General features: G+C 45.5%; 1 protein-coding gene and 1 pseudogene across 1 annotated transcript; both read left to right on the plus strand.

Moving 5' to 3' along the window:
* Positions 1-11,658: 11,658 nt before the first annotated feature.
* Positions 11,659-12,438, plus strand: LOC142446150 (cardiolipin synthase (CMP-forming) pseudogene; annotated as a pseudogene).
* Positions 12,439-38,904: 26,466 nt separating this feature from the next.
* On the plus strand, positions 38,905-90,926 carry ACP3 (acid phosphatase 3). Its single transcript, XM_075547899.1, has 11 exons — positions 38,905-39,024; positions 55,189-55,284; positions 57,886-57,972; positions 58,888-59,040; positions 63,874-63,972; positions 65,514-65,606; positions 68,495-68,627; positions 72,006-72,088; positions 75,617-75,720; positions 78,926-79,101; positions 90,808-90,926. Exons 1-11 carry the CDS (start codon positions 38,905-38,907, stop codon positions 90,924-90,926), a joined length of 1,263 nt encoding a protein of 420 aa, XP_075404014.1.
* The last annotated feature ends 30,239 nt before the right edge of the window (positions 90,927-121,165 follow it).

Genomic DNA, 121,165 nt, shown 5'->3' on the forward strand with positions numbered 1-121,165 from the left:
CTGATCCACTTCTCTGAGCCTCAGGCTGTTGTTTTAATTCCAACTCCGTCTGTGCTGCTTCTTGGGTTATAATTCCTAGTGCCATGTCCGCTTCGGTGTATACTCAAGGTGTACTTTAATAACGAAATGCTACCCAGCCCTGCACCAGTCCCATGTTCATTTACAGATCAGCTGGTTGTGATCAATTGGGTTTTCTTAGCCAGTCATGGCTCCTTTTCATAGCTCATCCTATGAAATCTTGTCCACACAAGATGCTTCTCTTTAGAGGCAGAGCCCTGTAGCTTGCTTAGGCTCGAGGCCTCTCCTCACACACTCCTTCTTTTGCTTCTCCCTCTTATGGGATCATTCTATTTCCAGAGCAGCTGTCTGTAGATTGTTGACAGATGCCATCAAATCCTTTCCGACCCATAGTGACCCAATGTACAACAGAACAAACTACCACCTGCTCCTGCATTATCCGACTCCGCTTCTTATGTTTAAGTCCATTGCAGTGATTTTTCAAAGACGGTGGAGTCTTGGGACTCCGCAGTTCTCTGAGGCAGAATGGAGAGAGGCTCGTGGGATATCTTGGTGACAGAGACGGTGCCTTCTTCAATGGACTTAAGCTGAAAATCTCTCCTCCATTCCAACCCCAAACACCAAACCCATTGCCACTGAGTCGACTTTAACCCATAGAGACCCTATAGGACAGCATAGAACCTTAGGGTTTCCAAGGATGTCAGTCTTTCCAGGAAGAGCCAAATTCATCTTTATTCCTCCTGCAGAGGGGCTAGTGAGTTTGAACCACTGACCTTACAGTTAGCAGCCCAACGCTTAACCCACCGTGCCACGAGAGCTCTTCTGTCTCTCCATTGGAGGACTCCACTAATGCAAAAATATTTACGGTGCATAGGCTATGTGCCAGGTAACTGAGGGCAAATCTTCTCCGACCTTCATGTACCTAGGAATTATTTGGGGATCTGGTTAAGATGCAGATTATGATTCTCATCTCCGAGTTGAGGAAGGGAGGCAGGGGTTTTGAGGTTGCACTTCTAAGAGGCTCCCAAAAGGAGCACTGGTGGTGTACTGGGTGACATGCTGGGTTGCCAATCACCAGGTCACCAGTTCAAACCACCCAATTGTTCCTTAAGAAAAAGATGAGGCTGTCTGTTCCCATAAAGATGTGCAGTCTCTGGAGCCCAAAGGGGTTATTCTATCCTGTCTTATAAGGTTATTATCCATTGTAATCAATTCCATGTCCATGAATTTGATTTATTTTACTTTTAACAGACTTTCAGGTAATGCCAATGTTTCTGGTCCTGGGACCACACTTTGATCCAAGCACTTCTGTTCTAATGGAAAATGGACAGGGCAAATCACCACTCAAATACCTAGATAGGGAACGTCCAGCCCACAGGCTATATAAGGCCAGCAAAATCATCAACGACAGTTAATACCACACACCTCACCAAAGAGAAGCAGCTCCAGCCATCATATTAGAGAGGTGAGTTAATTATATGTTTGATCAGTGTGGCCACCAATGATGTTATAAATATCAAACTGGCCCTTGGCAGACAGAAGCTTCCCTACCTCTGGAGGAGAGAATGGGGAGTTAACAAGCTTGCATGGAAAACAGATGTGCATACGAGACAGCAGAAGCGGGGCCAGAGTAAAAGGCGATAAGGGAAACTGTGATGAGACGGCTTGTTTGAAAATACACCTCTCAGATCAGCATGATGGGTAGGCTGGGAGGTAGGAGGTGAGGGAGAGGTGGAAGACCAGACTCACCCAAACTCACTGCCATCCAATTGATTCTGACTCATAGCAACCCTATAGGACAGCGTAGAACTGCCCCTTTGGGTTTCCAAGATTGTCAATCTTTACAAGAGTAGAAAGCTTCATCTATTTCTCTCTGAGCAGCGGTGCTTTCAAACCTCTGACCTTGAGATCAGCAACCCAGACACAAACAAATTATAACCACCACCACAAGGCTGACCTGTATGGAGCACCTATATCAGGGTAAACATGACACAAAGTTCTTCCTAAAGTCATTGAATTTTCCCAAGAACCTTAGGTGATGCCTACAGATGATAGGGTTAACCCTGGCCCCAAAGATGCCCACATCCTAATCCCCAGAACCTAGCAGTCTAGCAAAGCGGGATCAAGGTTGCTAGCTAGGTGAGTTTAAGATGGGGAGAATGTTCTGGGGAACCCCATATAAATTATCTGTTACTGTCCAGGGAACCCCATATAAATTATCCAGGAAACCCATATAAATTATCTGTTACTGTCCAATTGAATCTGACTCATAGACTTGCTCCATAGCACTGTCAAAAGCTGATCACCTGGTCTGTCTTCCAAGGCATCTCTGGGTAGGCTGGAGCCCCCAACTCTTTCAGTCCATTGTCCAGTGCTTAGAAGTGGAGGAGGTCAGCGAAAGGAGAGCCCATGTCTGAGTGACATGATGTGAGATATAACCCCATCAGTTATTGCTGCTTTTAAAGATGAATGGGAGCCACAAACCCAGGAGTACAGGCAGCCTCTAAGGAGCATTCACCTCCTTGCTTCTCCTGAGCAAATGCAAGCCTTTCTAACACCTTGATTTTTGCCTAGTGAGATTCACTGTGGATTTCTGATCTCCAAATCCAAAGCTCATTGCCGTCATTACTATTGGACCCCTTATTTCCAATGCCACACAGTGCTGATCAAATATTCTTCATCCGTCTCCCAACTAAAGATTGGGGTAGCTTTCGTTAGGCGAAATGATCTAACTTCAGAGAAAAAGGCCCTACGGAACTGACAGAACCCAAACTCCCTGCCTGACAGAGGCAATGTTGTCTGAGTGGAAACTCACAGGCAGTGGAGTCTCAGGAACGTGGACTTAAATCCTGCCTTGTTGCGCAACTTTGGGACCAGTTTCATGACTATCTTTGAGCTTTCTTTTTTCCACTTGCAAACTGAAGGTCATAGCTCCCTTGAGTTGGTATCAGGATTCAATGAGACACCTTTATAAAATGCTGGCACAGGAGAAATGCTTTGTTAAAATTTCCTTTAACTTTGAAAATCAGAAAAACTGTCAGTAAAATAGAATGCTGTCCATAATACCTTTTCATGCATGGCTCTCAGAGAGGTCCAAGCAAGGGCTCCTTTGAGAAGCCCAAAGCCAGTGTCTTGCTCAACTCCCACAGTAGATCTGTTGCAGGGACCTGAAGGAAGAAAGGAGGTTTCATTGGCATGCCGTGAGATGACTGAAGACCTACTCACTGTGCTGAACCGGGGCAAATGCAATAAAATGCATTGAGTGGTGTATGCCTAATCCTGGGCTCTCATCTCTCTAGAGGCAGTTACATAATCTGTTGTCAAGTTGAGTCTTAAGAGTGAAGGGATGGAGTTTAGCCTGTCAATCAGATTACAGCTTGATGACCTCATTTGGAGGCGCTAGGGAGATAAATAGCTCATTGGAGGTGGGACACATATGCTCACTCCCTGAGAGACTCCCTACTGACAAGACACATGAAACTATGCTGATGGCAGCAAGAGCTCTGGACCTGGAGGAGCCACGTGGAGACCCACACCAGCGCTGAGATGCTTCCACCATAACTGGATCCACAAGACTTCCCACCCACTCACCTGTGATCTTCCTGCATTCGGCGTCATTGCATGTGTTCCGTGAGTCTGAAGAGGACTCTATAGATTGGTACCAGACATATGGGCTAATATTGGACTTGTAGGCTTGATCTGCACTGGGCTGGGATGTTTCTCAATATTCAATTGCTCTTGTATATAAAGCTCTTTCTCATACACATATGAGTGTCTGGATGCATTTGTTTCTCTAGTCTACCCTGACTAACAGTATTTGTCTGGGTTTTGAAGAACTATTGAAGTCACTGATTTGGTCATTGCTAGGTGGCCTAGATTATGGATGTATAATGCATTGATGTTTCTCTGTGTTCTTTTGGGACTATTTACAAATTTGTTTTTCTCTGAAAGAAATATAGCCAAAGCCTCTCCAGCAGAAAGGTCTGCACCAGACCAAAGGACCTGAACCATAAGCTTGGAGACCTTACTTGAAGTAGCGGGTTTTGAACCTTCCTGTCTTTTGTACCCCTCTGCCTGCTTCCTCTTTTCAATGAGAGCATCTGTCCTAAAACTGTTTCACTCCTACCTGGCCTTCTCCCCAGTCCTCGTAGCCCACCCAGCCCACGTATGTCCGCATTTCCATGGGGAGGTATCTCCACAACTTCATACATTGTGTTCAGCAGGCCTGAAGAGCCGGGGAACATTTCCACCCTTCTGAGTCAAGCTCTGGATGGACCAAAGCTACTCTCTAATCGAGGCTCATAAGGGCGAGAAAAGCAACAAGGGGCTTCCACCTAAAAATCGGGAGGGAAAGATGAAGGGAAGATGAATGTATTTCTAAGTCATTTGGGAATTTTTTGTAGGTTCAAGAAACATATCAAATCGACCACCAAATTGTTTGATAGGAGACAGGCCAATGTAACTCCTTCTTTACTGCTAGAAGCCAAAGCTTTGTGTACAAAACTGAATTCATGGGGAAGGATGGAGAGCTAATGTCAGGTGCCAACAAGTTGGTTTGCACTCACGGTGACCCTACGGACACGGAACAAAACAGGGCCCAGTCCTGTGCCAGCCACCCAATTGTTATGTTGGAGCCCAACAGTGCGGTCACTGGGTCAGTCCATCTTGTTGAGGGCCTGCCTTGTTGTTGATGCTTCACTACTGGACCAGGCATGATGTCCTTCTTCAGGGATTGGTCTCTCCTGACAACGTGTCCAAAGTACATGAGGCAACATCTCCCCATCCTTGCCTGTAAGAAGCATCCCGGCTATACTTCTTCCAAGTCAGATGTTTGTCTTTCTGGCAGTCCACGGCGCTTCCAACATTCTTCTCCAGCACCATGATACAAATGCATGGATTCTTCTTCAGCTGGAGGAAGGGTAGGAGAGTGTGTACCTGTGTGTTCCCTTCTGTCCTTCCTGAACTGTGGAGGTTGAGCCCCCAAGCTTTGGAGGCTCCTGCCATCATTGGGTGTGGGATGGTGGATCTGACTGTACTGGACATCCTTTCTCGTACTATTTTGTAACACAGACTGATCCTTTTTGCCTTCCCCTCTCTTTTATCCCCTGGGAAAAAGACAATAAAGACATATTTATTGGTACTGAAAAATACATATATGTCCATACTATCTTAGGACTGATTATTTAGAGCCAATATTACAGCCAAGACGACCCTATGGAGCAGTCTACTCTGAGCTGCCCAGGGGTAGTGCCAGAAGCGGCTTGTACATAGCACATACTGATCATTTCTAAGGCGTGGTTCCGTGGGGATAGTTCCTTGGCAAGTCATACGAGGTTCTGTGTCATTACCACGAAGCTCAGCTCAGTTATTCTTTTCCAGCTTCAAATCCTGGGCTCGCAGGGTCTGCGGAGATTGCCTGAGTGATAGCTACACGCGTATCCGACCATCTCAGCTCACTGCTCATCTCGAATCGCGCACACCAATCAGCTTATTAACAAGCACACCTCATAGCAGCAGTTCCCCATGAGGTCTGGTCATAAATTACAGTTGCATTCAAGGAAATAAAGCCCAGTGGGCAATATAAAATGGAACCATTGAATAGCTCTTGCCTTTTCTAGAAAATTCTCTCCTCTCCCCCCCCCCACCCCCCGCAGAAAGTCACATGGTTGACTCGTTTACTTTATCCAGGTCTCTGCTCAAATGTCTCTTCAACGCGACCTCCTCAATCCCCTCCTAGAGCTGCACTACCTGTTTCTTTCCCTCATCCTGTTTGATTTGTCTTTCAAGTACTGTTAACTATCCAAAAGTATATTATACATTTACACTTATTTGGTTATCGCCTGTTTCGACAGCTACCATGTAAGTTCTCGGAAGACAGGGTCTTGCCGTTGTAATTATCATAATCCTTAGCATTTAAAACTGGTTTGGCCACATAGCAAATGCTCGATTCGTTCTTGTGAAGCGAATGTTGAAAGATCATTTGCCTAGGATAATAATATAGTACAGCATTTACTGAGTACTCATTTTAAGTCAGGTACCTAACAATCCTGTGAGCTAAGTCCACTCATTTTATAGATGAAGACTGAGTGCCTGGAGACACCCCTCTCCACAAGTCCCTCCATCCCTGAGAGACAACGAAGGTTTCAGGAGGCCCCGGGCTTCTTCCGTGAGACTCAGCTTATATGGGGTGGGATCGGGAGTCAAGCCAATACTTGAATCTGTACCCTTTATCACACTGCCTCACGGGAGAGTTAAGTGGACAAGGTTTGTGTACAAACCTTGATGTAAAGGTCTTTAAGTTAATTTCTGACATGAACTAATATGACAATAAAATGTTATTAAAAAGCAAAAGCATTTTAACTCTTTGAAAGTTTGCCAACCCTTCACCAGAATCGCAGAAAATGAACATGTAACTCAAAGTGAAAGGAGCAAACATTTCTAAGAAGAACAGTGTTCTTTTCACTAGCCCATTGAAGCCAGCACAGGTTGGCCTTCTAATTTTGGAAGATGAGAAACATCTTCTATTCTAAGCCCTCTATTCTGTTCCTGTCCAAATGGTGTGTGGCCAGTTTGCTGCTCAGAAAACTGACTTCTTATTGAGAACTGAAGTGGACAGCAGACAACAGTTTGTGGGAAGATAAGAAGCAAGTGTCTGGGACAGACCAGTGCTGGAGAAGACAATCCCACATTTGGAGTAGATGTGCCTTAAGTGTACCTGGGTTTTCAGAGACTGTCTATGAAGCCCAGGCAAGCCATGTGTGCACAGGGGAGGTTTCTATTTTTAAAGTGCCTGGTAGATCTCACATTAGGCAATGAATAGTTTCTCTGCCTTCACATGTTTACTCTTGTGTTAATCTGGGTGAACTAGATAAACAAATTCATAGACACTCACATGAGTATAAAAAAAGAGATTATATACAAAAGCAATTGAATATTGAGAAAATGTCCAGGCCCAGTTCAGATCAAGTCCATGGGTCCCATATTAGCTCATATATCCGATACCAATCTATAACTTCCTCTTCAGACTCACGAAACACATGCAATGATGCCAAATGCAGGAGGATCACAGGCCAGTGGATTCAAAGTCTTGTGGATCCAGTGGTGGTAGAGGCATCTCAGCGCTGGCCAGGGTTTCCATGTTGGTCCTTCAGCTTCCAGGGCACAGGCTCTATCTGTGTAGCACAATGGGTCTTGTCAGAAGATCATCTCCAAGGGAGTGAGGAGACAGAGAAAGTGTTTCCCATCTCCAAGGAGGAAAATTACAGGAGTTCCCAGAATTCGCAGGAGAAGGCCTTGCTCACACAGAGGCCTCATTGGTTATATATTGATCGACAGGCCAGACTCCACGCCTTCACTCATAAGCCTTTCAAAATTGACACCAGATTCTGTAACTACCACAGCTCTGAGACATTTCCAGCAGCAGACTGTGCTTGCTCTGTGTCATGCACGCAGCACAAAGGATGGGCAATTGCACAGACACTTGCTTGTTGGACTACAAGATGATCTAGGAAAAGACTGTTACAAAAAGTTTAGAGATTGCAGGGATTTTTCTTTTCTATTAAAAAAAATAATTATATTGGGGGCTCGTACAACTCATCACAATCTGTCCATACATCCATTGGATCGCATGAGCCCTTGGCAACCGCTCCTCATTTTCCCGCTCCCTGCCCCCTCCCTCACGAACCCTTGATAATTTATAAATTATTATTTTGTCATCTTACACTGTCTGACGTCTCCCTTCACCCACTTTTCTGTTGTCCATCCCCCAGGGAGGGGGTTATATGTAGATCCCTATAATCAGTTCCCCCTTTCTACCCCACCTTCCCTTTACCCTCCTGGTATTTCTACTCTCATTATTGGTTCTGAGGGATTTATCTATCCTAGATTCCCTGTGTTTCCAGTTCCTATCTGTACCAGTGTACATCCTCTGGTCTAGCCAGATTTGTAAGGTAGAATTGGGATCATGATAGTGGGGGAAGGAAGCAGTTAAGAACTAGAGGAAAGTTGTATGTTTCATTGTTGCTATACTGTACCCTGACTGGCTTGTCTCCTCCCTATGACTCTTCTGTAAGGGATGTACAATTGCCTACAGATGGGCTTTGGGTCCCCACTCCACACTCCCTTCATTCACAACTATATGATTTTTTGTTCTTTGATGCCTGATACCTCATCCCATGGATATCTCGTGATCATACAGGCTGGTGTGCTTTTTCCAGGCTTTGTTGCTTCTGAGCTACATAGCCACTTGTTTATCTCCAAACTTTTAAGACCCCAGATGTTATATCTTTTGATAGCCGGGCACTATCAGCTTTCTTTACCACATTGGCTTATGCACCCGCTTTGCCTTTGGTGATTGTGTCGGGAAAGTGAATATCATGGAATGCCAGTTTAATAGAACAAAATGTTCTTGCATTGAGGGAGTACTTGAGTAGAGACCAATGTCCATCTGCTACCTTAATACTAAACCTATAAATATATGCACATAGACCTATTTCCCATCCTCATATATATTTACATATATACATTCCTGTATTTAGACCTCTATAAATGCCCTTTACCTCCTAGTTTTTTCCTTTGACTTTCCTCTTGTCCCACTATCATGCTCAGTCTTCATTTGGGTTTTAGTAATTCCTCTCAGTTACATTCCCCTTGATCAAGCCCTACCAGGCCTCCTACACCTGCAGGAATTTTCCTTGAGCCATTTATACTGTCAGTTAGGTCATCTGCGATTTTTGCCATGGTAGCAGATAGGTTGTGCACTGATTTTTCTAAGTCAGCAACTCCACCAGTGGGAATAAAGGCCCTGAGAAAAGTCTATCCACATCCTGGATTTTCAACTAAAGGATTGATGCTTCTGCGCTCTGTCTCCATGGTTCCTTTGATATATATTTCTTGTAATAGTGAAGTCTGGTGAATGATTTAATGTGGGTCTTTTAGCCATGGTCTTTGTTGTTCCCGCCTAGCGAGCTCTTGCTGATGGATCTAGGTAGTTGGTGGTGGGGGTAGGGCTGGGGACACTGAAAGGATGCGGTTGTGAGCGAGTGTTAACAGGGTTAATTTGTACAGCTGTCCTGCTGGGTGTAAAATGAACCATTTCAGAAGCAGAGTGGGAGATCTCACTACCAACAAGAGTGCAAGCCTGGAGGGGAATGTATCCTGTTGACTCCTGGATCCCCATGCTTTGAACCCCTTTGAGACAAGAGACAGCTGTTACATCAAAGGACCAACAGATGCATCATTCAAAACAGAAACCAGAGCATGAGACGGCAGTGGACAAGGAATATAAACTGAGTGTCTTCAGGCAGGAGGCTGACTTGTGGAGAGAAGCACATTTACTGACCCAGAAAGCCAAGCACCTTCAGAAGGAGGTTTATTACGGAGTGGCATGCCCTGGAGGCATTTATCAGCAGTCCGGAAATAGCTATGTTAGGTTGCCTGAGCAGGAAAGAGGTGAGGCCAAGAGCGCCAAAGAGAGGCCAGCCTGTAGGTACAGTAGAGAAGATAGGATTCAAAATGAACAACTGTGTCCCGAGCACATCTCACCTCAATGGTCACCTGTTAACTTCCCTAATAATTATCTTATGAGTGAGTATCACTTGTGAATTCTGTGTGGCCCTTGCAATGAATTACTGAACCCAGATGACAGGTAGAGCTGTGGGAGGGACAGCTGGTGTCCAAATTAGTAGGAATGTTGGAGGTAGGACATGCCTGAGTTCAGCTATAGAATTCGGCCTTGGGCAATGCCGTTGGGGAGTGTGATTCCCCTCCCTGCTTGCATGGCTGGAGGAGGTCAGATGCTGTCCTCACATTACCTTTTTCTCAAATAGTTTCAAGTTATTAGTCCCATGTTGACTTTTATTATAGGAGTGAATCTCTAAATCAGTGGTTCTCAACCTTCCTAATGTCATGACCCCTTAATACAGTTCCTCATGTTGTGGTGTCCCCCAACCATAAAGTTATTTTCCTTGCTAATTCATCACTGTCATTTTGCTACTGTTATGAATCGGGCAACCCCTGGGAAAGGTTTGTTCGCCCCACATAGGGGTCTCAACCCACAGGTTGAGAACCGCTGCTCTAAATGAATTCCAAGGTGGGCCAGAGTATACTGGCCCATCGTCTTCCATTGAACTGGGCAGAATAATGTCCAGGCATACAGTTTATCACATGGGTTTGATTTGTATGTGTATTGTTGAATGGAAACTGATTTACTCTGTAAACCTTCATCAATTAACAGAAAGTTAGATGAATTCTATGACATGACTCATTACCATCCAGTCAATTCTGATCCATAGCAACTCTATAAACCTAGGTATAACTGCCTCAGGAGACTGTAACTCTTTATGGCGATAGAAAACCTTATCTTTCTCTTGAGAATTGGCTGGTGGTTTCAAACTGCTGACTTTGCAGTTAGAAGCCCAAATTGTAACCCACTAGGACTCCAGGGCTCCAGTCAAATGACATGTGACAGTTACAAAACAGAAGACGAGAACACAAACAAACCTCCATACCTTCAATTTGTAAAAGTGTACTATGAAACACAGAAAATAAGTCAGTTGTACGATAAAAGAAAACTGTAATGTAATCAAGCATGTTCGCCACAGAAATTTAAAAGTGAACAAGATTAAAAGATCAAGGGAACAAGATTATATGATTTACACAGATGTCAAAAAGGAATTTGCAAAATCTCAACACCTATTCAACAAAATTTAATTTTTAAAGAGTCTTAAAGCTGGAAGGAGCCCTGGTGGTGAGAGGTTATGGTTGTTCAAAGTCAATGTCAAGTCATAGCAGCCCCAGAAGACAGACTTGAACTGCCCCAGGTCTCCAACGCTGTAACCCTATGGAAGCAGTCAGTCTCATCGTCCTCCCATGGAGTACCCGTGGTTTCAATGGCCAGTCTGGTGGTTATCAGCCAAGTTGCTTAACCTCTGTGCCACCAAGGTCCTGGTGAAGCACCAGAACCCTCGTATTCCCTTTCAAGTCAGATATGGAATAAAAGTATTCCCCTATCACAACTGTGACTTAAAATGAATATGTCAGTAGTAGCTATTACAACCAGAAAAGAGAAATAAAAGGTATTAAAAGTAGAAAGGAAGAAAACCTATCTGAAAATTATTTGATTATATACTTAGGAAAAAAAATATGGTAATATGCTAAGATAATGTGGTAAGGTGGTGCGTTACAAATAGATATACGTACAATCAATACTTTCCCTCAAAATAGCCAACTAGGACCTGCATACCTTGGAAGAAAAAGTCCCGCAGTAGCCATCAAAAGATACTGAAGTTAAATGTAGCATGAAATGTGTAATGACTATACTAAGAGTGCTTTAAAATTATACAGAGGTACAAAATACTACTTGAATTACTGGGAAGGTGTACCTTTTCCTTTCTTAGGAAAATTCAGTACTGTTTTGATTTCAATTATCTCCCTTAAAATGTAATGTGACTGCAATCAAAATTTTAATAGAATTTTGGAGAGCTTGACAAGTACAATTTTGAAGTTCATGTGAAAAAAAGTACATCGGCAAAGCATCCGTCCTTGGCGGCTCCGGGCCACCTGTATAAGCGGAGCGTCCGGGGTGTGAAAACTAGTACGGAGGCAGGGGTTGCCTGCGTTCCGTGGGCTGGCCGGGACTTGATGCAGAGGCGGCTGGCGGGTGCGCGGCTTGTGGGGGGCCCTGCGCGGCGCCACCTGGGCGCGGCGGGTGGTGGGGCGTGGCCGGGCGAGGGGCGCTGGGGGGGGGGGGCCACCTTCCCTGCTCAGGTCGCGCCCGCGGGCCCACTGCTCGGGGCGCAGGGAAGGTGGCCCCCGGATCTGCAGCCCAGGCCCCGGCCCGCCGGCCGGTATGAAAGCCCCTGGACAATCCCAAATACGTTGTCAATGACAAGAATTGGCTTAGCCCCAGTTTTGGGCTATTTGATTATTGAAGAAGATTTTAATGTTGCATTAGGAGTTTTTGCATTAGCTGGGCTAACTGATTTGTTGGACGGATTTATTGCTCGAAACTGGGCCAATCACAAATCAGCTTTGGGAAGTGCTCTTGATCCACTTGCCGACAAAATCCTATGCAGACCTGATTCCAGTTTCACTTACTTTTATGATAATTTCAAGAGATATACTGTTGATTGCTGCCGGTTTTTATGTCAGATATCGAACTCTTCCAACACCGAGAACACTTGCTAAGTAGTTTAATCCTTGCTATGCCACCGCCAGGTTAAAACCAACATTCATCAGCAAGGTAAACACAGCAGTCCACTTGATCCTGGGAGCAGCTTCGCTAGCAGCTCCGGTTTTCAATTACGCTGACAGCGTCTATCTTCAGATGCTGTGATGTTTCACGGCTCTCACACGGCTGCCTCCGCATACACTTACTATCGTTACGGTCGGAAAGCAGTGCCGGTGATAAAAAGCAGATGAAAGCCATTCATTATCACTAGCAAGGAAGCGATGGACACGTCGTTGGTGCCAGCGCCACTCGGAAATGTGAAGGAGTTTTTCCGTGTTGGTGTTCAGCTTGAAAAAGGACTTGTCAGAACAAACCGTGTCTTTCAAATTGAAGTCGTGTGCATTGAAAGTAAGCTTGATCATGGGCATATGCGGAATTTCCAGTGTATTTTTAAATACAAATAAAACTATCATTTAGAATTGTTTGTTTCCATCTTAGGTTTCTTGATTAATTTGTAAGATGCCAATTATTCCAATGATTGTCAATCACATTTTAAGATATTTAAAAACTAACCAGGCCAGAGCATGGAAGCTGGAGCTGCTATTTCTCTACATAGACCTTAGTAACTCGCAGAACACTCGGGAAGCTCGGGCTTTAGATGCAGCTCCACGGTTGTGTTTGATCCGAGATCCGGCTGCACAATGCAGTTCTTCATCATGGAGTGTATTGGCAGAGTATAGATTGCCTGGCTGCGAATGAAATAAAGTTGTCAAGAGATTTAAAATGCATGAAGTTGTGGGAAAAAAATAAATGAGTTCAAACTAAATGTGAGGAGTTTCAAAATGTTCATGGAAAAATGTCGTTTTCCTTGAATTCCATTTTTCCTTGAGTTTTTTTTTGTGAAGCCCCTCTCTTGTAGAGGCATTTCTGCTCAGTAGGGACTTCCAGTTTCTCAGGTGCTTAATAGTGTCTGTATCAGGCTCACAAGTAACCAAGGTAGTTAGAGGCAAGAACGTGTCCATTACCCCTTCCATCCGGGAGTCGATGATTTGTGTCACACTCCCCACGTGTGTCTCTCTCATAGCAATGTTTGTATGATATTTGGAACTCAGATTCCTGTGATATGTAAATAATACGAAACTGTGTATTTTTCAACGATTTTTTAAACTTTGGGGTATCTTTTGTTTTTGTTAAACTATTAAAGTCGTAAAAGAACAACAACAAAAAAAGTACATCTATGAGAATATACAAGAAAATTCTGAAGAATAAAAGTGGAATGAGACTAGTATTGAAAAGTATAGCTCTGCATAGGAATGCCCATAATTAAGCTGTTCTGTGTTGATAAAATACAACTTTATAATCACATATTATTATTAATAAAATTATAGAATTAATAAAACTTTCCTGCTCATAAAATATAAGAGCTTAATTATATATTCAAAGAAATACAAGCTTTAATATATGATAAAGGTGGTATCTCAAATCAGAGAATGAATTATTCAATAAATCATATAACCACACTGTATAATAATTTGAAAGATTAAAAATGTGATATAATCTTTATATAAATAAATATAAATATTTACCCAGAACCAATAAAATGATCAAATAAATATAGTTGTATATTTCAATTCTTTTTAAATGAAAAAGACCTTGGTAAACCTAACGGAAACAGCAAAAACCATAGAAGAAAATAATGATAAATTAGGCTACCTGAAAATTCAATACTTTTATGTGTATAAAACTTCCAAAGGCACAGGAGGAAAGTCAAGGGATATAGAGGAAAGAGTTAGGAGGCAAAGGGCATTTATAGAGGTCTAGACAAAGACATGTACATATGCAAATATATATATGGAAATATATCTATGTGCCTATATTTATAGGTTTGGTATTAAGGTGGCAGATGGACCTTGGACCACTACTCAAGCACTCCCTCAATGTATGAATACTTTCTTCTATTAAATTGGCATTCTATGATGCTCGCCCTCCCAACACAACTACTGAAGCCAAAGCGGGTGAATAAGCAAATGCGGTGAAGAAAGCTGATTGTGCCCAGTTATCAAAAGATATAGCATCTGGGGTCTTAAAGGCTTGAAGATAAACAAGCAGCCATCTAACTCAGAAGCAACAAAGCCCACATGGAAGAACACACCAGCCTGTGTGATCATGTGGTCCCGAAGGGATCAGTTATCAGGAATCAAAGAACAAAAAAATCATATCACTGGTGAACACCTCCATGATATGATCACTGAGGACAAACAGGAGCATAAGCAAATGTGGCAAAGAAAGCTGATGGTGCCCAGTTATCAAAAGAGATAGTGTCTTGGGTCTTAAAGGCTTGAAGGTAAACAAGCGGCCATCTAGCTCAGAAGCAACAAAGCCCACATGGAAGAAGCACACTAGCCTGTGCGATCACGAGGTGTCAAAGGGATCAGGTATAAGGCATCATCAGAAAAAAAAAATCTTACCATAGTGAATGAAAGGGGAAATGCAGAGTGGAGACCCAAAGCCCATTTGTCGGCCACTGGAGATCCCCTTGCAGAGGGCTCTAGGGGAGGAGGTGAGTCAGTCAGGGTGCGATGTAGCACTGATGAAGAATATAGCTTTCCTCCAGTTCCTAAATGCTTCCCCCCACCCCAACTATCATGATTCGAATTCTACCTTGTAAGTCTGAATAGAGCAGAGGATGTACACAGGTGCATATAGGAGCTGGAGGCACAGGGAATACAGGGTGGATGATACCTTCAGAACTAGGGGTGTGAGGGGTGATACTGGGAGGGTAGAGGATGAGTGGGTTGGAAAGGGGGAACCAATTACAAGGATCTTCATGTGACCTCCTCCCTGGGGGATGGACAACAGAAAAGGGGGTGAAGGGAGACGTGGGACAGGGCAAGATATGACGGGGAGGAAGAGTAAAAAAAAAAGAAAGAGGACCTGATGCAAAGGACTTAAGTGGAGAGCAAATGCTTTTAAAATGATGAGGGCAAAGAATGTACAGATGTGCTTTACACAATTGATGTATGTATGGAATGTGATAAGAGTTGTATGAGTCCCTAATAAAGTTTTAAAAATTTTTCAAAGGCAAGGTTTTAAATAATAATAATATTAATATAAATTAAAAGGCCTAACTTAATATGTAAAGGTTGTCTGCAAATAAGAAAATTAAAGAATTGCAAACTAAAACATGAATGACATTCTATTTTCCACAATTAAGACTAATAAAGATGAAAATTTTCATAATAGTGTTGATGAGGTTATAGAAAAAGAAATATCCTTATACCCTATTAGTTGGATTGTAAATTAGTATAAAATTTGGGGGCCAAGGTGAATAATAGCTATGACTATTTTACATATACATATTATTGAACCTATAAATTTATCTTCTAAGTTGGTTCTCCTGTCCTATAGAGTCGTTAGAGTCAGTGTGACTTGATGGGGGAAAAGAATGACTCTGTGGCAGTGAGTTTGGTTTGGTTTGGTTGAGATCAGTCACATAAGTGAAGTTGCCTCTATGTGTTGGAAGTCCCATACTGCGTGGATCAGACCCGATTTTGGAACAAAAACAAGCCATCCTTACAATGCCCTGTCCAGATTGCTGACTCCGAATATTTGAGCTTAATAAATGGTTGCTTTACAACAACAACACAAAGAAATTTATCTTCTAAAAATCTGTGCCATAAAGGTATACTCATACACAATGTATGAACAAGGATACTTATTACAAATGTGTTTGTAAAACCAGTAATAGAAACCACCTAGATATTCAACAGCTGGTTGTTAGAAGGGGGAAAAAAAAACACTGCTTTCTTATGAGAAAAATCATAATGAAAATAAAAAGTGGTTACTTGAATGTCAAGTCCTGATATTTTGAGAATATTGTGTGTCTATTAAGCACATGGGTAGCTATTTCATAGTTGAGTGTGCTGTGTGTCTATGGAACATGGGTGGCTATTTGATAGTTGAGTGTGCTGTGTGTCTATGAGCACACGGGTGGCTATTTGATAGTTGAGTGTGCTGTGTATATGGAGCACACGGGTGGCTACTTCATAGTTGAGTGTGCTGTGTGTGTATGGAGCACACGGGTGGCTATTTCATAGTTGAGTGTGCTGTGTGTCTATGAGCACACGGGTGGCTATTTCATAGTTGAGTGTGCTGTGTATATGGAGCACACGGGTGGCTACTTCATAGTTGAGTGTGCTGTGTGTGTATGGAGCACACGGGTGGCTATTTCATAGTTGAGTGTGCTGTGTGTCTATGAGCACACGGGTGGCTATTTCATAGTTGAGTGTGCTGTGTGTCTATGAGCACACGGGTGACTATTTGATAGTTGAGTGTGCTGTGTGTCTATGGAGCACACGGGTGACTATTTCATAGTTGAGTGTGCTGTGTGTCTATGAGCACACGGGTGGCTATTTCATAGTTTTCATAGTTGAGTGTGCTGTGTGTCTATGAGCACACAGGTGGCTATTTCATAGTTGAATGTGCTGTGTGTGTATGGAGCACACGGGTGGCTATTTTCTGAAAGGCTAAGCAAGAACTAGGAGATCATAGACATCTGGGGCAGTCAGACAGAACTCTGAGAGTAGAAGAAAATTTCACTTTTATTGCAACTCTTTTTTATTATTAAACGTTTTTCATGTGCATCCTACTTTAGATATTATGAAAATTATTTTTAAATTAATATGGAAAGATGGTCCCTGATGAGTACAAAAGAGAGGATGCCTAGTTTTTTCATTTTACTGGTTATTAAATTTCTGGTTTGTTTGCTTGCTTGCTTATTTCAGAATTTGATTACAAGTTGATTGATGAAAGGCTACAGGAAAAAATATATGTACATTTAGCAGTTCGTGGGTTGCCTTTGAGTCCACCCCAACCCCTGGTGAGCCAATGTATCATCATAGAGCCAGGTATGTTGACGGGCTCCACAGGGTTTTCAATTGCTTATTTTTTCTGAAGAAAATAGCCAGGGCTTTCTTCTGAGGTTCTGCTGCATAGATGTGAACTAAGCTGATAATTAGCAATTATGCGTGGTAACTGTTTATACCATCCCAGAATTCCATTGTGTTGATAATAATGGTTAATGGTTATTAAACACTTCTACCTCCTATCTGTCCTTGGTAGCTTGTGTCTTGCTCTGATGCTGAAAGTTGTTGTTTGACTATTATTTTATTGGGGGTTCTTACAGCTCTTATAACAACCCAGACATCAATTTTATCAAGCATATTTGTACCTATGTTGCCATCATTATTTTCTAAGCACTTACTTTCTATTTGAGCCCTTAATCTCAGCACCTCTTTTTTCCGTCCTTGCCCTCTCCCACCCGTTGACCCCTTGATAAATTATAAATTATTTTCATATTTTACACTGACTGCTGTATCCCTTCGCCCATGGTTTCTTGCCCCCTCACCTCCCTTTTGCCCAACCCTCCTGTTATCACTACTCCCATTTCTGTTCCTGGGGGGTTTATCTGACCTGGATTCCATGTGTCCTGAGCTCTTATCTGTACCTGTGCACATGCTCCAGTCTAGCCCACAGTGAAAGGCAGGACTGGGGTCATGATAGTGGGGGGTGGGGGGAGGGTGAGAAAGCCTTCAGGAACCAGAGGAATATTGTGTTTCATTGGTGCTATACTGTGCCCTGGTTGACTCGTCCCTTCCTTGTGAACCTTCTGTGAGGGGATGTCCACTGTGTACAGATGGGTTGGGGACCTCCACTCCGATCCTCCTCATAATTTATCGAGTTCATGAGGGTGGGAAAGTAGGTGGGGGGGGGGGGATGAGGAGCTGCTACCAAGGGCTCAAGGGAAGAGAAAATGTTTTGAAAAAGATGATGGAAACATATGTACAACTGTGCTTGACACAATAGATGTATGGATTGTTGTAAGAACTGTAAGAGTTCCCAATAAAATGATTTTTAAAAAAAGAATAAGAAGTAGGTTTCCAGTCCTTTTTCCTAGTCTGTTTTAGACTGAATGCTCTGCCCAAATCAGCAGTGATCCTGCTGGTGTTTGAAATACCTGCTGCTGTTTTACCTGTGGCAAACTGTCTAGACCCCATATCTAGACCTCATTCTCAACAATATGGTTTTTGGGGGGTTTTTTTGGGGGGGTGTCTTCCGATGCCTGTTACCTAATCCCGTCGGCACCTTGTGATCACATAGGTTGGTGTGCTTCTTCCATGTGGGCTTGTTGTTTCTCTGCTAGATGGCCACTTTTTTAACTTCAAGCCTTTAAGACCCCATACACTATATCTTTTGATAGCCAGGCACCATCCGCTTTTGTTGCTACAATTGCTTATGCACCCATTTTGTCTTCAAACACCAGCAGCATAGATAATTCTAGGTCTGTCCGCTGACCTTTATGACTATCTCCCCACTGGTCCTGGGGAGTTCCGAGAACTGCCCCTCCTAGACTGAAGACTATTTTTCTGACTCCTCAGGGGTTTTGTGGCTTTGCTTGGCTCCTGTTGCTGACCTGTTATGTTCCCTTCTTGGTTAGCCCGCTGTGAGGAGCTCAGATTGGACTCACTGCCTGCCATGTGTCCCAGTACTGTCCTCTGTCGAGGTGTGCTCCAGTGAGGGGACACCACATCTGGAGTTGTTGTTGGCCCTGTAGTCCTCTGTGCCTTAGCAGCTCTGACATCTGCCTTCATAGGGATAACATCTTGGTGTGCTGGCATGGCGATATGGGATCTAGACATTTTGCCACAGGTAAAACATCATTTTATTGGGGACTCTTACAGTTCTTACAACAATCCATACATCCATTGTGTCAAGCACAGTTGTACATATGTTCCCATCATTTTTTCAAAACATTTTCTTTTCACTTGAGACCTTGGTATCAGCTCCTCGTTTTTTCCCACTTTCCCACCCTCCCGCCCTCATGAACTCTTGATAAATTATGAATTATTATTTTCATGTCCTACACTGTACGCTGTCTCCCTTCACCCATGTTTCTGCTGTTAGTCACACTGGGTGGGTGGTGGGTGATGGGGCATTCTACATCAATCATTGTGATCAGTTCCCCCTTTCTCCCTCACTTTCCCCCTACCCTCATGATATCATACTCTCATTATAGTTCCTGAGGGGGTTATCTTTCCTGGAGTCCATGTGTTGATAGCTCTGATCTATACCAGTGTACATGCTCTGGTTGAGCTGGATTTGTAAGGTAGAACTGGAGTCATGATAGTAGGGGAGGGAAGAGGGAAGCGTTAAAGAACTAGAGCAATGTATGTTTTGTCAGTGCTATACTGCACCCTGCCTGGCTCTTCCCTTCCTTGTGACCCTTCTGTGAAGTATTCTTCGATTATCTACAGATGGGCTTTGGGTCTCTACTCCGCCCCTCCCCCCTCATTCACATGGATATGATTGTTTGTTTAGGGTCTTTGGATACCTGATCCTGTCAACATCTTGTGATCACACAGACTGGTGTGCTTCCTCTATGTGGGCTTCGTTGCTTCCCAGCTAGATGGCCACTTGTTTATCTTCAAGCCTTTAATACCTCAGATGCTATATCTTTGAATAGCCAGGCATCATCAGCTTTCTTCACCACATTTGCTTACGTACCCATTTTGTCTTCAGCGATCGTGTCAGGAAGATGAGCATCACAGAATGCCAGCTTATTAGAACAAAGTGTTCTTGAGTTGAGGGAGGACTTGACATGTGGCCCAATGTCAGAAACCTACTTCTAAAAAAATCACCACTGGAAATAAAAATCTTAAGGTAGCAGCGGACAATTGCCTGATAAGAGTGCTGGGAGGGAGTCCCTCGGGTTGGACGGTACTTAAAATATTATTGAGGAAGAGCTCCCTCCTCAAAGTGAGTCTAACTGAATGAGAGAGTCAACCCAAACAAAGCAAGACCCTCATGAGATGGATTATAATAGCAGTTCCAACAATCGGCTCAACACAGCCACGTTTGTGAGGATAGTGCATTTCATTCTGTGATGCATGGGGTAACTATGTGTCCTCAGAAGTGAGGACGGCCAGACTTCAGCCCCTCCTACTTTGAACATGGTATCAGGAGAGGACGGTCCCTGGAAAAGGACACAATCCTTGATAAAGTCAAAGAGTTGCAAAAAGGAGGAAGGCCCTCAGTGAGAGGGCTGGACACAGTGGCTGCCACTATGGGCTCAACCATAACCACAATGGGGGTGACACAAGTCTGGGCAGTGTTTGGCTTAGTGTATGTAGTCAGGGCCCCTATGAGTCGAACCCGAGTGGACCCCCTCAGGCAGCAACAACCACAATGAGTCAGCCAGCTCAGTAGCATCTAGCAGCAGCAACATTAAGCACTTATCATGTGGCATACACCTTTCCACCCGTTTCCTGTCATCTTCAGCGATTTTTCCCATCCCTGCTCTACAGATGAGAAAACGGAAATACCCAAAGATCAAGTCACTAGACCAGGTCACTCAAAAGCTAGTAAATGTGAGGGTCAGGGTCAACAGCCCAGGAATCGACCCAGGGCTTGTATTTTTCGGGATAAAAGGTCAAGAGAGCAATCAGAGGAAAGTTAAAGTAGTATACCCCAGACTCCAAGTGAGTATCCAAGTATCCAACCCCGCCCGGGAATTGCAGTAGTCCCATTGCATGCTCACTTCCCCTGAGATCCAGGGTTTATATTCTCAACTCCTTACTCCTTAAACCTTTAAAACATTCTCCACCTCTGGACCTTCCATTTGCCTAGATGAACTTGCTTCTGGTTTTACTGAAAACATCAAGATTCCAAGAATAGAACTCGATCCTCTCTCTGTACCTCTTCCTTCCCTCTTGTTAAAATGGGTGAATTGTTCATTTCCAATCTAAAGCCAGGAATTCCCCTGAGGTTCGGGATCTCATTCCCACTCCCTAGTCCAGGACATTCCTCTGAACTGTTTGTTTCATCATCAGACAAACTCCCTGCATAAGCACGCATGCAGTACAAACACTTTAATTGTATGCAAAACCAACATCTTCTTACTCAAGGGCATATTTCTCAGCTCACTTTCATAGCTGATTGGTTCTACTTTTAGATCCTTGCCTTTCAAAGCCACCTGAACCTGTGCGGATGGAATTTCCATTCCTCCCACTCCCCTGGCATTCCTCCTGTTGAAATCAACATGTTCTCCTCTTTCCACATCCAGCAGCCACTTATCTGCCCTTATCTTTTTTTTAACAAACACACACCCAACAGCTTACACAGCAAGATGACTGCTTGTTCCTTCTTACTCTCTTTACCCGACGGTAGAGCACTCCCTTCCGTTTATCTTCTATGTTCCCCTGACATGTTCTCCACTGTCATGGCTGTTTAAACTCTAAATGGTGTACTTACTCCTTTAAATTTTTATTTTTTATATTTTAAGAGCTTCAATCAGGCATGATATCAATCCATATGATCGATTCCTTTTCATTGTGCAATTCAATGGATTTTAATAATATCCAGAGTTGGTGCAACCACAATCCAGGCTTAGCTCCTTGATGCCCCCCCATAAGATCCTACTTTGCTCCTTTGTAGCAAATTCTGATTCCCATGCCCAGCCATTGGGAGATACTCACCAACTTTCTGTTTCCATTGATTGACTTCTTCTCTTTTGACACAGTCTCAGAAGCGATTTCATATCATCATGTGCTCTTATTCGCTAGATGCTCGAGATAACTAGATAGGTATACGTGAAAATCTTCCACCTTTCTCCCCAAACTCCAGACTTACCATTCAACATTGCTGCTTGGATTTCTGAAAGGCATCCCAAACATAATACTTCTAAACAAAATGAGTCCCCATAGCATAATGGTAAAGAACGTGCTAGGCCGTCAGTCTTCCAGAGTTTGAATCTCGGCTTGCCACTTATTCGTTGTATGGCCGTGGGCCTGTGGACTCTGTACCTTCATTTCCTCGTCTGTGAAATGGGGTCAGAGAAGGTGTCAAGTACTCTCCTCAAGCAGGTTCCAGTGTCAGTGGTTCAGAGGGGAACCTTGGTCAGGAGCCAGACTGGTAGGCAAGTACCTACAGTTAACTACTGCCAGGGAGTCAATGGGCCAAGTCATAGTGACCCTGCAGGACAGGGTAGAACTGCCCCCAGGGAATTTCTGAATCTGTAATTCTTTAAAGGAGTAGAAAAGCCACATCTTTCTCCAGAGGAGAGGCTGGTGGTTCTGAACCACAGGTTCCCGGCCAATCTGTACCCACTGGGCCACTACTGAGACCCCACTGTTCCTCCCCTCAATGTCGGGCCATGTGTGTGGAAGTGCCCTGCGCTGTTAGGAAAAGAAACAGTGGCAGCCATGGGGAGGTGATCCTGAGCTGTGCCTTCAAAAACAAACGTGCTAGCACATTCCATGGAGCGCAGGTAGCTACAGACTGTGCAGCTGAGGGGGGATTTGAGCTAGAGCCATACCTATTCTTCTCAAGCAGCCAGGACCAGTAACTGAGCCTCCCAGGGGGACTCAAACCCCAAGCCAAACTCCCTGCCATGCAGTGGATGCCAAGAGCCTGGAACTGTCTGTCCATCCAGGATTCCTGTACTTTACTGGAGAGCTCCATTGCAGGCTGGAGCTCTCTCAGGGACAGACAGTTCCAGGCTTTGGCATTCCTACCACCAGCCATTCGTTCGGTGGCTTTGTCTTCAGCATTATCCGTTGCTGTCCTTTTAGTCCTCCCACAACCCTGGCATGCCCTGTCTTCCACCCATTCCTTTCATAGCGACAATCATCACTGGGGTTTTATAGTTCCCTCATCTGTTCCTCAGTTGGGGGTGCCCCATATTTCAACACGGCCAACCTGTGGACATTTCCACGCCACCAGAACAAACCACATCATACTAATGATATGGTGAGCCAGGGTGTGCTGGACTAGCTTACACTGGATTGAGAAAGCCCACTGTTAAATCATCGAGTGTTTTGCATGCTGGTTGTTAAGCATAACCTTTATAAACAGTCAAATCAATTTCAAAATTATGTTAAAACCAAAGGTAACAAATACTCAAAAACATAATCGTGTGCAAAGAATTTTGTGACATTCTGTTTTCTATGCCATTGGGGTTATTTACAGGAGATCTGGTGATATTGTGGCTCAGGAGTTGCACTGCTGACCTTCAGGTCAGCAGTTCAAACTCCACAGCTGCTCTACCAGAGAAAGATGGAGTATTCTGCTCAGGTAAAGACTGACAGCCTCGGGGGGCCAGGAGTTGGAATCAACTGGATGGCAGTGAGTTCCTGTGTTTTAAAGTTATGTACAGAAACTGGATCGCAGAAACACCATGCCACGGTGTGCTCATCGCTTGCTAGCATCATGTTCAGTGGCAACAGCTTGGTGGCTTGAAACCAGCTGCAGGAAGTGTACATACACCAAAAAGGTCAGGGCATCCTTCAAAACAGGGGCCAAGAGTTGTATGAGCCCCAATAACATGATTTTTTAAAAGAAAAAAAAAGAATTAAAAGGCAATGTAATACATAAATGTATCTAGTTGAATATTTCCTTAAAATTATAAAATTTATATTGGTGTCTATGTAAACCAGAGATATAACTAAATTGAAATCGTAAATATTATTTATGCTCAAATTAAAAATAAAACAAAAAACGGGGGCCTTTCTAAATGGGTGTAGGATAGCCTGGAGATGTTCCTTTAAAAAGTACAAGTTGTGAGCTTTCTTGCATACCATGACCAATGGTGTCTCTGCATGTGTGTATGAGTGTGTGTGTGTGTGTGTGTGTGTGTGTGTGTGTGTGATCATTATCAAAATGTAATTAATCCTTAGGGAGCAGTTCTAATCTGTCCTATTGAATCAATACGATTGAAATGGATTCAGTGGCTGTGAGTTCCCTTTCTTTGGTATGGGCTTGATACTAATATCAGTAGAGACCCTGTGGATGAAGTTGAAGTAAATAAAAACCCAAAATAATTCTCTTTTTTTAAAGCAAGTAATGTTTCTTTAGTCTCTTTTTGCTTCTTCAATACTCATTTATTTTAAAATGAGATAGGATCGCATTTGAGGCAGTTGTCAGTTTTTGCCTTTGAAATAAAGCAGGCCCGTACTAGAATGCTGATGATTTATGCTGCAGGATTTATCAAGATGAGATAGAAGGAAATTCAACAGCCTGGATCACAGGAAGAGCATCATAAAGATAAGTAGGAACAGACTCACAAGGTTTTGAGGGCCTGGGGCTTTTGGTTTACCACATTGGGGGCCGGCTAGGGTTTAACTTTAGCCACGCCACTGCCTCAGCCGGAGCCGGAACCATTTGGAGCCAGTGCAGGGGCTTAATGTCAACAGTTTGCTGCTGCCTTGGGGCAGGGATTAAACCCTTTCAGCCCCGTGGGCAGGGATCAGGGCTCAGCTATATTGTTACTTTTGTTTCCCTCTCTTCTCTATCTCCCCACAGTCTCAGTGGGCTTACTTTTTCCCCCCTCCTCTTTGTCTCTTCTCTGTTCTCTCACACTCCACTGCCTACTGACCTCAGGACTACTCCCCTTAGCCTAGGGCATCTACGCTTGCCTCCCACCCAGTTAGGTGAGCTCCACCTGGTGAAGCTAGCCTAAGGCTGAGAAAGCCCTGCCCACCTCCACCAGGGGATATACCAACAAACTTCTTACCGGGGAAGTCCTGCCTGTGTGGCTGAAGGAAATCCTATTTTTCCTCTGTGGGCCCATGTGACTGAGGGAACTTCCACCTGCCTTCCTTTGTGCCTCACGCAGCCGAAGGCAGCTCGGCCAACACTCGCCAACATTCCAAGCTGCTGCAGGAACTTCTGCCCAACCTCCGTAGTGATCTGCCTGGCCAGGGCAATTCCGCCCTCCTTTCATGGTGTTCTACACCAAAGCAGGCAACCCACCAGCTGTCTGGGGCACCCTCCTGAGAGGGAAGCCACAGGAGGATAAAGTGGTAGGCTAATTACCTAGTGAAATTAGCTGTAGGCTGTTCAAACAAGTATTCCTACAAGTCTCTCAGAGAGAGCCAGTGCTCTTCAACTCCCTGGAAAATGGCACCTGGCTCCTCTAAAACAATTCAACCCAAACAGTCATTGGCCTCAAAAATCTCAATTTAAAAAAAAGGAGAAACAAAAGGCAGTGGCAGAAGTAGTCCTGAACATAACAATATACATAGAAGAAGCAGACATTGACCTGCCACAGAAAGAAATTTTCAGGATGCTGCTTGGAGTCATACAGGATATGAGGGAAACAATACAGAAAAAGGATGAAATGATAAAAGAGATAAAGGCCACCCACCAAAGGGAAATATAAGAGATTAGGGAGGAGATAATAAAAGCCAATAGCAGACTCACAAACCTCAAGAATCGACTGGAGGAAGCAGAGAACTGCACCAGTGACTTGGAGGACAGTCAAGCAGACTTTAGCAAACATGAACAAAAATCTAATAAGATCATCAGAGAAGAAAACCTAACAGCTATGCCTGATGCTATGAAGAGGAACAACATTAGAATTATTGAATTACCAGAGAAAGATACACCAAAGATGTCATCTGCAACAATAGTGATGGAATTCTTAGAGGGAAACTTCCCCAGCTTAATGAATGAAAACCAGGCAACCATTCAGGAAGCTGATAAAACACCAGGTAGACTGAATCCCAAGAATAAGTCACCAAGACATATAATAGTTATATTATCCAGGAGAAAATCATGAAAGCAGCTAGGGAAAAACAAGCAATCACATATAAAGTTTCCCAAATAAGAATATGCCAAGATCTATCAGCAGAAACTATGAAGAAGAGGAAAGAGTGGAGTAAGATATTGAAAAAAAATTGAAGGAAAACAATCCAAACCCAAGAATACTCTACCCAGCCAAATTATCAGTCAAGATAGATGGAGAAGTAAGAGTCTTCCCAGACAAGGAAAAACTCAAAGAATGTGTTAGAAGAAACCCAGCCCTACAAAAGACCCTTGCAGACCCAGTATGGACAGAAGAACAACACTCACCAAGCCACCACACAGAACAACCTCACCCAGAGGGCAACAAAGAGAAAACAGCCCCCAAGATAGCATTGGCTTAAGGATGGAAAGAAGTCAAGAATGCTACACACACACACACACACACACAACACTTATAAGAAAGGAAGGAAGGAAAACACTCAACACAAAAGGTATAAGATGACACCACAGAGTCTGCAGATGGAGATAATAACCCTGAATATCAATGGGCTGAACTCAGGCATTAAAAGACTGAGGCTAACAGACTGGCTTAGAAAACACAACCCATTAATCTGCTGCCTACAGGAGACACATCTCAAGTCTACAGACAAATATAAGCTGAGAACCATGACCAAGTGGGATTCATACCAGGGATGCAGGGATGGTTCAACATACGAAAGACCATTAGTATCATTCGCCACACTGACATGAAAAACTGTAAGAACCACATGATAATATTGATAGGTGCAGAAAAAGTATTTGACAACATCCAACACCAATTCCTGTTTAAGACACTTGAGAAGATAGTAATGGAAGGAAAATTCCTCAAGACAAGACAAGACAAGCTATATATGAAAAAACCATACCCAACGTGGTAGTCAATGGAGAAAAGACTAATACAATCCCACTGAAAAAGAGGACCAGACAAGGATACCTCTTGTCCCCACTTTTATTTAATATCATACTGGAGGATTTAGCTAACAACATAGGCAAAGAAAATACCTCAAAGGTATTTGTCTGGGGAAGGAAGAGGTGAAACTATCATTATTTGCAGATTATATGATTTTATATATGGAAAAATCCCAAAAGCTCGACAAGGGGAGTACTGGAAGCAATAGAGGAGTTTGGCAGAGTGGCAGGATATAAGATCAACAAGCAGAAGTCCATTGGACTGCTATACACATCAGATAAGACCACAGAAGAGGAGATAAAAAAGGTGGTACCTTTCACAATTGCCAAGCACAAATTGAAATATCTAGGGATATACCTGACTAAAAGAACAAAAGATCTATATAAGGAAAACTACAGACCACTATTAAAAGAAACCAAGCGTGACCTCAACAACTTGAAGAATATCCCATGCTCGTGGATTGGAAGATATCAGTTTTGCCCCAGGCACTATATAAGTTTAATGCACTCTCAATATAATTACCTTCATCTTTCTTCAAAGAAATAGAAAAACTGATTATGAACTTCATATGGAGAGGGAAGAAGCCTAGAATTAGCGGAGAACTCCTCAAGAAGCAGGACACAATGGGAGATCCTGCTCTACTTGACTTTGGCACATATTATACAGCCACAGTTGTCAAAACCTCATGGTATTGGTACAATGACAGATACTCAGACCAATGGCAAAGAACTGAAAACTTAGAAATAAAATTACTTGCATACAGACAACTGATCTTTGATAGGAGCCCCAAAGGTATCCAATGGGAAGCAGATGCCCTCTTTAACAAGTGGGGCTGGGGGAAAAAGTGGATCTCTACTGCAAAAAAAAATGAAGCAAGACCTTGATTTCATTCCATGCAGAAGAATAAACTCGAGGTGGATCACAGACCTTGAAGTTAAACCCCAAATTATTAGGGCCATCAATGAGAGAATTGGAACCAACTTGAGAATTTTGGCACAGGGAATACTTAGGTTATCAGAAATAGGGAAGGACACAAACACAGAGGAGGCACAAATTGACAAATGTGATGTACTAAAGATAAAACACCTGTGTACATTGGGGAAAAAAATCACTAAGAGAATAAGAGAGTTCATGGACTGGGAAAACATCTTTAGCAATAACACATCAGACAAAGGCCTTATTACTAAAATCTATAATAACCTGCTAGCTTCCAAAAAGAAAAAAAAACTAATTGTCCCCTGAGGAGGTGGGTAAAGGACCTGAACAGAAGCTTCACAGGGGCAGAAATCTGAATGGCCAATGAACATGAGGAAATGTTCAGCATCTTTAGCCATAAGAGAAATACAAATTAAAACAACAATAAGGTACCACCTAAAACCCTCAAAGATAGCCCAATTCAAAAAAAATCAGAAAGCAACAAGTGTTGCAGGGGCTGTGGTGATATAGGAACTCTCATCCACTGCTGGTGGACCTATAGGTATATACAGCCACTATGGAAATTGATCTGGAGATATCTAAAACAGATGGAAATCGAGCTACCATATGACCCAGCAATCCCCTACTGGGAATATACCCAGAAGGGGCAAGAAACAAACCATGGCCAGATATCTGTGCTCTAGCATTCATTGTGGCACAGTTCACAATCACAAGGAGCTGGAAACAACCCAAATTTCCATCAACTGACAAGTGGATTTAAAAACTGTGGTACATATGTACAATGGAGGACTACGCATCACTAAAAAACAGTGATGAATGTATAATGCATCTCACTGCATGGGAAGAACTGGAGGAAATCACACTAAGTAAAGTAAGCCAAGCACAAAAGGACAAATACAACATGAGTCTGCTGAGGTAAGCTTTAAAAAAAACATGCAAAGGGGGCATAGGGAAAAAGTTACTGTATACAAACATTCCTGGGGTGAGGACCAGCTAGTATGGTAGGGGCCAAACCAAATTCAGGGATACATATGTTCAACTAAAAAGGAGGAGGTAAAGGGAAAAAAAGAAAAGAAATGGGTAGTGGGGGCGCAGGGCACTGACCCACCAAGGGGAGGGTGCTGTGACCAGACTTCAACCCAGTGCTCCAAGATGTGAATGCAACATGCCAGCATGGAGTAGGCAACCAGTGGAGAAGTCTGAAGGGCCATCCTCAACTACGTGGACACCTGCCTCTTCCCCCAGAAACATTTATTTCAGAGGGCAGCACTGAATCTATAGCTCAGGTAGAGGGACATGTCTGATCAGAGTACATGGGAGTAAATGAAGGGGGAGGAAGAGAAAGTGGAGCACATCCTAGCCCACCAAGCCTTGATGGCAAGATTCCCACTCAGAGTAGCCAACCCACAGAGAAGACCATATGGCCGGCCCCACTATGAGACACAAAATCCGTCACTGACCCATATCCCTACAGAGTATGGGAATTCCGCCTGATCTGAACCCACCACATTCAGGCAAAACACTAAGGGCATGAAACAGAAACAGCAAGGGGAACAGAGCAACGAAGTACTCAGGGAATAACAAAAATAGATTTTGGTGCCAGCGCTTGGTGCCCCATCAGACTCAACCAGAAAATACTCCTAAAAGCCAACAAACAGTCCTTGAACTAACTACAAGCTTTTCTTTCTTGCTGTTTTGTTTTGTTTTGTCATTGGCTTGTTGCTGTTGTTCAGTTTTCTTTTGTTGCTTGGTTTTGCTTTGTCTGTTTTTTGTGCATGTGATTATCTCTGTAGGTCTAAATAAGATAGGCTTGATGAACAATCTGGAGGAGAAAACAATGGACCAACAGTACCAGGGGACATTGGAGAGGGGAAGGTGGGGGTAAAGGAGGTGGTGTTAACAACCCCAGGGACAAGGGAACAACAAGTGATCCAAATAAGTGGTGAGGAGGATGTAGGAGGCCTGGTAAGGCGTGACCAAGGGTAATGTAACGAGAGGAATCACTGAAACCCAAATGAAGGCTGAACATGATGGTGGGACAAGAGGAAGGTAAAAGGAAATAGAGGAAAGAGCTTGGATGTAAAGGGCATTTATAGAGGTCTAAATAAAGGCATATACATATGTAAATATATTTATATATGATGATGTGGAAATAGATACATGTGCATATATGTATAGGGTTAGTATTAAGGTAGGAAATGGACATTGAGCCTCCACTCAAGTACTCCCTCAATGCAAAAATACTTTGTTCTATTAAACTGGAATTCCATGATGCTTACCTTCCCGACACAATCGCTGAAGACAAAGCGGGTGCATAAGCAAATGTGGTGAAGAAAGCTGATGGTGCCCAGCTATCAAAAGATATAGCATCTGGGGTCTTAAAGGCTTCAGGATAAACAAGCAGTCATCTAGCTCAGAAGCAACAAAGCCCACATTGAAGAAGTACACCAGCCTGCGTGATCACGAGGTGCTGAAGAGATCAGTTATCAGGCAGCAAAGAACAAAAAATCATATCATTGTATGCTCACCTCACCGATATGATTGTTGAAGACAAATGGGTGCATAAGAAAATGTGATGAAGAAAGCTGATGGTGCCCAGCTATCAAAAGATATAGCATCTGGGGTCTAAAGGCTTGAAGATAAACAAGCAAGCGGCCATCTAGCTCAGAAGCAACAAAGCCCACATGGAAAAAGCACACCAGCCTGTGTAATCACAAGGTATCGAAGGGATCAGGTATCTGGCATCATCAGAACAAAAATATCATATCACTGTGAATGAGGGGAAGTGCAGATTGGGGACCCAGAGCCCATCTGTAGGTAACTGGACATCCCCTTATGGAAGAGTCATGTGGAAGAGATGAGCCAGTCAGTGTGCAGTGTAGCAACGATGAAACATACAACTTTCCTCTAGTTCCTAAGTGTTTTCTCTCCGCACCTCCCGCCCCCTACTATCATGATTCCAATTCCACTTTACAAATCTGGCTAGACCAGAGGATGTACACTGGTACAGATAGGAACTGGAAACACAGGGAATCCAGGGCAGATAATCCCTTTAAGACCAGGGGTGCAAGTGGCGATACTGAGAGGGTGGGGTAGAAAGGGGGAACCGATTACAAGGATCTAAATATAACCTCCTCCCTTTCGGAAGGACAATAGAAAAGTGGATGAGGGGAGACTTTGGACAGTGTAAGATATGACAAAATAGTAATTTATAGATTGTCAAGGGTTCATGAGGGAGGGGGGAGTGGAGAGGGAGGAGAAAAAATGAGGAGCTGATGCCAGTGGAGAGCAAATGTTTTGAGAATGATGAGGGCAATGAATGTACAAATGTGCTTTACACAACTGATGTATGTCTGGATTGTGCCCCTAATAAAATGATTTTTTTAAAGAAAGAAGAGCTTTTTAAAATAAAAAAAGAAAGAGAGAGAGAGAGAGAGAGAAAATGAGATTGAAGAGGACAGCACAATATCTGCCAGGATGTTCTATTAAGTCACCAGACCGGTGGTGAACGGTGAGAAAACATGTGGACCTTATCTTTCTTGCCAGTACCTGGACGACCGAGGCTTCTTCCTAGGGGGTAAGATGAGGGTCTTCAAACAGTTTGTCAGCAAATTCTATTACTCACCCTTAACCTTGATCTAGGTGCCCTGATGGCACAGTTCTTAAAGTGCGTGACAGCTAATGAAAAGATCAGAAGTTCAAACCCACCAGCCGCTCCTGGGAGAAAGATACAACAGCTAGCCTCTTTACAGATCTGTCATCTTGGAAACAAGAAGTCTTGGTTCTCCATGAGTCAGAATCGAGTGGATGACACCAGGTTTGGGTTTGGGTTTAGACCTACTTTCCAGAACTCCTGGACATGAAACACTGTCCATTCTGTTCTTTTGGGTCATTGAGTTCTGGGTTTCAGAAAAGCAGAGAGAAACACAACACAAAAGGCATGTTCAGGAGTGGCCCGGTTGATGTTCACCTACTGCCTCTGTGCCTAAGAAACCCCAGCTGGGCATTCTGACTCATCCTGTCTGAAAGGACGGAGCCAGAGTTCAGGGAGTGAGGTCTTAAAGCCCACACCTTGTGAAATTTTGCAGGAGATTCTTCCTTGAGCTCATATCTTAGAAGTTCTAGAAAGATGACTGGACATTTTCCAACTGCCTTCTCAGCACCTGTGCTTTGATGAGAGGCCCATTCAGTAAGGAACCGAGGGCAACCTCTAGCCAACAGCCTGTAAGGAATGCAGGCCCTCTGCCCAGCAGTTCACAGGAAAGTGAATACTGGTAGTAACCACAGGAGCTAAGAAATGATGCCCTCCCTAACCAAGCCTTGTGAGGAGACACGAGGCTTGCCTGTTGGCTTGATTGCCACTCTCGGGGAGACCCTGAAGCAGAGGATCCACTGCGGGGGTACCTGTATTGCTGACCCAGAGGAAGTGTTGAGATAATGAACTGGTATTTTAAGTCACTGTGGTTGTGTTCCTGTCTTTCGCAGAGAAAGACAACTTTAATAGTCTACACGTTCTGCATGTGAGTGTAGGAGACCACAGGGGTACAAAGCATTTCCGTGCTCAATAGATGACCCAAATGCTGGACGGTCAAGTCCACCCAGAGGCTCCTTAAAAAGAGGGCCTAACAATCAATTGCCGAAGAACTGACTGCAGCAAACCCCAGGGTGCCTGGCTCTCCTTCCATACACATGCGGTCTCTCTGAGCCATAGCCTGCCCAACAGGGCCGGTCTGCGTGGTACACAGTAACATAGACTAACGGTGTCCAGAGGAGCTCTATTATTAAGCCAATTGTTAAGCGCCTGGCTGTTAACTGAAAAGTAGGTGGTTCAAACCCACCCAGTAGCCCTTTGTATGATGACTTGGAGATCCGCTCCCATAAAGATTTCAGCCTAGATAACCCACGAGCCAGTTGCACTCAGTAACGTGGTTTGCTGTGAGTCAGAATCCACTTGGCAGCACGCAGCAACAACTACAACCACAGTGCTTCCCGGATGTGTTCATTCATGAAGTGAAGCAAACCTATGATACATACCAATAACTATGTGTGTCATGCTAATTATATACCTTGATTGTCAACGATAGTATATTGAGGCTTCAATATTTTATAACAGTTTTGTTGAGATATACCGTATATACTCGTGTATAAGCCGAGTTTTTAAGCATGAAAAAATGGGGTTTGGCTTATACACAGGTCAGTGGTACCCCAGCGAGGTGTAACATTTCGCTGGTGCTCCCCCCACCCCAGGGTACCGGAACAAGCGCCTGTTATCTCGCGGGTGATTGCTGTTTCTCCACTGTTGATTCAAAGCCCCACTGACACTGCAGGGCTTTGAATGTTTGTTTACTCACATCTAACCAATCAGAGCCGTCCTATGACGTGTATCTCTGAATAAGCCTTTTTAAGACCGTGTGTGAAGGATGTGGCATGAATGGATGTCATCTGGTCAAGCCCGACTAACAAAAGGAGGAAATCTCATGAAGCCTGACAGAGTTAATAGCAAAATGGGTTCGAGATGCATGGGAAGACATTCCAGAAGACATGGTGTGACGTGCCTTCCAGAAATATAGTATTAGTAATGCTATGGATGGCAGTGAAGACTGCGCTTTGTATGAAAAGGACAGCAGTGATGGTGATGATGGCAATCTCAGTGAGGACAGCGTCTATGATGACCTCACACCAGCTGAAGCACTGCATTGGGATATGGATGATGATGAGAAATCCAGTTTTGAAGGATTTTAACTCTTTACATTTTAGTTTGGTTGCTGATTGAGCTCAGGGAATAGTACTCTTAAGGTATAATTGTTGGTACCTTATTGTTTTTTTTGAGCCTATTTCCCACTTACTGTGCTGGTTTACTAATGTTAAATGACTTGTCCTTTTATTTATGTTTTTATTTTAAATAAATATTTAAATACATTACCCCACTGATGTCTCAATTTTTAGGAATTTTATTTTCATTTGTTTTGATTATTGAAACTCACCAAAAGCTTCTTCATTTTCCACCCTAGGCTTATACTCGAGTCAATCAGTTTTTCTGGTTTCCCAGATAATAAATAGGTACCTCAGCTTATACTCGGGTCGGCTTAGATTCAAATATACGGTAAGTTACGTACCACACCATTCACCCATGGAAAGTATATAATTCAATGGTTTTCAGTATAGTCAGAGTTGTGATCCATCACCCCAAGCAATTCTAAAACCTTTTTATGGTCCCTATAACGAAGCCTCCTCATCTTTAGCCTCTTTCCTCCCATCCTTCCATTTGTCTCTGGCCCAGAAAAGCACGAAGCTGCCTTTCCCCTCTGTAGATTTGCCTGTCTCCGCATTTCCTAGAACCACAGTCAGTCACACGGCATTTAATCTTTTGTGTCTGGTTTCACTAATTGAGTACAATGTTTTCGAGGTGCCTCTGGACTGCAGGAGTCAGCGCTTCATTCCTTTAGGGGTCCCAAATAATCCTCCATTGTAAAATATTCTTCTGTAACTTAAAAATTCCATTATAAAGTTTCCTTTTTTCCCACTAGGTCAAAAATAAATAACAATAACATTTCTATTATTTTCTTTCTATAACCCATTTTATGAATCTAATACTTTGATAGGTGAATGTCTAGCTACTTATCAAACAAACAAACAAGTCATCATGTTATGCCAAGGGTACATACACAACGAAACATCAGATGAAGGGTAGAGGAAAGAGCACTTTTATTCTGAGCACATATTAACATTTTGCCTCAAAGCAGCTAACGTTATATCAGAGCTCTCCTGCAGTAATGTGCTCTGATATTGACCATGGGTCCCTCAATATTATTGAATGCCCAGAAGCCCTAAAGGCACCGAATGTCAGATAATACAATTGTAAAGGCAATTACAAGTCACACAAAAAAGCAAAACTCACTGCTGACTCTTAGTGACCCTACAGGACAGGGTAGGACTGCCTGCCCCTATGAGTTTCCAAGACTGTCACCCTTTACTGTCTTTTAAAGAGTTCTTTACAAGTCACCCAAACTGAACTCACTGTCATGAAGTCAATGCTGACTCATAGACACCCCCTCACACACACCCCACACACACCTGCACTGTGGGTTTCCAAGACTGTAACAGTTTACGGGAGTAGGATGCCCTGTGTTTCTCCCTTGGAACTGCTGGTGGCTTTGCACTGCCAATCACAGAGACATTAAATACAACCTTCCTACCTGGTGAACAGCCAGTGCATTGATGGCTGGTCTCAGGCTCCCATTCAGACTCATTACTAGAAACAGGCCTAGTGGCATACTACACCTTTACCATGAATGTTTTTTTTTTTTTTGCTAAATATTAGCTTTATGCCATGGATTCTGTTTGCAACACCCAGAGCCCCATCAGGAGTTGAAACCTCCCAAAATGTGTCCCCTGACGTTGTTCAACACACACCTCTGGTCACATACCTTCCTTACCAGGGATATCCTGCATCCCCTGACTTGCCAATGTATAGGTAAGAAGACTTAGCTCCTTTGTCCCAATTCGGGACAAGCCCAGAAGGTCTCAGTTTCAGCATTCTTGGCAGGATCGGTTGCTACATTCATGACCATTGCGCTGAAGTTTGACTTTTCCCTCTGCCCCATTTTGCGTCTTTCTCTTCCCTACTGATGCTCGACCGGAGCATTTCCTGATGCATCTACTTCCTGCATGCAAATCTCCGTGTAGTCGTATGCTCCTCCAGTCACCCAACCTGTTCCATTATGGACCTTCCTGACACTGTGCTAACTACAGGTTGAACGTTTGAAATATGGATGAGAGCATAAATTCTGAGCACCCCAGTTTGCAAAAGGCTATGAATGGCAGCGACAGCCCAAACATCCATGTGCAGGATCCCTCAAACCAATTAAGCCTCCACTGAATTCTTTCTCATCATTAACCAAGGATGTAGATGATCTTGCCCTCAGGAAGAGTGTCTAGGCAAGGAGATTACCTCCACCCCTCTCCAGCCAGCCCAAGGAGGAGCAGTCTCTCTTAGGGTCTTTCCTGGGTATATCCAGATGGAGACCTGTCTTGGGCACTGGACAGAAGACCCTGGACCAATCTTGTAAGCACTTCCATCTAACAATGTACGTGTCCCAGTCAGGACGCCAGTCCTGAGTCTGTATCGCTAAATGTAAATGTGATGTATTGGCAGCACCAACCACGCATTTGTGGCCAATCTCTTTGTTCCTTGCCTTATGCAACTAGCTTCTAATTTGGATCCTTGGACACCATTTTGACCTCGTGCTAATGGCCTCCTTCATCTGGATGAGATACCTGTTCCTTTTTGTTCTCTCTGTCTCTTTTAAGACGTCATCAACATTCTCAACTTATATTTGAGATGTGGCCTTTCTGTACCCTAAACCACATTTGGAGAGATAGGCACTACAAAGCAACACACACATCAATCAGCCAGTAAGTCCTGCTGCTCATGTAAAAACATTGACACCCTGACCTCTTGAATCAAGACATCTCCATATTTTTTCAAGTCTCATTTTCAATACTATGATACCCATATGTTCAGTCCAGATAACCCCTAAATCTTTTCCAAGGCCTTATGAGTTTTCAAGGTTTAAGAAACTAAAAGGTTCTAAAATGGGTTTCATTCGATTGGAGGCTCTTTGAGGCTCAGCTTTCTGGTGTTCGGGTCTTCCTAGACTCCATTCTGAGGGTCCTGAATCTTTCTCCTCCTACATCCGTGCGTGTTCCAGGAGGGAGTTATGTGGTGTTGGATGGAGGCTGGCACTAGGAATTTGGTGGAGGTAGGAAGTTGGCAGAAACTGCCGCACATACCTCTGCAGCACAGAGGAAGAGACAGGCAGACAAGACAAAGTACCCGAGCAAGGAGAGACCAGTGACCATGAAAAGACTGGGTGGAGAAAGACAAGATGTTCACACTACCCCTATAATGACTGGTTAGGCTCTTGGGTTTGTGTCTGAGACAAAAGTCAACATGAAGTCTGGGTGCTGAGATGCAGATACCTGGAAAGAGGAGATACACTACAGAGAACCAGCCAGAGAACCAGCCAATAGCTGAAGACCCACCAGAAAGCTAGCCCAGGGTGGGTGGTCTGCCAGTAGCACAATAGAAGGTCCGGCTCCACATTTTGTCAGGCCTTAAAAATTAGCTAAAGGCCCTTTGGAGTCGTTCTCAAGGTAACCCCTTCAATAAACGCACTCATTCAGTGCACACCTTTTCTCGGCCGCGGGTCAGAATCTGGATTCGCACCTGAGATCTTCCTTCAGTGTGGGACAACAGCCGGGTCATGGAGAGGCTCTGAGCTCAGCCTCTCTTCCTGGTAAGAATGATGACCAGTATAGATATAGTTTAAAATAGAGATATATACCATCCACTGAATTCAACTCTGGTTGAATTGCATTCGAGTTGAACTTTCTTTTCTTCAAGTAGGTGCTTTTTCTTCATCCTGCTTCTTTCTCTAAGAAGCCCTTGAGGTTGGCATTCTCATTTGGCGAACGAGAAAGAGTTCAGAGGCCGGAGCACAGACAGCAAGAGCGTGAGGAGGAGGGTTTGCTAACAGAGCAGAGCGTGGCAAAGGTAGCATCGGAAATGAGTCATCTTAGGAAGGAAGGAGGCGGTAGCCAGAATGGTGCCACATATTAGTCCCAGGGCCAAACGAGGAAGAAGAAGAAGAGAACAATGAGGCAGGCTGATAAGTGAGAGGATTAGACATCGCACAGCAGACGCTGGCACCTGCCACCAGTGAAGGAATGTGGTTATGAACTAAGCCAGTGGTTGGTGAACGGGTGTGGGGACTTCCTTTGTTGATGCACACAGTATACACAGTGGGGATCCGTGTGGCAATTCCCTCTCTGCCCTGGACAGACAGCCTCTCTGTACCTTCACTCCCTTTTCCTGCCCCCATCGCCTCAGAAACTCACCCATTAGGATGACAATGGGGACTGCAAAGAAGGGCCACAGGTCCCGAGATGTCCAACCCCAACCTCACTGCAATCCTTCTCACATGTTTCCCAACACCGCTCTCCCACACACCACATTCCAGGACACCCCATGATCACACGATAGCAGAGCCCTCCTAGCACAAGTCAGTGGAATGGACCAGGGAAAACCACCATTTCCCCCTTTATGGATACAGGAGGAGCACCATAGCCAAACAGGTGTGCACCAAAACCTCACCTGGCATCCGAATGGCTTTAACCTGTGATGGGACAGACAGGCTGGGGGAAATGGACCAACTTCCATCAGTCCTGATCACTGTCCTCCATTGGTTGCCTGCCGGATGAGACTTCGGCTAGAGGCAAGGATGACTCATCTACAGAGCGAGGCCATGGTTGAAGCTGATGACTCATGAGGCAGAGCTGTAGGGGTTGCTTGTTTTTTAAACTGCTCCCGGTTAAGAAAGAGAATTCCAACCCTACTCTAGCATGGAGGAGTCCCAGATATTTTAAGGGTTGACTGAATATTTACAAGGAATGGTTCTTCTTTTTTTTTTTGGTAAATTTAAAAATACTTCAAGAGGCTTCAAGAGCATTGTCGAACAGGGAGTCAAGTACAGCGGATGAAAGGGGCCCAGCCATACCAGCACGTGAACTTCTTTCCGATGTCTCTTTCTGTAATTCTGGAACCCTGAAAGATGAGGAGTCCCTGACTTGTCATTTCTAGCCAGGCTCTGCCCCTTCCTAAGTGACAGCGCAAAGGAAAAGTTGGCATCATGCCCTCTCCAAAGAAAACTTCAAGCAGAAAGAAGGACGGGAGTATCTATGGACAGTGGCTTTCTGACGGAGCCCTGGTGGTGTCGTGGTGAAAGTCGACACCGGAAGTGAGGTTCCTGTGGCCAAGTACCACACACAGTCGTTGTCCGGTGGCCTTGTGCTTTTCCTGGGGTGTCACCATTCTCTCTTCTCAGACCTGGTTGTTCCCTTTCCAGGACACCTCTTCTTCTCATCTCTGATTTGGATAAGTTGCTGCCCTTTGAGTCTCAGTACTGACCCTTGGCGCTGTGGGTGTGAGCTTAAGCAACAAGCAGAGTTTCCCTGCCCTGGAACTCACTGTCCTCGGCACCGAAATAAAGGTGATTGTAATCTCGCAGCTCAAAAATTATGTGACCAGATACATACCAAACCCCGCCCCAAACTTCCTGGAAAATTTGACTATTCATGAGTCTGGCTCCTCCTTCCCTTTTCATCCCTTTAGGAGTCTTCCCTTCAAAAGTCTTTTCCAGTGGACAGAGCACATCCATCCTCACTCGGGTCCAAAGCAGCTCTCCCCACCATGAGAGCTGGCCCACTCCTCTTGGCCAGGGCAGCCAGCCTGGGTCTCAGCATCTCCATTCTGCTCTCTTGCTGGTTGGAGCCAGGTGTGGCGGCCAAGGAGTTGAAGTTTGTGACCTTGGTAAGTAGATGTTTCCCTACCCTTTGGTTCCTTTTTTTAAAGAAACCTCTTCTATCAGCAGGATCTGAACACCAAGTGTCGGGTTTCACTTTCCGCCCCTGTTGGCTCCCACAGACCTGCAGGGCTTCAGACTCAATAATCAAGTTCGGCAGGTTCCCCTTGGGAAGACCTAGCAGGTCCTGACAAGATCGGGTTTACTCTTTTTGCCTCTGCGGTTTATTTTCTGGCTGATTTTACAACTGCCTCCAAGACAGGCGCCGGTGATCGCTCGCTGGCTGCAGCTGGGCCCGAAGCGCTAGCCGGTGCTGTTTCTACAGGAGGGCGGAAGGTAGCTTCGATCTGTTCAATGATGATTCGTTTATAATTAAAAAAAAATATTTCCAAAGACATCTTCCAAATTACGCGGCTCCTTCCCCTTTGTCTTTCTGTTTATCGAGAAGTTGAAATCTATATATATTGAATAGCTTTTGAGGCCTGACAATGAAACAAAACTGGGGGTTTTTAGGGTGCCTTTCTGATGTAGATAGAATCGGCTTTTTCTGCATCAGTGGTACCGATGACAAGACGGGACTGAGGACAGTGCCTGATGCCTGGAGTCAGCAAAACAAAACACACTGTTGGCATTGAGGGCACACACCTGGCTGAAGGGTTGGAAAAGAAGTGGGGGTTGCCCCTGCCCACGTGAGTCCTCGTGTGACTCCCTCTGTGGCTCTCGGATGGTTTGTTTTGCTGTCTCTCTCTCTCTCCCTCCCTCCCTTTTTCTTTGTTTCACTCTGTCCCACTTTCTTGTCTTTCGTAGGCCCTTGTGCCTCCTTTGCCTTCCTTACATAATTGACTTCTACAGTCAAAGGGGACACTTAAAAAAAAAAGAGTAAATGTTCTCGCTACAAGAAATAGCCAAAGCATATTTTTATAATTTGGAGTCAGCTTCAAATTAGAAATTAAACATGACATTGTAAATTTCTCAGTTTGGGGGTCTCAATCAGAATTCATGTCTTTCTCGTCTATGGAGTTACCCCCTGGTCATACGTTTATGTAAATCATGGTCTTAGTTCAGGAAATTATTTTACTTGTTCCAAGTCAATAATAAAAGAGAGAGAGGAGGATGCTGGAAAACCTATCACCAAGTAATTACAAACCACCATCAGGCTTCTGTGCTGACCGAAACGGGATCATGCTACGTACTTTCTAGAAAAACCTGGGTCGGCTCGACTTTTCCCTGGGTTCTTAAGTTCCTTCCCCCAGTGTGGGGGGTCTGGAGAAGAGCGCAGCCAGTGCTGTGGCCCTTCAGTAAGAAGCTCACAGGACACAACCCTCTTTGAGATGGTACAGTGAGATCCCAGTAACCTGTGTGTGTGCGGTGTGTGGCGGGTTCTCTTCATCCATGCTCTACCTGTAGCCTAAGCTAACATTCTCTGCCTACTAAGTTAAGTGTGGTTTTCACGAGCTCCAGAACTGCAGGGTAATTCTTCCCGAGGCAAGCAAAATTATAAAGGTAAATCTCGTAGCTCACAAAACATATTGCACAAGGCTAATGGTGACTATTTTTCTAACAGTTAACTGATGCCTCCTTCCATAAGTGGATAGAGATAAAAGGCATCTCAATACATCTGCCGTTGCCTTATCAAAGCGTCTGTATCTCAGAACTTAAGCCAGAAGATGTAATTTTCTTCTTTTATGGATTATAGAGAACAGTTAGCTATCAGTGGCTAAATTATATATCAATGACAATCCTTAGGGAATTTTTGAGAGCATCAGAACCAAAGCAAGGCACCTCGGACATTATTAATGCTAAAAACCCACAAGCAAGTGAACTGAGTCCACTGCCATCACATCGTTTCTGATTCATTTAGTCAACTACATTGTTTCTGGTTCGTTTAGTCAACTCTGGGTAGGGTTTCCAAGCTATAAATCTTTCCAGAATCAAATCACCTCAGCTTTTCCCCAAGGGGTGTGCGGTATATTTGAACCACTGACGTTGCAGTTAGCAGCTGATGCTCCTTAGAGCTGACTGAGCCTGTACTAAATGTCAGGCACTGTTCTGAGAGTTTGATGTGCATTATGTCACACACTCACCTGGACAACTTTATATGGTGAAGTTACCATATAAAACACAGAATGCCACATTTTAATTTTATACAAACAATGAATACTTTTCATATAAATATGTGATTTTGTCATCTATCTATCTTCTATCGATTTGTGCTTTCCTTGACAACCCTACCATAAGATGTAGGAACAAACTATTCAAATCCTTATTTTATAGATGATGACATTTAGGCACAACTTGTTCTTGATCTCGACGTGGAGTGGTGAGAGACAAGATCTGAACACAGGCTGAGATCCTAGAAAAAGAAAAACAAACTCACTCCCATCAAGTCAATTCTGACTCACTGTGACCCTGCAGGAAGGGAAGCATTGCCCCTGTGGGCGTTTGAGATGGTACCTGTTCATGGGGGTGGAAAGCCTTATCCTCCGCCCACAGAGCAGCTGGTGGGTTCAAACTGCTGACCTTACAGTTAGCAGCCCAACACGTCACCATTAAGCCCCGAGCACTGGTGCCGATCACTAGCTCTAGTCTGCTCCTCCCGGTGATAGCGAGTGTGAGACCCAGCAAGTGGGGCTGCTCTGAGATCCTTTCATGGGGATCTGCTGTGGGGTGACTCACAAGCAGCCAGGGTTTTCTTTGCTTTCTCGTGGTCGTCCAAGAAAAAGAAATCTTTCCCATTTCTGAAAAGCTGTTCTTGGCAGGAAGTGCAGGAAATAATCTCTGGTTTTTGTTCCCCCTCGTGAACACAGCCACAACATGGTCTTTTAAGTGAGGCTCCTCCACTCATTTGACAAGTTGTTAACAGGCGTTGCTGGGGGAAACATGAATCACAATCTATACATTCATCCATTGTGTCAAGCACATTTGTACATATGCTGCCATCATTTTCAAAGCATTTTCTTTCTACTTGAGCCCTTGATATAAGCTCATTTCCCTCCTCCATCATGAACCCTTGATAAGTTATAGATTGTTATTTTCATATCTTACATCATCCTCTGTCACTCTCCACCCACTTTTCTGTTGTTCGTCCCCCTGGGAGGGGGTGATATGTTAATCCTTGTGGTCTAGTCCCCCTTTCTCCCCTCACATTCCCCTTATCCTCCTGGTATCTCTATTCTCATTGTTGGCCCTGAGGGGGTTATCTATCCTGGATTCCCTGTGTTTTGGTACCTATCTGTAGCAGTGTGCATGTTCTGGTCTAATCTGATTTGTAAGGTCTAATGATGTCATGATAGTGGGGGGAAGGAAGCGTTAAAGAACTAGAGGAAAGTCGTGTGTTTCATCAGTGCTATATTACACGCTGACTGGCTCATCTCTTCCTTGTGACCCTTCTGTGAGGGGATGTCCAATTGTCTACGGATGGACTTTGGGTCTCCACTCCATGCCCCACCCCACCCCCATTCACATTGGGTATGATTTTGTTCTGAGTCTTAGATGCCTGATCCCATCGAAACCTCATGATCACACAAGATGGTGTGCTTCTTCCATGTGGGCTTGGTTGCTTCTCAGCTAGATGGCTGCTTGTTTATCTTCAGGCCTTTAAGACCCCAGATGTTATATCGTTTGATAGTCGGGCACCATCAGCTTTCTTCACCACATTTACTTATGCACCTATTTTGTCTTCAGCAATCATGTCAGGGAAGGTGAGCATCACATAAGGCCGGATTATTAGAACAAAGTGTTCTTGTATTGAGGGAGTATTTGAATCAAGGCCCAATGTCAATCTACAACCTTAATTCTTAACATATAGATATAAGTACATGAATCTATTCCCCTCATTATATATAAATATATTTACATATGCATATGACTGTATTTAAATCTCTATAAATTCCCTTTGCCTCCTGGTTCTTTCCTCTATTTCCTTTTGTTTTCCTCTTGTCCCACCATCATGTTCGGCCTTCATTCAGGTTTAGTAATTCCTCGCTGTTACATTACCCTTGATTAAGCACCACTATGCATCTTATGCCCTTCTCTCCACTGATTTTAGTTCACTTGTTGTTCCATTATCCCTGGGTTTGTCCACCCCTCTCCCCCACCCCACCTCTGTCACCTTCCCTTTTCTTACCTCCCCTTCTCCAGTATCCCCCCTGGGACCATCAGTCCCATTCTTTTTGTCTCCAAATAGTTTATCTGAAAACTGTCATTGTAAAGCAAGGAAAAAAACACAAGTTCAGGTGACCTTGGACAGACAGAATCTCTCTCTCATTCTGTGAGACTTCTACAAAGTAAGGGATGCTGACTCTCCCTTCCGGTTCTTTGTGGTTGACCAGATGGAATGATGATCATCATCAATTGGGATTCCTATGTATATCAGTTCTTGCTCATGTTCGTGGCATTTCTTGATAGAATTGACCTCCCAAATTCAGAGCACATTGTCTCTACTCCCAGATAGGTCATTCCCACATTGTGATTGGGAACATTTAAATGATGCTGGCATCATACATGACCAACTATGGCACACTTTCTGTAGTCTTCTTCACTGCTCTTGGAAGTGTGAAAAATTGGCAGGCTACTCCTTGGGATGGAAATCCAATCTGGCTCTCAATTTTCTAATGCTTCTTATTTTTTCACGTCAAAGTCAAAGTCCATCTCGAGGAAAACATTGCCCTCTCGTTAACTGAACTTCCAGCCTCCTGTGTCAATCATGGAGTGGAACCACAGATAGGTCGTTCATGCAGCTGGGTCTCAGATTCCTCAAACGGAAACTTGGCGATGATGACCATCCCGGTGTTTCCCATTACACAGAGCTGTTTTTAAAGACAAACAGAATGATGTGCATATAAAAGCGTGAACTGGGATGCAAACATAAGGTGGTGTTACGAAGCAGGCGTCTCAAATGGAAGCTTCCCAACACAATGGATCACCTCGAGGTGATCCTCACTTGTTCTTGTGTGCAACTTAAAGGGAGCCAAGAAAAGGAGCAGAAGCTATTACATAGCTGTCGTCTCCACTAGAACCTTAGGCTAACCACTCAACTCGTTTGTACTAAAGTGTGCCCCACCTCCAAATCCTCACTCCATCTCCAGGGAGGGACGGGCTGGAAGTGAGGGGTGGCCGCCACAGTTCGAGTACGGCATAGCAAAAACTTAAGTTGGGTTCAAAAGCAGCAGAGCAGAAAAGAAAGGAAACATTTATTTTAAAATACGCAAAGGTAGACTTGAATCCCTGTGCGGTGGCATGTGATTGTTAAGGAAGAGAGGGAAGCCACACTAATTCTAATTTTCGAATGTGGGTTATATTGGAAAGATGATGATGCCGTGGAGACAGAGTGCAGACAAGACATTAACCATCCCGTGGAGATAAAACATAGGCAAGGCATTAAACACCTGACATGCTTAAAAAGTAATGTGAAGGAGAAACACCAAAGAAACATCACTTGGTGTTCTTTACAACACAACGTCACCCCGTGGTTAAGAGTAACAGCTTGAACTGTCTGGGTTTAAATGCAGTTCAATGCCTTACTACTGTGTGACTTTGGAGGCGAATCAATTCAGCTGACACTCGGTTTCCTATCGGTAAACTAGAGACAATCATAATTCACGAGGTTGTTCTGAGACTGAGCACTTATAAGTCCATCGGATCAATGCACACAACATTGTTACCTTTCATTAATAGGATGCTTCAAAAAGCTCACGGGGGAAGAGAAGACCATGGGATGTTTGTCATGAACTTTGTGAAAGTCCCGTCGCATACATGCACTCACATCGTTCTATCCTCTGTGCGCTTGTAAAGGATTCATCTATCCAGTGCTTTAAAATGCTCGTGCGTCTTGTTTTCTATCCATTTCTTTTATTCTCCAAAGAATGATGTGCATCCACCCCTCGCGTATCGGTTATCTTATCATCCAACATTTCACCTTTACAGTATTAGTGAAAAATCTACTATTTTGTGCATGAGCAACAAACTCATAGGACTGGCAGCAGTAAATGGTGAGGGACAAAGTGAGCATACTGCTGGCTGTCATGGTTAAAGCTATGGGCCAATGAGACGGGGCTGTGATGCTCTGTGGGCTGGCGTATGGACGGATGGTGGCATCCTGTAGTTTGTGAGCTCATGGGGTTGTTCTTCGTTCTTGCAAAACACATATTTTCATCTCACCGCCGAAGCACAAAGATAAGGGAGGAGTGGGTGAGCTTCCCGGTCTTTTTCTCCCTTTCAACCATCCTGAGTTTTCTTCTTAGTTTGGGGTCCCATAAAAACACCCGGATAAATAAATGCCGTATTCAAACGGGACTCCGAGAGCTACACAGCTCAGACCCATTGCAACGATAGCTTGACTTCCTGGTCCGTGGACTTGCTGGCCCTTTGCTTCATAAATTGACCAGAATGCTGAATAGACGACTGATCCCCTTTTATTGGCCTTCGTTTTCTTTTTTTAAAGTATTTGAACAATGCCTTCAAACCTAGTCATAAGCTTCTCAAAGCCTATAAATCTTTTTTAAGCACTTCTATTAAAACCAGAAGTGATCATTACCAGATTGGGCGTAGCCACTGATGCCAGGGTCTTTACTTCTCCGAAAGTACCCTCTCACGCCGACAATCAGATCTTGATGTTACCAATGAGCAATTAAAGGGCAGTTGGGACTTCGTTGTGCTGGGAACTTGATTTGTAGTCCTTTGGTGGACAATTTAGAAAGTCTGAGTTGCCCCGAGTTACCAGGTAAAGTTGATCGCAAAGCAAAGCTAGGTCTCCTAGTTCAGTTGGCATACCACCTCGCTTCCTTGCTCCCTGGTTCCCAACTAGCTGCAGCTGTGGAGCAGCAACTGGGTTCCCAGTGCTAATGGTTACGGCACTAGGCTGCCAGCCAAAGATAGCAAGTTCAAGATCATGTCAAAGCTCCTCCATACAAAGTCCCGGTCATCTATTTCCAAAAAAGAAAATCAGCTATGGAACACTGCGGAGCACAGTCCCACTCTGACACACGTGGGGTTTCCAGGAGTCCACATGGACTTGACAGGAACCGGAAGGAGTGGGAGAGTTGTAGAGACTCGCCGTTCCTCAAAGACCTTTGCGGAGGAGGCTGCCATGCACTGAGTGCTCGTCCCCCGTCAAGGAGGAGCTCGTGGGAACTTGCTTACATAAATAAGCCTCTCACCAGTTTCATGCTGGTGCTGTTTGCAAGGTTTCAGAATGGTGCCACAGGTCAGAGGGACTGTACTTGACTCAAGATGTATTTGCTTCAATCAGCCAGGTTGCCACTCGGCGCCCTTGACTCTTTTAACATGTCCTAAATTCAGAGCAGTCCCCTGTCATTCTTCCTTTTCCATCAGGGCGATGAATCCGGGGAATGCGTGATGATAAATTCATAGCGGGGACTCTTGGGGGACAGACCGGACTGTGCTTTTCTTTGCTCAACTCGTAGTTGCCCATTTGCCGTACACTCTGCAAACCATGGCCGCCAGAAAAGGAGCTAGCCCCATGCCTGAATAACGTAACAAAATTAGCAGTCACAAATCACTAGCAAAGTCTGGATGTTGAGTATATCCTGTGTACCCCGGGATATGCTTATGGATTTAAATCTCATGATGCCCCCACAGATACATACAGATTCTCTTGTTCTCCAGAGAGGGAAATGGAAGTAGGCAAAAAGTGAAGGTCAGTCACTTTCCCAAGGTCACCCAGCTTGTCAGCGACACCAGCCTGGTTTGAGTCCTGGTCTACCCACTCCCCACATCAGGGTCCTGCTGATGGCATGTGGTGCCCCCTCCACCCACCATAGCCCACAGCTCGCATCCTTTCCCTTTTCTGGGAGCTCTGCACTTTCCCTGGCTGCTGGATGTGAGTCTCATTCCAGGGCCAGACACTGTCCCAATCGCATGTCCTTTCACAGCTAGTCAACTTCCCTGCTCAGCTCTGAGGTGGAGCCACTTAAAGGACTCATTCTTTTCTGCCCAGCTTAGTTTACGTTTTCATCTCCACACACGTGAGTTTCTCAGTCTCCTAAGATGAAAGAGCAAAATGGGTTTCGATTCATGCCAACATTTGTGTGTTGAGCAATCGCCACCATTTAGAGCCGATTCTAATAAAACACAATCCGGAGCCTTTTAAGGTCAAGACCCAAAGGACATTCTAGAGTTTCCAAAATCATTCCTAAGTGTGATGACGCAACTGGAATTCCATGGTGGTTTTGGACACTCCAGTCCAGCGCAGGCCAGACTCGGCCTTCAGGTAACAAAGGCATAACTGTACAGCACCCGAGAGAAGACGACCAGAAATGAAGGCGCAACTGAGTAGGAAAGAGCACATAGCACACCTTGCAGTGACCCCCATAGAGGGCTTCGGAGACGGGAGCAGCTGGTAGATTTGAACCATCGGCCTTGTGGTTAGCAGCCCAGCTTCTCTGACTTCCCTACCAGTACTTCCTTACAGGAAAAAAAAATTACAAACAAAAAAACACCACAGAGATGCAAGAAGAATGAGAAGAAACTGGTAATGTACCTGGGGGGACTGACCTAACCCGAGATCCCTTTATTAACACAAAATTGTGTGTGTGTGGGGTGTGTGTGTGTGTGTGTGTATGTGTGTGTGTGTGTGTGGGTGTGTGGGTGTGTATGTGTGTGGGTGTGTGTGAGAGAGAGAGAGAGTCCCAGCAGGCCAGGTTCTGTTAGGAGAACATAACACGGAACATGACAGCAGGGATTCTGCTTTGAAGGAGTTTGGAGGGGAGGGGAAGTCAGACACACACACACACAATAAGCAATTAGAAAAACACCCTGAAAACATCCGTGATGAAAATAAAACAGATATGCTAGACAGAGCAGGAGCTCCCTCATAGTAGGTGGTGAAGGGAGCCCTCTCAGAGAAGGCTGCAGAGTTTGTTTGTTTAGCGCAGACCTGGATTTAGCGAATGTGTCCAGGAGAACAGGCACTAGGACATGCCCAGCAGACACCGCGCCAAGCACAAAGTCCTGCAAGAACATACGTATTGAGACGGCAGGAGGGCCAGTGTGGTTAGATCACACGGTTAGCAAGAGGAGAGGACAGGGCAAGGTAAGGGCAATCAAGGTCAGCGGGGTCTTGCAGGTCACAGTAAGAACTCTGGATCCCATGCAGGGGGCGGGAGGCATGATAGGATGTCTGCAGAGTGTAGACGGTGTGGAAGGACTATGATTGGTCACAAATTGATAACTGCTGGGGACAGGCGGGGCTCCTGGGAGCTTATCACATACTTTGTGCATGTTCATCCTTTTCCATCAAAACTTTCTCAACAAGAAGAGACCGTTAAAGGGTCCGAAGGAGGCAAATGACATGATCTGATGGACATTGTTAAGCAAGTCTTATCGGCACTTCATCCACTGGTCACCCGATTCAATAGTTCAATCATATCCAGGAGATATGATTAGCACATTCAATGGCAGAACATTCCCCTCCCCCTGCCCCCTTGATTAAATCACCTTCTAAATGAGTTCTGTAATCACCTTCAGTCGAGTGCTCACTCCCCCTCCCACCTTCACTGAGAACTCTCAAATTCCCTTTCCCCATACCCCCCTCCCTTCACACCCCCTACAAACTCTGCCATCAGTTATTATCCCTCTGTGCTTCACAAACGGATAAACCCCACTAAAACCATAAAGAACACAATCTAAATGAGTGGTAAGGATAAAACAATAGGAATATAATGATAAAATGCCAATAATGAATAAGGAAAAAGGGCCACCATGATACTTAAAAAGCCAGGGAAGAAGTGTCCATGACTGGCCTTTTTTTTAACAGAGCATTCTGGCGACTGAAAGATGAGCCCGTTCTCCCCAGCTTTCCCCAAATCCTTGTCTTCTGTCCAGCACGCCAAACCCGTCTGACAGCTCACTGGAACAGGATCGTTCATGGGCGTACCAAACCCTGATGGTTGGTGTGTTTGTGCTTAGGTTACCTGTGATGTTAAGGTGACCTGTGATTTTATCATACATGAACTCTGTCTGATAGCATGGAGAGCACCGGGGACTAGCAGCCATTAGAATTAGGGAGTCCAGGCGGCTTTCTTAATCTAGTTGAGCCTTGGGTTTCTACATGGTTCGGTGCAACAATCATCCCAACCCATCCTTCCAGTCGGGTTGTAAGAATTAAGCGAGATGGAAGGGGAGGGAATGTTCCCAACCACACAGGGCCAAGCAAATGCCAAGGGTGGTTGTTAGCTCAAATGCATCCCTGACGTAGTTACCACCCATATGGATGCAGGGGACCGCTGAGTGTTTTTTGAGCTTCCAATGGATATTATAAAGCCCCTGTGTGGTGCACATGGTTACGAGTGGAGGTTCCAGTTTACCAACAGGAGCCTTGGAACAAAGGCCTGGCAATCGAGGCCCCCCAAAATACCAGCCACTAAAGACCCACAGAGAGCTCTATTCTGCTCCCATACACATGGCATGAGTCAGAATCAACCCGGTGACGATGGGGTGGGGTTCTGTTTAAAAGAATTCCCGAACGATTGCTGGCCCGGGCAGAGAGACGGCAAATTTGGCAGGACCACCGTTAAAGGCATCATCCACCGCAGACACATAAGCATGCCTGCGGGATCGCCCAAAGGCTTCAGTTTGAGCAGGGCTCTGCTGGGATTTCCGTGTGTGTGTGCGCGCGCGCTCACACATGCACGCGCGCACACGCATGCCCTTTAATTTCCAGCACCGGGTGGGAGGTTGTCGATTATATTCTTTCGTGGCTTCCACAGCACTTTGAGCCATTTCTTCAGAAACCCTTAGAGCCCAGCGCCTGGGGAGATGGCAATGCTTTCTGACGGGTAAGGACCGAGTGAGGAATCTGCCCCAGTGTCATCGTTCTGGTCCAGTGCGCTGCTCCTTAAAACCTGCTTCTCCAGGTGGACCGCACTTCCGCTCTCTCTCTCTCCCCAGGATGACCTGTCATTGAGCGATATAGCCTCCATTTTAGGTTTTAACTGAACTCCACACCGTTCCCAGCGCCTTCCCTGGCTTGCTTTCTTACCACGAGGTGCTTGTTCCTGGGGTAACACAATCCAGCCAACAAACAGCATCGAGGACAGAAACAAAACCCTTCCGGTTGTTGAGGAAAACAATCCATGGATTAGGATACAAGTGGAAGCGCCACGTCCCAGATTTGGGCAGTGTGACGCTGAGGGATGAGTCTGAGCTAGAGAGATGCTCAGTTACGGAGAGTGGCTTTGGAGACACCCCGCCTGGGGTTGAGACCCAGTTCTACCAGTTCTAAGCTGCAGGATCTTGGGCAGGTCACTTAGCTACAGTCAAGGTCTTGGCTTATGAAATGGAGAGGATAGCAGTGACTTCCCTGCACAAGCGGCTTCCAAAAGTTGGTGGCGAAATTCCACTATATTTTCATTCCATTTCCCAGAGACTTTTGGAAGCCCCTCGTAGAATCGGCGAGAGGATTAACCGCACGAGAAACACAGTGCACGGCCTCTAGGGCACAGCAAACGTTCAAAAAATATTGAGGCGCTACTGTGATGATAGCAGCTGGGAGGAAGCATTGGAATCTCTTGTATTAGAATGACCATCTCTCTTCTGATTTCTTTTTGCCTAGCTCAGTGCTGACAACTGGGGCTAACATTGTGCCCCTCGGGCATTCAGCAATGTCTGGAGATTTTTTTTTTGTTGTTACAACTGGGGTGGGTGGATGTGATGCCACTGGCCCCAGCAGGTAGACACCAGGTATGCTGCTAAGCATAGTGCAATGCGCAGGAGAGCATCCACACGCAAAGAATCACCTGGTCCCAAATGCCATAGCCACAGCCGACCTTGCTGGGGTTGAGAAACCTTGGTAGCTGAGCAATGTAGGGTCTGTAGTGGCCTGAAACCATGGACAACTTTAGTAATTCACACCTGGGAATGGGTTTTTCACAATTTCCTGGGGCCTGTGGCTGTCTGCTTCTGAGTCCACCCCTGACTCCATACACAACAGAATGAAAGGATGCCTAGTCACACAGCCAACTGGGCCACTGTGACCCAATGGGTTTCGTGTTAGTCCAGCTAAACTAGAGAAATAAACCCAGGGAGACTCATATATGTATAAGAAAGAGCTTTATAGGGTGAAGGGTGACATCAGATACCGTAAGACATGAAAAAATAACATTAATTTATAAATTATCAAGGGTTCATGAGGGAGGGGAAAGTGGGGCGGGAGGGGGGAAATGAAGAACTGATACCAAAGGCTCAAGGAGAAAGCAAATGTTTTGAGAATGATGATGGCAACAAATGTACAAATGTGATTGACACAATGGATGGATGGATTTTGATAAGAGTTGTACAACTCCCCAATAAAATGATTTTTAATAAAAAACTTAAAATACATAACTTTTTTAAAAAGACAGCTGTGAGAGCCCCCAATAAAAAGAGTTTTTAAAAGAAAGAAAGAGCTTTATATAAAAGAACAATTGTATATTGAGAGAGCACCAGCCCAGTCTGGTTAAGTCTATAAATCTGATATTAGCCCATATGCCGTTACCAGTCTATAAATTCTTCTTCAGACTCACACAGCACATGCAATGATGCTGAATGAAGGAAGGAAGATCACAGGCCAGTAGGTGGAAACTCTTGTGGATCCAGTGGTGGTGGAAGCATCTCAGCACTGGCGTGGTTCTCCACATGGCTTCTCCAGCTCCAAGGCTCTGGCTCCATCAGCATGTAGCTCCATGTGGCTTGTCAACAGGAATGTCTCACAGGGAGACAAGCAGAGAGAGTATGTGTCCTACCTCAAGGGAGCAAGATAGGAGTTCCCAGAATCCTCTGGAGAAGGCCATGCCTACACAGAGACTTCATTGGCTGTGGCCTGATTGACAGGCTAGCTTCTACCCCCTTTGCAAGTTGACAGGTTATGTAACTACCAGTTTCCTTTGACTAGTTTTCAGAAGTGGATCACCAGGTATTTTTTCAAGTCGGTCTTTGTCTGGAATCTCTGTTGATGCCTGTTCCGCATGATAGCAACATGCAAATCCTCCCAGACAGATGGGTGTTGGCTGCCCATGAGCTGCATTGGCTAAGAATCAAAGCAGGTCTCCCATATAACCCACTGCTGCCAAATCAATTTTGACTCATACAGACCCTGGATAGAGTTTCTGAGCCTTGTTTTACGCCTACAGAGCTGCTGGTGGGTTTTGAACTACCAACTCTGAGGTTAACAGTGCAACACTTTAGTCAACAGCACCACCAAGGCTCCTTGGTTTCCCACATAGAAGGTTAAAATTTCACAACCAAACTACCAATGGCTCCCTGACATCTAGAAAGTCGGAAATGAGTTTTGATTATGGAAAGAGAAGAACTAGATTATGGAAGGATCAGTATTTTCTAATCCTGACCAAGTGGTCCTTTGTTGTTGTTATTAAGTGCCGCCATTGAGTCGGCTTTACCCATAGCAGCCTGACGCACAACAGACCGAAACACTGCTTGGCCCACACCATCCTCACAACGGTTCCTATGCCGAGTCCATTGATGGAGCCACTGTGCCGATCCATTTCCTTGAGGGCCTTCCTCATTTTCACTGCCTCTCCACTTTACGAAACATGACGTCCTTCTCCAGAACTGTCTCTCCTGACAACGTGTCCAAAGTATGTAACACGGCGCCTGGCCCTCCTTGCCTCTAAGGAGCCCTCTGCCTGTGCTTCTTCCCACACAGATCAGTGGGTCCTTTTGGCAGTCCATGGTACTTTCGGTATTCTTCTCCAGCACCACCATTCAATGCATCGATTCTTCTATGGCCTTCCTTATGCAATGTGAAGCTCCCATTTGCATAGGAGAGTGTCAGTGGAGAATACAGTAGGTTGGGCCAAGCACACCTTAGTTCTCAAAGGAATATTTACTCTTCGATGCTCTAAAGAGGTCTTGTGCAGCAGACTTACTAATGCCATACTTCTTTGGATCTCTTGACTGCTGCTTCCTTGAGCATCGATTGTGGATCCAAGCAAGGAAAAGTACTTGACAATTTCAACCTCTTCTCCATTTATCATGATGTTACCTGTTGGTCCAGCTGTGAGGATTGTTGTCTTCTTTACATATGTTATAATCCACACTGAAGGCTAAAATCCTCAATCTTCATCAACAAGGCCTTCGATTCCTTCTCACTTTTGGCAAGCAATATTGTGTCATCTCCATATCACAGGTTGCTAATAAACCTCCTCCAATCCTGATGCAACCTTCTTCTTCATATTATCCAGCTTCTCTGATGATTTGCTCAGCAGAGAAATTGAACAAGTATGCGGAGAGGATACAACCCTGACACATATCTTTTCTGACTTTAACCCATGCAGGATTCCCTTGTTCTGGTTCCACAATGCCACTTGATCCATGACATCAGTCTATAATTTGAGCATTCTGCTGGGTCACATTTCTTTAGAATGGGCACCAATATGGGTCTCTTCCAGTCAGTGAGGCAAGTAGCGGTCTTCCAAATTTCCTGCATAGACCAGTGAAGGCTTCCAGTGCTTCTTCAGCTTGCCGAAACCTCCAAGGGGTGTCCCGTCAATTCCTGGAGCCTTGTTTTGGGCCATTGCGTCCAATGCAGCTTTCACTTCTTTCTTCAGCACCAAGTGGTCCTGGGTGACTAGCAAACATGCACTGAAGCAGACACACAGCCATTCTTCCCCCGTAAGGGGCCATTCATGGAGTCATTCCTGACCTGACCAAAGTGGCAAAACAAGCTGCCCTGCGCCTCTGCTTTCTGCAGCCTGTTCTGCTGAGGCTTCTCATCCCACCAGTTTAGTGACCAAAAGATCCGTTTTCTTCAGACACCGGAGATGTAATCCTGGTCCTAGAAACTACTCTGACTTACCTAGAACCACTTCAGGCTTGACTGTAGTTTGAGGCTCTTCCTTCTTCAGTAATGACTGAGTTGTTAAACGGGACTTCAGAAGAACAGTCTCTGGCTATTTTTTTTCCTCTCAAAATGAACACCATAGCCAAGCAGCCGCAGTGCCAGTATGGAAATTTTCAGAAAAAATTAAGGTGTGTGTATCCTTCCTCCATATTAAAAATTTTGTTGACATGAACATAGACTTCATCCTGCACTTGAATATTTTTCTTCCCTTTGGCTTATGAAATAACTGTGTGTTCAGCTTGGCGTTCAACTCAGAAAGCATATTAGAATTTAAGAAGCACGGTTTCAAAAGTCCAAATTGCTGTCGTCAAAGAGTAAGATATACAATCAAAATAACATGACGCATGTGCAAATATGAGGGTGTTCTTAACATATTCTGAACCAGCTGTCCAAACTCCTCACCCAAACTCCCTTCACCTCTATCCCCCTAAAACTTACGCATCATTGACTCAAAATGGTGACTCATTTGTAGGTGTCTTTCTTTAAGACAAAGAGCCCTGGTGATTTTGCGGGGGATAAGTTGGGCTGCTAACCACAAGGTCAGCAGTTCAAACCCACCAGTCACTCAGCAGGAGAAAGCTGAGACTTTCTGCTCCCATAAAGCTTTACAGCCTGGGAAACCCACAGGGGCAGTTCTACCCTGTCCTGTGGAGTTAGAGTTGATGCCATGGCAGTGAGCTTGGGTTGGTTTTGCTTGATTTTCTTGTGCTCTTGTTTGATGTTTTATAAGACAAAAACACTTGCATTTGAAAGCCACTGTTTTATTATGCAATGGAGACTTCAAGTGTTCATAGAAAAAACAGAAATGAAAGATCATGGGATTTTCTTACGTAAAGTTTGAAGGCCCCTCGTGTTACCAAAAAAAAAAAAAAAAGGTTGTTACTGCTTTATCTTTAATCCCAATTACGGGAGTTAGTCTTCTGGTCAAGTTTTCCTACAGCCAAGTGATCTTGCTAATCTTCCAGTTCCTCTCTGCGCTCTGCTGAGTCTGATCCCCATTGAGCGCATCTGCCCTCTGATGGGCTAGTCACCTTGATTTTTCTATTACCTAAAACACAGGGAGAGCGCAAATGAGCTGAGGATGGTGAATCTTAGCTTTAGTTTTACCTCTTTATGGTTTTAAAATCCTGATCTCCTGGCTGTGCTCCAGGCCCCTGAAATCAAATTCTCTAGGAGCGGGAGCCTGGGCCTCAGAATGTGTGACGTCCCCAGGTGACTCCGATGGGCAGCTAAGGTGGAGAAGCAGTGATATTCTGAGGAAAAAGTTCTGTAACCAGCAATGACTGAACGCATGGCTGTCTCCTCTTATTTTCAGCTGTTTCGGCACGGAGACCGAAGTCCCATCGAAACCTTTCCGAATGACCCCATTAAGGAATCCGCATGGCCGCAAGGATTTGGCCAACTCACACCGGTGGGTTCCATGTTTGGTTTGGGTTGTTCAGTCTCTTGGGGAGTGTGCACAGTTGTTTGTTTTTTATGCTTTGTTTTGTTTTCTCGGTTTCCTTTATTAAAGTATAAGTGATGTGCCTGGGTAAAGAAGAACAAAGGGGTGTAGAGGGGCTGAAGAGAGGCAAGAGGTACTTCACAGAAGTGCCCCCACCAGGTTCGCAAGGCTATAATCTTCCTGAAGGCAGACGGCCACCGTTGCTGGTGGATTGGAGCTGCCCAGCCTCCAGTTAGCCACCCAGTGCTGGGTCCACTCCCCTCACTGGGCCTCTTCCTGCCCAAAATGCTGTTTCAGTGCATTGAAACGTCATCATAGAATATGTCCAAAGGATGTCTCCGGGACCAGTGGCTATTTAGTCTTGGTGAAGTGTGGGAGTCACTTAGAAAGCTTTTTTTAAATTATCAAGGGTACATAAAGGAGGGGGAACAGGGAGGGAGGGGAAAAAATGAGGAGCTGATACCAAGGGCTCAAGTAGAAAGCAAATGATGATGGAAACAAATGTGCTTGACACAATGGATGGTTGGATGGATTATGATAAGAGTTGTATGAGCCCCTAATAAAATGATTTAATAAAAAATTAAAAAACAGAAACAGAAAATGGATGCTTGCCCGGAAGAGTCTTCCTTCACTGGTCCAGGGTAAATCGTGGGCACGGGATGCTTAAGAGCTTCTCAATGTCTTTGTGGGTTCTAATGTTCACCCGAAGTGGACCATCACTGCCCAGCTCTGTCTGTGTGCCATGGAGAAACAACTGAGGTCAGAGAGGTAATGAGGGGTCAACAGCTTCTCTCTTCCAGGTCAGAACTTCGTGCCCTACATGAGAGAAAGGCTACAAACATTCGGGTTTGCCTCTTAACACCGATGTCTTGTAGTGACCCCCTGGTCCCTTGCTATGCTTTTCCAATAAGATAATGTGACTCTCTGGACTGGGGGCTTGGAGTCTTCTGTGGAGGGTCCATGCTGACTCATAGTGACCCATGAGGACAGGGTAGGACTGCCCCTGGGAATTTCCAAGACTGTCTCTCATGAAGTGAGCAGAAAGACCCACTTTTCTCCCCAGGAACAGCTGGTGGGTTTTGAACTGCTGGCCTTGAGAGCAGTGTCCTCAAACTTCCTGGTGCAAATGAATCCCTTGAGGATCTTACTAAAACGCAGATTGTGCTTCAGCAGGTTTGAGATGGGAGTTGTAACAAACTTCGTCCCTTGCAGACTCTGGTGGTGTGGTGGCCATGCTGCTTGGACGTGGACTCATCTTGATGTAATAAAGATTTCAAGGTTAATCACTGCCTGGGGCCAGGCACTTCCACTCTGCATAATTATGAAGTGCTACCTCCCCGGCTCTGTGATCCCGGGAGAGTGGACCCCAGACTAGTCACAGTTTTACCTAAGAATTTGCCAGAAATGTAAACAAGTGGGCCCTGCCCCATCTCCGCTGAATCAGGAACAGTGGGGTTAGATGAGCCCTCAGGTGATTCTGTGCACACTGGAGTTTGCACTGTTAGGTAAACCTTGGACTGCTAACTGCAAGGTCAAAACCACCGGCTGCTCCTCGGGAGGAAGGGTGAGACTTTCTATTCCTGGAAACTGACAGCCCTGCAAACCCTAGAGAGGGGCTGCTGTGAGTCTGTTACAATAGGCCAGGGCGGTGCCCATGAATCAAATTTCCAGCAAGTTCCCAGGTCATGCCAATACCACTTTCCCTCAGAGCACAGTAGCAGTTTCCAATATTTTTATGAGCCAGGCATGGACTCGACCAATGATAAAATCATTGCACCCACAGGAGCTGAAGACGCATCGGATAGCATAGAACTGCTCCTTGGGAGGAGGCGGGGGTGGGTGTTGAGGCCACCACTCTTTACTGGAGCAAACAACCTCCTGTTCCTCCCACAGAGCGGCTGGCAGGACTGCCACCCTTGTAGTTGACACCCAGATGCAGAATGCCACCGGGGCTTCTAAAATGTCTTTCATCAACCTCCTAGCCCATGGTTAACTTCTTCCAATGTCCTCCTTGAGAGGTCAGCCCAGCCTGTGAGTGCTTGGCTGACAAAGATCTCCTTCCCACACCAAAAAGGAACCAACCATGTACTTCAATCAAACACTACTCTGAAACACCGACCATGTGCAAGGCAGGAGCCCTGCTGGCAGGCACCGTGGGCTAAGTGCTGGGCTGCTGACCTTGAGGTTGATGGTTCAAATCCACCAGCCACTCTCAGGGAGCAAAGATGAGGTCATCTGTTCCCCTAACAGATGTCAAGTCTCAGAAACCCTAAGGAGCCAGCTCTACTCTTCCTACGAGTCAGAACGAACTCAATGAGAGTGGACTAATGTGCAAGATGAGGTTAAGTGTTGATGAAGACACATGAGTATCCTCAGGGAGAGCCAGCAAGTTGACCACCTTTCTGTTGTTTCATTTTAAATGCATGCTGTTATGGGGGGGAGAGGGGAGGCTATGGACGCGGAAGCTATTGATTCTTCACATGCAGGGAGGAGAGATGAGTGACATGTCTGTGTCATTGGATGCACTGAACCCACCTTCATGACTTCTGCTTCTCCCCACCCCCATAGGTGGGGATGGAGCAGCATTACCAGCTTGGAGAATATTTGCGAAGAAGATATGAAACATTCTTGAATGAGTCTTACAAGCGCGAACAGGCAAGTTGGAGCGTGGGAACTGTGGCCCTTGAAAAAATTGCACATAGGGGGAGGGCAGAGTGGAGTCCCAAAGCCCACTCCCAAAGTGGAAAGTTGGACATCCCCTTACAGAAGGGTCACAAGAAAGAGATGAGCCAGCCAGGGTGCAGTATAGCACTGACAAAACACACAACTGTCCTCTAGTTCTTTAATGCTTCCCCCACCCCCCACCCCCTATCATGAGCCCAATTCTACCTTACAAATCTGGCTAGATCAGAGCATGTACAGTGGTACAGATAAGAGCTCAAAACACAGGGAATCCAGGACAGATAAACCCCTCAGAACCAATAATGAGAGTAGTGATACCAGGAGGGGAAAGGGAAGGTGGGGGAGAAAGGGGGGACGAATCATAATGATCGACATATCAATGTTCATCTCCCAGGGGGGCAAACAACAGAAAAGTGTATGAAGGGAGACAGCAGTCGGTGTAAGACATGAAAGAATTATAATTTATAAATTATCAAGAGATCCTAAGGGAGGGAGATGGAGGGGGTAGGTAGGAATTCGCTGAAACCAAGGGCTCGCGTAGAAAATGTTTTGAAAACGATGATGGCAACATGTGTACAAATGTGCTCGACACATGGATGGATGGATGTAATCAGAGTTGTATGAGCTCCCAATAAAAAGATATTTTTTAAAAGAATTGAGCATAATGCTACCTTTGGGGAAACATTTGCCTGTTTGCTGAGAAACTGTTACCGAGCAGAAGGCTTGTTTATAAATAGATCTTCACAAAGAGCATGATCCAAGAAGCTCCCACAATGTCTACCAACAGCCCACCGTGGCTGACCTGCCCTTTCGCAATCCCCCATCCGCTCCATATGGGACAAACCACAGGCCCGCTCAGATGGCATCTCCTTTGATTTTCCCTGCTAGGTTTATGTCCAGAGCACGGATATCGACCGGACTTTGATGAGCGCTATGGCCAACCTCGCAGCTCTGTTTCCCCCGGAAGGCATCAGCGTGTGGAATCCCGACCTCGCCTGGCAGCCCATCCCAGTGCACACAGTGCCCATCTCAGAAGACAAGGTCAGTGTATTGGGAAAGTCAGAGCTTCACACCAGCCTGGAAGGTGGAGGGAGGGCTGCTTGGTAACCAGTGGGTCAGGGCTCTGGACACCCCTCAGACCGTATAGCAGTCATGTTTCCTAAATTTCCATGGCAAAGGCCAACAGAGGCTATGGAAGAGCCTGGATAAGAGACAGGAGGGACCGAGTTCCTCTTTGGATACTTGGACATGGCCCAAGCACTTTGTCGTGCCACTCTTTCAACTTTTGGCAATTGGTTCTTCTCCATTCTCTCTCTCTTTCTCTCTCTCTCTCTCTCTCTCTCTCTCTCTCTCTCTCTCTCTCTCTCTCTTTCTCTCTCTCTCTCTCACACACACACACACACACACACACACACACACACGTCTCTTAATGCTCTCCTTTCGGTGTCCCAGGCTTTTTATTCCCCACAAGAGCTTCTTCCCACTGAAGAATACATGAGTGTCTCATCCCACCCCCTACGCAGCCCCCTCCCAGGATCCCCCCCCCCATGCCTAGAAATGAGAAATGGAACATTTGCGGGCACTTCGTGTGCCATCTGAGTGACCGGCCTCCAATGAACAATAGTTATGTTCTTTTTTTACAGCCACTGGTGTCAGGGTCCAAAACCCACCTCAGCTGAGTTGATTCCAGCTCACAGGGACCCTGCTGAACAGAGTAGCCCTGCTCCCTAGAGACGCAGACTGTCTCTTCTTTCTCCCAGGGAGAGATTGAAAAATCCGAACCTTGGACCCTTAGGTTAGCAGCTGAGAGATCTAGCCAGTGAGCACCACCAGGGATCCAAGATAAGGGGGCGGGGGGGGGGGGAGGAACAAGCAAAAACTCCACAAAACCACACTCACTTCTATTGAGTCCACTCCAGCACAGCGTGGGCCAGCTTCTTTGGGTTTCTGGGAGCAAACGGCCTCACCTATTCCTCACGGGGCAGCTGGTAGGTTGCAGTACGCACTTTTTCATTAGTAGCCCAATGGCGAGCCCACAGTCTCACCGGAGCCCTGAGAACAAGGACTGGGAGGCAGGGGAGGAACAACAGAAAACTGGGCCTAAGTCAAACAGGTGATCATTGTATTCAAATAGGTGAAAATCGAAGTCAGGTGATCATCAAACTCAAACAGGTGATCAAAGTCAAATAGGTCACCAACAAAGTCACATAGGTGGTCCATGGGTATGAGAACCAGATCCGTCTCATACCAGACCAATTTTCTTCCTCCATCCATCACACTGCCTTTTAGGCTCTGCTGAGGAGATGTTTTAAACTCCCGAATCCCTGAGCACTGTCCAAAACAAATCCGAATAGGTGAGCGTGGGACCCAGGCGTCCGTTCTTAAATCTCCCAAGATGATTGCAGTGGGCAGCCAAGTTTGAGATCCAGGACCATAAACTCAGAGGATGAAACGAGGCTGCTTGAGAGCAAAGCTCAGTTTTATGTACGCAGAGTGGGGCTACGAGCACCGCAGCCTTTCGATAGGAGGTGGTTGCTTTGAAAGAGGAATAAATAATTTACCCCCCTCAGGTGTGGAATTGAATGCTATTAATTAGTGTGGGACAAGGCATTCGTCTGAATGCTCCTGTAGTTCCGACATAACCGTGACCATCTCCTCTCTCTCTGGATGGGAACCTGGCTCCTGGTTCTGGCGCTTGCTCAGTGACCACCACCCCAGAACAGGCTCTGTCCTCTTCGCCTTCCCAGTGCTCCCAGAAATGTGACGTCATGGCAGCCTCTGGGGGCGGAGGCATTTATTCTGAATGCTTAGGAGAAGCAACCCTCTTGTCCAGTTCATGACGGGCAAATCTCACCCAATAACTCTTCTACTGTGTCCCCCCAAAGGCAAGACCATGTATGTTGTGCCTCCGGCTTTCACAGAATCCAAAATCATATTTTAAGATCATTTGTGGTCCTAGGAGGTTGTGGTTTGTTTTGGGGTTTTTTTCCCCTAAGAGTAAAACAAACAATGAAAACATCACTTAGCCACTGCCTTTTCTTCAGGGATGCACACCGAAGAACAGGACCGGATTTAGCCAAGGTTGACCCACCTAGCGATTTAACCCTTCATCCCGAAAGACGGGGATTATGTTGCCTAGTAGAGATACAGGAACTCTGGGAAGAGGGGAGGGACGAAAACACAGCAGAGCAGGAGCAGGGGAGAGGTGCTCCCAGACAAGACAATGGGCTCCTCCCTCACTCAGCTATAAGAAAAGCAAGTATTCTTTAATCTCGATTAATTGTCTTCCCACAGTCAATCAGCCTCAGGGTAGTCTCAGAGCTGAGCTGACGGCTGTGGAGAAATGCTTGGCTAAGAACTAGAAGGGCAGGTTCCTGTCCTTTATCTGATGACCTTTTTTTTGTTTGTTTACAAAAACAAACTCACTGCCATCATGTCAGTTCTGACTCCTAGCAGCCCAGTAGGGGGTAGAACCGGCCCCTGTGGGTTTCTGAGTCTGTAACTGTTTAAAGGAGCAAAGAGCCTCATCGTTCGCCTGGTCGAACTGGGTCGGCTGGTGGTTTCAAACTGCTGACCATTCTAGTCACACCTACCGTGTTATCATCACAAATCTCTCTCCTAAGATAGCTAGCCTGATTACCATTCTGATTTTCCAGGGGAGGAAACGGAGGCTCAGAGCCCAAGCTCACCCTCCTGGCAGGTTGTGGGGGAAGGGTTCTTGTGCAAGCCCAGGCTGAGTGCATGGCCTGCCTGCTTCCCTGGCTGATCAGCCTGCTGCGTCTCTTGGCTGTTAGCTCCAGCAGGTATTCCCTGCCAAAAGCATGGCCAAAAGCATGGCTCCTCCCACCCTCTTCTTCCCCACTTCTATTCAGTCCCTGGGGACTGTGGGGTTTTTTTAATGTCCCCCTGGGTACATTCATGGTTTTTAATGTATATTTTAATGTATATTTATGTATTTTATGTATATTTATGTATATTTTAATGTATATTCCGAATTGGAGATAGAATAGCTTACAGTATGGAAGACCTTACTGTTGGAAATATGGCTTTTATTTTGTAGGAAGAGGAGGGGTGGGAGGGGGAACCGATCACAATGGTTGATGCATAATATGAAGATACTTTTTTAAAGATATGAAGATAATTATAATTTAAAATTTATCAAGGGGTCACAAGGGGGTGGGGAGAGGAGCTGATACCAAGGACTCAAAAGGAAAGTACATGTTTAGAAAATGATGATGGCAAAATATGTACAAATATGTTTGATATAATTGATGTGTGGATTGTTGTAAGAGCTCCCAATCTAACGATTGTAAAAAACAAATGAACAAACCGACAAGGACCTCAGTGTCCTGCAAGTCCCTTGGGAGACCATCACCTGGGACTCCAAGACCGTGCTTTCTGCTCAGTGAGCCCCCAGTGCCAACTTCCCACTCCTCCTTGGTGAGCTTGGCTTTTGGAGGGGGGGTATTTCCCCCCGATGAGCAGCACTTCACACTACAGATATATATATATTCACTGGACCCTGCTTCAATTTTGCTCTCAGGGCCTTCCAAAGTCCCTTTGTATCACGGTCGCAATGTAACAAATGATGTATTCAACGCCGCGTTGCTGAGGAAATGCAGTTTCTGCGTGCCCGATTCTGTGACACGGATGACGTTCGCGGAGTAGTGAAACTCTTCTCACCCCCGGGGACGATTCATGTTACCTCTGGTGTCACTAAAGTCTCTCTCCACCTCTGCATGGTCAGCGCCACCACCATCTAAGTGGCCCCTCGGACCCCCGCGCCTCCCATCCCTCATCCCACGTGCTGACCACAAAGCAAAACCACACCGACTGTGGTAGACTCTGTTCTGTCTCACTGTGGCCCTACCGGAGAGACAAGACCTGCCACCTAGGGCTCCCCAGAGTGCACTCTTCTTTCTCTCTGGAGAGGCTCCTGGTTTTGAACCGCCAGCCTTTAGGATAGCAGCCCAACCCATAACCTACTAAGCCACTAGAGCTTAGTAGGAAGCTATTCTGCCTGAGACAGCCCATTTTGAAAGGCAGGCTAGCCAGGTCTCTCTGCTTTGAAAGGCTCTGAGAGCCACGTCAAGCCAAGCAGTGACCTCCAGCACAGGGCTGGACATGGATGGAAAGGAAAATCCATAGAATGAACTTGGCTCCACTGACCTGAGGGTTACAGTTACAAAGATGAAAGCTGGTCAAATGGAAAAGCCCACTTTTAGGATGGCCACTTAGTTCTCAGGCTACGCACGCATGTCCTCAGTAAAAGGAGTCTGCAGTGGGGTGGGTTGACTGACCTCTTAACATGCTTTCGGATCTCTAGTTGGCCTCTCTCCATGAACTTGGGTGTGCCTATGTAGAGCTAGAGCTAGAGATGGAAGGGGGTGGGGTGTTAGCAAGATGAACTCTTACCATTTCACATAGACATGTAGGTGCTCTGAAATTTACCAACAGCATGGTGGTGTGGACTAAAGTTCACTGGAACGAGCTGAAAGTCTTACTATTTTAAGATCTTAAAACAAACCAAAACTGTTGCCTTTCAATCGACTCTTAACTGGTGGCCACCACATGCACGTCCTAGTGAACTGCTCTCTAATGGGTTCACTTTTTCAGGAACAGACGCCAGGCTTCTCTTCCACCGTTCCTCAGGGTGACTCACATGACCGGCCTGTGAGTGGGTGCACCAGCAGGGACGGGCCTGGGAGGCTTGCAAAATAACCCTTTGTCTTCTCTCCCGGTTTCAGAATTCCCCTTTTAGCTCAAATCCCATCTGTCCATTTGGACTGGATCAATGTCAAAACTGGGCTACCGTTTCTTTAGCGAAGTACTTCTGACTAACGGAGATCTTTGTCCTTTTGCTTTTGCCTTCAGTTGCTATATCTGCCCTTCAAGCACTGCCCTCGTTTTAAAGAACTTGAAGAGGAGACATTGAAAACAGAGGAATACCAAAAGAGGCTTCATCCTTATAAGGTAAAAGAGCAGTGTTGTTTCGCTGGCAGACTTAAACCAAAGGGTGATGGCCCAGCTTCTCCAAAGTGCGTAGCCACTACAGGAACGGGTTAGGCTATTTGACAAAAGGTCAGTCATTGGGACAGGCCTGACCACAAACCAGTAGAAAAACCAGATCCTTTGGAATCCTCCATCCACGTCCCCGAGAAGAGCCAGGCTAGTGTGACTGGACCAGTAGAGAAGCAAGTCCCAAATCACCTGCCTTATTGAGGCGGACAAAGATGAGGCTGTCTGCTCTGAGACAGGCGTATCATCTCAGAAGCCCTGGAGAGGGTCACTCTGAATTGGAATCCATTGGATGGCAGTGGTGTGTGTGTGTGTGTGTGTGTGTGTGTGTGTGTGTTGGCAGTGAGACTGAGGGTGGACACAACTGCCTGGATACCCAAACCAACCCAATCCCATGGCCAACTCATAGCAACACGTATCAGGTTTACTGGCAGCTGGTAAATTTGAACCGTCAACAAATAGTCCTATACCATTAAAAATCACAGGGGGGGGGTGGAGAGCGGGAATTAGCAAAAAACTTTCTCATCCTTTCCTTTTCTAATTCGACAATCCTAGAGTTCATAGATGCACCAAAATTTATTTGATCAGCCCCTCTGGATGGGTAGGCGGGTCATTTCCAGACTCTTACTTTTTACCAAGAGGTTGTGCTGGTACAGTCAAATCCCTTCACCACAATATCTCTAGGCTGGTAGCATAGAAGTAGAAATTCCAGGTCTACTTGAAATATGATCAACTTGCCCTCCCAAGAGCTTCTTCCATTTTCAACTCCTTTCAGCACCAGGTGGTCACCTTGGCTAGAGATGGGTGGTGCCCCAGGGAGCATGTCCCACATATGTGAGATTAAGCCCTCTCAGTGGCTGTGAGGAATGGCTGTCAGATGGGTAAACCTTGGGCCATGGAAGTCCAAGAACAACACAGCACCTGGCAGGGTGTTTGTGATAGCCCAGGTAACCAGATCCTGTCTCTGCCGGTGTTATCGTGGGTGGAAACTTGCCATCTGAATGACCTCAGGCACTAATGGAGGTTGTAAGTGCTCCTTCACCGGCTCCCCAAAAGCCATGTGCTCCTGCTGACGCCAGGACAAACCAGGAAGGAACGTGGGGCAGGGAGCCAGCATTGGTCAGCATTTTTAACGTAATAATGAGAAAGGGTCCATCGGAGTGTGTACAGTTCTTTGGGTTAGCATTATCACCGTCAATAATACAAGTGCACTTTTCCATTAAAACAGTAGCTCCCAGCAGGGATAACTTTGTCCCACCAAGGGAACATTTGGTAATAGCTGGAAAAACGTACTGGTGGTCACTCCTTGCATCTTGATACTGACACCTAGTGGTTGAGACCAGGAATGCCGCTAAGTACCCTAACTTGCACAGGACAGCCCTGCCGCAGCAAAGAATTACCTAGCCCCATCCCACGCACCAAAAACAGGAATAATCAATAGTGTTGAAGTAGAAAAACCCTCCTGTAACACAATCTTTCCCCTCTGTATGTTTCAGGATTTTATAGAAATGTTGCCAAAATTTTCAGGCTACCAAGGACAGGACCTTTTTGGGATTTGGAGTCGAGTCTATGACCCCTTGTTTTGTGAGGTAAGTAAGAGTATCGGAGACTAATGTGCTGTCTGACTTTATGGTGTGTGTCTATTTTAAAGCAGATAAATACATTTTCTTGCTTCCTTTTTTAGATCTATTGCTTATCTTTCCTTTGACATGGAAACGTATTTCAAGGTGCCTTTAGGCTGTTGGAAAGTCTGACTTGTCTTTTCTCTCCGGATTTAGGTTTTCATGGTATAGAAGTGTATGTTTCTTCTATGCCTTACCATTTACTTTTCAGTCACACGGGAACACTGGACACGTGCCTTGATTTGTCATTTTAAAAGGGGGGTGGGCAGTAATGTAGTATAGAAAGAAAAATAAAGAACAGTCACTTAATTTATGGAAACATAAGTTAGCGACGCAGCTGTAAGCCCAGCTAGTGGAATGAGCTTATCGAGAAGACTCTCATCCTTGCTGGGCTGTGCATATGAAGTCTTCGCAGCTAGACAAATTCCTTCTTGGCTCCTTTGTTTCAAGCTTACATGATGATTTCCATTCATCATGCTCCACCTTCTGGCCACAAGGAGAATTCTCTGTTCTAGTTTCCAGTCTAACCCACCAGCAAGTTGCTGGGGACAGATTAATTTTTTTCTTTAAAAAAGCTCTTAGCTACACAGAGCTGATTCTCATAGTGATCCTACAGGACAGAAGAGAACTGTCTCGTTGCGTTTCTTAGATTGTAAATCTTATGGGAGCAGACAGCCTCATATTTCACATATGGAGCAGTTGGTGGGTTTGACCCACCGATCTTTCAAGTAGCAGCCCAGGGTCTAACCCACAGCACCACCAGGACTCCTAGTTTCCAACTAGCTCATTAAATCCTCTGATTGAATTCTGACTGCCCACATTTGTCTACCCAAATTATGACCACTTATCCTCTGATGTTGAGCTCATCACAAATGTGTGGGAAAGCATTTCATTTCATAATTTTATCTCACTAACAGCTAGAAAGAATACAGAGTCACAGTGCCAATGAGAACTAGCTGTCGTTCATCCATGCCAAGCAGTATGGTGTGAGCAAGAGCCAATAGTCCTGAAAGAAGTTCAAGCTGCATGGAAAGCATCAGCCAAACACAAGGCTCCAGGGATTGAAGGGACATCAAGGGACATGTCTCAACAAACTGGACGAGGCATTGGATGCTCACCCTCATCTTTACCAGAAAATTTGGAAGACAGCTACTTGGCTAACTGACTGGGAAAGATCCATATTTGTACCCATTCCAAAGAAAGGTGACCCAACTCAATCCACAAATTTTGCCAGGTTTTACTCCCCACCCAGGTTTACGAATGATTTCTAGATGTTTCACAAAGGAGTGAGGTCCATTCTTATTGACCCGTGCGCAGACTCTGCAAGCTATGAATTTGATGCAGTTACACCAGGAGTGAGGAATCGGGGTCACTACTTACCATAATATAAAGTCTTCCTAGAAAGAAAGAAAGCTCATGACGGGGGCAGCTAGGCCCTGTACCTCTTTGGGGATGAAGGAGAAGGGGGGGAAATCAACAAGGAGCTCGAGGGAGCCAACTTAATCCATGAACATAATCTCGTTGTCATGAAGAGAAGGTTCTACATCCTAGTTTGGTAAGTATAGTTTGGGGTCTTCACAGCTTTAGAGCAGCCATATGAGATACAACGACTGAACTCTACTCGGAGAGCCCAAAAGATCCTGCAAGAACTCCAAGGCTCAAAGAGGAAACGCATCCCCAGGAGGAAGAGCCATGCAAACCAGAGCCTCTGCTTTGAGGCCAGAAGAACAGGTGCGAACGAGTCCCCCTGAGACACAGTGAAAGCTCCCAGATGAAATAGGAAAAAAGACCTGGAGCAAAACCCAAATTCCTCTAAACCAAACGGGTCAGGCCTCCTCGTACACCTCAAGGCCGTGTCAGAGGAAGCCAGCCCCTAACACATCATTACGGGTCCGGTAGGCTCAATTGTACAGCGATAATAAGTAAAGATCATAGTAAAGTTACAGAGAGCATGAGAGATAGAAGTGAAGTACTGAAATAAATGGAGTCAGACACATTTCATGGTGGGGCTCACCTCAGCCCCACTAGATGGTCCATGTGGAGGGAGAGAGAGAGATCTTTAATGCTAGCCCAGGCCTTTTATATTCTCTGGGGATGTGCAAACCCCCTAATTACAGGTGAGGACATACGTCACTGGAAGGGGCTGTCCTATGGGTAATACAGTAATGAGAGGGGGGTGGTCTAGGGATATGCACACAATAGGAAGGGGAGGGATCGGGGTTATACATGTGACAAGATGGGCAGATCCTAGGTTTAGGATGGCGGGCTTACCTTTGACCTATTCCCTAGATCTCCATAGAAACCATTATCAGTAGGGTGTAAACCCCACCTTCTGGAACCAAATAGATGTCTGCAGGCATCCATTGTCTCTAACAGCAGGAAGTGGGGCCCACTGCAGTCTGGCAACTGGGAGGATGGCTGTGAGCATCTGACCTCCCCCCACAAAGGCAGTATCAAGGCCACTGTCCTACACTCATCTCTGAACATGAACTCAAAGCTATTTCTGTGAGTCACATTCAGCCAAATAACAGAATGGCTTGCAAAATAAACAGGGCCACCTATGACAAGTGTGGTCCCCTCAAACCAGAGAACAAAGGGTCAACATCTTCCTGAAAGCAAAACAGGTGAGAAGGCTAGGGCGAGGGGAAGCTAGCTGGATGGAAGCAGAGCCGGCAGGCAGGCTAAGGTGAAAATCCTAACCCATGGCCTGGACCAGTCTTGTATGACATTAGTTGGAGGAGACTCTAGCTTGCTGCATGCGTGTTCACTTAAAATGCAACGAAATCCTTCTTTGCGTCAACCAAGAGGACACCCAGGGGCTAAAAACACATGCGCCTTTTCTCTCTTCATTACAGAGAACCCACAATTTCACGCTACCTTCCTGGGTGACAGAGGATACCATGGTTAAGCTGAGAGAATTGTCAGAATTGTCCGTCTTGTCCCTCTATGGCATCTACAAGCAGAAAGAGAAGTCTAGACTCCAGGGGGGTAAGTATAACACCCAGAAGAGCCCGGGCGCTTTGTGGGTGGGAGGTCCGCCGTCCCTCAGCCATGTGACCTCAGACTCCCTTACACCAGTCTCCATCCTGCAAAAGGAGGAGAGTGATAAGATGTACTGTGGAGAGCTGCTGGAAGGATTCAAATGGATTGTTTGTGGGGGTGGGGGGGGCGGGCAACCCAGGAGAATACAGAACTAGAGTCTAAGAAGTCTATTCATGAGCTCAACCAACAAAGGATCCCAGAGGGTAGCAGTCCTGGCTGGCTATAAATTTCTGGCCCAGCGGGCTCAGCAGAATGATGCCGCTATGCCAAGTCCCATCAGAAGATGCAGCCAAAATGATGTATTTCCCCCAAACTAGTCTTGATGGGCTCAGGAATCTGAGCTCATCAAACCGCAACTCATCCGACAGCAGCGAAGACGTCACTTAGCCGTTTGCTAGAAAGGCAGGCTCTCTTGCTCTACCAGAGGCCAGGTGCACCCAGAGCTGCATTTTAACAAAACCCCAAGGAGCTGCATTTACTTGTTTCCATGAGAGTTAGAAGCGCTCTGGGTGGGAGAGGGGAGGTGTGAAGAACAGGGCAGGGAACTCAGGCAGGAGCAGACAGCAGCGTCCTCATCCATGCAGGGAGGAGGGTGTAAGTAGAAGAGGTGAGGTTTATCATGGGGGTGGGGGGTCCTTCTTTTTCTTCCTTTGGTTGCTTGAAGATTGAGTTTAGAGGAAGCCTCTCCCCCTCTCTGGACCTCGGTTGTACCCCACTGATGAGTAGGGGTCTATGAGATTCCTTCTCCGTGGTCTTGGGTTGTAAGGTTTCAGGAGGAGGAAAAAGAGGAGCACTCACCAAGAGCTCAAGTAGAAAGAGCGTGTCTTGGAAATGCTGATGACAGCATATGTACAAGTGGGCGTCACACAACTGAATCATGGATTGTCATAAGATTTGTAAGAGCCCCCCGATAAAGTGATTAATAACAAATAAAATTTAAAAATAAACAAAGGCTCCCATGGAAAGAAAGCACTGGGCCTACTTGGCAGAATTCCAGTGTGGTGAATCAGCAAGCAGATGGCTTCCTGGGTGGTTCCCACCACAACTAAGCAAGACAGATGCATGTCTGTCCTTTGATGACACCACCGACACAGTCCTGCATGGAAAGCAGACCTTGTCTGGTGACAGCAGGGTCCAAGGGGTCATTGGGACTTTGACCAGCGACTCCTTGCCTTTGTTCTTCCAGCAGTTTTCAAGGGTGATATTGTCCAGAAAGATACCGCTGAGACATATACACCAAGAAAGTCCCAAGCCTCATTTAGGAATAGGCAACTGTATAATATATAAAACAAGGCGTCCGTAGGGCTCTCCTCTGGCTTTAGGCCAGGAATTGGCAAACTGCAGCTTGCAGGCCAAATCTAGTCTTCAGTGTGGTTGGTTTTTATAAATAAAGCTTTATTGAAACATGGCCACGTACACCATTGACATGATGTTGACATCTGCTTTCACCTTACAACAGCAGCATTGGGTAGTGTGAACAATAGACCTGATTCATTAATCCGCAAAGCTAAAACCTTTACCATCTGATCCTTTACAGCAGCAGCTCTCAGCCTGTGGGTTGTGACCTGTTTGGGGGTCAAACCTTTCACAGGGGTTGCCCAATTCTTAATAGTAACAAAATAACAGTTATAAAATATGAAATAACTTTATGGTTGGGGGGTCACCACAACATGAGGAACTGTATTAAATAAAGGGTCTCGTCATTAGGAAGGTTGAGAGCCACTGCTTTACCAGAATAATGCCATGGCCCCTGCTGTGTAGCCCAGCAGTGTGCTGGGTAAAGCTTTTGCTATCAAACCCATGGCACTTTGTCTAGATTATGCAGCTCTACTAACAAGCCCAACAGAAGCCCGCTCTGTGTTCCAGCGTAGTCTAATGATTAGGAACAAGGGTTTAGAGTCCAGCAGGCGGGGTTCAAACCCCAGCTTCTCTGTATCTTCCACTAACTGACAAATGTCTCTGATCATCTGGTGGAGCAGTGGTTACAGTTGCACTGCGATACGAAAGGTCAGCGGTTCGAAACCACCAGCCACTCTTAGGGAGAAAGACAGGCTTTCTACATGCACAGGGCAGTTCTACCCTATCCTGTAGGGTCGTTCTGAGGCAGCATCCATTCGATAGGGATGAGTTTGGCTTTTGGAGTTCTATTTATTGGTATACAGACTTATTTCTTCTTGCTATGTTAGGAGCCTTTAAATTCGCAGACCATGCTTGGTTCTCCTAGCTAGGCGTCTGTCACATGATCGTCACTCAGCGAGGGTCTTGCACTGTAGTCATCCTACACATCGTTACCCTACTCGTTAACAAAACAGCCGGCCATCCTCAAGCCAGGAGAGCCCATGCGCAGTAGCGAGACCTTCTAACCAACCAGGAGTTATCATTTCAGTTGATGGGTTGTGGACGTAAGTCCCGGAGACAGGTCCTCAAGACAGCACCCAATATTCTGAGGGGCTCCCTGCCTCAGGTGCCTGTCAGCCAGCAACAACAACAGCATCAATAAGCACCCAAAAGGTCAATCCAGGAAGGGGGGGGTTGACCTTTCTGCAGATGCTGGGGTTTTCTCGAAGGTGATTGGAAGAAGCTGGAGGCTCCGTGAATCGTGCACCACTCTTTCACCAGCTCAAGAGCTGGATCATGGATGTGAAGGGGTTAAAAAACACCAAAAAAGAGCCTCCGCTGGAGAGAGATGGAGTGCTCAGATGAAGGCGAAGAACACGCACTGCTTCCTAGTAGTGACAACGTGGGTAGCGGGCACCCTTGGTTCACAGAGCCCAGGCCGTGCTTGGTACAGATATCGGGAGAGCTGCTTTCCCCGGCGTGGCCTCTCCCAACTGTGCGGCCAGAGGACAGAAAGGCAGAAAGGGCAGTACCGACCAGGCTCAGCATCAGACGTGCCCTCGAGAAGATCATTGGTGGACAACTCTCTCTGATCATTTTTTGGGGGGGAGGGGGGATATCTCAATTTTTGGTGAATTTTCCTAATTTCATCTGGAAAACCCCCTGATAGGATAGGGATCTGGTTTACCTACCGGTTTTGATTTCCCAGCTTTCCTGAGCCCCTTGAGCAAATCCCTCCGTGTCTCACAACCCCCACCCCTCACCTACGCATGGAGACGAGACATCAGGATGCGGTCACAACCGGCTATCGAAACCGCACGGCCCAGCACTCGGCCAGTGCTGAAGTGCCAAGTCGTTCTTCCCCTTCCTTCTGAATTCATGAGGGTCACAGCCGGAGAGTCCCAGGCAGGCGCCGACAGAAAGCTCGTGAACTAGACTCTTGAGTTACCTGCAGTTCGGCTCCATGGTTACTCGCTCTTCTTTAAGGTGTCCTGGCCGGCGAAATCCTCAAACACATGAGAGCAGCAACTCAGTCGTCAAACCACAGAAGGCTCCTCATGTACTCGGGGGTAAGTAGTGCTGCCCCAGTCAGTGTTCTCTCTGGGTAGCGGCGGGGAGGCGGCTGGGGTGCAGGGGAGTGTCTCACTGTTGTCAGTCCTCCGTCACCCAGGAGATGGTAGGTGGCTGTTGAAAGCATTTGGAACATAGTGAGGAATCCTGACCGGAAGGCGAGTAGACAGGTAGACACGGTAGCACAAATGCCACACGAGCAAGTGCCTGGGGGACTCGAGAAGGAAGCAGCCCTCAGGCCCGGGGCAGATGGAGACAGGAAGCAGCAAACCCCCCTGGAGCAGGCAGCCCGTCCAAGACACCAGGATGGCAGGGGTTCGTAAGCAGTCCTCGCATCACTGTACGCACTGCCTGTGGAGGGGGCATTAATAGGGTAGACCTGGAAGGCCCAGGGTAAGTGGAGACGTTGGTATGCCGTTAGGTTAAGTGCTGACGGTGCTGTCCGATCCCAAACCCACTAACTGCCTGGGGCTATTCAGATTCAACTTAATTATCATCAAATAGAATAAAACTTCATGGGCTTGAAGGCACCAGCCACATTTCAAGGGCTCCACAGCCTTGAGTGCCTAGTGCCTGCTGAATGGGACCACGCAGCTCTGAAACCTGTCCGTTGGCGCAGAAGGTTCTATTGGACAGTGCTGACGCAGCATCGGTAAACGTTTACACTGGAAGGCAAGTCAAGGGCCACTGGGTCCTGCTTCTTCAGTTCATAAATAAGAAGAGTCATGAGAAGATAGTCATTTGTTCACCTGGGGACAGTGGAACAGGGGTGACAAGCCAAGAGTAGACGAACAGCCTGGAGGAGGAAGAGAAGAGCAGACCAGAGCGTGCAAAGCGTTGACCATGGTCTGGAACCGTAGGGATGCAGCTGAAAACCAGGGCGGCCACAGGGTGACCAAAGAGGTGGAGGAGCTTCCACGGGTGTACAGGACTCAGTTACAAATGGGGAGGCAGGTGACAGGCAGTGGCGTAGAAAGTGAAGCCACAGACGATGGGAAGGTGAAGTGCCTTAAAGACAGCAGGTGGCGCCATCAGGACAGATGACTGCACCTGTTAGCCGATGGGGTCTGAGCTGCCAGAGGCATCCAAGTAGCGATCTCAGGTGACAAAAGGAAAGGACAAAGGAAAAGGAGAGGGAAGAGAGCCGCCCTTGGGAGTCAGGCATCCTTTGGGGGCAGAAAGAAAGGAGAGCCAGAAGAAGACTTGCCCTTCAGAGGCAGGGACCCAGAAAGGGAACCACACTGAGGAAGGAAGGTGTCTGGAGCAGGCCGTGCTGTTGTTCAGGTAAGAAGAGCTCTCGACACACAGAATCCAGGACAGATAAACCCCTCAGGAACAATATTGAGAGTAGCGATGATACCAGGAGGGTAGGGGGGAGGTGGGGGAAGAAGGAGGATAAAGGGGGAACTGATCACAACGATCAACGTACAACACCCCCCACCACACACACAGACACACCCTCGAGGGGGACGAACCACAGAAACATGGGTGAAGGAAGCCAGCAGATGGTGTAAAATATGAACGTAAAAATCATTTATAAGTTATCAAGGGTTCACGAGGGTGGGAGAGGAAGGGAGGGCAGGGAGGGGAATATAGAGGAGCTGATATCAAGGGCTCAAGGAGGAAGAAAATGTTTTGCAAATGATGCTGGCAACATATGTAAGAGCCCTCAGTAAAATGATTCATTACAAATGAACAAACAAGTGAAGTGGATGGAGTGGTTGGCGATAGAGGGAAGTTTGCATGTGCTTGGGGGGTCTAGGTGGTATTGACCAGAGGAGGAGCCCTGAGAGGGGCACCGTGCCCTGCTCCGTGGGGGGAGCCCGCGAAGCCAGTCATCTCTGTGTGTCCAAAGTGGAATCGTGTTCCATAGGGTTTTCAATGGCTGGTTTTTCCAAAAGAGTACCAGGTCTTTCCTCCAAGGCACCTCAGGGTTGGGTTAGTGATGGAGCTAGTTATGCAGGTGGGTTGCTCAAGGGTCCCTTGTAGCGAAAGTGGTCCTGAAAGTGGTCATCCCGGTTGGTTTTTCCACGTTCTCAGTGGTCTCCAGTTCTAACTTGTGTAACTCCCAGCAAGAATTTCATCTGTAACGTCATTGTTTTTCCTCTGTTATGCCGGTTCTCACCCTGTTGAGGACATGAATAATACCATCCTACCAAGTAGGCAGCCAATAGTGTCGCTGTTTTGTGCATATGACAGTGGGGGATTGCCTAAGACTGGAGAGCTTTTCAGTGGTGGGATGAAAGCACACTCTTCTATGCCTGTCTGCTACTTTGAAAGAGACATTTAATGTCACACGTTATTGTGTTATAAGCTACACACTCTACTTCCCTCCCTTCACTATCTCTAAACATGTATAAACTCATAGACTCCCTGCCAACTTTATAATAACAGATGATACTTTAGCATTGATGAGGGGCCAGCATACCCTCAAATGTGATGAAATCAGTGAAAGAACCTCAAATCTATGAAAGTTTATGTTAGTCTGGATAGATTAGCTAAACAAATCCATAGAAACATATATGTGTATAAGGAAGGGGTTTAGATACAAGAGCAGTTGGATATTGAGAAAACATCCCAGCCCAGTCCAGATCAAGTCCATAAGTCTGATATTAGCCCATATGTCCAATACCAATCTATAAAGCCCTCTTCAGACTCATGAAACATGTGCAATGACCCCAAATGCAGGATGATCACAGGCCAGTAGCGGTATAAGCATCTCAGCACTGACAGGGGTCTCCACATGGCTTCTCTAGCACCCAGGGCTGTATCAGGGTAGGCCCATGTGGCTTCCCCTCAGGGATGTCTCACAGGAAGTGAGCAGAGAGAGAGTTGTCTCCCGCCTCCAAGGAGGAAATACCAGATTTCCCAGAATTCTCAGGAGAAGGCCATGCTCACACAGAGGCCTCATTGACTATGATCTGATTGACAGACTAGACTCCACCCCTTCACTCTTAATCCTCTCAACTCCCAAATTGACACCAGATTATGTATTTACCACAAAGATACAGAGCTAAAAGTCAGAAGACTTTGTTCAAGATTATTTTCTCCCATTTCAGGGGCTATTTACCAGTCAGCAAAGTACTGGATCCCCCTGGTTTTGGTTTCTCCATCTCTTACAGGCGAATCCTATGTTTGTAAATCACCCTGCCTCGTGTGCAGCAAAGGAGTCTTGGTGGCACGATGGTTAAGTGGTTGGCTGCTAACCGAAAGGTCAGCAGTTTGAGCCCACCAGCGACTCCAAAGGAGTCCAGTCAATATTCACAGCCTTGGAAACCCTAGTGGGCAGCTCAGCTCTGTCCTTCAGGGTTGCTGTGAGTAGAACTGACAGAATGACACACAACAGTAACCAACGATATGTTTAACCAGTGGGTTCTTTCCCTCTCTTCCTAAACTATGGTATTATGAGCTATGGCATAAATAACTGGGCACCATGGTACCCTGCCTGTGTGTGATACCTATTGAACGTGAACCTGAAGCAGAGGTTCAGATCCAAGATGATCGTCTCTCCTTTCCAATCTCTTTAGCATGACACTACTGTGAGTGGCCTGCAGATGGCGCTAGAAGTCTACAATGGACTCCTTCCTCCCTACGCTTCCTGCCACATCACAGAGCTGTACCTGGACAAGGGGTGAGTGGTTGGTTTGCCTGTCCGTGTAGTTGGCTTGGGTTTGATCTTCAAAGGGGAGAACGGTGTCGAGTAGCAGTCTCTCTGCCTGCTCATGGCTGTTTACTTTTCGTGAAAATGTTGACTGAGAAATAATGTGCATACACAGTGGATGGAAAAATAAATTCTATGGAACCACCTAAAGTGGAATTATATTTTCCTTAAAAAAAAAAAGAGACAAATTTAAGCATTTCTAAGCAGTATCTAAGGAGTTCTGATGGCACAGCCAGTTATAGTTTGGGCTGCTACCCCCAAGGTCAGCAGTTCAAGTCCAAATGTTCTTTGGGACAGAAATGAGGCTTTCTGCATCTGTAAAAGTTTGCAGCTTCAGAAACGCCCCGGGGCAGTTTTACTCTGGCCTGCAGAGTTGCTGTGAGTTAGAATCAGCTTGATGACCATGACCATGAGTTTAAGCAGCATGTGAACACGACATTGTTTCCTTAGACAAAACAATGTATTAGAAGATACCAAAAGTAGATAGAGAATGGATATTATAATAATATTTGTGAAATTAACGTAGACTCAAGCATCCACATGCGTGTTCTAGTATTTTGTATCCATGCATCAGGATTCTTGAAGGGGGCTTGTGATCAGTTTACTTTCTAACACTTGATGTGGGCCATGCCGCTCCCCACGCGCCTCCCCGAGCTAACCACACCTTGACTTGAACCCACCCACAGGGTCAAAGTTAGAGGGGCCAACCAACCATGGTGGCTGGTCCAGAACTGAGGCGTTCCTGGCACATAGAGAAGGCAGTGTTGAAACTAGGAACGTCCTAGGTCAACCAGGAAAGGTAGACTTCTGTCGCAAGAGTCATACCAAAAGTTAGTGGATAACAGCATTCTTACTGAGAGGAGAAGGGGGCGGGGGTGTTGGCCCGCCATCAGCCCACAGTGTACACATGGTACTAGAGCACCAGGGGCAGTGTGGACACTGCTCCCGAGCTTCGGTTTAGGTGGGTTGAGGGAATACAGTCCTCGCTGCAGGCAGGGCTGTCTTCATGATCGTGGGACGCATGCGCTTGCGCGGGTCCTGCGCTCAGACGAGTCCTGCAGGGGCATTTAATGACCCACTCTTGGTGTCCTGAAATTCTGAATGCTCTCTAAGCAGGGGGCCCCACATTTCATTTTCCATGGGGCCCTGCAAACTACGTAGTCAGCTCAGACTTGTGGCATTCTGAATGTAGAGTGGAGGGAGCGGCAGGGAAGAGATCTTCTTCTCATCCAACATCCTGACCACTTAAAAAAAGAAAGCGTGCCCAGAATAATTAGAGAAGACTAAGTCTCTCCGTGAGGAGCCTTGGTAGCTCAGTGGGTAAAGATTAGGCAGTTAGCCTAGAGCAGTGGTTCCCAACCTTCCTAATGCTGCGACCCTTTCATCTAGTTCCTCCTGTTGTGGTGACCCCCCCCCCAACCATAAAATTATTTTCATTACTACTTCCTGTCATTTTGCTACTGTTATAAATTGGGTGACCCCTGTGAAAGGGTCGTTCAACCCCCCAAGGGGTCGCGACCCACAAGTTGAGAACCGCTGGCCTAGCGGGTAATGGTTCAGATCCACTGGTCACTCTGTGGGAGAAAGGGGAGGCAATCTGTTTCCTTCAATACTCATAGCCTCCCCCATTCCCAGAGAGCCGTCCTAGCCTGTCCTACAGGATCCACATGAGTCAGAGTTGACTCAGCGGCATTTGGGTTTAGCTGGGTTTGGTATTTGGATTGATGGAACCCCTGGAAAGCCTCACGAAGTTAGATCTCAAACATGATCTTAGCCAACCTTATTTCTGAGCATGTAGAGTTCAGGTAGGGAGAGGAGACCCATGCAATGGGCACTGCCCAGACAGGGATCATGGGAATGAGAAGACCCCAGACATACTCTCAGCCATCAAGTCAATGTTAACTCAGAGTGACCTCCCACCCCCCACCCCATGGATTTCCGAGACTGGCACCATTGACGGGCGTAGAAAGCCCAGGCCCTTTCAGTTATCATCCTGCGGTTGGTTTTCAGATCCTCAGACCAGAGAATCACAGTGGATTCTCAGATCCATTGTGATCTGAGAGCGTACTCTGTGTAAGATTTCCGTGCTGTTGCATTTTTAAGGTGCACTTTATGGTCCAGCCGGTGACTCCTCCATGTGATTTTTGGGAAGAATGTACATTTGGCTCTGCTTGGATTGTGTGTTCTATGGCTGTTATTCGATCCACTTAACCAGGCTCCTTAGTTCCACTCTAGCTTTGCTGGTGCTCTGCCTGCGGGAGCTGTTCATTATTGATAGAAAAATGTCTTAAGCAGCCCACAAACAGAGGGGAACTTTCTGCTTCCATAAGCAGGTCTGCCCATTTTTGTGTCACATGTTTTGATGGGCTGTTAGGCACATTAAGGATTGTATGTCTTCCTGAAGATCTGGCCCCTTGATTGCTACCGAATGCCCTTTCTAATCCCCGATAATTCCCTTGCTCTTAAATCTGCTTGGTCTGAAATTAAAATAGGACAGTAGATTTCTTGTAACAAATAAGCAACACGCTATATCCTTCTCTATCCTTTTCCTTATCACCTGCGCCTTTATATTATAGCAGGTTTCGTTCCGACATCCCAGAGCGGCTCCACTTGCCCCAGGCTCCACCTGCCACCTGGACATTGACTAAAATCTTTTTTTTTTCCATAAAATGTCTTGTCTAGGAGTGTGGGGCCTTTTTTCTGCCAAGGGTCATTCGGATATGTAGAACATCATTAGCAGGCCTTGTTGGCCAACTACTTCATTAACTCGCTCCTAATGGGATGGCGGGAGCCCTGGAGGTGCCGTGGTTACTGGTCAGTTGCTAACCACGTGGCCAGCCATTCGAAACCACCAGCAACTCTGAGGGAGAAAGACGAGGTTTCTCCTCCCATAAAGAGCTACAGTCTCGGGAATTTACAGGGGCAGTTCTACCCTGTCCTATAGGGTCGCTCTGAATCAGCCTCGACTCGATGGCAGCGAGTTTGGGGTGTTATGCAATGTGATGGCTGGAACCGCTTTTTGGTGAGGCCTGTGATATCAGCTGATAGGAATGATTTCGGGGGACTTAAAGAGCCAGAGCCCGCCGCTGGTAGACTCTCGACTAGCAGGTGACAATCCACGGGGAGAGAATGACACAGAACTAACGGAGCTCTCTCCTCTGCCTTCGCTCACCAGGGAGTACTCGGTGGAAATGTACTATCGGAACGAGTCTCAGCATGAGCCGTACCCCCTCACGCTGCCAGGCTGCACCCACAGCTGTCCTCTGGAAAAGTTTGCTGAGCTCGTTGCCCCTATCATCACTGAAGACTGGGCTGGGGAGTGTATCACCACGGCGGTGGTGGACCACCAAGGTATTGAGGATGTTATACATTAGTGCATGTGCAGAGTTCTGCCCAAGGGCAAAAAGTCACAGAACCCATCTTTCCAAGGACAGATGTTGCTTGGAGACCTCTCCTTGGCTGCTGCCTCCAGCTTTGAGGGAATTGGGTTCTGGATCCTCATTGTATTGCAGGGAGGCAACTTCTACGTAGCTACTGGACCCCGGTCTCCATTTGCCTTGACTTGGTTTTATGCTTCAGTGTTAACTTAAGGGGCGTCTGTGCTGAGATCGAATCCGGGATTGATCTTGGGTTCCAATTCATGAGGGAGTCATGACCCACGTGATTGACCACGTACACTTTAATCACAAAATCGTTCCTCGGAAAGAGGGGGTTGTGGTGTATTTGACTCCTTAAACTCTCTCTTATCAAAAAGTGCTCTCTCTCTCAAACAAAAACAAAAAAAAAACCACCCCAAAACCAAAATACTGTTTGAGAGAGAGCTATTACTTAAACGAACCTCAGGAATGTTAGTCTGGTGTGCCCATGGGAGCCCCTTGCTATTTAAGAGCTCCTCGATTTTGTCTCAGCAGGATTGTGGGAGGCGGTTCTCTGAGTCAGGTTGGTTACTTCTCAGCAGCACCAACCCACTAGCCACTTTGGGGGGCAAGAAGGAGCATGCTATTCCTTTAAAGATTTACAGCCTAGCAAAGCGGCCCTCAAAGGGCAATTCTACTCTGTTTGATAGGGTCACTCTGAGCCAGAATGGACTTGATCGCAGTAAAGGTAATGGGTTTTTTTGTTGTTGGGTCCGTAAAACATCTAAAGTGAAACAGATGTCAGGCAAACCCCATGATCTAGGGTGAGAACGCAATGTTATCCCTAGGCCAAGGTTCCCTGTGGGTTCCCGCCTTCTCGCCCAAAGAGGCAAATGCATGAAACACGGTGGAAGGACTTAGGGAACTATTTTAGGCTGAAAACCCGATCTCATCTTGACATTTGTGTTGTACATAGTGAGTGAAAAATAAAGGCCTCGTGGTTTTCTTTGGCCCCGAAACAGTCCCTATGCCTTTTGAATCAACCAAAATCAAACTTGACAGAAAGCCCTGCTAGACATCTAAAACCAAAATCACTGCCACCGAGTTGGTGCCGATTCACAGAGACCCTGTAGGACAGGGTGGAAAAACCCCATTGTGAGTTTCCAAGACTGTAGCTCTTTCCAGAGTAGGAAGCTGCCATCCTTCTCCTGTGGAGCAGCTGGTGGTTATGAACACTGACTTTTCAGTTGGCAGCCCGATGAGTAACCACGATGCCACCAGGCTCCTTTGATATATATTCTATTGCATATATATTAATATAATGTATTACATATAACCATGACGTAATGCATGTAGCAGCTCTTAGACTATGTATCAGACATATAAGTAGTCTGATAGGATGTTCTGGTCCAGTGCCCTGAATGAGCAGAAGTTCTTTCAACATTCTTATTGTAAGAGATGTTGAACCCTAAGTTGATTTAAAAGAGGAAATTAGATGAAACAGATCAGACTGGAACACAACCGGAAAATAAACATGTTCCAGAGGCCTCCGACAGAAACACGAACAGGAATGTTAAGAGTATGATTCTCAAATCTGTTTGGAAGACAAAGAGAATCTATGCAACATTGGTTTGGGTATCGTCAAAACCCTAAGCAAACTTGCAGGTTCTATGAAGCTGCTTGGGGTACATGGAATAATCGTGTTGAGGTTCTTTAGAACCCTGTCGGTTGGCTCGGTGGTGGCTAGGACACGTCTGAAGAGCACCCCGGCCGGAAAAAGAAAAATAGCAACCCACTGCTATCAGTCAATGTTCACTCAGGACGACCCTGGAGGCCAGGCTAGAACTGCCCCTGTGAGCTGCCGAGACGAACTCTTTACAGGACTGGAAAGTCCCTTCTCCAGTAGAGCGGCTAGTGGCTTTGAAATGCTGACCTTATGGTTAGTAGCCTAACGAGTAACCACTATTGAGTTAACCTCTCAGAGCTGCCGTAACAAAATATGCCACAGGTGTGTAGTTTTAGGGGACAGAATTTCCTCACAGTTTAGAAGGCGGGAAGATCAAATTCAGGGTTCTGGGGATGATTTGCTCTCTGCTGGCTCTGGAGAAAGGTCCTGATCTCAGCTTCTGCAGCGCGGGTGCTCCTGGGATCTCCAGGCATGGTCTAGCCTTCTCCCATCTGTGCTTGCTTGTATCTCTCAGTCTGTGCTCCTCTTGAGGTTGCTCAGTAGTAGTTCAGGTTCAGGACACACTCGACACAGGTGTGACCTCACTCAAGTGACAAAGAAAATCCCGTTTTCAAATAGGATTGTATCCGTAGGTTCAGGGATCTGGACTCCAAACACACGGTTTGGGAGGAGGAAATTCAAACCATGCCACCGTGCTACATGAACATGAAGGATAAAGTGTGAAAATGCCCACATAGGATTTCTCCTGGATGGCAGAAGCTAAGCCAAGCCAGATATAGGATGACTGACAGAAGACACGGACTGGTGTGCTTATTCTTGAAGAAAATATTTGGTATTGGAATTATAATCAAACAATTCTTTTCTCTTTTTTCCAGCAATAAGCCAAATGTAAAATAGTGAAGAAAGTCATCATTGGGAAATTCAGAAGTATTACTTTCATAACAAATTTTTAAAACATTTAAAAAGAAAAATTCTTGCATAAAAGACTTTAGGGGTGTTGTTTTCATTTGTTGTACAGTTTCATTTTAAAATAACAGGAGGAAAACTGTTAACCTTAAGTAAAATGTTGGACCAAATCAAGTGAGCATTTTATATATTTTAAAAATACATTTAATTTGGATTTAATATTTCAGATAAAGCCTAAGCTGGCGGATGTTTCTCCCTTACTGGTTAATATGGGACAAGAAATTCACATGCATTTGGAAAGTAGAGAGGCAGAAAATGTAGAATAATAATTGGTATGACTTATGGCTATGTAGATTACAATGGGAACAAAGTTATCTGGATTTTTAAGGAAAATCAGGAATGTTTCCTTCAGAAGACGGTAACTGTCCCACGTGAAATCACTCTGTGTTTCTCATGGTGTATTAAGATGCACCACAGAGGCGCTTATCAGAAACCCGAGTGGCTTACAGCTGGATGGATGGATGGATGGATGGATGGATGGATGGATGGATGGATGGATGGATGGATAAGTTGCTAAATAGTAGAGTCAGGGACCAAAGACATACCTACAGGTTTTACTGAGGGGACCACTTATTTTACTGTGTGTATATAGGTCATGTTATGTGGTGATAGGTCAATGATATATGTGTGTGTGTATGTGTGTGTGTCACATAAAACTTGCTATGTAATCCAGTTCTGAGTGTAGAACTCGGTAACATTAGTAACTACATTCACAAGGTTGTCTAACCCCTACCACCATCTATTTCGATATAACCATCACCTCAAATGGAAACTGTATACATTGCATGCAATAGCTCCCCATTGTCTCCTACCTCTAGCCCCTGATACCTCCATTCTTTCTCCTGTCTCTAGAAATTTGCCGACTGTGGGTATTTTATGTATGTGGAACATGTTCAGTCTTTGTCATTTTGTGTCTGTCCTTTGGTGTCATTTCTTAACACATTGTGTAAGGGTTCATCCGGCTTGTAGCATGTATTAGAATTCTGTACCTTTTATGGCTGAATAATATTTCATTGTATGTATATACCACATTTTGCTTATTCTTGCATCTCTTCACAGACCATTGGGCTGCTTCCACTTTTTGATTATTGTGAATTTGGTTCTTTGGCTAAAGCTGCCACATGGGTGCCCCTGTGCCTGTCTGAGTCTCTGTTTTCAGTGCATTGGGTGACATGTGCAGGAGTGAAGAATTCTGCCTGTTGTGTCTCAGCAGCTGTACCTAGCATGGATTGGCGCTCAATAAATATTTGCTTATAATTAAGTACCAACTAGTAACTTTTCCTCTCTCAATCTACTTTTCTGTGTCTTGGTTCACAGCCACATTCAGTAACCTAGAGTCACTTTGATCATTGATCCCCAAGTCTAGTCTGTCAGCTCTTCTCATCAAGTCTGCCTGTGATACATTCATAAAACTCTCTTCGTTCACCAGACCAACGTCATCAACTCAATGTAAAAATACAATTAAGCACCAAGACTTGTTTTCTTAAAATAAAATAAGGAAAGAAGAAAACATAGGCTTTGGTGTGCAGGTCCCAAAAGCAGAATGGGGCATCTCTCCCAACTCTGAGCAGAGTGATTTTAGAGCTTGGGACTGGTCACATTGGGAGTATTGTCAGTACAACATTCTATATCCAAATCAACGTTCTATCTCACACAGGTGGCTTCCCAGCCTACCACTGGTTTTAGCTCAAAGAGGGCTTGTTAAGAGGCAGCCCCTGTAAAGCGCACTCAATATTTAAACTTTGTTGAGGAAAACAGACTCCATTTGTTCTCTGAGTATGGTCGAAAAGAATAATGCTAAGACAGAAGGTGAAAGACCAACATACCAACATGCCTGCTTATTTGGACTCTGGGTTTAACACAACTCCCTTGTCATTCTCTGTTCCTCCACCGTTGGTGAGAGCCTCTGTTCAACAAAGTTCCTTCCAGCACCAATCCTCCCTCAGAGAGGAGGCCATCTGGTTGGAGGATCATTTCGATCTGATGGCTATAATCCCTGTGTCCCAGGATATCCGAACCCCATCATTGGTTCAACGTTCGGGGACTTGCTTTGGTGCACAACAAATCCCTCCTCATCCCCACCCCTGCTCCCAACCTAGCCAGTCCTAACAGCCATCACAATGACTGACACCTGGCCTTCCCACCAGACCAATGTCAAACCCCAGGCTTTTTCTTTCATGGTCTGCTGACGAGAGCTGATGAAAACAAATGGCTAAGCATACGGCCACTATTTAAAAAGATGTGTGTTCATGTTTCTGGTCCCGTCTCCGTTCTGTCTTTCAACACTGTGTGGTCAATGTTTACAGTCTCACTGGGCCCCTTTCCTACTTTCTCTATGAAACCCTTCTTATTTTTCCCCCTAAATTCCATCTTGACTTATTTATTCTTTCCAAAAAAAGGCTTGATAATAGTAAGGCAATTATTAAAAGATCTTTTAATTTCATCTCTCACCACTTCAAAATACCTTTAGTAGCTTTGACCTGCCTTCACTGTTGACCCTCATGAGAGCATGTCCCTCCGTAAGAAGCCTAACTCTTCTCCTTCTTCTCCTTGGGCATAGGGTCCCCTCTGTGCCATTTTCTTCAGAACCCCAGTGAATCTCTGAGTTAGCCTCAGGGGCTTCTTTGGCACTGACTCCTTCCCATCTACTGTAGAACACCCAAACATCTCCCCACCAAGCCCCCTGAAGTAGCCACTCCATCTCACTCTTTTTATTTCCAGTTTTCTTTAACTAATAATTTACACGTGCTAGTTTGATTTCATCATCTTCTCACTTTTGAATATTCTGTAAAATGATGCCTGCTCAGCTCTTGCCTATTTTCTCACTTTCTTTTTTGTTTTTTTCTGCCACTTTCAAAGGTCATCAGTGACCGCTTTTCCTATTCTTTTGAAGGAAGTAGCAAGAGCCCCATTGTACAGAGACAAACCTTGACGTTCAGAGTCTGACTTGCCACTGCAGTCGGCTCAGAATTAGAAACAGACTGTATCCAACCCTTTTCATCACAGGACATCTTGTAGCCTATTCCCTGAGGATAAATTCCCATACAGGATGAGGGTGTCAGTGTATATAAATATGCAATAACAATAGATATTTATTGGTTGCCTTTGATGCACTCGATACGGATCAAGCAGTACATTTTCTGAGGAAACAACAGTTAAGATGATTGTCCCCAGGTGGCTCGTAGACTTTGCCAAGGGAGGTCAAACCCACCCACTGGCCCTGAGCCGAGACCCACTAGGGCAGAGGAGAGCTGAGCCTCTGAATCTTGACAGGAGCGGACAGCCTCCTCATCTTTCCCCCACTCAGTGTGTAACCCACTACGTACGCCGCCAGGATCCCTTGGCAGGGGAGATAGGAGACAAAGAGTTGTGCAAGCCCCCCAGTACAGGGTGATGAATCACTTAAAGGAGGATGTGCAGGAGAGTAAAAGAGCAGGTAGCAGAAACCACTCATCTAAACAGAAGGAATCGGGGAAAGATTCTCAGAGGATGTGATTTTAAACTGAAACCTGGAGGCGAGAAGGAATTAACCAGCCCAATGTAGGTCGGGAGAGAAGGGGATGGGGTGGACAAAAGAGACAGGATGCATACAAACCACGAGGTTGACAACAACGCAGGGAATTTAGGACCTGGGAAGGATGTGATGTGGTAGGAGTACAGGAAATTGATTCTGGAGAAGCAAGGGTCAGACTGGTTACGGAATGACAGTTATCGAAAGTTGGTAGGCATGGGAGAGATGACGGGACTGGTCTCTTGTAACAGAAACGTCTCTTGGGTGTCCTGGGGCAGAATGGAATGCGACCGGAGGCCAGGAGAACACTTTGGAGATGACTGTAATCATTCCAGAAGTGGTAGGTTCCTGGACTCGAGCGAGTAAAGGAGAAACAGACTGATTCAAAAAGGATGGTCGATAGAAGGGGAGGCAGGACCTGGACATGAACGGAAGGAGAGAGAAACTCTTGGCATATATATTACCAGAACGCTTAAAAAAAAAAAGTAGTCCCTATCCACCTGGCGTTTAATCACTTCTAGATTTTCTCATAAAGAAGGATGTCTTTTCAGTCATTGCCTGCACTAGACCTTTCTGCAATAAGACACAATCGACAATGCTCTATTCTCAATTTCGACAATATTATATTAGGGAACCTGGGCAGCACCTGATTTTGGACAAGTCAAAACAAGCATACATCCACTACACGTGCAGTTCTCTCCTGACTGGTTTTGTTAGTTTGTTTGTTTGTCACTGTTCTTGGGCCCCTTGGCGAATTTATCTTGAATCGATACCTTCAGGAGTGGTGTCTCTCAGCCTCTGCCTTAAGTTCACTCATGGCACATTCAACATGAGCAAGTAGAATAATCGGACTTCCTGCTTCTGTAGTCCTCATTCACAAATCTGTAGCTAGAAGTCTAGATCCCCGGCCCCCACCCCAGCTAATGACTGCATCTCTATCTGACTGCACCCCCTTCTCAAAGGTACATTGGGGGGGGGATCATCTTCTTTGCTCCAAACCAACCCCAATCCTTTAATGTGCTCCCAGTCTTGAGTCTCAGCCTAATCATCTTCTCAGCCAAAGTAGAATGCACAGGGTCGTTTTGACCCCTCACTTCTCTTGTGTCACTTCCTTCGGTTTCCCTCCACAGTCTGGTCATTCTGCCTCACAGGAGTCTCTTCAATTCCCGTGTCTGTATTCCCAGGGCCACAATGCCAGGGCAGAGCCCCCAGGATCTTGTCAGAGATCTTGGTAGCTTCTCTATGAAGCCTGCAGTATTGCACGGTCCTTTCTTCCTCCGCTGTTTTGAATTTTGTTTATTCGACAATGAGTGGGCCATTCCATTGCCCTGTGGAAGACTTGCGGGTGATTCCCATTTGCCCGACGGCAACCCACACCCTTTAACAATGGGCCCCAAAGGCCTCCTGAGAATGTGACAGCTCAGCACAGCTGCATGATGTCCAAAAGACACTTAAGCCATTACTGAGCGACACCTCCAGAATCGAGATTCAAGTTCTGCGTCTTCAAATATGACATGTGGTGTCTTTACTTCTCTTTTGAAGCTTCCATTTTATTATCTCAAAAATGGAATCATAATAAATTGTTTAGGAGGATAAAACAAGATCAGGAAAATTAAGCTTCTAGCTAGTTACTAGCCCCCAGGAAGTTCTCAGTAGATGTTAGTACATTTAACGTGAAAATATATTCAGGCATTTTATGAGCCAGAAAAGTTAATACAGTGTGATCTTTCATATTGAAAAATCCCTGAGCCCCAACCTCCACAGACAGATGGTCTCACTTGCCCATAGCCGGTGCTCCAGTCAACTGCAGCTGCTCTCTAGTCCCCAAGCCTATCCTTATGAAACTTCTGTCTCGTGGCAAAACGATGATTCACCTGAAAAGTCCAGATCAAATCTCACAAATAAGATTCCGAAGACTTCCCTAACTCTTTCTCTTTCAAATAAAGATATTCTGTTAATCTCCACTTTCTGGCTGGTCCCACAGCGTGCCTTTGCCCCTGCCTTTCTGAGTGCACCATATCACCTCACAGTTGTCTGGCTAGCTCTCCCACTCAACGTGGAGCTAGCTCGTCCAGGCAGAGAGAGTGGATCCCCATCACACAGCAGGGGATCCTGCCTGGCCCGCAGCGCCTCCTCACAATATGTTTAGGGTGGCAGGAAGGAAAGCGGAAAGCAGGAAGGAGGAAAGGCCCATTTCAAGGGATCACCAGGACAGCACAGCCAATTGCAAAAGCTGAAAGTAAACCGCCCCACCCCAATCAGCCGCGAACACTGACTGCAGACATCATGCTTAATCGCCTTCTTCCTCACTTCCATTTATACTTTTCCTTTCTTCCTCCATTCTCTCTCGGTCCCTTCAAGTGAACCTTCTCTGCAGTTCTCATGCTGCCTGGCCAACAGAATCTAAATCAATCTCCCTTCTGATGGGGCCAATTGTTGGGGGAGGGGAACAACAACAACATTGGACCAAGGCGTGGGTCTTTTGAGTTCCAGATGGTTAATTATCTCCACAAATATGTATTGAGCACCTACTATGTACCAGATAGTTGGATAGATTATATATATGTGTGTATATACACATCCTCTGCCTTCATGAAACTTGCATTCTACTAGATGAGAAAAGAACAGATAATAGCTAATACACACGATGAGTAAGTCCATGGTGAGGAGATCGTCACAAATGGCAGCTTGAGGGAGGGTCCCCAGATTTCACTTTTAATTAGGAAGGTCAAGGCAGGTATCACTGACCTTTTGAGTAAAGAAGGTGAGAGAGCTCTGTGAGGCAGGTGTTTCTGATGACCAAGATCCTTGGTGTGGGGGAGGGGTATCTGACAAGGTCAAGGAGAAACAAAAAGGCCTGTGTACTCAGAAGAGAGTAGGGGAACGTGAAGGAAAGGAAATCGGAGAGGTCAGTGAGGGCCAGGTGAGACAGAACTTCCTAGAGTGCCATCGTCGGGGCTCTGTGGTTTTTACTGTAAGTGAGAGCAACATTCAGTGCACAGCCTGAGCGAAACACAGATTGACCTGATTTGAGGTGCAGTTGTTGGGCTGCTGGGTTGACCAGAGAGAGAGAGAGAGAGAGAGAGAGAGAGAGAGAGAGAGAGAGAGAGAGAGAGAGAGAGAGAGAGAGAGAGAGAGAGAGAGAGGGAGCGAGAGCGAGAGCGCAGAGGTGGAGGACCAATCAGGAGGCTGCCGTGTTGATGCCGGCAAAGGATCCAGGTTCAAAGGGAGGTGGCAGCAGAGGAGCAGAGGAGAACTGGATCTATTTTGTTGATAGAACCAGCTGCATTTCCAGAGAGATCAGCGTGTGAGGAAAAGAACACTTTATCTGGAGTCATTAAGAGGAGGTGGTCGCCATCACCTGAGACACAAAAGGCTATAAAACAAAAAACTCATGGGATTGAGTAGATTCTCACTCCTAATGAGCCTTTGGCGTTCAGTCTTAGGTTCATGGAGCTTGAGCTTGAAATGCCTGTTAGACATCCAAGGGAGGACGTTGAGTAGATACTGCTAAGGACGGAATTGTGTCCCTCCTGAAGGTGTGTGTGTGTGTGTGTGTGTGTGTGTGTGTGTGTGTGTGTGTGTGTGTGTGTGTTGTAAACCTTAGCCCCTAATGTGTGGCTATAATCCTATTTGGGAGTGGGTTTTGTTATGTTCATAAGGCCATCTTAGTCGAAAGTGTGTCCTCAATCTATCCCTTTGGGGGCAGAAAGGAGCCGGTTAAGCAGAGAAGCATCTACTGCCATTAAGTCGATTGCAACTCATAGTGACTCTACAGGACAGGACAACGACCCCTGTGGGTTTCTGAAACTGTGACGCTTTACGGGATAGAAAGTCTCCTCCTGAAGGTCCTGGGGAGTGGCTGGTGGTTTTGAACGGCTGACCTTGTGGTTAGCATCTCAACTTGCAACCCACTATGCCATCCTCAAGCAACCACAGAGGGGAAGATGCATGCCACGTGATGGCCAAGGAAGTGAGGGACAGAAGCAGAGAAGAGCCGAAGGCCTTTCCCCAGAATGACCACAGAGATCCCTCCCTGGATTTGTACGTTTGTTCAAGCCACCTGCTTGTGGCTTTTCTGTCAGAGAAGAGCAAGGTGACTAGGACAGCCATTGAATCCACCGCACATAGAAGAGCCTTGAGTTTTGGAGAAAGGTCGGCACTGGGGGTTATATTTGGGGCCATTAGTTAATAGATGACTTTTTAAATCATGGGAGTGGTGAGATCCCCATGAATTCCAATCCACTGAAGTCATCGGCTTTCCCTCAGCCGGATGATCTAATCTCACTGTTTCTTGTTTGTATTCCTATCACGAAGCAGTTGGGTTCAATCGGTGATTTTCAAACGGTGTCCCGTGTACACTAACAGATGGGACTGCCAGAGGAGAGGGATGTGTGTTCCCTATTGCCTAAGTAACTCCATAGTCTCCCCCTGGAAGGACATACATTTAGAGATAGTACAAACTAGAATGTATGACAAATATTCCTTAGTGGATGAGGAGGTGGGAGAGAGGAGAAACTTTCCAGGTAAAATTATGAATGAGCATCTTTATTATACAAAAGGGTACCTTCTATCTACTTCATTCGTGGTCAGCTATTAAAGAGTTATGTGTGAATAAATGGACAGATCAACCGTAATACACCAGCATGCTTGACATAGTTCATGTGTGCTCAAAATTCCCTCTCTGGAAATTAGAGTCAACGGCTAAAAAGATGTTATTACATATATTTTAAAAAGACCAATTAATGATTCCAGGGTCTCTTCAGCCCTAAGACCATGAAACAATTGCCAACTTATCCTAAATGTCAAAAAGAAAAAGGCATGAAGTTAGGGGTACAAGAGAACCTTAGAAATATTTCAGGCAACCACCCCCTTGCACAATGGATGGAGCCCTACAGGGATGTAGTCATCATTGCCTACATCTTGGGCTTCTAAGCTCCAGGTCAGCAGTTCAAACCTTAGGAGAAAGATGAGCCTGTCTGCTCCTATCGAGAATTACACCTTGGAAACTCCAGGGAGTAGTTCAACGCTGTCTGATAAGGTTGCTGTGGGTCGGGATTGACTTGGTGGCAGTTAAGTTTGCTTTTGTTCTGTTTTACAGTGCATCAACCTAGGCCCAAAGGCTTACTGAGGTTCATGCTGGAGCCAAGATTGCCACCTGATTCGTAACCTTGTCCTTTTGTCACCACACCATGCTGATTTTAGGAGGTTTTTACAGTGCGAACAGTTCCGTGCTCCACTATTAACCGAAAATTGGCTATTTGAACCCACCCTGAGGCACTTTGGGGGACACGTCTGGCAATCGGCTTCCAAAAGGCCACCGCCTCAAACACCTTCTAGAGAAATTCTGCTCTGACTGACACCTAAGTGGGGTCACCGTGAGCTGAATCAACCACAGCTCCGCAGTTGACGAATCACGACAGGGCTGATTCCAAGGGTGCCTCAGAAAACCCCCAGGCGTTTACACGTGTGTCACGTATGATCTCCAACTCCTGGTACACTCGATTTACACTAATGCTTTCCCTCTGTCCCCGCAGTGCTGAAGGTTGTCCTGGCCGTTGCCTTTTGCCTGGTGATCAGTGTGCTAGCGCTGCTGCTGCTCACCCTCATCCGCCACGGGCCCTGCTGGAAAAGAGAATACTCCCAGGACTTCTGAGCGGATGGCTGAATGGAGACGGACAAGGACCAACCCCCAGGATGCGGCATGGCCCTGTGACACAGCACGGAAAGGCTTTTACCACGAACCATCGTCCTGTCATCTGCACCCTTCCTTTTTGCCGCCCTGAGCGTGAACTCACAGCAGCCCAAGGACAGCAGCTGGATGGACAGAGGCACCCCCGCCCCTACCCCCAACCACCACCACCACCTAGCAGGTCTCCTCATTGGGTGCAAAGAGGCTCTTGTCCAAAAGAGAATTACAGTCTCCGACACAGATGTCCAGAATGAAGTCAGAAGCCTAACCCCAACTGGTCTGTTCCCTTACCACACCGCATGCTGGTTTGCTTTCTCAGGATTACGGCGCAATCAAACATTACAAAGAGTCTTTTTCTTCTTTAGCTGTTAGATACATTTAACACACACACACACACGCACACACACTTCTGGGAAAAGGAACCGCTACCCAGCTTTTGATAGCGAACAGACTTCTGTCTGTGTTCTCGATACTAACACACATGCACATTGCTATTGTAAATACCTTAGAAAGAGGGGCTTGGGGACCTTGGGATCTCAGGGAGATACAGTAGGTCAGAAAGTGTAATATCAATCACTTTCGCCATGACTTGGGGCATTTTCCACACAAATTCTGGGGACAGTGGGACCTAAGGCCATCAAGGTGGTTCTATTTTCCTCTTTTTTCCGCCTTCATCGTCAGAGCTGGATGTTCTGCACAGTTCTGGTTTGTTTCAGTTTCAAAGTAAGCAGTCTTTGAGAGTCGACTGCCTCAGCTTGGCACTGATTTGGGGGCAGAGGGAGGGAGACTTGGGGCAAGATATTTTATGTCTTCAAGGTTGATTTTTGTTATCTGAAAACGAAGATTCTGGACGAGGTGAACAAAGACATGTTTTCTAGCCCTCGCCATCTGTAAACAAATTTTAAAAAGGTTTATGCTACCCATTGGTCATTGCCCAAGCAAGAACCTTCTTAGATGATACCTTTGTAGGGAGTTTGAAGTGGACTCTGAAATACTTTACTGTGCTCTGAGCCACGGGCTAACCCCACTGGTGAGAACTTCAATCTCATGTGTTGGTGGGATTCCCTGATGTGGACTCCAGCTCGTACCTGGTAAGACCAGCCAGGAAAGGATCCTCTAGGTTTCTCTTCACATCATTCTCCACTAAGCTCCATGTCCATGTCCATACGGTCCCCTGAAGGTAGGCAGGCCGGTTACCTCTGAACCGTGGCTCCCAACCCTATTTTCCTGGCATTCACCAGCCTGCCTGTCTAGTCCCTCACAAGCAGAGCTGGGCTCTTCACCTTTCTCAGAGGCTCTCTAGAGCCCCACTCCATCCATCTCTTGGGCTTGGGAGTCTTCTTTCTTCACACCCTGCAGCTTTCAGAAATCAAACTCAAAGCCTCTATCCCTGCCACTGCGTCCCTTTCTACATCGTTTTCTTCTCTTCATTGAGCCAGGGGTGATTGAAATAACTGAACAAGACTGGGGAGGAACTGCCTTCTCTTACCTGGCAACTTCTGCTTTCTGCTACAACCTAAGAACCGTGGAGGCAAACAAACGCAAGACCAGGCTACATTTTTGACGTGGGAAAGGGGAAAACCATCCATAAGAACAGGACAAGCGGGGGAGGGGGATGAGCAAAAGAAAAGAACAAGGGACACATTACTCTTTTAATAAAGTATCAGGCAACATAATATCTTAAATGATATTATAATCCATAGAGATAATCTATAATATCTACTGAAAACGAGACTTGAACATAGAAAGCAGAAGTATAGGCTCTGACTTTCCCCCTCATTCAACAAACATTGGGGGAGAACTTACCATGAGCTAACCCTGACCTAGACCCCAAATTGTTCATATCTAACCTGATTAGTGCGATCTTTCATTGCAACGACAACTTTAGACAGAGGTGGTACAATATATAAAACTAAAGCCTTCCCAATCTTGGCCCGTGTCATCATCTAGTCCGGCCAATGGTCAAAGGGGATTTTCCTTTTTTTTCCTGAAGGAAGGATCCTTCTTTCCATCCTTATCCTTCGATTGCTGTAAAGACTGTTGCTGCTCCCAGCTCCGCCAGCTCTTTTACACGGTCTTGCAGGCTGCTCTGTTGATAAACACAGTCGTTGGTTTGCAAAATTCATGGCGGAATGAAAAATCCCCCATGTCAAGAGATCGGTTGAAATGCATCAGAGAGCACAAATGTACTGTCCTGTGAGTCAGGATATCACCCAACTTCAACAGCAGAGGGTGCAACATCTCCCCAATGACCACAGGGACACTTTCAGATGGCCGGAGAGAATCTGTCCAATTGCCATAATGACGAATGTTGTCTAATGTTTGACACATATTGTAGGTTGAGATAGCTTTTGCTCTCCAGTGTGTTCATGGCATTTAACCCATGATAAAGGCCTTTGATCAAAGTCAGAAGAAAACAATATATAGTTGTTCCCACAAACCAAGTTTAGAAACATTCTCCAAAGTACTAATATAGATATAGATATCTATAAAGTAATACATGTATAAATTACTTTATATATCTAAAGCGCCATCCTCATAGGAAAGTACTAAGAAAAGGTTGTAGAAGGAACACTCCTATCTGGAAGGTCATTGCTTTTTAAAGCAGGGACTCATAGCAATGACCCACAGGGGTCATGTAGCTATCGCTACCACATTGAGCAAATATGCTTTTAGAGTATTATATGCAACCTCTTTGAAGCAGAGAGAAAGTATTTTTTGTTACCGATGCAAAGTACACTTTCAAATTATTCTGAGTAAATAAAAATGATCTTTATTGTGTGGCTGCCTCTTCTTCTTTTTGTATGGGTGCTAAATTGATGAAAAATTTATCTGACTTGTTATGTTTGTGAGTAGAGATGTATCTTCTCCGGGCTCCCCACCAAGTAAATGAAACGTAACTCCAGGAAAGGCCTTTCCTCTGGGATGGAGAGTTTCTGTACATGTGTCTCCTGGGGAGCGGGAGCGGGGCGGGGGGGAGGGTGCCCTTAACTTTCCCTTCCTCCCCACGCCCAACACATGTGATGAAAGTCATGAGTTACTTCGTTATTTGCTCTGCTTCTCTTTCACGTACAAGCAGGAGCCCTGCAGAGTGGAGTGGCCCACGGATGGGTAACACGTCCTTTTATTAGTCCCCCTGACCAGTACCCCACAGGTCTGTAGCCCTGCAGGCAAGGAGCCAGCGCCAGGCTTCTCTACCGCCCAATAAAGGAGGAGCGCATTCTTCTCTGGTGAGTCTGATGGCATTTCCCTGTTTTGATTTCAAATCAATCAACCATATCCCCGATTTCCTTCCTGGGTTTCCTATTTCCATTCCTCCTCCTTTCCTAACCTATCTGAACTCTGTCCTTGGGCAAATGCTGCCCTTTGGATTTCTTTCTTTTGAGTTTTGAGACATCTTTATTAATGTAAATTAAGCCTTAAGGCAAGATTATATAATAGCAATGAAATTCTGTCTTAACAAGTTGAACAATAAAATGGCTTTGTTAAATTGAAGTTGCTTTTCTTTTCTTTTTTAAATCACTTTATTGGGGGCTCCTACAACTCTTATCACAATCCATCCATCCATCCATTGTGTCAGCAAATTTGTACATATGTTCCCATCATCATTCTCAAAACATTTGCTTTATACTTAAGCCCTTGGTATTGGCTCCTCAATTTTTCCTCTCCCTACCCCCTTCCATGAACCCTTGATAATTTATGCATTATTATTGTTTTGTCCCTTTGGATTTCATAATATCACCTCTCTTCCTCTGGCAATGTTAGGATATATTTCTTTTTTTTAATTCTTTTTGTTTGGTTTTGGGAGCATGCTCACCTCACCCCCGCATGGTGGTCTTCGTGGGGAGAGCCCAGGAGCGAGAGCAGGCGAGAGCCCCAACTTTATTGCTAACCAAGGGTTATATCCTTTTTCTTTTTTTAACACCTTTTCTATGATTTCAGCAAAATGGAAAAGAAGCCTTCTAAGGTGCAAACGGTCTCTGTCTGTCTGGAGGAAAGAAGCATGGTGGACACCGAGACATATGGAACCAACCAGCCCAGTGAGCTCAAGGACCACCTGACCATCAGCCTCCACAATCCTACGACTAGGAGGTGCCCAACTCCACTACCTACTCCTCGTTAGAGGGTCCTAGACAGAGTGACAGAGAAGTGTGGAGCAAAGGCAAAAATCATAAAAGACCAGGCTTCCTGGTCAGACAGAGACTGGTGGCACCCCTGAGCAGATGGTCCTTCACCTCTCGGGTCTGGAAATAAACTCACTCCTGTGGCTCAATTTTCAATCAAATAATGCACAGGTCTATATGGCACCAATAACAGTAGCAAGGTGCACACACCTTTGAGAGTCAAAGGGCAACACGGACCCAAGGGCCAAGTTCAGAAGGGGTAGGAAAGCAGGGAATGTAAAAGGGCAACAGGAAACACAAGGAGGAAGTGGGATTCATGACGTTGCATTAAAAGTATTGCAATGACATGTAGGAAAAGAATAGTTGGAAACTGATTGTGGTAGCAACTGTACAATCCTACGTGACGTGACTGAAATATGGAATAATATGTTATATGTATTAAGTCCCAACTAAAAAAAATGTCGTGGAAAGTTTTGCAAAGATATTACTCAACTACCCCTACAACTAATCGATTTTGAAAATATGACTTTTCACATGTAGAGTCTCTTAAATAAACACCTGTTATGGCTTAAAAATGTATTGCAATTAATGACATGAAACAACATGAGTATGAATTAATGAGTGAAAAACTGATCCCTGAAGAAAGCGGATGGTGCCCGGGTATCAAAAGACATAGAATCTGGGGTCTTAAAGGCTTGAAGGTAAACAAACGACCATCTAGCTCAGAAGCAACAAAGCCCACATGGAAGAATCACACCAGCCTGTGTGATCACGAGGTGTCAAAGGAAATAGTTATCAAGCATCATCAGAACAAAAAATCATATCATTGTGAAGGAAGGGAAGTGTGGAGTGGAGACCCAAAGCCCATCTGTAGACAATTGGACATCCCCTTACAAAAGGGTCACAGGGAGGAGACGAGCCAGTCAGGGTACAGTGTAGCAACAATGAAATATACAACTTTCTTCTAGTTCCTAAATGCTTCCCCCACCCACCTCCACTATCATGATCCCAATTCTACCTTACAAATTGGCCAAACCACAGGATGTACACTGGTACAGATAAGAACTGGAAACACAGGGAATCCGGGGCGGTTGATCCCTTCAGGACCAGTGGAGTGAGTGAGTGGCGATCCTGGGAGGGTGGAGTGAAGGTGGGGTGGAAAGGGGGAACCAATTACAAGGATCTACCTATAACCTCTTCCCTGGGGGAAGAAAAGTGGGTGAGGGGAGACATCAGATGGTGCAAGATATGACAAAATAATAATTTATAAATTATCAAGGGTTCATGAGGGAGAGGGGAGTGGGGAGGGAGGGGAAAAATGAGGAGCTGATGCCAGGGGCTTAAGTGGAAAGCAAATGTTTTGAGAATGATGAGGGCAATGAATGTACAAATGTGCTTTACACAATAGATGGATGTATGGATTATGATACGAGTTGTATGAGCCCCTTTTTAAAAATGATTTTAAAAAATCAATGATGATACCAAGGGCTTAAGAAGAAAGCAAATGTTTTGAGAATGATGATGGCAACAAATGTACAAAAGTGTTTGACACAATGGATGGATGTATGGATTGTGATAAGAGTTGCACGAGCCCCCAATAAAATGATTTTTTTTAAACTGATGTAAACCTCCATCCAATTCACAATAAGAATCTATTTAAAAAACAGACAAACAACAAGCTTTGAGAAGAAGAAACAAAAATGGTACAATAATTCTTCCTTCTTGGAGAGCAAATGCTTTGAGAATGATTGGGGCAGAGAATGTATGGATGTGCTTTATAAAATTGATGTATGTATATGTATGGATTATGATAAGAGTTGTAGGAGTCCCTAATAAAATGTAAAAAAAGAAAAGAGGAGAAAATAAAAGAAAATGATTAGGGAAAAGAATGTACAGATATGCTTTATACAATTGATGTATGTATATGTATGGACTATGATAAGAGTTGTAGAGCCCCTAATAAATTGTTTTTAAAAAAATTCTTCCTTCCTTAAAACTCATTACCCCCAAAACAGCAAAATTCCAAGTACATTCCATGCTGTGTTTAATCTGTGCTGCCACGTTGCAAACATATGCTTTCCGAAGCAGTGGAGGCGCAGGAAAGCCCGAGCTCCACAGAACTGCAACCAGGTACAGCTGTCAATCACACTGAAGAACGTTCCCCCTCCGACCAGTGGGTCACGCTTCCAAAGCGTTCAGTGAGCTTATTGTACAGTATTCTAAGCTATCCATGTGGACAATCACACGCATTGTGGGAAGGCATCTAGGGGAGGCCTCTAGCCAGTTGTTTTGCCCAAGGTATGTATGGTAGAAAGGCTTTCATTGGCTTCTACATAGAGTAACAGTATTAACAATCCATTGGAAACCGCTGACGGGCTGCTTAAAGGAGTGCTAGCTCCTTCATTCATGTGTTGAAAGGACCCAGCGGGAAGGAGAAAGACAAACAAAAACCCTAATAGCATTCCAGTGCCCCAGACTGAAGAAACGAAAGCTCTTTGAGGTCCAGCTGGTATCTATCATTTTATAGGGGGTTTCCTTCACTTGAAACGACTTCGTTGCCTCTCAATTTCTCTGCAAGTGTGGCATCATCCAAACCTTGTATTGGCCACTCATGCATGACACCTGTAAACTTCTTTGGAATGGCCTCTTTAGAGCGAACATAAATCGTCTTGCCCTTTAAAGGGGCACTGTCAGGACTCCGGGCTGTCAACACGCGGTCTCTTTCCTTCTTTCGTTTGCAGGTAGCATCCTACAAAGCATATCGGTAATCACTCAGCAGGATAACTTCACAAAGATGTGCAGGGATCCTCTATCAATGTCACCGCTGGCTTTCTCTACAATCATCTGTTCTTGGTCGCCGCTTACACAGAAGAGGACTGCGGACTTCGGGTGTTCTCTAATTTTCCTTTTTATCTCCTCGTGTATAAAAGATTGTCTTACTTTCATGTTATGAAAACTTAAATGACTTCATCATTGGCTGTAACCCCAAAGCCACAGTGTCAGCAGCCTGCTGCCTGCCCCCCAGTGCTGGGGAAGAGTTCCAGGCATAAACAGCAGGGGGCGGGGAGGTCAGAGGGCAGAGCACTCCTGCAGTCTTTAAAATGGTATTTTTGCATCTCTCACCCCGCCCCCTTTTTCTTTGGGCGGAGAATCATAAACATGTATATGTTCATACTACTTGGAGTGTGGAGCTGCTCAAAAATTGGTCCCATATGCATTCATGGTAATTACTTCTTTGCTTTATACCCTTTTTCTTTCTTTTTTTTAAAAATAATTTTATTGGGGGCTTTGTACAACTGTCACATTCCAGACATACATCCATTGTGTCAAGCACATTTGTACATTTGTTGCCATCATCATTCTCAAAACATTTGCTTTCTACTTGAGCCCTTGGTATCAGCTCCTCATTTCTTCCCTCCCTTCCCACTCTCCCCTCCCTCATAAACCCTTGATAATTTATAAATTATAATTTTGTCTTATCTTGCTATATCTTTTGATAGCCGAGCACCATCACCTTTCTTCACCACATTTGCTTATGCACCCATTTGTCTTCAATGATCATGTCGGGAAGGTGAGCATCATGGAATGCCAGTTTAATAGAACAAAGTGCTTTTGCATTGAGGAATTACTTGAGTAGAGGCCCACTGTCCATCTGCTACCTTAATACTAAACCTATAAATATATGCACATAGATCTATTTCCCCATCATTATATATAAATATATTTACATATGCACATGCCTGTAGTTAGACCTCTATAAATGCCCTTTGCCTCCTATTTCCTCTACTTCCTTTTACTTTCCTTTTGTCCCACTATCATGCTCAGCCTTCATTTAGGTTTCAGTAATTCCTCTCAGTTACATTGCCCTTGATCAAGCCCTACCAGACCTCCTACACCACGGAGTTTGGATCACTTGTTGTTCCCTTGTCCCTGGGTTTGTTAACGTCACTTCCTTTCCCTGCTCCCCCTCTCCCATGTCCCCCCCGGAAGCATCAGTCCTGTTGTTTTCTCCTCTAGATTGTTTATCCCGCCTATCTTATCTAGATAGACCTGCAGAGATAATAATATGCACAAAAAACAGACAAAGTGAAACAAATCACCAGCAGCAACAACAAAAAAACAATGACAAAAGAAAAAGAAAAGCCTGTAAATAGTTTAAGGTCTGTTTGCTGACTTTAGGAGTGTTTTCTGGCCCAGTCTGATGCCCTGGCCCCAACATCTATTTTTGGTATTCACTCAGGACTTCCTTGCTCTGCTCCCCTTGCTGTTCTGTTTCATGCCCTTAGTGTTTTGCCTCAGTGTGGTGGGGTCAGATTGGGTACAATTCCCACACTGTGTCTCCAGTGTTGTCCTCAGTAGAGCTATATGAGTCAGTGAGGGATGTTGTGTCTCCTAGTGGGGCTGGCCCCATGGTCCTCTCCATACATTGGCTGCTCTAAACAAGAATATTGTCCTCAAGGCTTGGTGGGCCAGGATGTGCTTCACTTTCTCTTCCTCCCCCATCATTTGCTCCTGTGTGCTCTGATCAGACCTGTCCCTCTCCCTGGGGTGTAGCTTCAGTGCTATCCTCTGAGGTAAATTCTTCTGGAGGGAGGGACAGCTGGCCATGTACTTGGAATCGGGGTCAGTCCCTCAGACCTCTCTACTGGTTCCCTGCTTCACACTGATATGTTGTAGTCACATCTTGGAGCACCAGGTTGACGTCTGGTCCTTCTTTTCCTGTAGAAGTATAAATAATACCCTCCCCTTGGGTGGGTTAGTGCCCTGTGCCCAGTACCCATTTCTGCCCTCCCCCCCCCCCACTCCTTTTTAGTTGGCTACCATAAGTATCCCTGGATTTGGTCTACCTGGAACTCAACCCGGGAATGTTTGTATACAGTTGCTTTTTCCCTATGCCCCTTTTGCATTTTTTTAAGCTTACCTCAGCAGACCCATGTTGTACTTGCCCTTTTGTCCTTGGCTTACTTCACTTAGCATGATTTCCTCCAGTTCTTCCCATGTGGTGATGTGCTTCATACGTTTATCATTGCTTTTTAGGGATGCGTAGGACTCCATTGTATGTATGTACCACAATTCTTTAAACATTTGTCTGCTGATGGCTATCTGGGTCATTTCCAACTCCTTGCAATTGTGAACTGTGCCGCAATGAACATTGGAGCACAGATGTCTGGCCTTGGTTTGTTTCTTGCCTCTTCTGGGTGTATGCCCCATAGGGGGATTGCTGGGTCATATGATAGCTCAATTTCCATCTGTTTTAGATATCCCCAAATCGATTTCCATATACCATTTTTCTTTACAAAACGTTTTGTAGGAATGTTCTACTGCTGGATAGCATTGCACCTGTGTTCGTTTATACTTGCGTGTTAGAAGTGTCTGTTCTCAGGGAAGTGAGTGATGAGAAGTCTCTTCCAAAGCTAGATGCCCTCGGCCCTGTGCACGGTCACCAATGATGCTCACACGTGGGGAATACAGAAGAACCCGGTAATGGAGCCACGCTGTGTGGAGCCACAGTCGAGCACCACCACTTGCTGGTGCGATGCTCTTAAGCAAGTTACTCAATCTGTCATGCCTCAGTGTCCTTATTTCAGAAATAAGGATCATAATACCATCTACCCTGATGGATCGTTCAGAGGAATCAATGGAACAATGTTTGTAAAGTACCAGCAGCCACATCTGGCACTTAGCAAACGCTATGTGTGCTGAGCAAAATGTTGAATGGAGAGCAGCTCTTTAGCATTCCCATTATTTAGAATTTTATGAAGTTAAACATCATGAGATTGCTTTTTATCAGTTGGACACTCTTGAAAGCCTGTTTTTTCCTATACTACACCTGGAAATGATAACAATTATTAAAATGATAGAAGTTTCACTTGAGCTCTTATTAAAACTGTACTTTGAGTGAGCAGTCCTCTCTGAGAAAAATCTAGATTTTGGCACAAGGGCAACTGTAATAGGAGGCTTTACCAAAAAGAAAAAATAATAATTAAGTCATTGAAATGTGAAGACAAATTGCAAAATGGACTCAACTTATGCTATACTCAATTTAATTGGGAGGTGGAGACTGCAGATAGAAAAACGTAAACCAAAAAATAAAATGATTGGTTTTGCAGAGATGCCTGTATCTTACCTTGTTAATGATAAGGCTTTTCTCCTCAAATGAGAATAACATTGAATGCAGATGGTTCATGTAGTCGTGACTTACTTCCTTCGGGCTCTTGCTAAATCTCAACTTCTGTTTTATAATTATCAACTAAATTGCCTTCCCCGTGGCTCAAGTTTCTGACCTCAAGGAAGCTGACAAGGCGCCAGCTCCCACGTTCAAAGACCTGCTAGTGGACCGTGCCCTTCAGCCACGGGAGGATCCCAAACAGGGCCTGGCCGTTCCCATAAGGTCAGACTTGGAAGCAGTTTTTCTGGTAACAGGAAGCATACAATCAGCAAAACAAACAAACAAACAAGAATGGCATTTCTCAAAGCACATGGACAGCAGAATGCTCCAGGTTATTAAAACAGTCACTTGGTTCATCTCCCAGATTCCAAGCCCTAGCCAGCCAAAGCAGCATATTTCTCAGCAGGCATTACCACCAAATAATGAGTAGGCTGATCCCCCTCCCTGTCCTGGAGAGAGAAGATGATCAACTTCAGGAGTGGGGTGGTGTCTGGGTCCTTCGCTCAGAACACAAGGGTCTAGAACTAGGTAAGAGACTGCACTGAATACCTACGTGGAGAGGGAAAGAGTAAAGGAAAGAATTCTTCCTGCCTCACTTCAGACAATTGGGCCCATGTCCCTACCCAGTCGCACTGGAGGACCTCGAGCAAGGATTGGCACACAGACATTTAGCTATACTTTGCCCACGGGCTTTGCCAAGATCCTTCTGATGACAGTTATTGCAAAGCCAGTGTCAGTTGTCACCTAGGCAGTAACGACAAGGACAAATACAACCAATGTTTGATCTCATAGGGTGGAGCGGAGTAACACCAGCTTTGGAGCCCGCTGTGATGCAGACTTCACTGGTCCCACGTTCATGACTGTTCACACCATGCTGTGATCTGAACCCATACAGACTAGAATTCAAGAAAACCCGGGGGGGGGGGGGGGCAGTTCCACTGTCACATGAAGTCGCTGTGAGTTGAAATGAACACAGTGGCACCTAACACAATCACACCCAGATTGGCTTCCTGTCCTCCCGAGGGTGTCAGTAGGCACAGGGTATTCAAAACCACCTCTCCCCATCATCTGAGAGATGGACAGGATGTACTGAAAGGAGAGACAGGGTTACAATATTTTAGGTGTGATGAATTTGAGACCTATTAGGAAGTCATTATTTTCATAATTTTACGTTTGCATCTGCCTTTCATTCCTAAGAAGTTACTCTTCCTTAAAATGTGAAAAATTATGTCTAAAGGCGTTTAGAATTAGTAAAATGAGAGCACCCTGATGTCATTAAGTCCATTGATGAAACATTCTACAAATGTCTACAAAATACAGACAAACCAAGGGGCCTCAGAACCCCAATTTAGGGTCACTGTGGGTGAGAATCAACCAGATGGCAGTGGGCGTGTCCTATTTAAGGATCCCCCGTGACACCGTACATGGTAGTCACATAATTACATGTCAGCTGGAAGATAACCTAAAAGTGTAGGGGGAGTATTGAACCTGTCAATCAGGGCACAGCCTGATGGGACCTCCTTGTGGATGTGGCTTTGTCGTAAGGCAGGCCCTGGGAAACTGCCCCCTATCTCTCTGCCGTCACCTTCCTGCTGGAGGACCCTGGTTGCTGCCGGAGCCCTGTGATGTGACCGCCGACATTGGATCCACATGACGCTGCCCTCACCGTGATTCCTGCATCCTGCATTCCTGCGTGTGGCTGCTTGAGTCGTGAGAGGGCTTTATGGACTAGTATCAGATGTATGGACTTGAGTTGGACTGGATAGAGATATTTTCTTGATATAAAGCCCTTTCTTATACATCTATGAGTGCCACTGGATTTGTGTCTCTAGTCAACCCGGCCTCACACAGTAGAGTTAAGTACTTGGTGGTTAACCAATAGATCAGAGGTTCGGCCCACCAGCCCTCCACAAGAGAAAGATGTGGCAGCCTGATTCTATAAGACTGTCACTCTCCACTCCCACTGATTCAATTCCAACTCTTAGCAACCCTAGAGGACAGAGTAGAACTCCTCCTTAGGATTTCTGTAAATCTTTATGGGAACAGACAGCCTCATCTTTCTCCTGAGAAGCATCTAGTAGAGTTGAACCCTGACCTTACTGTTGGCAGCCCAGCTATCCCATAGCACTGCTGGAGCGCCTCCATAAAGATGACTGCCTTAGAAACCCTAAGGGAAGTTCTACTTCATCGGTCCTACAGAGTATGGTGCATTAAATCGAGTCCAGTGCACACAACATTAGCATGTGCAAATCTTGTGACTCTGAAAAAAACAAAGAACACGTTCAGCATCTCTGAAACTAAAAGGACTCAAGAAAAACTACAAGGCTTGAGTTACAATATTGAAAGATTCTACGGGCAAACTACTGAAGGATGCAAGGCGCATGAAAGGAATACGCAGAGTCACTGTGCCACGAAGAATAGTCGGCATTCCACCATTTCAGGAAGTAGCATTTAAGCAAGAACCAATGGTGCTGAAGGACGAAGTTCAAGCCGCACTGAAAGCCTTAGCATCAACAAGGCACCAGGAATCAATAGAACACCCACTGGAATGTTTCAACAAGCGATGAAGCACTAGAAGCACTGACTTGTTTATGCCAGGAAATTTGGAAGACAGCTACTCGGTCAATTGCCTGGAAGAGATCCATATTTGTACTCATTCCAATGAAAGGAGATGCAACAGAGTGCTCAAACGATAGAACAAGATCCCTGATATCACATACAAGCAAAATCGTACCGAAGGTCGTCCAATAATGAGTTCAGCAGTATATTGACTGGGAGCTGCCAGAGAGTCAGGCTGGATTCAGAAGAGGACATGGAATCGGGGATGTCATTGCTGATGTCAGATGGATGTTGGCTAGGAGCACAGAACGCCAGAAAGATGTTTACTTGTGTTTTATGGACTATGCCAAGGCATGCGGCTGTGTGGATCATAACACACTATGGAAAGTCTTGACAAGAGTGGAAATCCAAGAACACTTCCATGTGCCCCCATAGAACCCGTACCTAGATCAAGAGGGATTTATGAGAGCAGGACAAAGGAATACTGCCTGGTTTAAAATCACACAGGCCCTGTGTCCCAGTAAAGCTTTTAAAGACCAGGAAAGGTGTGTGTCAGGGATTTACCCTCTCACCGGTGAGGAACAAATATGGGCATATTTACTCAATCTGTCTGCTGAGCAAGCCATCAGCGAATCTGGATTATACGACGAGGAATGAATGCAGCGTCAGCATTGGCAGACAACTCGTTAACAAGCTGAGCTATCTAGATGGCACAGCCTCGTTGGCCGAAAGCGAGGAGGACGTAAAGCCCTCAGTGAATGCAGATCAGACTGCGGCAGGCTTCAGTGTGGATGGTGACTCAATGTAAGGAAGGCCAAAAACCTCACAGCTGGACCGACAGGTAACGTCGTGGGAAACGGAGAAAAGACTGAAGTTGTCAAGAACTTTGTCTTGCTTGGATCCACAACCAGTGCTCATGGTAGCAGCCATCAAGAGATCAAAAGATGTGCTCCATTAGGTAAATCTGCTGCACAAGACCCCTTGAGAATACTGAAAAACAAACATGGTACTTTGAGGAATAAGGCGTGCCTGACTCAAGCCATGGGATTCTCAACGGCCTCATGGTGGACATTGAATAAGGAAGATTGAAGAAGAAATGATGCATTTGAGTTGCCGTGCTGGAGAGAGTATTGAAAATACCACGGACTGCTAAAGGGACAAACTCATCTGTCTTGGAAGAAGTAGGGTCGGAGTGCTCCTTAGTGCCACGGATGGCAAGGCTTCGTCTTACATACTTTGGGCGTGTTGTCTGGAGAAGCCAGTCCCCGGAGAAGGACATCAAGTGTGGTAAAGTAGAGGGAGAGCCAAGAAGAGGAAGGTCCTCAACAAGATGGACTGACACAGTGCCTGCACCAGGGAGCTCAGGCTTCAGAAGAATTCTGAGGATGATGCAGGACTGGGCAGTGTTTCCTTCCGCTGTGCACACACTCGCTAGAGGTGGCAACCGGTGTGATGGCACCTGGCAACAACTTTCAAACTAAATCCACTTTCCAAATGGAGACGCTGAGGCTCAAAAAAATTAAGTCATCTGGCTACAGCCACAGAGTTGGAAGGTGGCCGGGGTGGAATCGGAACCCACGCTACTTTCTTATAGAGCCTACACAGATTCTCACAGTGACAAAAATCACATCTGTTCTTAGTTCTTTTGTCCTCTATCCTAAGTGCGATATTAATGCCTTGAAGGAAAATGGCTGTTAAGATAAAACACTTTGTGTTAGACACACCCGATTAATACACTATTTCATTTTAATCATTTCAAACTGGACACCTCTTACTGAAATTAAGTTGCTTTCCTACATTTTCCTACAATATTCCGACTTGGCCACTTCATGAGAGGGTTTTGCAAGTAGTTCTAGAATCACAAAATCATTGAATTCGCTTGATTATTGAAAATGCTATAATTGCATTGACCTGATTTTAAGCTGGTAGTTTGTATGTAAATGTAATAGTGAAGCAAACATAAGAGTTGATATTCTCTCATAATTTTATGGGCTAATTTTTTGGATGAAAGTATCCAAATTAACACTATAATATATTGATAAAGTAATCAGATATATCGGGATTACTTTAAAGATCCCTCCCTAGTTTTTGAAAGTGGGACCAGTAATGCTTATATCTGAATAGACTTAGATATAGGTACATGAGGTGATTTTCCTTTGCCTTTTCTTCCGGGAGTTTCCTGAGATAAGGGAAGGTGTGGCACAGGGCGCCCCACTCCTCCACATCTAGAGTCTTCATTGTGTAATGCTGGTCAGGTCTGCAGACATTATGCCTGTTTGTCTTCCTCTGTATTCATTCCCAGAAAGATTTCACTTAAAGATTTCTCTTTGAACCTATAGGGATGGGGGTACAGTGTTGGAGGTGGGTGGATAAAAGGGAGCTGATGTCCAGGAGTTCAAGAAGGATAAGAATGTTTTGAGACTGATTGTGGTGGCAGTTGTACAATATTGCTTGATGTGATTCAACTATGGAGTGATACTATATCTGTATGAACTCCCAATAAGATGGTTTTGGAGGAAAATAAATAAATAAAATAGAAATGTCTCTTGGTGTGGCAGCTACATAATCAACTGTCAAATTGAACAAAGGAGTGTGGTCTAGCCTGTCAATCAGCTCATAGCTAATGAGGCCTCTGTGTGGGGAAGGCCTTCTCCGAAGGATTCTGGGAACTCCTGTCTTCCTCCCTGGACGCAAGACACACTCTCTGCTTTACATTACTGTTGACAAGACATATGGAGACACACTGATGGAGCCAGAGCCCTGGAGCTCGAGGAACCATGTGGAGACCCACGCCAGTGCTGAGATGCTTCCACCACCACTGGATCCACAAGACTTTCCACTCACTGGCCTGCGATCTTCCTGTACTCAGCGTCATTGCGTGTGTTGTGTGAGTCTGAAGAGGAATTTATAGACTGGTATCAGACATATGGGCTAATATGTACTTGATCTGGACTGGGCTGGGATGTTTCTTTAATATACCATCACTCTTTGATACACAGCTCTTTCTTATACACATATGAGTGTCTCTGGATTTGTTTCTCTAGTCACCTCGGCGTAACACACTTGGTAACAATTTTTTGAAAGTAGTAACAGTAAAGTTTGGTTGTGCTTTTTATTTGTGTATTCCCCTCCTTGTTAGATTTCCATGCACTTCATTTGCATGGTCCCATCCACTTATTTAGTGAGCATTACAGGGACTATAAATACCAGAGTCCTATCAAATAGATCGCTGCATGTATAGCCTCCCTCAAGGGGGATGAATAACAAATGTGGGTAAAGCGATACACTGGGCAGTGTAAGATATGAATATATGTATATATAGATAATATATATAATTTATTCAGGGTTCAGGAGGGTGGGTAAGGGAGGGAATAAAGTGAAGCTGGTATCAAAGGGCTCAAGTAGAAAGAAAATGTTTTGAAAATGATGATGGCCACATCTACATAAGTTCACTTGATATCATTGATTTATGGATTGTTATAATATCTGTAAGAGCCCCCAATAAAAAATTTTTAAATTCACTTAATAAAGAAATATCTGCACTTACAAAAATAAATCAACAAATAAGTCACTGCAGCAAATCCTCAGGATCGATTTGCATTGTTTTAAAATCTAATTTAAGAGAAAGTAGATTTGAATTTATGTAGATGGCAAAACGATGAGCCTCTACCCTAATGTTTTTAAGCGTTTAGGAACACATTGTTGTTCAGTGCTGTGTGAGTCCAGGTAGATGAGAGAAACAAATCCAGGGAGGCTCATGTGTGCATAAGAAAGAGCTTTCTATACAAGAGCAGTTGAATATTAATAAAACATCCCAGCCCAATCCATATCAAGTCCGTAAGTCCTATAGTAGCCCATCTGTCTGATATTAGTTCCTAAATTCCTCTTCAGACTCACGAAGCACATGCAATGATGCCAAATGCAGGAAGATCACAGGCCAGTGGGTGCAAAGTCTCATGGATCCAGTGGCGGTAGAAGCATCTCAGCACTGGCATGGGTCTCCACATGGCTCCTCTAGGTCCCAGGGCATGAGGATCTATCACCTTAGTGCCTTGTCAGTGAGCATCTCTCTGGGAGTAAGTCTTGAGTCTTGTCAGTAGAGAGTCTCCAAGGGAGTAAGCAGACAGAGACAGTGTCTGTGGCCTCCAAGGAGGAAACACAGGAGTTCCCAGAATCCTCAGGAGAAGGCCATGCCCACACAGAGGCCTCATTGGCTATCTCCCGATTGACAGGTTAGACTCTACCCCTTTCCTCTTAATCCTCAAATTGACACCAGATTATAGAACTCCCACAGGTGCTCTAGAGTGGGCTTCCGCTCATAGTGACCTGATGGACAGCAGAAGGGAGCCCTGCCCGGTGCTGCACCAGCCTCCCAGTGCTCCCAGGCATGAGCCCATTGTGGCAACCCCTGTGCCAACCCAGTTCATCTCAGCTCTCCCTCGTTTCGCTGCCCCGCTACTTTACCATCAGAATGTCCTTGTCCACGGACCGCTGATGTCTCTGCTGACGACATGCGGAAAGGACTTGAGACAAAATCTCGCCGCTCTCCTTGCTTCTGCTGTACCTCTTCCAAGACAGATCTGCTTGTTCTTTTGCCGGCCATAATGCTTTCAACAGTCTTCACCAGCGCCATCATGCAAAAACATCGATTCCTCTTTGCGCTTCCTTACTCAATGTTCAACTTTCTTTTTTGAGAAATAAAGCTTTTATTTTAATTTTAATTAATTGGTTTGTTTTTATCAATTTCACTGACACACCGTTCACATTTCATATATTTCAACAGTTGAATCACATTCACAGAGGCATTGTACAACCATAACTATAATCAATTCCAAAACATTTCTTCTTCCATGTACTCCTCATTGTTGCTAGCTCCCCATTTCCTGCCAGGCTCCGCCCGTCACACCCCCTTTGAATCTCCTGATCTCCTTGTCATCTCTAGAGGTTTGCCTAATTTGAGATTCAAATGACCCCAATTCAAGACAGGATATAAACAGTCCAACAACAATGACATGACAAAACAACGGAAAACCTCAATCGACAACAAAGCAGAAAACACTAAAAACTGGAGCAACACTACATTGGGTCAAGAGGGAGATCAATAACAAGGTGTCATACTTTGACCGACGTTGCGGTCATCCACCCTACAATGTACTCTATCTGGTAACAAGGCCTTTCCTCTCTCTGGTCCATGGTCAGAGGGGTCATCAGAGGCTTGATCCAAATGCAGAATGCACATGTATATGAGGGGACTGAAAAGAGCCTGGCTGGGGTCAGGCCTTTCAGCAGAGAGTACTTCAATGCCTTAGAAAATCTTGAGTCTAAAATGTTCCAGAGCATGAATAAAAACAGCAGGCCAGTTGAGACTCAGAGGATCTAAAGATAGCTTCATCATGGGAAACAAATGTCTTTATTATCTTACATTTGGAGGAAGGTGGAATGTCAGTGTAAAACAACTAGATGGCCAGCCCTTGAAAAATGAGCCCTCTGACTTTTCAGACTTTGATCTCCAAATATTCTGGCAAAGTCAAAGACTCCAGGACTGCTTGAAAAATGTCTGCTTCCGACGTGTAAACTGAGCCTAGAACATCTTGTCCTAACAAACAGTAAGGAAGCAATCAGATAGAGTTGTACCTCGGTCCTTGGCTCTGTGTGAGAAAGAATTCATGCTGAAGCCTGGTTCATGATCCAAGTGAGTTTTATGAGGGTCAGAAGAAGTTTCAGGTTTACACGGCACCCATAGGACTCCTCCCGACCCTGCAGCCGGGCTAGAAGCTGCTTGGTGTCACGCAGGCAAAGTTTTTCTCTCTCAACTCTGGGCTCCTGCCTTTTCAAGGATTCCACGGGGAGGCATGGTGGATGACCCCTGATCAACCCCATTGGCTGAAATGAATTCACCTGGCCCAGGTGGGCCGATCCAGGTTTAGCGCCCACCCATGCCTACCGGCGGGAAACCTGAGCCTCTGGGCATGTGTGGTGCGCCGCTGGCTCTCTGGGCATGCGTTAATGGACATTCCCAGCCCTGCGCTAATCTGCCTAACAGAGTCGTGTCACCTGGAGCAAATTTGAAGACTCCTGCTGACCGGCAGTCCCTACGCGTTTTATTACAAGGAAAAGCTCTAAGAGCTATAACGGTCAAAGTTAACACACTCTATCGCACGATCTCCCCTCGTGACCCCACTTAACACTGGCTCCAGCCTTTTATCTTTTCCTGCTTCCTTTCAACTGAGGTTTTCCTCTGGTGTTGTTGATGTTTTTGTATGTGTTCCTGTCTGAGGAGTGGTCACTCTGTAGGGTCAGTGATTGCACGGATGGTTTCTTGTCAGTCTGGCAGGGGAGGCTTGGGAGAAATGGGCAGCTGATAAGAAAGAAGACAATTGGCTGTGGTGAAGATTGCTCGACTCTCGTTAATGGGATTGGATGATTGACTTGTGGGGTATGTTAATTCTGTGCCAATACATCTGTGAAAAAGGTGAAGCAGCAAGCTAGTCGTCACCTCGTGAGGGTGGCAAAGAAATAACACAGTGCCTTTAAAAGTGCTTGTAGAGGGGAACGCAAAACTGATTCTCCAAAAAGTACCCCCAATGTTGAAATAATCTAAAAAACGCCTGAGGAAATGAGCGCTAGCCTGTGTCCACAGAGCAGAAGACAATATTATTGAAGTCTCCATAGGAACAAATTGGTCATGACCCTCATCAAATTATCAGCTGAATGTTGCTGTTGTTGTTGTTGCCAAGATTGATAAGCTTATCCTACAATTCACATCGAAATGCATGAAGTGGATTAGAGCCCAAACAATCTTGAAATAATCATTTTAAAGGAACCAAGCTAAGAAACTCAACAACTCTTCATTTGAAAATGTACTACAAAGCTACTATTAAAATGACATAAGACTCAAAGGAGATGGAGGGTCTAAAGGCAAAGCAAAGCAAAGCAAGCCTTGTATGTACCAATTGGGTAACAGATTGTAGACGATATTGTTAAGAAAATCAACTGATTAAAAATATTTCTTCTATGAAAAAAAATCTCTTCTAAAGCAATATTGGTACAACTGGAGCTCCACATGCAAAAGAATGCATTTGGATGTGTATCCCACATCCTACCCGGAATGTAACTCATAATTAATCACAGACATAAAGACGAGACGTATGAAACTCAGGAGACAGCATACATAGAAATAGTTATGTCATGGGATTAGAGAGTGGTTTCTTGGGGGAGGGGAGTGGAAATCCTCAAAAGCACAAACGACAACATAAAAATAGATAAATTAGACCTCATCAAAATCGAAAAATGTTGTGCTCTACACCGTACCCCCAAGAAGGGAAAGGCATGCTTCTGGCGAGATGGCAGACTAGGGAGATGCACTGCAGAGGCCGCTTGCAACAAAGCTGTGAGGAAACCGAGATGGACGGTACCCTGGACATCTAAGCTTCTGAAGAAAGGACAGAGGAGCCTACTGGATGCTGGCTGAGAGAAGCAGCACAATGGGAGCATCCAGGAGGCAACCCGATGGGCGAATTGCTGGCTCTGCTTGCTCAGGCCTGGCTCGGGCACACATGTGCTGACCATGAGAAATGTGGGCTCCTCCCTTGCTCCCCTCCCCCCCCCAACTCCTGGGGAATAGAAGAGCGGCCCAGCGGGGCAGAGGCTAGGGTGGTGGAGGCACTGATGGCAGTCTGGGCTGGGAAGTGAGGAAAGAGGCGTCATTCAGGACTCTCCAAAGCCTGTGCTTGGCTGGTGAGCAAGCTCAGGCACCACTGTGGGTGGCAGGCGGCCAAGCAAGTAGTGTCTTGTGAAACGGGATCAAGAATGGAATGGGAGGGAAAAAAGAAGAAGAATGAACTTGGCTCATGCTGGTCTCTTGAGATGGAATGAGCCACCCCATGGGCCAGAGCACAGACCCGTGAACTTGCATTTTGGCAAAAAGATCACCCCCCCCCCAACCAACACACAGGGATCACCTTTGAGCCAAACAATATATCCCTGAATGGAATATTAACACCAGCCAGGAGCATCCAGAACTCCAAACTCAATGTCATCGAGTCAATAATGACTCACAGCGCCCCCTCTGGGTCTCTGAGACTATAGCTGTTGATGGGAGCAGAAAGCCCAGTCTTTCTCCTGATGAGCAGCTGGTGGTTCCAAACTTCCCTCCATGAAGATCGCAGTCCAATGCATGACCACTACACCACCAGCGCTTCCTCCTTAATAAATCAATCACGTGAACCCAAAGGGGCATCATTTGCCTGAAAACACAGCTCAGAAGGCAAGAAACACCAGGGGGAAAGCCTAAAGGGATACAAGCAACCCAGGGAAGAAGGGGGCACAAGTGCTGTCACCTCACGGGAAAGCACAAACAATGTCATGAAGCAAAATAATTTGTTGAGTGGCAAACAAATTCTCTCTGTAAAGTTTGACTCAAACCACAATAAAAGTTGGAGGGAAAAAGTTAATAGGAACACCATGAAACAATTTCAGAAATAACATCTATTTTAAAGACAGTTAGCCTAACAATGTTGGGCTTCATTGGAATTTGATTTGGATGTTACCTATTGACAAGGTGATGTGGTACAGTGTTTTCTAAGGTCTAGGAAGCAACTGTGTTTAATGTGTTTTGTCCTTATTCACAATGAAAACTAATGCAGTGGGGAAGGAGGAGGGAAAAAGAGGAGCTGATATCAAGGGCTCAAGTAGAAAGAAAATGTTTGGGAAATATTGATGGCAACATATGTACAAGTGTGCTTAATACAATTGAACAATGGATTCTTATAAGATTTGTAAGAGCTCCCCAATAAAATGATGGAGGAAAAAAATGATTGCATGTTATGCCACAGCATCTATTAATGTACCTGAGGAGAGACATTTCATATGCATGTGAATGTTTAATTCACTTTGTTTACAATACAAAATAATGCTCCCAACCACACACACACACACACAAATTCCCTCCTCAGAGCACAGAGCAAACACAAAGTGATCTTCCTACTAGCTTGTCTCACTTGCTAGTCTTCTCTTCTGAAACTCTTAGGGGCCTGACCCCTCACAATCCTAGTTCCCGGGATTAAGGTCAGGAATCCTAGTGACACAATGGTCAAGCCCTCAGCTGTCAACTCAAAGGCTGCCTGTCTGGAACCCTGCCCCCCTCCCCCATCTGCTCCACAGGCAAAAGATCTGACACTTTGCTCCCCAGGAAGTGGCCGCATCAGAAGCCTAAGTTTGGAGTCCATTTGACTCTGTGGCAAATGGGGTTGGCAAGAGTTGAAAATGGTTCTTGCCAACTTAAAGCAGAAAGGACACATTGACAAGTCTATTTTCAGAATTTTACTCTCAGACGGGATATGCTGTTTGTCTGCATGAAACCGAAAATGTGAGACTTGCCCTTGTACACGCTGGCCATCTTGTCAGGAGAGACCAGTCCCTGGAGAAGGACGCCGTGTTTGGGACAGTGGAGAGAGAGTGAAGGAGAGGCAGGTCCTCAGGCAGATGGATGGACACAGGGCCTGCACGATGGCTCCAGCATAGGAACAGTGGGGACGGCAGGCAGGACCCAGCAGTGCTTCCTTCCGTATAGGTTTGTAGGAGTCAGAACAACTCCATGCACTAACAATGAGAGTCGGAATCCAGAATCCACTAGGTGGCAGTAGTTGTGCCTTAAACTTTCCACCTGGACAAAAACCCCAAACTACTCAACTAGAAGGGGAAAGTTTGTCCAGTAGAAATATGGCAAGAAGCCCGGCCTGCCTTTTTTCATGTGCTTGAGGCCTTAATCTTTACTTTATGCTCAATCTTCCACTTTGGTGCCCTTTTCCAATGGTCTTTTCTCAAGGTATGTGCAATATGAAAATAACCGCTGACTCACTGGAGAAGGTTGGTCATCTTTTTTACTCTCTCGTGTGTGTTGGAAACTTTGTAACAGTTGCAACCCGGCTACAGAAGTATCTCCTTACTGCTGCTGGTGCTTATTCGCCTTGCAATAAGATGTGAAACAGTGATACATTTCTGTAAAACAATGTTTTCTAAATGTGAGTGTTTTTGTATTGTTAGACTAGCTAACAAAAACGTGAAGGGAAAATACTCTAACCAGTACAAAATTCTAACTTCTAAAGATATTCTTTGCATGAGATTTCAAAAGCATTTTTTCTGTTAGAATAAAGACAAAAAAAGAAAAGGTGTTAATTTTTTTAAAAAGAAAGAAAATGGATCTCAACAGTACTTAACAACTCTGGTTTAAGGTCAGCGTGGGTTACAGTTCACTCTGATAGAAGGGGTGAGTTAGTCTGCTATTAATCAAAATACTAGAAATACAACATAATTTAAAATTAGTTTGTTAAAAAGCCAAAATGTGTTTTTACTCCTTGCAGTAAAAGTTCCTTTTAAGCTCAACAGTAGAAATGTTCCAACACAGGAAGGAGGCTAAGGAGGTCACTAAGATAAGGAGCCTGTCATTCCCCATTCAGAAGCCTCGGGGTGGTAGCCTGGTAAGGCCAGTTATGGGAGCATCACCCAATTGAGATAAACAAGGGTGTGTGAAGCTTGGGGGCGGGGTGGGCTGATGACCCCTGGAGAAATGTAAGTGTAGATAATCTCTTACTGTTCATTGCAAAACCTGTATCAATTGTATCTCAGGATCATTCAAAACCCCTAGTAATATCTTCCTGTGGCATGTAAAAACCCGCTAACCTCTACCTGTGATCTTTATGAAAAGATCTGCTCTGTCACCTGGTTTAAGGTGCATCGCTTGCTTGACTTTCACTGGACTTTGGAAGCAGGTTGGAGGTAGCAAACCCCATTGTTTCCATCTGTTTCATACTTCATCAGAAACTTCACTTCTCGCCATTAAGTTCACTGTGATTCATAATGGTCCTCTAGAGAAGGGTGTAACTATCCCCTGTGGGTTCCTGAGACTTCAACTCTTTATGAGACTAGAAAGCCTCATTTTTCTCCCCTGAGGAGGCTGGTGGTTTTGAACTGCTGACCTTGAGTTTTGCAGCCCACTACGTCACAACTCTACTCAAACCAACTTGGCCTCTGTCTTTGGCTGAAACAGTGACAGGCATTCCTGGACCTTGTTTCCCGGCATCCCCTGCAGTCTGGATCCCGGAGGGGTCAGCTCTAAACGTCATTGCAGGACTTTGAACTGGTTCTCCCTGGTTCAGCCAGCGTTGATATAGAACTGGAAATGGGTCCAAGCATATAAAATGGAGGGGATCTGGGAGGATCACCTGCACAGGAACAATGACCTACTGGAAACGTAACCTCCCTCTTAGGAAGCAAAGGCCCAGAGCAGGCATGTTGCACAGCATTAAGATCTCTTGGTGGGCAGAGTTGAAAACATGAGTGTTCGACTCAAAGGTGGTGGCTGATCAAGCCGCCTGGACTGGGGGTCCTTTCCTACAGTCCGGGCAATAATCGAATCTCTTGAGTCCAACTCTGAAGGAACTCAGGACGCCTCTCCGGAGCCTCCAATTCCTGCGCCTGTTGTCATTCTGTTTCGCCCTAATTTTAGAAACTCAAGTCTGCTCCAATTTCATCCACCAGGACAGAACCAGTTCAAACTGGTTTGAAATCCTCTTTCCCTATGAAAGGGCGAGAAATCTACTTATCGCCTAGGGCTGGAGCGCTTCTTTCCTGATGGAGGAAGCCCAACAGGGCTGCTTGTCCTATCCCGGGGCCTCTTCAGCTGGGAGGACCAGCGTTTCCCTATACAGGCAGGGAGGGGAGAGCCAGGCTGTGAGAAAGAGTTAAGCAGCAGGGTTTGTGAGGGTGTTTCTGTTCCCACACTTTGCAGGACTCTTCCAGCCATGAACCTCTCCAGTATGAACTAGGGTTCTTAAGCTCGAGGGGCTCACCTCAGGCCCCACAGGTCACAGCACTGGTGGGGAGGGTGGACTTAAAGTCCCTGCGAAGTAGGGCAACCAGGGGCCTCCAGGCCTGAAAGATTTGTTGGGACCATGCTTAGCCACAGAGTCTTGAGTTTTAACAAGTTGTAACAAGACTGCTTACTTTTCACTTTATTGTCTAGCGAGAGCCCCCTCGGAGCTCACATCCTGAAGTCACCGCAGGATGTGCAGTGGCAGATTCCCCGGTGCAGCTTCTTCCCTTGACGGTAAATACGGTTCACGGTGTCTATTCTACAAGGTTAAAAAAATTTTTTTTATCTTTTTAACTTTCCAAATGCCTTGAGATGGTAGAGATACCACCTTCCCTCTGGCTTCACTCTGCATCGAGAGTGAAGATCCTTAAAGCAATCATGGATAATGCCATTTGCCCCCACCCTCCTGTCTTCCAGGAAAGGAATTTGGGAGTGGGGCACATTAAAGAGTAGACTGTTACTATGGTTACTTTAAACCACAGTGCTGGAACCGCCTCTTGGTGACCAATCAGCTTAGATTTATGCTTTTATTGTATCTATGGATACTAGCTTTCCATTGGAGTACAGCCCCAGCCCGAGTCATCTGATCCGGGCATACCGGTCAAGCAGGCTCAGGTGCTCAGGGCTACCTCATTAGGGCGCTCAGCAGTTGAATTTCGCCTATGGTGTTACAAAATGTGACCCCGTAATTTCCTGTTCCTTGGCTGTAGAGCCGCACAGGGCTCACTCTGTGAAGTCCCTCTTTGGAACATTTTTCCAGGGCTGAGCAAAAGCTGTAGGATCGTGAGCCAGCTTGCTGGAGCTGACAGCTAAGAGTTTGGAGAGGATGGGAACTGTGTTTGGGAAGGTAACACAATTAGCTCAGTGAACTGTCAACTACAAGAAAAAGCCACCCGGCTTGCTGAGAACAAGGAGAGCTAGCCAGAAGAAGCTGGCTGTTGGTGATATCTTTTCTTCTTGGTGCAGCTTTAACTAAGGATGGACCTTTAGGTCAGGCATTGCCCTATACACCGATCTTTCAACCCTAGCAAGGTCCTCATCAGGGAGGTACTAGAATCCACGTTTTACATTTGAGGAACAATCCAGAAAAAGTCGTTTGCTTGTCCCGGTCACGCAGCTGGTTCTTCGCTGCTGTCCCCCAGCAACTCACAGGACTTCTTCAGTCTGGGGACAAATGTTTCTTCATGATGAAGACAGACTGGGTCGAACCTGGGTGCGTGAACTTCACAGTCTCCTGATGCAGAGGTGGATGAGGGTCCCATGGATTCCTCTATGGGCTTGTTCCTGGAAGGAATGCTCATCCACTGGAAGGGACCACACTCCCTAGTATCTCTCCCAGACCAGCTCCCTCCCCACCACTCTCTAAGGCTTCTCAACAAGCCAGTATGGTACATGTGGGTTGCAGATGGGACACCATACTTTTGCTCAAGACCTGAGCATCCTCATCTGTAATTCTAGGGATTGTAGCTAGGTTGTAGATGGCCCAAAGAAGGGATCCTGGTGTTTGTCATCACAAGCCACTCCTTGGGAGAAAGCTGAGACTGTCTGCGCCCATTAAGATGGAAAACTTACTGCCAGAGAGTTGATTCAGACTCATAGTGCCCCCATAGAACACAGGAGAACTGCCCCTGTGTTGCCGAGATGAGACAGTAGCTGTTTATGGAAGTAGAAAACCCAGCCTTCTCGCATAAAGATGTACACCCTCAAAACTCCTACACAGAGTCACTGTGAGTCAGAATCAACTCCAGGAGCCTGAGTTGGGTTTGGGTTGGGGTTGGGGAGATATAAATTTCCATTTGCCAGTGGTGTTCCAGTTTATTTGGGGTCATTTACTTGGGACTCTTCGGTCCCCGGGTGACACAGATGGTTTGTGCTCCATTACTAACCTGAAGGCCGGCAAGAAAGGCTTGGTGACCTGCTTCCATAAAGATCATTTTGGTCTTGCAGTTCATGGATCTCCCTGGAGGAAATACACGGGACCCAAAGCAACTCCATCTGTGGAAAGAGACCATGGGCAAGATCAAGGCCAGGGGCCGATTACGGAACAGACCATCCATTTGCTTATATGCAAGTTCAAGTTGAAGCTGAAGAAAATGAAATTAAGTCAGCGAGCGCCCCAGAGTGACTTTGAGTAACTCCTCTGAATTTACAGACTATCTCAAGATAGTCTCTATTGATCCATTGAACACTAATGATCAAAGACCAGGTGAATTGTGGAAGGACGTCAGACATGAAGGAAGTAAAAGCTAATTAAAATGATGAAACAAAGAAAGAAAAGGCCAAAGCGAGTGCCACAAGAGACTCTGAAACTTGCCCTTGACAGCAGCGAAACTGACTGGAAGAAACGATGAAGTGATATAGCTGAACGGAAAATTCCAAAGGGCAGCTCGAGAAGATAAAAAGCATTGTAATGAAATGTGCAAAGACCTGGAATTAGAAAACTCAAAGAGAAGAACACATGTATCATTACTCAAGTTGAAAGGATGAATGAAAAAGTCATGCCTTGAGTCACAATCTGAGAGGACTCCACGGGCGACTTACTGAACGAAGCAAGAAGCCTCAAAAGGAATACACAGAAGCACTGTCCTAAAAAGTGTGGGCTCTCACTTGACCACTTCAGGCGTTAGCACATGCTCAAGAGCGGTTGGGCTTGGCGGAAGAAATCCACGCTTTATGGAAGGCCCTCGTGAACAGCAAAGCTCCTCAAATAGACAGAATTCCAATCGAGCTGTTTCACCAAATGGATGCAATGCTGGAAGTGTTCCCACATCTCTGCCAAGAAATCTGGAAGACAGGGACCTTCCAGAAAAACCAACCATGTTTGTTCCATCCTCAATAAAGGTGAGCCAAAAGAAAGTGGAAATTATTGAGCAGGATGAGTACTAGCCCATGCAAATAAAATCCCGCTGAAGATACGTTTTTCAGAGATTGCAGCAATACATGGACAGGGGACGGCCAGAAATCCAAGTCTCATTCAGAAGTGGCTACGCCACAAGAGATATCATTGCTGATGCAGATAAATCTTTTGTTGTTGTTAATCATTTTATTGGGGGCTCATACAACTCCTATCACAATCCATCCATCCATCCATTGTGTGTCAAGCACACTTGTACATTTGTTGCCCTCATCAGCCAGATAAATCTTGACTGAATACAGAGAAGACCAGAAAGATGTTTCCTTGGGTTTTATTGACTATGAAAAGGCATTTAATGGTGGGTGTGGATCATAACAAACTGTGGATGACAGTAGGAGGAAGAGGAATTCCAGAGCATTTCATTGTGTTCGTGCAAAATCTGTTTCTAGACCAAGAGGTAGTTACTTGACCAGAACAAGGAGTGATTTCATAGTTTAAAGTCAGTAAAGGTGTGCTTTGAGGTTGTTTCCTTTTTTATGTGATTGTAAGATGTGTGCTGAGGAAGAATCTGAGGAGCTGGACTATACGAAGAAAACCTTGCCCTCAGGCTTGGAGGAAGTTTCATTGAGACTCAGCGGACACAACCTTGCTTACTAAAAGGGAAGACTCCAAGTTCTTAGTATGGATTATACCTCAACCTAGAGAATTAGAAAATCCTCACATCTAACCAATAAGCAACATCATGATACACAAGCAAGCTACTGAAGCTGTGTCCACGGAAGCAACAGGCAAGAAACCCAACTCCATGCTGCATCGGGCAATTTTGCTACAAAAGATCTCTTTAAAGTGTTAGAAGGCCCATGCGGGGTGTTGTTACCCTAAGAAGGACAGAGTCTAAAGTCCCAGTAGTCTGCAGCACATAGTCTGGGCCCCCAAGGGCTGGATAGAGACTAGATCTGCTTGGAATGTTCCTTGGAAATGAAGATGGCGAGACTTCATCCCATATGCTTGGGACATGGTACCAGGAGAGACTAGTCCCTGGAAAAGGACATTATGCTTGGTAAAGTAGAAGGTCAATGAAAAAGAGGAAGACCCCATTCATCTCCCAATGGAGATGCATTGACACAATGGCTGCGCCAGTGGGTTCAAACGTAATCATTGTGAGGGCGGTGCAGGACGGGCAGTGTTTTGTTCCGTTGTACATAGGGTCCTTCTAAGTCAGAGCAGACTCAAAGGCACCCAAGAACAACAATGATGACAGCCGAGCTTTGCTTCAGATTAATGTCATGAGGGACTCACGGGTTGAGTAGGAAACCTGCTGCCCGCTGGCTGGGGAGTGGTCTCGAATCCAGCATTTGCAGTTGTAGGGGTAGCATTGAGCTCTTGCTGGGGCACGAGGTGGCCTGGGGACAATGCTTGGGTGACTTTATGTGCCTCTCTTCTGGACCAAGAAGCCCCTCACCAGTATCTGGCTTAGTTTCAGACTGAGAGGGGTATCCTGGCTGGGCCCTGCTCACTCACACCAAGATCTCCTTTCTGAAATCATGGTTTGGGCCAGTTGTTTGAAGAATGGGATACTTCATTGAGATTGCCAGGGTCCTCAGGGCCAGAGATCCTGATTACATCGTTCCGTGTGGGGTCCAGGGATCTGTGTTTTAAACAGCCCTTCAGGCAATTTGGACACAGGCACGAGAGGCTGGGTTGTGGACTGGGCTAGTAGCTCGTGCAGGCAGAAAGAAAGCATGCAGAAGCTGTCATTTTCCATGGAGACAATAGGGACCAGCTTTGCACTTAAGGAAAAGCTTGAAGAGGCCTTGAGTCTCAAAAGACCTGAGGCTCGGCTCCAAATAGGGGAGAATGAAGATTATTGTGACAGTCATGTGCCCAAACCTCCCACAGGAAGGAGGACTTCCAACTGGCTGTCAGTTGTCCAAATGAACTCACTGGGGTCGCCTTGGTGACTAATGCTTTGCCATGTTCAGAAGCAGGGCCCAGCAAAGCAGAGTTCATGCTCTTGATGTTAAAGAGAGAGGAACACAAAATCATCATGAGACAGCTCAACCCAAGTTAAATCGTTTCATGGGGTTATCATTGGTGGTGGTAAGGCTACACCAGGGTCCTCATTTGAAGCCTGTCCCAAACTGGCTCATTTTCAAGTTTGAAAAAAACAATTCAGTGCAAATGAGATTCACTATTTTTAGTGGGAACATTTCACAGGTGCATAAAAACAGCATGAACCTATTTAAAACACATGGTGACTTTTAGGGTGGTTTCTAATCAGCTTAGGAAATTGATGGGGGAAAGGAATGTCTCCAGGGGCTTTTAAGTTGATAAGGCAGGCAACTGAGAAGAGACCTTGCTGTGGTGACTGTTGTTGAGGTGCTTTCTGACTCACAGCACCCCCATGTCAACCAGAATGAAACTCTGCCCCTTTTTCCACCATCCTCATCATCATTCATGTTTGAGCCCATTGTTGAAGTCGCTGCTTCAATCCATCTCATTGAGAGTCTTCCTTTTTCCCACTGACCTGATACTTTTCCAAGCATGATGCCCTTTTCCAGGCACTGGTCTCTCCTGACAACATGTCCAAAGTACTTAAGATGAAGTCTTGCCAACCTTTCCTTT

The sequence above is a fragment of the Tenrec ecaudatus genome, chromosome 4 (assembly GCF_050624435.1).
Source record: "Tenrec ecaudatus isolate mTenEca1 chromosome 4, mTenEca1.hap1, whole genome shotgun sequence".
Lineage (NCBI taxonomy): Eukaryota > Metazoa > Chordata > Mammalia > Afrosoricida > Tenrecidae > Tenrec > Tenrec ecaudatus.

What these genes read in the sequence shown, in the direction of transcription:
- ACP3 (XM_075547899.1), top strand. Translation starts at nt 38,905, where the DNA reads ATGAGAGCTGGCCCACTCCTCTTGGCCAGGGCAGCCAGCCTGGGTCTC. An exon ending in GGCTCCTCATGTACTCGGGG is followed by an intron (nt 72,089 to 75,616) that starts GTAAGTAGTGCT and finishes CAATCTCTTTAG; the next exon opens with CATGACACTACTGTGAGTGG. An exon ending in GAGCTGTACCTGGACAAGGG is followed by an intron (nt 75,721 to 78,925) that starts GTGAGTGGTTGG and finishes TTCGCTCACCAG; the next exon opens with GGAGTACTCGGTGGAAATGT.